Genomic DNA, 144,179 nt, shown 5'->3' on the forward strand with positions numbered 1-144,179 from the left:
GTTGGACTAAATCAGTGATTTTCAAAATTTTGAGCAGCAGAATTCTCTCTCGAGACCAATGAGATTGTAGAGGTGCTCAGTGTATAAAAGAGATGTTCCAATATATAAGGGAGATGCTCCAGTGGGTCGTGCAGGTCCTGAGTCCCACCTGGTGGGTCTCTCTTATCCCCATCCTGGAGCCCTCTGGCATCGCTGGAGCACAGCTTGAAACCTCTGAACTGAATGAGTGTTAAATCCTTACCAAATCCCAAGCTGTGTTATTCTCATTGCCAAGTTCTTGCCTCCACTGGCCCAGCCACCATCTTAGGCTGTTCCGCTGTTTTAAACAGTTCAGATCTACAAGCAAAACCTTCCTGACAGAAACTCATAATGGCCACTTCACTTACGGTGACCCTGCACGACTCAGTGAGGTTCCCTCACCCCATAGCACTGGAGCAGAAGTGACCCACTTCACAGGAAGATGCCGTTGAGTGGGGAGACTGGACAAATGGCTTGAGATCTGCAGTGATAATCCAGACCTCCCAGCACACACAGAGCACCTCTCAAAAACAGGGGTCCACCCCGCGGCCACCAGGCACTAGCAGAGAACGCAGAGACGAAGGTGAGTCCTCAGAGGAAGTCACCTCCACTGGGAGACATCCAGCTCTGAGTATCAGTAACTCTGTGGGAGAACCTGGCGGCTGTGGACAGGGCAGAGTGAGCGCCATCCTGAGGGCCAGGGCCTGAAACCCAACCATCCTAGATGGGGAGGGGCCGCTTTACCTTCCCTCCCAAGGGCGTGGCTCACAGATAAGAGCCTCCAAAACTCTGGGGGTTCATTGATCCCTGTAGACAGTGCCCTTGGTCAGGAAATCGATTTCAGGAAGTGTCTGCAGGCTCCACTGACTGTTCCCCCAGGCAGACAAGTTCCCACAGGACCTGATGAGGAGAGATAGCAACTCATCCTCTCCTTCAACGAATACTGAATGCCCACCATGAGCCCTGAAATGCACCAGGAATTAAGCAATAAGCAAGACAAATATTCCCTGCAAAGCCACCAAATCCAACAGATATTTATCAGTCCTTATGTCATGGAACTTTCAGCATTTGACATAACTGACCACCCCCTTCATGGATCACTGGTTTTCCATGGATTTTACAGACAAAATTCATTTTCCCACCTACCTGCCAGGTCTCCCTTCCAGCCCTTCCCAGCCTTATCCTCCTCTGCTTGGCCCAAGACCCTATCCTAGCATCCTAAGCACTCTCTTCCTCTTGATTTAGACCAAGGGTCTTAACCTGGGGTCCCCAGGCCCCTAGGGGGTCAGTGAACTTGGATGTGAAAAAAACTGCATCTTCATTTTCACTTTCCTCTTACTGACATTTAGCAATTCCTTCAATTATGAATGCAAAGAACAAACCACAGCAGTATTAGCAGGACCTGTCACCTCGTCCCCAAGAAAAATTCCAGGGATCTTCATCCCACACAACAGCTGTAGCAGACTTCTCGAAATCTGTATTCGTCACTACTTTACAATTATAGTAATTACTAGAACTGCCACTGGGTATTGTTATTTAATGAGTTAATAAAGAAGCATCTATACTTCTATATCACAAATTTATTTTTAGTATTTTGATAACTGTATTTCAACATCATTGGTTTCCATTGTTATCTTAGACATTTTACCTCACTCATTTAAAATCATAGGCATTCCCAGACTACCAAAGGAATCCAAGGCACACAAAAAACGAAGAGCGGCCACCCTTCATATGCCACCCCATAGAGGGTCTTATGTATGACTGCAGCTTTAGTTATGACCACCCCACATATATCTTCAGCTCAGACCCCTCCTCTGAACTCCAAACCTGTAAAACTGCCTGCTCAAGAGAAACCTTTGAATATCTCCAAGTTACCCTAAACTCATCATGTTCAAAGCCAAGTTCATGGTATCCCCCAACCCAGCAGAGAACACCCAGTCTAACTCCCCAGGCTTGTGCTGTAACAGTGTCCGGCCCTCTGCCTCTGCCCTCCAGCCTCCCTTGTCAGTCCTTTGTACCCCACATTCTCCCTCCCACCAGAAGTAGGGTCACAGCTGTCTCACTCCACCCCCTCCACCCTCCACCTCTGCCTAACTGACACTTACTTTCCACATCTCAGCCCACAGCAAAAGCTTCCCCGCCCTCCTACCTGTCAAGCTGCCCCATGGCATCATGTAACCCTTCTTTGTAGAACTATCTCCACTGCAATTTTTCTTTTGCTTTGCTAATTACTTCTTAATGTTGGGGTCCCCATCTGATTATAAATTCCCTGAGAAAGGAATTGGGTCTATTTTTTCACCACCCATATCCCCAGCACCTTATCACAATGCCTAGCACAGAACCGGCATTCAATAGACATTCAGTAAATAGATGAGTTAATTAATTAAAGTCCATGGAGTCTACAGTCTAGGAGAAAACAGATATGACACAAACATTCAAAATAATAATTATTTAATTCCAACTGTTGTAAGTGCTACTGAGAAAAGAATGATGTGCACTGCGAATTTATAACTGGAGAACCTGATCTACTTAGTCCAGATTAGTCAACAAAGATTTTCCCAAAAAAGCAACATTTGAGCTGAGACCTGAAAGATGATGACCAATTGTCCAGCTGAATGAAGGAACAGCATTTCAGGCAAAAGGATCAGCATGTGTGTAGTCTCAGGAGTGGGAAGAGCTGGGCAGGTTCAAGGGACTGAAAGGAAGCCTTTGGGGCTGGAATGCCAAGAAGGACAGGACAGGGACCAAATCACAAAGAACTGTATAGGCCAGGGTAAGGGTTTGGGGCTGTGGTCGGTTGCAAAAGTGGCTACAGTTATTCCCCTCCCAGGGTCTAGCCCCTTTGCAATGTGATTTTGCAGCTCCTCCCATCAAGAAGTGAAATTCACCTCCCCATCCCTTGAATCTGACCCGGACTTTTCTCTTGATTGAGCCAAAAGAATGCAGACGAAGCGATATGCCCGTCCTGAGCCTGGGCCTCTAGATGCCTTGAGCCTCCACTCTCTCTTTCTCTTAGAACACTTCCCAGATCCTGAAGCATGAGAGACTATGTGGTACAAAGCCCAGCCATCCAAGCTGAGTCCCTCCTAGACCAGCCAGTTCCCAGCTGACCCTAGAATCATGAGTCAGCCCAGACAAGCCCAGAAGAACCACCCTGGTGAGTCCAGACCAAGTTACCAATCATAAGCTATTAATGCCTGTTAGTATCTATGCTTGGCACCATTTGTTAGGCAGCAAAACCTCACTGATATCACAGCTTTATCCTGAGATCCATGGGATGCCTTTGAAGGGATTTAACAGCTGAGTGACAGGGTGAGATGTGCCTTTGTAAGAACTGCTCTGGCTGCTGTGTGAACACTGGGTGGAGAAGGGGCGGGGCTAGCTCAGAGACCAATTAGTGAGTGCTGATGCCACCCAGGGGGAGGGGATGCTGCCCTGGCCTAGGAGGTGTCAGTGATGTGATGAGAAGTGGACGGGCGCGGGAGCGCTTTGAGAAGTGATAGCCACAGGACTTGGTGACTGATTCAGTGCTGTAGGTAATGAGAGAGGATGACGCCTCTGTTTCTGCTTGAGCAGCTGGGAGGACAATTGTATTAGTCAGGCTTCTCTAGAGAAACAGAATTCATAGAATGTGTATATATATATATATATAGATAGAGAGAGAGAGAGAAAGAGATTTATTTTAAGGAATTGGCTCATGCAATTATGGGGGCCGCAGTACAGATCTGCAATGTGGGTGGGCAGGCTTGGGACCCAGGAGAACCCAAAGTAGTCTGCGGGAGAATCTTTTTTTACTTAGGGAAGGGTCCGTCCTTTTGTTCTACTCAGGCCTTCAGCTGGTTGGATGGGGCCCACCCACATTACGGAGGGCAATCTGCTTTACTCTACCAATTAAAATGTTAATCTCATCCAAAAACACCCTTGGAGAAACATCCAGAATAATGATTGACCAAATATCTGGGCACCCTGTGGCCCAGTCAAGTTGGTACATGAAATTAACCATCACACTGGTGCTACCAGTTACTGAAATGGGGAGGCTGGAGGAGCAGGCTTGTGAGCTAAGGTGCCGAGCTCAGGAAGCACAAGGCTCAATGGGCAGAGGCTTCTCTGGCCGGGACCAAGGCAACCCAGGGAAGCCTGAGCAGTGAGGCTGGTTGCTTCTACCCTTGCAGTCATTCCATCACTAGATTGTGATGTGACCCTAACAGCTCACCAGCCATTGAAGAGACCACGGTGAAGCAGACGGCACAGCCCGCACCCCGGCAGATCTTGACAGTCTAGTTAGAGGAGAAAAGTGGAACTCAAGGACACTGGACCCCAGCTGGACTCATGGAAGAGATCCTGGGGCCGCCCTTCCAAAGCAGGCCCCCACTGCAGCCGTGGGCCCTGCAGCAGGCAGCCCGACTCCATGACTGTCCTGCCTCGTGGCCTGTGGGCCTGTGTGCTGCCCACAAGGCCCTCCAGGGTCTGGGGCCTATCAGCCTGCCTCTCCAGACTTGCCTTCCCTCACTGTGCCCTTCCAGGAAAAGACACCTGGAAAAGGGCAGTGGTTAGGAGCACAGGCTTTGCTTTAAGCCTGCCTGGGAGCAAACCTTCACCCATTGGTAAAGGGCTTCAATCCCTTAACCATTCCCCGGCGCCCTCTTCTGTGAGGTGGGGATAAAACAGGACCGACTTGCATGTGTTGAGAATTAAGTGAAATAATGCTTAGCACAGTATCTGGCGCTTAGTGAGTATGCAGTGAGTGTTAACTACTATTGTTAGATTCTTGCTGCCATCACTATCATCACTATGGGCTTTAAGGTCCAACAAGCCTAGTCCACTCCTTACTAACTACTAATTAATGATGAATCCTGGCTACGTCACTTAACCTCCCCGTGCCCCAGGCCCTGAACTGTGAGATGGGACAATGGTTCTTCCTTCTCAGGGATACTGTGAGGACTAAAAGAGATGGAGCATTGAAAACACTGAGAACCTTCCCCTCCCTGGTGCTTGGTAAGTGAGCAGTACACTTTAACCTGGAGCAGCACAGGGTATGGTAGTTCTCAAAGTGTGCCATGCTGCTTGGCTCCCCTGTGACTTTTCTGTTTGGACAGCCCTGTCCATCGGCCAAGCATCATTCATCTTGTGACGCCTGCTCAAGTCCCTACTTCCCTAGAAGCTTCCCGGATATCTGCCTCGACCCAAGCATCTTCTCCTGGGTATACCTGCTGTCAAGGATATGCCTCTATCACTTCCCATGTCTCATCACATCGAGGACACCTGATTACATGTCTGGACACCGCGGGACCTCCGGAGCCCAACACAGGGCCTGGTATGCAGCAGAAGTTCTATAAATGCTGGTAACACTGAACCAACTTGGCAAGAGAACATTCTGGATTGATAAGAGGTCTGCAGCTGCAGGTCCACAGCCCCTCAGACCTGTGGGTCTCTGAGAAAGGCAGGCAGACACTGAGACTTCAGGGAAGTAGCCTCTGTGCCATCTTTTCCCTACCAGCCCACACTCTCTCTTTCCTCCAGCCTCCCCTGGAGCTCCCCCCAACCCCAAGAGAGCAAGAGGGAAGCCACAAAGAAGGGAGAGGATGAGCAGCTGAGGAAATGCCTCAGGCTTTCTCTCCTGCTAAGAGGCCTGAATTTGCAGGTTTCCTGCGGCCCCAGCCCAATCCTTAATGAGTTGGCAAGAAAAAAAAGATGCCTTGGCCCGGTTTGCTGGTCCTGCCAGAGTCAAAAAATGCTAACTGGCATCACTCTGCTCCACAGGCAGGAGGGTCACGCTGGGCCTGCCACGTTAGATGACACGCCAGCAGCCTGGGACTCATGTGAACCTGGCCACACCGTCCTGCCACCTGCACTCCCGGTAATTGGACAGGGCTCTCCAGCAGGCCCTGTCCCCAGGGCTAATGGCCTCACAGCCTGGCCCTGCTGACGGCTCTGTGCACTCTCCCCAGAACTGTCTGCAAAAGCTCTCAGGGCTCCCCTCCACCATTAATTCAAAGCTCCTCATGTCCACACAGACCCTGGGAGGTGGGCCTGGAAGCTGCAGCCTTCACACCAGAAGCCACCCACCTGTCCTATTAACTGTCTCGTCAGAGCTACTGCATGAGGGAAGGAGCCGTGGGATGGGGGGCAGGGAGCAGAGAGATATTCGCTATTTTCCTAAGAAACCTCACACAAAACGGAAACTGTTCATTCACTCATGTATTCTTTGGAAATTTACCAAGCGCCCACTATATGCAGGGTTCTGTGTTAGATGCTAGACTACCAGTGGTGAGCAAAGCAAACATGATCCCTTTTCTCCCTGGTGGGCTCCGCATGCTGCTGGTGGGGCCGGATTTGAATCAAGGAATCACAAAAACAAAAGCTTGATTCTACTGTGCAAAGCTGCTATGGACTTCAGAGTGACAGCCTGTGTCCTACACTACAGGACAAGGGACCCAGACTGAGTCGGGGGCTCGGGATTAATCATCTCCAGAGATGCTTAAAAGGCATGTAATAAAATTACATACATTCTTAGGATGATTTCATTCTTAATAAAAAGAGGAATTTTTTTGAGAATTCCCTGGCAGTCTCGTGGTTAGGACTCCACGCTTCCGCTGACAAGGGCCCGTGTTCAACCCCTGGTCGGGGAACTAAGATCCCATAAGCCGCGTGGCATGGGCACCCCCTGCCCACAAAAAAAAGAGGAACTTTTTTACAGATTATCTTACAAATCTTTAGAAACAGTTAGTTCTCCCCAGGTTTCATCTTTTCTTTCTACAGTAATCAAACACCTGAATATTGGCTGGGTACTTGGCTACCTAGAATAAAATTACATTCTCCCAGCTAAGTGTGACTATGTAACTAAGTTCCACACAATGGGATATAAAGCAGAAATGGTCTGAGCAACTCCCTGGACATATACTTACAGGGAAAGAGAATGTCCCTTTTATCCCCTTCTCTCCTTCCTGCTGCTGGAAAAGTGGTCACGACTCCTGGAGCTGGAGCAGCTGCCTCGGACCACAAGTGGAAAAGGAACCTTGTAGATGACAGAACAACACCAGTTCATTCTCATTTAAACAGAATTTGGTACCCGCAGGCGGGGAGCCTCAGAGAGCAAAGCATAAATGAGACGCTGTCCAAGTGGAGCCGGTGGGACAACCGATGGCAAAGGTGCAGACGTGATATCTCATCATATCTAAGGTGCACATTTGTTGTACATTTTAACATTTCTGAAATTGATTTTCATCTTATAATTGAGGGCACATTACAATCGCCATGGGCGGTTTTTTACATTTTAACATTGTTGAGTAAGAGGTACCCAGCAATTACTAACATCGCACATAAAATATGGCATCACAAGCTGGTCATATGATGACTTGTTATTCCACACAGAGCTCTTGGTTAAACCATCACTTGTGGTACCTTGGAAGACAGACAACCTTCCCATGAAGGGGAAGCATTGGGGAAAATTCCAAATTTTGATGGACTTTAGCTGTCTTTTTCTTTCCTTCCACCCAACATTACAAGGGAGATTAACTCAGTCTAAAGCCAGCCAGTCACAAACACAGATGGAAGAGGACATAATTCTGCTAGGAGAGGTACTTTCTTGTCTGTGGCTAGCGATCTAAGTTCACTGGAAGTCAGTACATTTATGGCCTTGAACAATAAAAGACAAGGAAGACAGTTGCCCACAGGAAGAGCTGGGGATTTCAGAGGACAATGACTTTTTCCCAGGGAGCAGAAAGAGGTGGTCCAAATGGACTAACCAGTGAAATGTGTTCTACAGCCAGAAAAGGGAATATTTGTCACAGCCCAGTGTAATTTCTGCCATGGACCAATGTCTATCATATCTCCCATTTTCCCTTTTCAACATGGAGTTCCTGTTGTGATTAACCTGTGTCCACTGAGTTACTACATATTGGCCATGCTGTGATTAGATCATTTCCCTTTTAGTTTAAAGACCACCAGATCAAGGGAAGACTATCTTTTTGGGAGGATGGGTGGGAGATGCTCTGAGGAAACAGCCTGCTTTCTGTTGGTCCTCAGATATCTCCACCTAGTGAGTCTGTATGATTTGTGCTGTGACATTCAGAGCCAAACCTCTTCAATAAAGAATTGAATATTTTATATATTTGTAAAAAGTTTAAAATTTTTAATTATTTTGGTTCCTAGCATATATTGTTCCCTCCATGACACAATTAACCTCAATAATGAATTTTATTTTTTTAAAAACAAAACAACTCAACAAAATAAATTATGATTCTAAATTTGATCTCCTCATACTGTGGACTGAAAAAAACTTAATCTCTTATAAAATAAAGATAGGACCAACTGACAATTTCTGAAAAACAAATCAAGGGACGACTATCCTGATCTGATGGACAGGACTGAGCATCACCCACAGATCCTGGCTGTTCACCCAGAAGCTGACCCAAGTGGGACTCTGTTCCCATTAGGGGGTGGGGGTGTTCTACATAGGGAAAAGGTACACACACAGATACTTGGCTAGCCCAAAGAATTGACTATACCGAAGGATACTAATGGTGGATGCTTACCTAATGTAATAGGTATATATCTATATCTATTTTTGAAACCAGCCTCACGTTTAATGGGAAAACACAAGAAGCACTCCCATTAAAGCCAGGAACAAAATAAGAACGTCCACTATCACCCGTATTATTTACAATGGTTCTGGAAATACTAATCAAAGCAATCAACAATAAACAGAAATATAAAGTATAAAAACATTTTAAAGTGGAGGCAAAGTTATTTGTAGTTGGTATGATTATCAACCAATAAAAGTCCAAGACAATTAAAAAAATTTTGTAGGCTGGATGGATACAAAATTAATATAAAGAATTTAACAGCCAGTTAGAATTATCAAGGAAGAAAATATCTCATTTATAGTAACCAAGAAGGATAAAATATACAGAAATAACCTAAGATGTGCAAAATTGATGTGAAGAAAATTTAAATTACCCCTGAGGGATGCACACCAAAAAACGACTTGCATTAATGGGAAGATGTGCCATATTCTTAAATAGGAAATACCTCATATGCAAAAAACAAAACAAACAAAAAACCCAAGCAAACGTTTTTAAGAAAAGTCTCCTTTTAAAAGCAATGTGAGCGGGCTTCCCTGGTGGCGCAGTGGTTAAGAATCCGCCTGCCAATGCAGGGGACACAGGCTCGAGCCCTCGTTCAGGAAGGTCCCACATGCTGCAGAGCAACTACGCCCGTGCGCCACAACTACTGAGCCTAAACTCTAGAGCCCACGAGCCACAACTACTGAAGCCGGCGCGCCTAGATCCCGTGCTCCGCAACGAGAAGCCACCGCAACAAGAAGACCGCGCACCGCAACAAAGCGTAGCCCCAGCTCGCGGCAACTAGAGAAAACCCAAGCACAGCAACGAAGACCCAATGCAGGCAAAAATAAATAAAATAAATAATTTTTTTAATTAGAAAAATAAATAAAAGCTATGTGAGGGCGTGGAGGCGAGCAGAGGCCTGGCCTATCTCCCCTCCTGCCCCGGCCGCCATGTGGCCCGTCCTCAGCCGCGCTCTCTTCCCGCACACCCCCGAGGCCTGACTCCGGAGGGCTTCCAACCCCAAGACCCAGGGCTGGGGTATCTGGTGCCGGGCCGGGAAGACCCCTCTGGGCCCCAGGGCTGGAGACAGGGAGGATGAGGAGACAGGGGAAGCGGGGAAAGAGGACGAGGAAGACGCGGGCTTCCTGCCGTCTCTCTTGGAGAGGGAGGAACTAGCCGAGTGCCTGGTACCGGACCGGGAGCTGGAGGCCATGAAACTGAAGCTGTGGGCCATGGAGTAGGCCCAGGGCCCAGAGGGGGAAGAGGAAGACGCCGGGGCCCTGCTGGCCGGGCAGCTGCTGAGCGCCGAGCCAGACAGCCCCATGGAGAACGTGGAGGCCAACCACAGATCCAGCTACATGGGCAATGTGGACTACGGCGGCACGGCCCAGGAGCTGAAGGCCTATTTCAACCACTGCGGCGAGATACGCCAGGTGGCCATCCTGTGCAACAAGCCCTCCCGACACCCCCAAGGGCTATGCCTGCATAGAGTTTGCCACCAAGGGCTCGGCCCAGGCCGCCGTGGAGCCGAACAAGGGCGTCTTTCAAGGCCGGGTCATCAAGGTGCTGCCCAAAAGAAACAACTTACCAGAGATCAGCTCCACGGACCGCGGGGGCCTTCAGAGACACCCAGGCGCCGGCGGGGGGCCCCTCTCCCCACAGCTGCCTCCAGGGTAGGGCCAGTGTCGGACCACGAGGGCAGAACCTGGGGCGTGGAGGATTCTCCCCGTGGTATTCACCGTACTGAAGGGAGGACCTGATTTTGAGAGGCTGCAGCTGGGTCAAGTGTAAACACCTGTGCTCCTCGTAGAACCATTTACTCTGCGCAGAATCACTGCCCCGCCCCCTTCGCTCGGCGGGAGGACGGCTCAGACCCCACGGCAGAAGCCCCGGGTCACGAAACAGTGCACAGGGTGGGCCTGGCCCTGGGGCTTCTGGGGGCTTTGGAGGGCACCGGGCAAAGCTGCGGCCAGGTGAGGCCCAGGCGGCGCTGGGTGTGCTCCAGGTCGGCATACTCAGGGCTGTTCGACCAACGCCTTTTATAGAAAAGTAGAATCGTGTGTCTTAATGGTTATTTTTTTTAAAAAAAAGCAATGTGAAAATGGAAATAGACCCACAGACACAGAAAATGAACTTATGCTTACCAAAGGGGAAAGGGAGGGAGGGATAAATTAGGTGGTTGGGATTAACATACACTACTATATATAAAATAGATAACCAACAAGGACCTGCTGTATAGCACTGAGAACTATACCCAATATTTTGTAATAACCTATAATGGAAAAGAATCTGAAAAAGTATATATGTGTGTGTGTATGTATATATATCTGTGTAACTGAATCACCGTGCTGTACACCTGAAACTAACACAACACTGTAAATCAACGATACTTCAATAAAAAAATAAAAGCAATGTGAGAGGACTGCCAGATATTAAGATATATTACAATACTACAGTAATTAAGTTAATATGGTGCTGGCACATGAAAGGACAGATAGATGAAAGGAACAGAATTTAAAGCCCCCAAAAATATCCATCAATAAATGTGTGTATAAATAGATAAACATTTAACATATGATAAAGATGATATTCTGAATCAGTAAGAAAAAGATTTTTTTTCAATAAAATAATGTTAGGAAAACTAAATAGCCAGATAGCAAGGCTGCCACACATTGCAAATATTTTTTCCTAATTTGTAGTTGGTTTTTTTACTTTGTATGTGGTGTTTTTTTGCAGTGCAGATGTTTTTTATTTCTATTTTGCTTTATGTAGTCAAATACATCAATCTCTTTTACTATGACTTCTGGGAAAGTCTTGCCCATTTTGAGATTAAAATTATTTTCATATTTTCTACTAATACTTTATGACCTTATTTTTTTAATACTTAAATCTTTGCTCCATCTAGATCTTATCTTAATGGAAGATGTGACATGAGGCCAAGTTTATTTCTCCTAGTGTGATTTCTCAAAGAACCAAGGTGTGTTCAGAAAAGAAAAGTGATTCTTCCTCTGCTTCTAGGACAAGAACCTGCTCCCAACTGCAGAGAATCAAACAGCCTGCACTGGTTAAAGTCACCTCTTCAGCTCTAATCCTGAGAATCTTCACAATAAAACGTGCAGTCACCAGTGGCCCTGCACTGCCTCCAAGATAAAGGTCAAAGCCAGGCTGAAAGCACTTTGACCTTGCCCTGCTTTTCAGTGCAATCTCCCTCTGGCTGGCTCCCTGCCCCAGAGCACCCTCATTCATTATCTGGATAAAATGCCTTGTGCATACTGGGGTTCACTCTTCACCACATTCTTTGTCTGGCTAACTCATTTTTCAAATCTAAAGTCAGTCATTACAGGGGATTCCCTGGCGGTCGGCGCTTCTACTGCAGGGGGCATGGGTTCAATCCCTGGTTGGGGAACTAAGATCCCCCAAGCTTTGTGGCGTGGCCAATAAATAAAATGTAAAAAAAAAAAAGTCAGTCATTACCTACCCCTGAGCTGCCTTGCCTTACATAAGACACACACACACACACACACACACACACACACACACATTCCCCACCCACATCTCTCCCTCTAGGCCACAGGCACATGCCCCAGACCCCTCCACACACATCACTACCAAAGCAGAAGCCACATTCCACATTGTGCTGTCCACTACTGTGTATCTTCCCTGCTGGACTCCAGACAAATGTGCCCGCTGCTTCTGCCCTCCCCCCACCTAGTGCAGAGGGACGCTGAATGAATGACTCCAGAATGAGTGAAGATCTTCCCACCCTGCTCCCTTAGTAAGCATTTTTCTAATGCCGAGAATGGTAAAATCATCAGGAAGAATGTGATGTTCATAGCAGTGATACATGTAATGTGCAGAGTAATGCACACTATAAATGCTTCATTTCTAACAGAGTGATACTCAGTCCTCCATTCTGGTATACAACAGCATGGTAGTTTTTGCAAAAATGGCCCAAATTATGCTCTTCCCTGTATCCATACCTGTTTTCAGTGTGATTTTACAGTATCTTCCATACAGAGGTGGAGTCCTTGTGGCTGACCTTGGAACTTGCTTTAGCCAGTTAAGCATGGCAGAAGACACACTGTTCCCATTCCAAGCCCAGACCTCAGGAGTCCTTGCATGTTTTTTGCTTGTTTTCTTTGAACTCCATCCAGCCATGTGAAAAGTTCCATCTAGCCTTCTGGAAGATGAAATACGTAAAGTCAAGTCAACCCCATCACACCAGGTGACCCTGCAGCACCCAGTAGCAGACTGTCTAACTGACCAGCAGCAAACCACAGGCATACAACTAACCCTAGTCAGGACCAGTAGAATCACCCAAACCCCAGCACAACTTGCTGACCCACAGAATCATGAGCTAAGCATACTGCTTTTTTTTAAGTCACTAAGTTCTGGAATGGCTAACTATATAGCAAAAGCTAATTTACAACTGGTTATTGAATTGTTGCAGTCCTTCCATAACAGTTAGTAAATATCCACTACCAACTTCGCCACCACCAACAAATGGACCCCTGACCACTCTACACCCAGCAACAAGAGCTAATGCCAGGTCCAGCAGGGGTCTTCAGTATATGCTCTGTTTCTATAGCCTGGTCTCTTCTGACTAATTGATGTTAATGAGGTATCAGTTGTTAAATATTTTTCAAATAACCTCTGATCAAAGGGGAATGACTAAGTGAGCTATAGCATATCAGAATATTACATTGTCACTAAATATAACCATAGGAACTGTCCGTAAAACCCTGTCTATAAAATACTGTTAAATGGAAAAGAACGGATCACTACCAATTGGTATGCACCCACTGTAATAACATCAAATGTCTATGTACACAATGACAAAAATGAGAATTGAAATTATAGTACCAAGAGCTTGGTGTTTTTGTTCTCTGTAATTATTTTATTCTAGTGCATAATAAGACAAAAACAACTCTAATCTTTCTAAGTAGAATGCATTTGGAAACTTGTCTTCTTGGAATTGAATTTTCTCAGAGCAAAGTCCTGACATTGAGTAGAATGCATTAAGAAAAAAATATTTCGTTTCCTTTAGGCAATATATCCTAAATGTCTACTTAGATTTCTAACTTACTTTTAAAAGCTAAAAAGTCACAAAATGAAAACAAAGTCAATGTGTTCTAGAATAGATCTTGCTTATTTAAGCAAATACTAATCCACGTGTGGATAACTTTGCTCCATCAGCTTCTCTCCCCCATCCCAATGTGGACAAGAGCCCTGTTTTTACCAAATCCGCCCTCAAAATTCTTGTGATGCAAAATCTAGAGGATGAGTATACCAGACATTGCCAACTTCTTACCCAATATCTCTTCTTCCCGTCTTTATTAACAGGACCCTGATTTTTTTTTTTTTTTTTTTTTTTTTTTTGCCGTACACGGGCCTCTCACTGTTGTGGCCTCTCCCGTTGCAGAGCACAGGCTCTGGACGTGCAGACTCAGAGGCCATGGCTCACAGGCCCAGCTGCTCCGCAGCATGTGGGATCTTCCCAGACCGGGGCACGAACCTGTGTCCCCTGCATCGGCAGGCGGACTCTCAACCACTGCGCTACCAGGGAAGCCCAGGACCCTGATTTTTTTTCCCAGGGTTGCAAGGTGACAGTTATACTTACTTCCCCAGGATCCCTTGCAGCTAGTGATAGCCATGTGACCATTTCTGGCCAGTGGGATGTAATTATCAATCTACTGGATGAGGCTTCAGGGAAAGTAACTGTTTTCCCAATATAAAGAAACCATTCAGATAAAGAGACAAAGAAGATATGGTACATATATACAATGGAATACTACTCAGCCATCAAAAGGAATGAAGCAATGTCATCTGCAGCAACATGGATGGACCCAGAGATTACCATACTAAGTGAAGTAAGTCAGACAGAGAAAGACAGATATCATATGATAACACAGGTAGAATCTAAAGTATGACACAATGAACTTATTTACAAAACAGAAACAGACTCACTGACATAGAAAACAAGCTTAGGGTTACCAAACGGGAAAGGGGGTGGGGAAGGGATAAAATAGGAGTTTGGAACTAGCAGGTACCGACTACTATATATAAAATACATAAACAACAAGGTCCTACTGTATAGCACAGAGAACTTTATTCAATAGCCTGTAATAAACCATACTGGAAAAGAATATATATATTCATATATATATATATATGAATAACTTTGCTGTACACCAGAATCTAATGCAACATTGTAACCAACTATACTTCAATAAAAAAAAATTTTTTTAAATAAAGAAACTATTCATCAGGCACATGTCTTCTGCCTTTGTCCATTTCCCCTCTTCTGGCCTGGAATGCAAACACGATGCCTACGGACGCAGCAGCCATCTGTGAGAATGAAGAAAGCTACACAGCATAAATGGCAGAGCAGAAAAGCAGAAGGACCTGCTGGACCAGCTGTGGAGCACCTTGCTATGGACTTTTTTGGGGGGAGAAAAAGAAACCTCTTACTTGTTTTAGCCACCGTAGTGAGGTTTCTGTAACATGTAACCAGACACAACCCTGACTGATATAAAGGTGGGATGGGCACTGAGAAAAAGGAGGATGGGACAGAGGGTATGGACAGAGAGGCCAGGCCAATCCATTTATGAAAGAAGTAGATGAGAGGAAGGAAGGAGCGAGAGAAGATCCAGCCCCAGTCTGTGGTTAGGGAGCCGTGTGGGTGTTGGCACAGAGGCCACCTGGAGAAGCTGAGAGGGGAGAGGAGGAAAGCCCTTTGGAAGTGTTACCAGAGCTCAGGAATCACATCTCCTTAAAGGTCTTCAACAGAGTCCTGTAACAATGGAATTCCTTCTCAATTACCTCTGGCTGCTTCATTTTATTTTTGTGAATTGGCGGGGGGGGGAGGGTGTCTCTGCGGTGACCCAGCCATGTGGAGCCCCAGGATTTACTAGGGTTATGTAAGCATCAATTCAGAGAAGTTTTGAAAGAGCAGAGACAAGGCAGCCGGAGATGTGAGGTCAAGTCCTCATCCTTTCATGATTTGCTGTGGAATCTCAAGCCAGTACATTTCCAAGTGTGGCTTCAGGTCCCCCTTTGTGAAAGAGGGGAGCAGATCAAACGTGCCGGAAGAAGCCTTCCATCTCAGTTCCTATAGTAGTCCAAGCGTTACTGCAAGAGAAGCATATCTGGACTCCTAGAAGGATACCCCCCTTTGGGTAGCCTTCCTTTTTGGCTTTGATGGCAATCCATGGTGTGAAGAAAAGAAGCACGTGCAGGGAAAATGAAGGCCATCCCAAGTCAATAAACATCTGTTGACCAGCTGCTCTGAATTGAGCACTCTGATGAAGATGGCCAAAGGATACAGTCTAAGCTCCGTAGCCAGGGGCAAAGTCCTCCCCACCTGGCCCCCTCTAATCCAGGGCCTTTCTCCCCCTGTCCCCCACACACATCCTCACTTCTGACACTCAAGCTGCTCACAGCACCCTCAGCCTCTTGTGATACTCCACGCCTCCCTCAATCTCCTCCAGCTATACCCTCTCTCCACGGGAGATGCCTTCCCTTTTTGACCTGGAAAAATCCTACTCACCCTTCAGTGCCCAGACCAAGCATTTTGAGAAAAATAAAAGCAGCTAGTCATTGGCCCAGGTGCTACCAGCTAGGCTGTGATGGTCCCCTGATGAAATTAACAATTTCATAGACTATCAATGCCAGTCGAGAACTCCAACAAGACACAAATGATACCACTTGGGAATCATACCTGAATAGAAATTGAAAACAAAGACACTGTGCAACAAGGAGAAGGACCACCCCTCCCATCCTGAGGCTGACGTGAGCTGCCATGGCTTCTTTTCCAAGGACATCTCTATCCCCACTCCATTCATCCCACCTCCTAGACTAAAAGTATTAAGATGCCCAGTCACCAAACTGTCCCTCTTTCTAACAAGACTGACCCAGAAGAGACCCCACTTCCTTGTACTCAAATCACCAGACACAAGCCCAAACCTCTATGAAGCCCCTCCGAACTGCTCTTACCCAGACACTCCATGGTTCCATGGGGTGCATGTTCTCTTTTCATGTAGCAGGTTACAAACCCAAGTTCAACTACATGTGTATTCCTGGCGCCCTCGGCAGGTGGTCAGTGACAATCTCTTCCTCTCTGACCTGCTCTAATCCAGCAGAGCAAACCTCCTCTCCCATGGACATCTACATCCCCTGTGCACACCTCCAGCTGCTGGAACACTCTGCTGGAACATCTCTCCTCAGTTCCACTGTCTCACTACCTCTCTCCCCAAAGCCTGTTCATCCTGTCATGACAGGGTTCACATCTTCCCCTGCACTGAGCAGGTCCCTCGGCTGTCTATGGAACAAATGTCCCAAGACCCCACACCACAAATCAGCATGGCTAGGCCCCCGAGAGTCTCAACCCCAAGCACCAAAATGTTCATAACTCTTCCCGCTTCCCGGACCACATATCACGTGGAACCACAGGACAGGAATATTAGAAAGTCTGTCTTCATCAGCACTTCCCATACTGCATCTCATTTTTGCCGTGTGCGCTGTTCTTAAATTTGCAAATTTGCCATCACTGCTGATCGCCCATCGAGGCCACCTCTGTGACATGAACCTCCCCTGACAGTGCGATGCCACATTATTGCAAGCATAGGATTGCAACGGCAGGCAAATAACAGGAACATAAGTTAATGAGTTGAGAGCACCAAGCTCCTTCACCAGAGGGAAGAAAGGAAGAGTCCTGAGGTTTAAATCACGTCCATAAAACATCTGCAAAGAGGAGTCGGAGGGGCTGCTGGCAGCCTAGCAAACAGCAATTCTAGGAAGCAGCCTTTTAGAGATCAGTATGTCCTGAAGTGTACCTTTCTATTTCTTTTTCAGTTAAAACACATCGATGTGGAGGCCAGCTGCATTTGTCCTGGCCCTGGCACGACAGGACACCACCAGGAACGGTGGCGGCAGCCCATCTTCAAAGGCTCTCTGCAAGAAACCGCATCTGCTTTTACCAAGGAAAATGTGATTTTGCTCAGCCTTATGGAATGTGGAACAAATACTTTTTTTAAAAAAATGACAGGTTTGGGCTTCCCTGGTGGCGCAGTGGTTGAGAGTCCGCCTGCCGATGCAGGGGACACGGGTTCGTGTCCCGGTCTGGGAGGATCCCACATGCCGCGGAGTGGCTGGGCCCATGAGCCATGGCCGATGAGCCTGCGCGTCCGGAGTCTGTGCTCCGCAACGGGAGAGGCCAGCGTACTGCAAAAAAAAAAAAAAAAAAAGGTTTGGTTTTTCTGACAGGTTTGGTTGGGGTTTTCCTCCCTCTCCAAAATGGTTCCCTAGATGACAAGGGTAGTGCAAACACCACTCACTTACCAAAGCTTAAAATGAAAACTTCTTAAGTCAGGCAGAGAGAGACAAATATATGATATCGCTTATATGTGGGAACTAAAAAAATGATACAAATGAACTTATATACAAAACAGAAAGAGACTCACAGGTATAGAAAGCAAACTATGGTTACCAAAGGGGAAAAGGAGTGGGGGAGGGATACATTAGGAGGTTGGGATTAACAGATACACACTACTATATATAAAATAGATAATCGGGCTTCCCTGGTGGCGCAGTGGTTGAGAATCTGCCTGCCAATGCAGGGGACATGGGTTCGAGCCCTGGTCTGGGAAGATCCCACATGCCGCGGAGCAACTAGACCCGTGAGCCACAACTACTGAGCCTGCGCGTCTGGAGCCTGTGCTCCGCAACAAGAGAGGCTGCAATAGTGAGAGGCCTGCGCACCACGATGAAGAGTGGCCCCCACTTGCCACAACTAGAGAAAGCCCTCACACAGAAACGAGGACCCAACACAGCCATAAATAAATAAAAATAAAAAAGAGTTCCAATTTCAACGGTCAGCTACTCTTACAAATTCCCACAATCAGAAAATGCAAACTTTTAAAAAAAAAAAAGATAATCAACAAGGACCTACTGTATAGCACTGGGAACTCTACTCAAGATCTTGTAATAACCTATAATGGAAAAGAATCTGAAAAAGAATATGTATATATACGTATAACTGAATCACTTTGCTGTACACCTGAATCTAACGCAACATTGTAAATCAACTACACTCCAATACATTTTTTTTAAAAAAGAAAATTTCTTGTCTGCTCCCATTTCCCCACTCACTCCTGCAGTATCAGCCCCCATACTCCAGTACCTCCTCAGAAAGGAAATAGGGTCACAGACACACACACCAGAGAGAAGGGGCCCAGGATGACTCTCTGAAAAAGAAGAGAGTTTTCCTTGTTGTCTCTTTTGCCATTGTTGAGGGGAAGTTGAAATATAACAAAATGGCCTCTTTTTTTTTTTCAAACAAAAATTAATTCTGCAGCCACAGGAAGATGCCTCCTCTCAATAGTTTAAGATGCCTCCTCTCAATAGTTTAAGAAACATGTGATCTGGAGAATCATCTCAGTTTTGTCACCTGTAAAGCTGGGTTCTTTTATCTGACCCCAACATCAAAGGGATGTTATAAGAAACACTGGTACAATATCTTTTTTTTTTTTTTTTTTTTTTTTTTTTTGCGGTACGCGGGCCTCTCACTGCTGTGGCCTCTCCCGTTGCGGAGCACGGGCTCCGGACACGTAGGCTCAGCAGCCATGGCTCACGGGCCCAGCCGCTCCGCCGCATGTGGGATCCTCCCGGACCGGGGCACAAACCCGCGTCCCCTGCATCGGCAGGCGGACTCTCAACCACTGCGCCACCAGGGAAGCCCTGGTACAATATCTTTAAAGTGCTTGTGATTTCTCAGAGAAAAAAAAAAATTGAATATGAGGTGGGACTGTAAAATAAAGCATAGGCCTGTCCAAAAGCAAATGAAACAAGTTCTTAGACTACATGCCACACTGGCCTGGCTGCTCAGAATGCCAGCCTGGCCACAACTGACCACAGCTGGGGAAACACCTGGGCTCCTGGGGAGCACTGCCCAGCGTCCCGCAGAGCTCTGCTCCTGAATTGCACTGGAATCGGAGACAAACCTGGTTCCTGAACATGGGTCTGCTTTGTAGTCACAGCATGGAGGGCCTCCAGGGAGTCAGAGGGGAGGGTCCGTCCTCCTACCTCACCACTGAGTCCTCCTGGTGCCTGAGCACCACTGCTGCTGACTCATCGCTTCACCATCAACACCAACTACTCATCATCATCCCCACCTAGACTACCAGCAAAGACCCACCATCACTCCACCCACACCCCTCATCACCCACCATCACCTCCCCACCCCCACCAGCACATGCTGGTTCGCAAACTAACCCTACACACGGAGGGCAGAGAAAGATCAAGTTTAGAGGCAGCCACTCCAGATGGGGAGGCAGCGGGTGTGACAAGCCAGGGAACTTGCACACGAGGCTGGTCTTGGGCACCACACGTCAAGGGGATCTCCTGCCCGCCTGCCAGAATCTTACAAGTTTACACAGAGACCTTAACTGGGTTCAGTCACATATACTGTCCAGATGGTTCCAACACCTTACTCTCTCAAGGCTGTGTCCTTGAAACCAGTTCCACTGGGGGATGGTGAGCGGAAGGTACATTCCAAGGACAGGGGAGGTAGGGGAGGGGGTGCAGCTCTCATGTCAACCTCAGAGGAAACAGGGTCCAGGGACCTGAGACCACTGGTCCAGACTGTCTAGTAGATTCACACAAACCTTTACATTTGTCATCAGAGAATATTTAACAAGTTGCCTAGGGCAATAATAATAATAATAGCTCATAATTTTGAGTGCTTACTATGTGTCAGAGACCATTCTAAGAGCTTTTCATGCATTAGCTCATAATAACTTCAGGCAGAAAGTGCCATTACTGCGCCTATTTTGGATCTGGGGAAGCACAGAGGCGAAGTCATTTGCTTCAAGTCCTGCAGCTAATAAAGTGTCAGACCCCCAGCCCCAGAGCCCATGCCTTTGGCCATTTTGTCACACTGTCATCTCACAAAATAAATCTAGGGCACGTTAGTGAAGAGCATTTGTTAAGTTCCCCGGGTTATTGGGGTACCCGTGCCAGAAAGCCAAGCACAAGTTGCGGCCGCTCACACTCTGGGCTACTGGTATTTGCATGCCCCAAGTACACCACACGCTCAAGGACAAAGCTATGATCCTCAGTGGTAACAGCCATGTACACACTTGGTTTTCTTTATTCTCACAATAATCTCGTGAGGTAGGTGATATTGTTCCCACTTTATACAAGAGGAAACTGAGGCTCAGAGCAGATCAACAACTTGCCTGATGGGCATGCAATAGACACACCTGAAAAGATCCTGTTCAGAGTGGTCACTTGGACCCAACCTGTGCTGAGTTCTATAAGGAGCTAGAAGCCACAGTCCTTGGGTCTGGTCTGTGCTGTGGCCTCAGCACCCAGGATGGAGCCTGAAAGATCAGCTCCTGTAGATGAAGGCATGCATGCTTGCAGGAAGGAATGAATGACTGAATGAAACAGTGTTGCTCATAATTAAAATAAGAGCCAAATATACCTGAAGAAAACCATAGTTAGAAAAGACACACGCACCCCCAATGTTCATTGCAGCACTATTTACAATAGCCAGGACATGGAATCAACCTAAATGTTCATTGACAGATGAATGGATAAAGAAGCTGTGGTACATATATACAATAGAATAAAAAAAGAATGAAATAATGCCACTCGCAGCAGCATGCATGGACCTAGAGATTGTCATACTGAGTGAAGTAAGTCAGATAGAGAAGGACAAATATCTTATATCACTTATACGTGGAATCTAAAAAAATGGTACAAATGAACTTATTTACAAAACAGAAATAGAGTTACAGATGTAGAAAGCAATCATGATTACCGGGGGGGAAACAGAGGAGAGAGAAACTGGGAGATTGGGATTGATATGTACACACTACTATATATAAAATAGATAACCAATAAAGACCTGCTGTATAGCACAAGGAACTCTACTCAATTCTCTGTAACCTATATGGGGAAAAAAGTCTAAAAAAAGGGGTTATATGTATATGCATAACTGACTCACTTTGCTGTACAGCAGAAAGTAACACAACACTGTAAATCAACCATACTCCAATAAAAAAATTTTTAAAAACAGAAAAAGAAATGAAAAATTCGAGCTTATATTGAACCAAAAAGTACAGAGTACCCACATCCTAGAGATTATTTAATGTTGTGATATTAAATAAAGCTAGTATTTTATAATTTAAAAAATAATTTAACAGCCAACAATCCTTAAAGGTCAGAAGAGCAGGAAGTGTAACAAAGGTTAATTTTAGAGTCACTGCGGGAGGTGGGAACACAGAATCACCCCGCCCACCAAGTCATTTCCCTCCAGGCCGACCTACATCGGGGCGAGTGAGGGTTTGCAGAGCTGTTCCTCTGTCCCAGGCTGACTTGTAAAAGTGGCTGCTGCCCTTTGCAATTAGACACTCTCAGACCTCCATTCTGAGCCCTTAAATATATACAGTGACCTATGCGCTGATGTAGCCAAAGAAGGAGGAACATGTGAAATTGTTCCCATTAAAATCGGCCCTGGGGCAACCACCGCGTCACCAAGTAGCAGGCCAGGCTGGGTCCTCGGTTTGTAGTACAGGATCGCGGTCTCTCTGCGCCTGTGAAGTTCCGGTTTTATAAAGTCCGTCTCTCCTGCCGCATCTCCCGCCTCTGCCCCCTTCCCCTCCCCCACACAAGTGCAGCCTCTTCCAACAGCCGCTGACTTAATGAAAACCCTTCAGCTTTGTTTCTACCCTAACAGCGGATCTGTTCCTACCAGAATAACAAACCAAGTATGCTCTCTGCTTCACAAGTTTGGGTGTTTTTTGTTTGTTTGTTTTTTTGTTTTTCTTTGGGCGGGGGGAGACAGCAAGTGAGCTGTGGGCACTAAACTAGTTCTCATCTGGTGCCTGGGAGACACTTTTTCGTATCACGTCTTTCTGGACTCAAAATAAAGGATGCTTCAGCTCTTGGCGGTGTATCAGCTTCAGAGCCTTATCACAGGACCCCAATTACATTGTTAACAGTAAAGAAGAAAGCTTGAACCAATTTTAGAACAAGAGTTAAGAGGAATAAAAATCCCCGCCGTGATCTTTTAAAGCATTCGTTGGGAAATAGTTCCCTCCTGTGGTGTAAGTGGAAATTGCCGCTCTTACCCATTGGAAAGTTTTCCAATGTCTAGAGGTTAATAAATTTTGTGTGCTGCTATGAACCATATGGGCAATCAGGTAAAGCCTATGGACCTCCTCCCAAATGCATAAAGTAAAATACATAAAATTACAAAGGAAACCAATTATATTTAGATTTATTTATCCAGTTATTAAACAAGTGGGGTCTATACTAATATATGTGCTTTTTCGACAGTAAATAACAAGACCTAGTGGCAGGTCTATTTACCATAAATGCAAAGTAGTGATAAGCATAAATGACGTTTTGAGAAATCAGTGGCAACTGTAATGTGATATACAAATAGCTAGGATTTCAAGACGGGACAAAATCACAGGTTCTAGTAATACTAAAGGTCAATATTTGACCTTTTGTCACCATTTATAATTGAAAGAATTCTATATTTCAGTTAGAGCGTAGTAAACACAAAGCCTCAGTTTTTTCCCATTCTAATAGAGTAGGAAACCTCCTGAATTCCATCCCCTTGGGGACCCCTTTGGGGTTGGTGGAGCCCAGCTAGTCTCTCCACCTTAATCTATTCATGGAGCAGTTTCCCCACCTGAGGCAAGGAGGTTACCAATTTTGTAGTATTTCAGGGGGAAAATGCTATTGTTACCTCCAGGGTGTGAGAACTGGGGAATCTGAATGAAATGGCCATTCCAACACTTCACGTAACTGAAACAACACTGCTCTGAAAACCAGGACACCAGCTTCTCTTCCATCCTGGCTAAACTGGCAGAAATGGAAGCGAATTTCAGCAAGATAAAATACATATAAGCCTAAAGTCAGAGAAGGGCCAACAATCTCACCAAATTCTCCCCAAGTTATGGGGAGTTTGCAGGTGCTGAGAACAATTATAACAGCCAGCAGCTCTGAGCACCTACCCGGGTCGGTCTTTCAGGCGCTGTTCCTTTGCTGCTGCACCATCAGGGAGATGGAGGCTTACAGCCCAGAATCACAAAGGACCAAGCCCAGGTCAGACTGCTTCTAACAACCAGCCTTTAGCCTACGCACAGCGCTGCTGGTGGTTTGTAAATTTGGGACTTTCAGGGGTGAAATCTGAAACTAGCCCCGAACTCGAGGGCAGGGGAAGAGCAAACAAAGCGGCAGCCAGTCCAGATCGTAGGCGGCGTGTTAGCAAGCGGAGGAGCTTACCTGAGAGGTCCGTCTTGGGCGCCGCAGGATGAGTGGGTCTGCACATCCACCCACCAGAATCTTACATGTTTGTGTGGAGGCATACTGGGTTCAATCATGTATACCGTCTAGAGGGTCTCAACACCGCGTCCCCTCTCGAGGCTGCAACCTTGAAACCCTCTCCACTGCGGGAACCACAGGTGGTGCGTGCATTTCAAGGACTGGAGGGGGTGAGGAACCTCCTGTTGCCCGGCTCAACTGCAGGTCCCGGTCTCTAGATGACCTCCCCCAACAGCTGCCTCAGTGGGAGGGACTCTGACCCCAGGAGACCCCAGTGATACCCACAACATGGAATGAGAAGTTGAAGGGGAAGTGTGTCCTCTGGGAAAGGCAGCACGTGAGCAGAACCCGGAGTTCAGCGGAGGGCCTCCCAGCCATGGAGAATGACACAACAACACGGGCAACCAAGGACCCCTTGGCTGGAGTGTCCGGCCCACTTTCCACAAGCCTCTCATCCGCCAAGCAATTCCACAGCCCGTCCAAATGTGCCCCTTCTCCCTGCTGGACTCCCCAGACCTCACCTGCCTGCACCCCTCTCCTGTCCAAACCTTCTTGGGGCCTCTTGCCAACGGAGCGCTCTCACTGCTGCCCTTTCTCACCCCTGGACTCCTCACACATTGCCTTTGTCTAAACACTGCCCAACCAGCCCACCACCGCCTGCCCGCTACACACACACACACACACACACACACACACACACACACACAGGGTGAGGGGGCTCTCCCTTGGCCATGTAGACACGGTGGGAAGGGATGGAGATGAGATGGCAGAGTCGCAGGACTTGAGCTCATCTCCTCTCACGAAAACCCCCAAATCACAACTAACTGCTGAACAACCATCAACCAAAAAAGACTTGGAACCTACCCAAAAAAGATATCCTACCTCCAGAGACAAAGAAGAAGCCACAACGAGACTGTAGGAGGAGCACAATTGCAATATAATCAAATCCCACAAACTGGAAAATAATTCTGTTGCAGAGGTTTTCCCAAGGGAGTGGGAATTCTGAGCCCTACGTCTGGCTTCCCAGCCTGGGGGTCCAGCAGCGGGAGGAGGAGCCCCAGGAGCATTTGGCTTTGAAGGCCAGCGGGGCTTGACAGGACTGGGGGAAACAGAGATGCCACGCTTCCTTTTTTTTTTTTTTTTGGCCATGCCGCACAGCTTACGGGATCTTAGTTCCCTGACCAGAGATCGAGCCCGTGCCCCCTGCAGTGGAAGCGTGGAGTCTTAATCACTGGACCGCCAAGGATTTCCCCTTAAACTGCACTCTTGGAGGGCATACACAAGGTGTCACATGCACTGGGATCCAGGGCAAAGCTGCGACTCCAAAGGACCCTGGGCCAGACCTACCTGCAGGTCTTGGAGGGTCTCTTGGGGAGGCGGGGGTGGCTGTGGCTCACTGTGGGGACAAAGACACTAGTAGCAGAAGCCCCAGAGAATATTCCTCCACGTGAGCTTTCCTGGAGGTTGCCATTTTCTCACCAAGACCTGGCTCCACCCAACAGGCTGGGACGCCTCAGGCCAAACAACCAACAGGCCAGGAACAGAGCCCCACCCATCAGCAGACAGGCTACCTAAAGTCGTCCTGACCCCAAGGCCGCCTCTAAACAAACACACCCTTTGACACAGCCCTGCCCACCAGAGGGACAAGACCCAGCTCCCCGCAAGAGTGGACAGGCACTGGCCGCTCCCACAAGGAAGCCTGCACAAGCCCCTGGACCAGCCCCACCCACCATGGGGCAGACACCAGAAGCCAGAGGAGCTACGATCCTGCAGCCTGCGGGACCAAGACCACAAACACAGAAAGTTAGAAAAACACCACAGAGAAATATGTTCCAGACGAAGGAACAAGATAAAACCCCAGAAGAACAACTAAGTTAAGGGGCAATAAGCAATCTACCTGATAAAGAATTCAGAGTAATTATAGTAAAAATGAGCCAAGATCTCGGATAAGCATGGCGGGAAGTAACAGCAGTGGTACCCCACTGCCCACGCTCTGCATGCACCCCCTGGATTCCTGATCCACCCCAAGTCCTCCTCAGCCAGCTCACCAGCTGCAAGCTCCATGGCTGAAACCCCGTGAAATGCCCCAGGCCTCCCTACAGGCACACGGTTGCCTCCTTAGGACACCCTTTCTGAAGCAGGGTGTCCCTTACCTGCCTCACCCCCCTGTCTGTCCTAAGCAGGTTTCTCCCCAGAGTGCCCAGGCCACCCCATGAGGACGGGCTGAGGGCTGCCCTCACACTTGGGATGCAGGCTCCACACTCATTTCCTGAGAGTCTGAGACATATCCCCATGTGTTGGCCTCAGTGGCAGGGTCTGGCTCCCCCCACCCACTAGTACCAGCCTTTATGGCACCAGTGGTTGGAGAAGGTGTGAGAGTGAGGGTCGGTCAGATAGAGCTTGGGATGGGAGGTACGACTCAGATCTGTCAACACCTGTTCTGAGTGTCCAGGCCTTGCCTGTGAAGTCCAGAGCTCTGGAGAAGAAGGCCCTTCTGACCTCCTCTCCTGACCAGTAGGTGCAGACACGTTCCAGCAGACTGCTGTGTGCTCATAACGGTTGCAGCCCCTGAAAGCCTGCTGGGGAGTCCGCATCACCCACTGAGCCTCCTTTGCTCCGAGAGCCCCAGAGGCCCAGGGCGTCACCCCTGGGATTTCATTCAACTCTACAGTTTCTCAGCTACCAACCTGCTGCATCTCAGGAATGAGCCCCAAAGAGAGGCAGACTCTTCTCCTGGGACCAAGTTGGAGCTTCATCCCCCAGCACCCACAGCTTCTAGTGGGCTCATCTCTACCATAGCAAAACAGCCTTCCCCACAACTGGGGTAACCCCTTGGCCTGGGCCTTACATGGCATGACCAGACTGGGGCCATTTTAGGATTCAGGCAACTCCCTCTGAGGTACAGGGCACTTTCTGCTGGGAATGAGAAACATGAATCTCCTCAGCACTGTCTAATGAGTGATTTACCTTCTCTCCATCCTGCCAACCCCCATATCTGACCAGCAGGTGAAAGCATCCAGATCACTCTTAAACATCAGCAGAGGCTTCCAGGAGCCCTGTTATTTCTGCTCACCAGTTCTCCAGTGGGGTCTCAGCCAATTCAACCAAACGAATGCAGCGCTATTGTTGGAGCACGGCATGGCATGCATGGCATGAACATTCTTTGCCCTCCCAGAGATGGCCTGAATGCAATAGGGAGCTATGAATTGAAGCTGATCAGCCCAGGTACATAAGAAATATCTATTGATTGATTGATTCAATTCTGACTCTGAAGCCCATCCCACAGGGTGATGAGAAATTCAGTCTCAGTCATTACTGGCTTCCCACACAAATACCCAATGTGGTGCTAGGTCCTGGGTCACCATTCCATGCTGCCCAGACTCATGGTCCCTTCAGTTACGGAAGCTCCACCTCATTTGGAGTGTGACACCCACTGGGCCTGCTGTGATCCCTCTAAAAAAGCTATCCCCTCTGAGATGCTGCTTCCTTTAACTCCTGGCCCCAGAGACTCCACCCAGCAAACAACCCCTGGAACAGGAACATGCAAGGGGTTTAGCTACCTGGTTGGCATTGAAAGGAGGGAGAAGGAAATGGAGAACTCCCACAAATTCACACTTAAACCTATCATTGTTCCCAGTTCAATTTCACTCTTCCTTGGAATATTAATTCCTTGAGGGCACAGTTGTATTCGCAGCACCTAGAGTAATCAATAATCTCTCAATATATAATTTTGAATTATTGGGGAGAAAAAAAACGAATAGGTGAATGGAGAGATGGATGTGAGGAATGAGAGCAAATGCCCTACTATAAAACAAATACTCCAAGAGACAGGAGAAACTTTAGAAAGCCTTTTAACTTTTCATCTCAGTGAGATCCCAGCTCCATCACTCAACTCCTCTGTGCCTTGTTTCCTCCTGTCCTGCAAAATGGGATGAAGTCACTGGCCATCTCACTAGTGACTGCTCAGCTAAAATAAGTTAATGGAATTTAAATGCTTAGAAGAGGACCTGGAACGTGGCAGGCACTCAGTAGATGTCAGCTACTTTTAGCAGTAACAACAGCACCCAAGAGGAAGCTATGCTTGTCACTGTAGATGTTCAGATCAGAGACGGCCGCTGAAAGGTCCCCAGCTCAGCCACTCAGCAGCCGTGTGACCACGGACAAGTTGATCAACTTCTCTCCAACAAGTTGACTCCTCTGTGTAGCGTATGAATAAAAATATCAATTTCATAGGGCTCTTCTGCAACAAATGAATTATTATTTGAAGACTCAGTACAGTCCTTAGAACCAGTAAGTACACAGTTGATGTTGAGCAAGTTATTATATGAAATAAGAGTAGGCAACCATGCTATCAGTGGAACACAGCCAGCAGTGGACTAGAAAGAGAAAGGTGAGATCAGTACAGAGTGCATCAGAATGTAAAGATGAGATATGAAGTCATTAGGGGCAAAACTCCCAAACTGGAGACACAGACGAAGACAGAGAATCACAGGTTACTGGGAGCAGAAACCACTGGAGCCAGAATCCTGGAGGAAAACACAAACCTGAGCACAAAACAGTTTTATTCATAATCGCCAAAAACTAGAAGCAACCAAGCTGACATTCCAAAAGTCAAAATATAAGAAAATAATATATTAACAATATAAGTCCAAACCCTGTTTACAAAAATGTACATAAACAAGACAAGATTTAGCTGAGGATGGGAGGGAAGAAAATAAGAGTATTAGTGTTCCAAATAACTAGAAAAAAAGAAAATATAATCCAAGCAATGAAACACAGGAAAAGGAAATAGGACAAAAATATTCCAAACAGACAAAATGTCAAAAGATTATATGATTATAATTTTAACAAAGTTGTAAATTATTTTAAACTTTCCTATTAGATTACAAAACAAAAACAAAAAACAAAACAAAAAACACTAATGTATCCTGATAGAAAAAAAAGTGTGGATATTAATAATAATATATATTAAAAAGTGAAAAAGGGTCACTTCATGTTCACAATAATTGGCTTGAATATCAATCACGTGGTTTCAAAATGTGTAGAGACTAGAAGAGTTACAAATACAGGAAAACTTAAAAAGAAACACAAAGGTAATAGACTTGAACATATCCACCTGTATCACTTGGCGTCACTAGTTGAAAAGGACGTAAGCAGCTTTTAAGCAAAAAAGGCGGCTATCGGGAGCCACAGAGCTGACACGAGCCAGGATCACTGGCAGGCAGAGTACTAAGGCAAACAACTTGGATGTGCAACTTGGATGTGCCCCAGATGAATTAACTACAAAGGCAAGACGGGTCAGTGGATGGGGACTCTGGTTAGCAGGGGCTGGCGGCTCTCTGGTACACAGGTTCTAGGCAAGTTCCTGTCTGCTCACAGGCAGTGCCCAGGCCAACCCCACCCGCCCTGCGGTCATAAACTGAGACAACCCCAGCAGCAGAGCTGCTCAAGTCACTGTCCTAGATTTAGGTTGCAGCTGAACTCGTTTCAGGGAGGGTCCCTTAGTTTCCCATGTCCTCCCACCCCACATGCCTAGGTTCCCAAGCCCCTCCGTGAGAACTCTACTGTCCAACCCAGATGCCAGATAAGTGAAAACAAACAAAAAAGATTTAACTATACCCAATAGTTATGTATCTTAAATGTATATAATACGGATTCAGACTATAGCTTCATTCCTGGAGGTAGCCTGTTCAACTTCAACATACTTCAAGGACATACAAAGTCAACACATTCTCTGATAAATTGTGTATCCTGAGCTACATAGAAAAACAGCTGCATCTAACCTTAAAACATGGGAGAAGTAGAAAGAAAATAAGAAAATAAAAATGTTTTAAAAGACGAACACATTTCACCATCCCCCTTTCCCTCATGAATTGACTGTGGTAATCTCGCCAAACATTTCCAAACATTAACCCCAAAAATGACACCTGAAGAAGAGATTACTCATCTGAAATATCTGGGTCAAATTGTAAGTGATGAAAATAATGGTCCATCCATGATCAAGTATAGGGTTGACAGCTGTAAGAAACCATTTAAACAACACCATCTTCTTGTCTCATGCAGTTAGTCAAAGTGGGTATTTTTTTATTTCCCAACCCACTGTTTGTCAAAGAAATTAGAGAAATATAAAAGCTGAAGGATAAACACTTTAAATAAGAATTCATACTACAAGGAAGTAAGAATCTTTCAACTTTTATTTCTAGGATACATTTCATCCGGAACCTTTTGTTTTCTTTACAATTTCCCCCTAAGAGAAAATGAATACAATAAAAATATCATCCATCTACCAGCAATGTTTGTAAGCAGAAAAGAATCTAAAATCTCTGGTGTGATAATATAGGATTTCTTAAAAAATATAAACTTCATACCAGAAATAAAGCCTGAATATTCTCTTTTTCTCTAAAAATATAATTTTTCCTTCTTTGCTCTTCCATGTAAATCTTATAATCAACCATTTAGTTCTAAAGTTTATTTTTAAACTAGTAATTATAATGCTATAGCACTGTTTTTCTCCTACTTTGTATCCTGTTCCGTATTGTGAATCAATAATTGCAGAAGTGTAAAAAAAAAACAAAAAACAAAAAAAAGGATGCTGCTAGGTTGTAGCAAGATTTTCCAAGATAAACTGATCCGAAAAAAAAAAAAAATTCCCATCAGCAAATTGAAGTCTACTTAACAAATTGCATTTTGCCATGTTTATGAAATTAGAAAATGTGTACAAAAAGCACTTTTGCAAACTGTAAAGCTCTAATGGAAAATATCTTTTTAATCTTTTTTGACTAGATAGGCTGCTGGCTGGTACAGAAAATTAGGGACAGAGGCTCTGTGAAAATTTTTTTTTTTGTAACTACTTAAATTTGGGGAGAGATTATAAATTGCAAAGAAGTTGGGTGCACAGATCTCACAAAGATTGACTGGTTTGCAGTGACGTGACTATTTTTCTTAAATATGAATAAAGACCAAGAGGCACAGGAGTAGACCAATACTTTACACCAGACTGAGAAGTCAAGCCATGTTAGTTTTTTCCCCACTTCAGACCAGCTCCTTTATGCAGAGCTTCATTACTTATAGTCCATTTTAAAATAGTATTCCAAAGCCTGACATAAATAAATAAAGTGTCCTTTAGTTTAGGAAGATAATCAAAAAGCCTAATTATAAACATAGGTACAACATACCTGAACCAGAGTGATAACTCTCCTACCTCTAAATAAAAAGCATTATCCACAACAACTTTTTAGGGTATTTTGTGGAATACAGGAAGTTAAGCAAAGGATAAAAAAGTCTGGTAACAAAAATCATCCCAGTGAGGGCTTGCTTTGCTAGGATGCAAAACAGACATAAGAGAAACTTCCTTCCATGAGCCACCTTAATGAAACTAGAGTCCTATGAAGACACATCCAGCAATGAAGGGCTGCAGAAATTTGGTCATCTGTACCTAAGACACTAGGTGACCAAAGGAAAGCATCCTCAATCATCTAAAGGATGGGTGAACCAACAAGAGGGAATAGGCCTGGGTTTGCTAACAGAGCTGAACGAGCTGGGTATGCTGAGGAGGCTACCACGAGGGGCTGCGGAGCCTCCTTCCCTAAAGTTTCTGAACCACCTTCCTGAGCCCTCTGAGAGCACAGAGGAGGCCTAGTCTAGCACAGGGAATGGGCTAAATGGCCTTGTAACTTCTCTGGTGGCCCTCCCATGCACTTACTCTTTTCTTTAGTGCCTTCTTTCCCCAAGAGAATATTCAGGCCAATTTTGTTTTTTGTTTTTTCTGCATTAGTGAGAATTATAAACTAGCAATTTGGAATACCCCTAATCTCACTGAGTATCTTACAATAGAAATGATAACTTGAGTAATAAGAAGAAGGAACTTAAGTGCCATTTACACAAGTCAAACAAGCCCATGTCATATTCTGATGATTCCACATTAATAAAACTTAGCTATGATATGTAAAAAACTATTTTTGCCAAGGTTTTAACTACTGAACTTTAAACCAATTTCAGTATTCCATGTAAAGGTCATTTATATTGAAGTAACATGCCTTCATGTTTTCTACATACAACAACAAAGTAAGATTTTTAAAAATATACACATATTTTAAACCAATTCACTCCCTTTACAATCACACCTTCCGCCCACATTTAAAATATAAACCCAAACTGTCAAATGAAAACAACAGTGGACCAACTGATAGTATCATTTAAATGAAACAATAATTCAAGAGAAGGTTAGCATTAAAACTTAGAAAATAAACAGATTCATTGGACATCTACTCATATGCCTGGTGTGTTCTGAAATGAACCTCACACAGAACAGACCCCACTGGGATATGAGACAACTCATTCCTTTCTTTCTCATTCCATGAGGCATGTCGATGCATTCCACTAGGCAAGTCTCACTGAGGTTTATACAGTGATTAGTTTATCCTAACAGCGGAGACTAATATTAAATACACAGCCTATTCCAGAATTGGTATATGCTCCCAACAACTGTTTTGTGCACTCCCTGAATTATAAAATAGTCCAATCTTTTAGGAGCATAAAAATGAAAGGGCTTAGATCTATTCATATACATTGTGCATTAAATGTTAGTAGGTTAAGACAGTAAGGTGAAAAAAAGGAATGGAAGGGTACAGTAAATTTTCTTTAAACAATTCCATTACATCAGACAGCACTGTTAATGACATGTATTTATTTTAACCAGATTATGAAAAAAAGAAAAAAAATTATTACCAGAATTTGTATCAATTTCTTGGAGAAGCTAATAATAAAACATTAAATATACATATTTACTTGTATATTTATTTGAAGAATCTTTGGTAGCAATTGTGTTTCTTCCACATTATAGGATTTTTCAAAATAAATGTCAAAATTAATTTACTAATCAGCATATGAAAGATAAATTATGGTTATTATTCTTTTGGTTTTCCTATAAAATGTACTTGAACCTATTAACTTGCATTAATCATGCACTTAACTCATGATCTGTTTAACTTGTGTACACATAAAATGAGAGACTAATACCAGAAAATTAGACAGGAATGAGAATCAATGACAAAACATAACAATGACAACTGTTCTTAAGGAATTTATTTTTAAATTATAAGATTTACAATGTTTTGATTATGCAAAATAGCATAATGAAAATTAAACCAAATCAATAAACCAAAAGAGAAAGAGAACTTAGTTTTCTTGAGTATCAGTACTGAAATCATCATTGTAAGCCTCTGATGTTCCAATAATGTCTTATGTAGAACTAAGTATAATAATTTCAAACGTTTCACTTGTGGGTTTAATTTCTCATTTTCAACTTTTATGAACTGTAATGTAATTTATTTCAAATCCTATTACACTTAGTCTTTATACTGCAACAGCAGCAAATGGCCCATGTGCAATCAAATGTGGAACTGGGGCACAGCTTCTAGCCGCAGACAGAAATTACACACTGCACTCAGTACATCAGAGTACGTTATATTAACCAGAGCGTAGGGTTTAGTACACTTATTGCAGGGTTGGTATTTCTTTCCCTCTGAGCTGAACCAGCTGAGCTTCTGAGCTGACACACTACTGCTGTGGATAGTAAGGCTGCTGTGGGGGCTGAGGGAAGGGGTATGAAGGCTGCTGGGGTCCTGGGTACGGAGCCTGTCCAGGGCTCTGGTGATACACTGGCGGATATGGCATATTATACTGGCCATACGCGTAAGGATTATAGCCCATGGGCATGGGCATCTGGCAATACCTGATGGGAAGAAGAACACAAGAAAGCTGGATTGGTAAATCAAACACTAGAAAATGAAACATACAATAATTATTCTAAAATGAAGTTTTTTCAAGAAAGCCATTCAATGGCGAGAAAAAAAACAGCTGTTTCAAGGTACTTGCTAGAGAAAAGTGTTCTATCTTGTTATTAATTGAAATTCAAGAAAAAAGTGTTGAATACTACCCCAAAAATAAGATTGTTGAAGGAAATAAGACTAAATATTCAACTATGAACAAGGAATAAAAACGGAGGCCCTTAAATCTAATGTGGCAATCTAAGTACACTTCTGTTTCACAAGATTCAATGTTCACTGTAAGGCTCAAAAATTTACTATTTACAAAGTTTTAACATTTGGAAGATACAATGTACTTACTAAGTTTGGAAGACATCTTAAAAGATAGTTAAATGTCTGGATTTTTAAGACTAAAAAAACTATCACAAAGGCAGCTGATCTTTAAGAAAACACATGCCATAATTAGATAGATTTCTATTTAAGAGTTGATCAGAATGCCAAGACATCAAAGTACAGGTATGTAAAGAAGGCCTTATCAACCTTGCTATTCTAAGCTCAGAAAAGGCACCTACATGTTTATCACCTAAATAAAGAAGACCAAGGAAACATTCTGAATTCCATACAGAAGAGATACATTTAATATAAACCCAGTACATAAAAACTAAAATTAAATAAGCCTGGGAAATGGCTATTCAACGACTCAAAAAAAGTGACTATAACTTACTTTTATTTCTATGTGAGCTGACAATGTAGCTTACTCTTTCATGACACCTCCATTCAGAGAAGGGGTGAGCTTGTTTTTAAAAGACTAACCAGAGCTAGAAACATTAGCCAATTCATTGGGATATACAAAGTTTCAGCCTTACCCGGGATACCCTGGATAGGTGGGGTATGGGGGCCCCTGGGCCTGCAGAGGGGGAGCTGAACCAGGAGTTTGTGATGGAGCTGGTGCAGTGGTCCCAGTGCTCGCTGGAGCTGGAGCTGGAGCTGGAGCAGTAGCAGGAGGAGTTCGATTTGCTGGAAGCACAGGAGGTGGAGGCCGGGCTGGGGGCTGGGGCTTAGGAGGCTGCAAGAAAAAGTCAGCACTGACAAAATGTGTCAGGTTTCTGTCAAATTGCTATCAATCAAAATAAAAGGGCATATGAGAAACTCTAGAATCCAACCAAATATATTTCTAATTCCCATTCTTAAATGTGGGCTTATTACTCCAGAAATGTACTGTAGCTGAAAAATAATTCTCCAATTTGTGGATACTCCATAGCCACTGCTCTTTCCCTGATGCCTAATATTTAATCATTTACTGTTCATTACTGCTCCCATCAATGGTTAGACATCTGAGGTCAGAGGACGGAGCAGGTCAGGTACAGTTTATTCCTGTTATCTCTTCCTGGCCCCATGAATTTTCATATGAAAATTTTTAAACACCAGAAAACGTAAAAGAATACTATTATAAACAATCACACTTTACCAATTAAATTGTTAATATTTAGCCATCTTTGCTTTATCTATAGCTATATCCATATATTTATCTATCTATATATTTGCAGAACCATTTGAAAGTTAAGTTGCAAACTTCAGGACACCAGCGCGAAAGACTTCAGCATACAAGTCCTAATATTCTCCTACATAATCACAATACCATTTCACCTGAGAAAATTAATAATTATTTCCTAATATCATTGAGTATCCACTCCACATTCAAGTTTCCCTATTTTTTACAAAAGCTCTTCTAGGCGTTTTTATAAACCAAGATCCAGCTGAGGTTCATGTATTGCATTTGATTATTATGAATCGTTCCTCTCTTTTAATCTAGAATATGCCCCCTGTCTATTTTTTTCTATGAATTTGCTTTTAGAAAAGACCAAGCCAGGTGTCTCACAGAATATTCCAGTTCTAGACTGTCCAACTGTTCCTAACAGCACAATTTAATTTCTTGTTTTATCACTGTATTTGCTATGAACTGAAAGGTGATTCTAAAGACTTCATTAGATTTAGTTATAGGCAAGAATCCATGAGTGATGCTGTACTCCTTATACTGCAAAACATCAGAAAGTTGAGGTTGGTCACCTGATCAAAGTGGTGACCACCAGACCTCTACAATGTAAAGTCTGTGTTATCCTTTACAGCAAGCAAGCTGTCAAGAACATGTAAAACTTGCATTTTAAAAATGTGGTTGCTTACTGACCGGCATGGTTCTCGGTGCTGGAGTTGGAGGCGTTGGCGTGTGTCCCCCTGCTGGAGAGGACTGATACGCAGGTGTAGGAATTGAAGGAGCACTAGGTTCTCTGGCAATGCTTTGTTGCAAGTCCCTTATTAAAGACAGAAGTGTTAGAAATTAACACAATTTTGAAAACCAACACATACAAAATACCAGATGTTTTTCTTACTTTCTTTTCTTCACGTATGAAATACAGAAAATATACTCAAAACAATGATGGTATTTTAAAATATACTACATTTCTGTTCTTGACTAGAACTAACTGAAATCTTCTTTCTTCCTACTATTGAATAAAATAAAGTTAGTTCTTATTCTGTTTCTGAAGACCAGGGAAAAAGGTAAACTTTTTCAGAGATCATAGTTAGAGCCAGACTAAGGAACATGTCAAACTGAGCAAGTGAGCCTAAGAAATTGCCCTCTCTCTAACAGGAGGTCGTCCCCTAGATGAGAAACTCATAACATAATAATCTAAAAATTATCAGAAAACTATAACTGTACATAGTTACCTAGCTAATATTTTAATTGCTGTATTGTATCAGTTTTACAAAAAACAACAACCTATTTGAAACCACTGAGCAAATTTCTTGATGAAAACTTTAAAACCATTGTGCAAATTTCTTGATGAAAACTTTCTGAAAGATATTCGAAATGTGGCACCAAGATAGTTTATGTTAAAAGATACCTCAATCTATTATTAAGGTAAATTCATTAAAGATAGAGGTTGAAAGGACTATTAAAATACAATATTAAAAATTTTGTTAATATTTTAAAGTCTCCTCTAACAGTAAATTGGAATCTCACTAAACAAAAACCCTAAAGTAAAATACACTCTATGAAATACTTGGTATTGATCAACTTCTCACTGTGCTGATTCACATGCACAGAGCAGTAAACATGACGTGTCCTGAAATGTCTGCAACAAGACCTACTGTCTTGATGTAACAATTAACAGCAACTCTGAGTCCCCCAGACCACACTTCCACTGTCAAAAACAATCCCAGTTGTAAGATAAATTAGACACTCCACATAGAAAGAAAACTTACACACATTCATCAAGAAATCAAAACTACTTCTTAATGTTTGTAAATCTGTAATAAATGCTTACAATATAAACTATAAGTTTTTAGTTAATATTAAAATTTGAAAAAGGTCGAACTTTGAAACATCTAATATATGTGTGTATATATGTAACTCACATATAGTAAATATAATTATATTTAATATTTTAAATATTTTACTTATTTATTACATTTACAACTATTTAATTAGATTTTGAGTATATTTAATCATAAACACAGTATCTAGCATGTATAATTATATTATAAAGCATATAAGACATAATATTTTTTTCCTTTGATAGACTCCAGAGACGGTTGCAGTAAATAACACATTTATAGGACAAATGAGAATTTCCTGTCCACTAATTATATAAATCAAAGCTATTACATCACAGAGCCATTTCTGTTTGTTTCACAAACTGGGCTTCTCTGCAAGATTGAGTCTGAACAAAGGGTTCTATGGCTAAAAAAAACAAAAAAAGGCCAGGAGTACAGATACAATGTCAAAAATAAAGTTAGACTAGTTGGTGGTACTATAAAAAACATGAAATCCCTACAATTATTTAGATTAATTTAATATAACTTTCTGAAAAGGTAATATATTCACTTGATTCAAAAACTAAAAAGTGACAGGCCACTATCTACAAATTCTCATTCCACCATTCACTACCACAAACAGACAGCCAATATTTTTTATTTCTTATGAACCTGACCAGAGCTCCCTTATCAGAAATAAACCAATTCAAATGTGTGTTTTAATCTTCTCCCTTTTTACATAAGAAGCATACTTTACACTGTCTGTAACATTTTTTTTTACCATTAATTATTTCTCTCAGAGATTTTTCTACATGGGTAAATAGAAAACATCCTTTTTTTCTTTTTTTTTAAAATAGCTGCATAGTATTTCACTGTACAGATGTAGCTTTATTTCACCAGCCCTGGACATTTGATTTGTTTCTATTCTTTTACTGGTACAAGCAACTTAGAAATGAATTCACTGGTATGTCATTTCTAGCATGTGTTAGCATATGTCATTTCTAGCATACACCCTCAGAATAAATTCTCAAAAGCAGACCTTTCCAGGTCCCACACAAGTGCCCCACACAAGGACTGCCCCAATGTGCCTTCTCACAGCAACGGATGAGACCTGCTCCCACACGTGTGCCAATAAAGCATGTTATCAAATATCCAAATTTTTGCCAATCTGAAAAATGTTGTTTCTTTTTTTTTTTTGGCCATGCCACATGGCATGCAGGATCTTGGTTCCCCAACCAGGGATCGAACTCGTGCCCCCTGCAGTGGAAGCGCGGAGTCTTAACCACTGGACCACCAGGGAAATCCCTGAAAAACGTCATTTCAGAGTAATTTTAATTCATATTTATTTTATATTGAGCGAGGATAGGTATTTTTTCATATGCTTAAGAACCACTCATATTTCACCTGCAGAATTTCTGTTCACAACTTTTCCCAATTTTTCTACTGAGTTTTTTCTTCCTCATTAGTATCTAGGAGTTCTTTATAAATTACGTAAATTTGCCTTTTGCCCATGAATAAGTTTCAAATATTTTCCCCCAGTTTATTACATTTTGACTCTTATCATGTTATGATGAACTTTTTTTTTTTATGGCTTCTGGGTTTTAAGTCAGAATTACAAAGACCCTTCCTATTTCAGCTTTACTAAGAAATTCTCTCATATTCTCTTTTTCATTTCATTTTATACATTTCAATTATGACCCTTTTGGAACTTATTCTGAGGTAAAAATAACTTTTGTTTTCTAAATGGCTGGGCACTTGTTTCTAACTTCTTCTGACTGATTTAGGATCTTTTTTTACACTAAATTCACATATGTATTTGAATCTACTCCTATCTTCTATTCTGTCTTTGGTCTAATCATGTGCCAGTATCAATGTGTTTTAATTAGAGACAATATTACATATTTTAATATCTGGCAAATTACTTTCCCCTTACTGTTATTATTATTCAGTTTTCCTGGCTAATCTTGTTTAACGGTTTTTCTACCTGAGCTTTAGGATCAACTTGTCTAGTTTTACATGAAAATCTGTTGATTCCTTTTTAAATCAAAATTATGTTGAGGGACTTCCCTGGTGGTCCAGTGGTAAAGAATCCGCCTTCCAATGCAGGGGACGCGGGTTTGATCCCTGGTCAGGGAACTAAGATCCCACATGCCACAGGGCAACTAAGCCCGCGCGCCACAACTACTGAGCTTGCGTGCCTCAACAAGAGAGCCTGCATGCCGCAAACTACAGAGCCCACGCACCACAATGACAGAGCCCACGTGTCCTGGAGCTCCCACACCACAACTACAGAGCCCATGCGCCCTAGAGCCTGCGCGCCACAACTAGAGAGAAGCCCAAGTACTGTAACGAAGAGACCACGCGCCGCAACGAAAGATCCCATGTGCCGCAACTAAGACCCGATGCAGCCAAAAAAATAAATAAATATTTAAAAAAATTATGTTGAATATATAAGTTTCTTTTGAACTGACATCTTCATGAAGCTGTCTCATCCTATCTAAGGACATGATACGCCTTTCAGCTTGCTCAAGTCCTCTTCTGTGTCCTTGAATAGTGTTTCAAAGTTTTCTTCATACAGGTCCAATAAATGACAAATTTATTCCTATGTATTTTATCTTCCTTATTGCTATTTTAAGTGAAGTCTTTTCCTCCATTATATCTTCTATGTGCTTATTTGTATGAAGGCTATTGATTTTTAAAAAATATTTACTTATTTGGCTGCACTGTGGGACCTTTCTTTAGTTGCTGCATGTGGGATTAAGCTCCCTGGCCAGGGATCGAACCCAGGCCCCCTCCATTGGGAGTGCGGAGTCTTAGTCACTGGACCACCAGGGAAGTCCCAAGGCTACTGATTTCTACAAATTTTTTTTTTTTTTTTTTGCGGTAAGCAGGCCTCTTACTGTTGTGGCCTCTCCCGTCGCAGAGCACAGGTTCCAGATGCGCAGGCTCAGTGGCCATGGCTCACGGGCCCAGCCACTCCGCGGCATGTGGGATCCTCCCGGACCGGGGCACAAACCCACGTCCCCTGCATCGGCAGGCAGACTCTCAACCACTGCGCCACCAGGGAAGCCCTCTACAAATTATTTTTATAATCACCTATCTTCAGTAACAATTCCTTTATTATTTGCAGAATTTGAGGGTTGATTCTTTTGGGTTTTCAAGATATATAATCATAAAGTCTGTAAGTAGTGATAGTTTTACCTCCGCCTTTCCAATTTTTCTATTTCTAATTTCTTTTTCTTTTCTAATGGTGTATCTGGTACTGCCAAAATAATATTAAATAACAGCATTGATAATGGGCATTTGTCTTTAGGGAGAATGTTTATAGCGTTTCTCCATTAACCATGAAGCTGAGTTTTGTGCAGATATAAACAGATAAATAGATCTATTGTATATATACATGCATACACATATATTTTCATGTTAAGGAAGTCAATTAATTCCTATTTTGAGTACCAGAATAGTTATTTTCTCATGCTTTTTCCTCATCTATGAAGAGAATATTTTTCTCCTTAGATGTAAAAATACTGAACCAATCACTGCATTACTGGGATAACCACCCACTCCCCTTTGGTCATGGTTCTTTATTAATATACTGGAGAATATCAATGGCAAGTATTTTATTTAGAAATTTCGCATCCATATTCATAAATGAAACTGGTCTGAAGACTTTTGTTTTAATCTTTGTCAGATTTACTTATCAGTAAAACTAACTTGGAGGGGTTTTTTTTAACCTCTAGAACCATTTAAAAATCATTCTAATTATTTGCTTTTTAAAGGTTTAGTAGAAAAACTGAAAACAACCAGCCCTGCTCTTTCTTGGCGGGTGGAAGAAAGTAGCTCTTAACTTCACCCACTTCTTCAATGGGAAACTGTTTAAACATAGACAGAGACAAGAATAATGGTCAGGTCATCTGAAGGGCTCAAGAAAGGCTCATGAGTATAATAGTCTCTGGGTTCTTTACATTCATTACTAATTGAGCACATGGCTCTGTATACACCAGAAGGACAGGTTGACTGGATATAAAATCTTTGCCTCACATTTGCTTCCTTTGAGTTCCAACAAGCAATCATTCCACTCTCTTCTAGCATGCAGTGCTGCCAGCCTGAATTTTTTTCACCTTTTATAAACTGACCTGATCTTTTTACCTGACTGCCTTAATAGGATTCTACCATTATCTTTTTTTTTTTTTTTTTTTTTTTTGCAGTATGCGGGCCTCTTACTATTGTGGCCTCTCCCGTTGCGGAGCACAGGCTCCGGACGCGCAGGCTCAGTGGCCATGGCTCACGGGTCCATCTGCTCCACGGCATGTGGGATCTTCCCAGACCGGGGCACGAACCTATGTCCCCTGCATCGGCAGGCAGACTCTCAACCACTGTGCCACCAAGGAAGCCCCATCTACCATTATCTTTTAAGACTAATAATTTATATGCTGGGGTATTGACAGTTCTTGTTCATTTCTCCTGACCATATGATATACCCTTTCAACAAGCCTTATTTTAGGAAAATGTTCTTGAGTAATATCATTAAATATTTGTTCTGTTCACTGTTTTGGTTTTTCTTCTTTGAAGGGAATTCAATTTTACATATATTGGATCTTCTCTGCCCACTTTCTCTAATCCTTTTTAATCCTTTCCTTACTTTGGTTTCATTTTCTTTGATTTCTTCTTTTCTACTTTGTGCTCTTGTGTTTTCTTCATCGTCTATCCTCCGTTTTGCTCCTTCCCATTTCATCTTATACCTGTGATTGCTTTGTTCTTCTCTTCCACTTGTTTCCTGAATCCTGACACCTCACGTTTTAGTGCCTCCTGTTTTCTTACCATTTTCCTTGAGTTCTGGCACATGTTTGTGGTGATCCTTAATGATTGTTTCCTAGCCTTTTATTATTTTTTTTTAATTCACGGTAAATTTTTCATCTGTTCTATGACGACATTATTCTGGTGAATGTTCTTCATCTACTAAGTTTCGTAAAATTTTGTTCTCTTTCTCACCTCAACGAATATAGTATCTTTGTATCGATGCTGTGTCAACTCTCTATTCATTACTCCACATGGAATGAGTCCTATGTTACTCGCCCAGCTTTCCCAATAGACCCCTGGAGAAAGTGACTTTGCTGACATTTTCTGAGCTATAAACCCTCTCTCCCTCATGTTCTGTGCCTCTAGTTTCATGTAAGGAATCTATCTGCCACTTCAAAGTAAACTGCTTATGTTTATTGGCATTTCCTAAGATCTGTTACCCTGAGCTATTCTGCTATCACTTCTGTGACATCACTGTTCTTCCTACATCTAGAGTTTCCACTCCTTTTCACCCTTTTGTTCTCAGATCATGCAGTTGTTTCCTTGTTGCTTTGTAAAACACCATGGAGGGGACTTCCCTGGTGGTGCAGTGGTTAAGAATCCACCTGCCAATGCAGGGAACACAGGTTTGATCCCTAGTCCGGGAAGATCCCACATGCCACGGAGCAACAAAGCCCATTCACCACAACCACTGAGCCTGCGCTCTAGAGCCTGCAAGCCACAACTGCTGAGCCCACATGCCACAACTACTGAAGCCCACATGCCAAGAACCCATGCTCCACAACAAGAGAAGCCACTGCTCGCCACAACTAGAGAAAGCCCGCGTGTGGCAAAAAAGACCCAACACAGCCAAGAATAAAAAATAAATAAATTTATAAAAAAGCAAACAAACAAAGAAACACCATGGAGGAAAGGAAATTGCCAACTCACACTGCCAACTCACCACAAAAGTCTCCACATATGATTTTTTTAAAAGAGGTAGCAAGAATATTATTTTTTTAAAGAAAAATACTTCAAAAGTACAATTTAATACACAAAATAAACTTACTTTAAGAGTTCATCCCTCTCTGTCTTCCGTGCAAACACTATATCACTGCATTTGTTCTGGAACCTGATGAGTATTTCAGTCAGCTCATTGTAAAACTATGAGCAAAGAACAAACACAAGTGATAAACCAGAACAATTTTTAATCTAAGAGGAACACAATCTAAAGCTCTTTTGTCAATAACAGTTAAAGCTAAAGAGCTAAAATCCTCTGCATGAGAGACAGTCATACCACTTAAGTCCAGTAACTTAATATTAAATATGACCTAAGATTCCCTAAGAAAATAAAAATAATAAAATCATTGTTAGAAAGCACTGTCACCAAAAATTAAGTGGCAACAAGTTAAAAGTTTCATGATCGTGAACAAGTTCCCAATTCCTAGAGAAAAGTCAACTTCTTAATAAAGACTCTAAACCTATTTAAGTATCAGATTTGCACATTCACTTCAGAAATGCAGGCATCATTTCAGAAACCCTCAGAAGAATTTCCAAAGGCACTCTGGTAATTTTCTCAGCTTATCTATTTCAACAAAGCATTTTAAACCGAATTAAAATGGCATTTTACTATCCTCTCTCTTTGGAAGGCTTTGGCAGTATTTCTATGCTCTCTTCAGAGGGTTTTACATTATATCTACTGTATTTACATCAAGGTAACTTTATTAAGTGATCATTATGGAGTTAAAGTACCAAAAGGAATTATGTATTGGAAAAATTTAAAAATCACTTGTTCCCTCAAAAGCAAAGTAATTGGTAAAAACAAATATAAGCATTTCCCTAAAATATCTAAAGGAAAGGCAAGAAAATACTTAAACTTATTTAGTAAGCACTCTTGAGTCATAAGCAGATCACAAATCTATCATAATCCACACCACCAGCACAGAATATAAAAGCCATACACACCCCCTTCCCCATCACGTATCGGCTTTGACTACTACTCCTGTTCCCTCCTAATTCACTCAGATTGGCCAACTTTCTACCCCAAAACAAAGTGTCACTGACCTTTTGACCTCTCTGTGCTAATTCCTGCTACCTGAAATGAATGCCTACACACCCTCTTTCTGCCTGGTGAAATATAAAATTCATTCTGCAAAGTTCCCATGAAATACTCCCACCTTCATTAAGCTTTCTCCCATTTATACCAAAGCTCTCAGGAGCCAAAGTCATTAAAGCTAAGAAATTCAAGACAGAATGAATTGGTCCAACTGGAAATACCAATTAACTTCCCAAACTATATCCTCACATCCACACTGGTTAGTTAGCTCTTGTTTCTTTTGTGCTTCATACCTTTGTGCCCTCCTTCAAATTAGCTACAAGTTCAACAAAGTTGTCATACGCAGCAGCTAAGTTCTTCAAAACTTCTTCTCTTAAATTAGCTTCACTGTTAGACTGTTTCATTTTTGAAAATTCCTGGTGTGAGACCTTGTTAAAAGAAAGATTTATGCAGTTACACTTACTTATCAAGTTACTATAGCTCATGACATTTGTACTGATACTTTCCCAACTATGAAAATCATATATGATTTCATGCAGTTATTACTAGATATTTACCTAATATATTCCTTTTGGAGTAACACAGTACAGCTTTCCTTAAGTAAAAAATACCATAAATTCAGTGGGCATGAAAATATAACCAATAACGTTTACAGACTTCTATTAATATGTAACATTTGCAAAAAACACAATCCTAAATGGATACAGATTTAGTCCAGGTTTATCCTTCCTGTAATTTTTTTAATAAAAATCTTATTAAAGTATATAAACTTTACCTGAATATTTTTAAGAAGTCCTTCTTGTTTCTTTAGAGATTCTTGGACTTTAGTTGTAAGACCCCCATAGATTCGATCCAGTTCAGTAACAGAAATAGCTTCTTCATTTATCACACCATCTTGAGCCAGAGCAGTCAAAAATTTGCTCGTCATGTCAAAATTCACTGATTTCAGGTCATTCTCCAGCCCCTCTCTTTCCTTCTTTACTTCATCAAGATTTGTCAGTAAGGATTTTAAGACATTTACAACCTAAACAATTTAAAAAACTTAGTTTAACTGCCCAAAAAACAGAAGCCAATTTCAAGAAAGGAACTATATACAAAGGTTCACCAGGGTCAGGGAGAGACGATCTCTCAGAGAGCCAAGTATAAATTGTACGTCAGGTTTATTTAGATACAGACACTGCTGTACCTTTAGTGGATTCAGATTGCAACAGCAGCAGCAATAATGATAACAGATCTACTGAACATCTATTATGTGCCAGGCACTGTCCTAAACACTTTACAAATATAATTTAATGTATTCCTTACAATACCTCATAGGGTATGTATTTATTACCTCTATTCCACAGATGGAGAAATTGCGTCCCAGAAAAATTAAGTTAACATGCCTGAGGTTACACAGCTACTAAAAGGAGCAGAGGTGAAATCTGAGACCTAAGTCTGCCTAACTCCAAACCAATCTCTTAACCTCGCTACACGACACTGCATCCTTGTCACGAGGTAGAGGAAAGTATATATATACATTTTTAATATTTATTTAATTTAATTAATTTATTTATTTTGGGGCTGCGTCGGGTCTTAGTTGCAGCATGTGGGATCTTCACTGCAGCACACAGGATTCTCTCTAGTTGTGGCGTGTGGGTTTTCTCTCTCTAGTTGTGGCACGTGGGCTCCGGAATGTGTGGGCTCTGTAGTTTGCGGCACACAGGTGCTCTAGTTGAAGCGTGCGGGCTTAGTTGTCCCGCAGCATGTAGAATCTTAGTTCCCTGACCAGGGATTGAACTCATGTCCTCTGCATTGGAAGGCGGATTCTTTACCACTGGACTACTAGGGAAGTCCCCAGAAGGTATGTTTTTGTCAAGTAAAGAGATACCCTATTTTGCCGACCTAGCGAGACTGAGAGAGAGAGAGAGACATGGAGACAGAAACAGAGATACGGATATATACGGAGAGAGCACTCGAGAGAGAGAGACAGACAGACAGACAGAAAGCTATAGCTGTATGTTTCTTTTATATCCTGGGAGAGAACGGGTTCTGTATCTCTGTTTGCATCATGAGTTCTGCCTCTTACTCGGTCCAGGCAGTCTCTAACACCCACATGATTCATAAACACCCCGTTGTAGTAATAGTGTTATAGAGTGTTCAAGCGCCCTCTAAGGCCACACATGAGCTGCCCCCTTTCACTCACATCTCTTCACACTTCTGCTAGGACCAGAAGGGAGAACAGCAACCCCAAGCCCCCTATTCTGCTTGCCCCAGGGATGCTCACAGAAGGAAAGTGGGGAAAGACAAAGGAAGAAGGGGCCGTCCATGAACCCCACCTACACCTCTGTCTGTCTTCTTACCAGCAGCACTTCCAGCTCCAAAGGATCTGCTCACCTACTGCCTGTTTCTAAGAAGCTCTGTCCGGCTCTTCAGTCCACGGCCTTAGTTAGCTCCCTGACAAAAGGGTCCAGAGCGACCTTCCCATGTGAAAACCAAAGCCCTGAGGAAGTCTCAAGTTTCTTCTACATTTTGGCCTCTGTTACCACCGTATCTCTTAAGTGTCCTTCCTATCTTAAATTCAGTCTCTTAACATGCAGAGCAGTGCAAAGAAATGGTCTTAGAGGTCCAAGAAGCATTAAACCACAGATACTCTAAAAGGAAGGAAGAGGAGAAAGAATCATACCTGGATGGACATGGCAAAGTCTATTAAAGGGATCTAGTAGAATTTGATGTTAGACAAAGTGGAGCAAAGTCTTGCTTCCAAATGACTTCCAGGACATATTGTTAAATGAAAAAAGGTACAAAAGCGTTATGTATGGTATGTTGCATTTTGAGTGAGAAGGGAAATCAGAATATAAAGCTATACACACACATAATACATGATATGTATCTGTGTGCATATGTATTTTTCACAAAAATAAAAGCACTAAGCACAAACCAAAGACTAATGAGTACTGTTACTTACATAGAGCAGATGGGAACAAGGTAGAAAGAAAAGGGGTGAGATTTCTCTGCATGAACCTTTTGAATCATGAACATTCTTTTACACATCCAAAACACAAAATTAAATCAAAACGTGAATACAGAAACAAATGAAACTAGTTGTCTAACAAAGTGAAATATGATGACATAGAAAAAAATACTTCAACCCTGACTACACTCCCTTAGTGAATATAATGGGCTTAGTTACTGTGTAACCAAGGGCAGTTTACCTGGAAAACTCAATTTTCTCATCTGCAAAACAAGAATAAGAATAGTACCTATATGTCAGGACTGTTGTAAAGACTGAAATAATCCATATAAAGTGCTCAATGTAATTTCTAACATAGGCTAAGTGCTCAGTCAGTAGTAGCCATTATTATTAACTGTTAGTTAGGTTTCATGGTTTAACTCTATACTTCATGTGCATTGTGGACTAAAGAGGCTTAGGCATCTGAGCACTCAGACAAGAACAGAGTAACAACAAGGAACAGACCAAGAATTAAGTATCCCTTATTTTGCTGAATTGTAACCATTTCTGTAACTATGTGACACATTTTGTATTGGGGGGATATAACAGCATATAAATTTGAAAAGGCTGTGATACTTTTATCTGTTGGCATATTTAAACTGATAATGGAACCTCAACCATGACCATGACCCTATGTGAAGGTTGCTTGGCTATTAGGAGAGTAAGAAATGTCATTTTCCTCTATATATAAGTTATGTCTAACAAAAGTTAGAAAATGTTTAAGTAGCCAAGTGAAATAAAGCTGGGGGAGAAATAGGAATATGCAGAATTGGTCTTAAAAAATAGTCTAGTAAACAAAGCTGAAAGTCAGGAACACTAACTATTATCTTGAAATAGACTGACTGTCTCTTACATAGTATAAAAACCAAGATCCTCTAAGTACCTAAAACCAGATGCCCAAACAGAACAAAGACAAATAACTAGTTAGTTGGCCTGTTCATAATGAAAGAAAAAAATAGCCCCACCTGTTATGCTTGGACCTCTTAATAAAACATGTACTTTGTATCAATTTAATAATCAGCAATTCAAATGGTTGAGTTTTTCTCATAAAAACTCTGGCTAATGTGTCACCAACTACAATGACAACTATCTGAAATAGCTTTAATAAATACATGATGTTTGCCTTTTCTGATAAAGGCACATGATGAATGAATATTTAGAACACTGAAAATTGTTGATTACCTCTATGCAGAAAATCTAGTTTCAGTAAAATAACTTCATATTGACTGTAAAAGTTTTCTTCCCCTATGTAATACCACTGTGAATTAACAAAGCAGCTATTACTGAATAAAATAACATATCAGTACATGCTCATTCTGATTTTGCTTAGCAAAAACCATTTTTGCTTTTCTACAGAAAGCAGGAGAATAAAAGGACAAAAGCCCTATAAGTTCTGAGTCATGCATGTGACACTAAAAAGAAAAAACGGGGATACTAAACAGAGATGTTTTTTTCTAAAATAAAAAGGGGCCAGAACGTGTTGCTGTTCTATGGGTCTGCAGGCTCTGTAATTCACAAGTTAATCTTCTAACCACCTTCCTTTTCTCCCCCACATCCTCAAAAGCATCTAACTGACAGTCACTGTTCCCTCAGGCACCCGCCTTGAGACGCAGGCTCTGTGCCCATCCACCAGCGCCGTCTTCTCTTCACTTCGGGGGCTGCTCCCACAGAACCTCAGAAGCCGCTCTGGACACACCCACGCACTCAATCTTCTCGAATCCTACACATGTCCACTTTCCTGCCTATCTACTGTGCTCATAAAGTGCCAATTTCTTAAGCCTCCTAAGCTTAAGGAGCTCCAAATGCTGGAACATAACTACTTCGTCACCTAAATTCTCACAGTATAGTTGTGACACTTTTCAATTTCTACCCTGTATTACAGTAATCCTTGTATACGTCTCATCTTCCACACTGGATTGTGAATTGAACGTAAAGGCTGGATATTATGAGCATCTAGCATAGTGCCTTACACAGTAGCTATCCATTAAGTCTTGGCTGAGTAAATACATGAAATGCTTCTGTGTAAAGACAAATAAGGAATGACAATGATAACTTCTGAGAACTACTATTCCAGGAAATTCACCTTTTTCAAGAAGTTTTCAGCACTATCTCTTGCCCTTTGGCTTATTTTCCTGTGTGCTTCGGGTCTCCTCTTATCCTCCTACACAACTTCACAGTGTTCAGCCCACACTCTCCCCTTTTGGGACTTAGCAAATCACACGCCCCACTACTGATTTTCTCCTTCCTGTCACCAGTAGAAATGTCATGATGACGTTATCCATTTATTAGATTAACAAGCACACCTTGACAACTTTCCCTTCAGAGGTACTCCCAGTGGAGTATGGTGGAAGGTGGTATAGAATGATGTAAAAAACAAAGAATCTGTGGTCAGAAGACTATCTGGCCAATCCAGTCCTTCCACTTCAAGGAAGTTCCTATACTTCCAAGCCTCTCCCTTTTATAAAATTTGAATTAAACCTGTGAACATATGAGGTACCTAGAATACAGTACCCAGTTCACAGAAGGCATTCAATAAATGGAAATGATTACTACAAGATAGTAGTATTGGGCTTCCCTGGTGGCGCAGCGGTTGAGAGTCTGCCTGCCGATGCAGGGGGTTCGTGCCCTGGTCCAGGAGGATCCCACGTGCCGTGGAGCGGCTGGGCCCATGAGCCCTGGCCGCTGGGCCTGTGCGTCCGGAGCCTGTGCTCCGCGGCGGGAGAGGCCACAACAGTGAGAGGCCCGCATACCACACACACACAAAAAAGAGATAGTAGTATTATTAATATAATTACTTTTTACACAGTGTATATATCATGCTACTCTAAAAACAACCACCTCAGTGTACATCAGCATTTTAAAAAAGATGCCAGTAAGAAAAAAAATTGGTAATTCATTGTATATAATGGCTTGAACATAGTTTTCATAAGCAGATGATCACCCACATCAAAACGCATGTCCTCACCTCGCTGCCCTGCATGGTCTTCGCTGGGTTAGCAGACGGGATGGCAGCGTTCAGCTCCAGCTCCGGCTTACACAGAAGTGCAATGGTGTCCCGGTGAGCCTGGTAACGCTCTTTCACCTGTCCATCTGCTTGCACAGCTTTATCCAAAACAGTTCTGAAGTTGCCTCCCTCTGTGGAGGGGGGAAAAAAAAAAATGTTACCAGAGCACAGTATTGATTTTAACAGTAGTGTATATGAGCTGGTTGTACTTTTAATTCTGTTCTCCAACTTTACTTGTTTCCCCCTTCGATAAGTCCCAATTCACTAGATAACAGAAACTGAGCTCCTATTAGTCTTTGCATTTTCGGTTTTGGAAAAATGACAAAATCAAATATAAAGCAAAAGCACAGTTATACCTTAAAATACATTTGCGGTTACTGTCCACCAAATAAAAGCCAATCGACATTAGTCTAATCTTTTCCTACAACTTGTGAATATAGAAAGATAACATTCACTCCAAAAATTGTTACAACTTATTTCAAAAGTATTCCTCTCTCAAAGGATCACTCCTTAAATCTGACTTAAAAGAAAGGCGGATATATTTTTAGAAAAATCTCAACAGTATTAATTACTTTTACAGAGAAATAAAACAAGTCTAGACATCATTTATCTTAATAAGCATAAAATCTTAATATTCAAAGTCTTAAAAATAATAATTTGGTTTCAGGCTAACTGTTAAAACTCATCTTTTACTACCCACTACTAAGTGAAATGAAATTACAAAACCATATATATAATACAATCTCATTTATGTTTTTAAAATATGCATAGAGCTTGGAATAGGAAATGAGTGTTATTACAGGATCATTTTAATTTTTACTTTCTTAAGAATTTGAACTTCTCATAATGAATGTAGATTACCTTTGTCATTTTTTGTCTCACACGGAACTGAAGAAAAACACCTGGATTTTCATAATAGCACAGTTTCAATAAAAACACGTTTACATCAGAGCCTACTTCAATCAAGCAAAAAACGTGGATCCAAACTGAGAACTTACTCAAGTCAAAGTCATTTATGCACATTCTTACCTGCTCTTAAGGGTTTATAGAGTTCATTGGATGGCGTCCTTTGCCAGCGTTCCTTGAATTTTGCTCTTAAATCATTGTCAGTTGTTTCTTCCTCATCCAACAGTCTTAATGACTTTTAAAAAGAAGGTAAAGCAACAATGAAATATTTCTGGTGTAAAAAATTTAAAACAGTTTTTAAATGATCATACTCAATACAGGTGAGAATTAGTGAGCCCCTACAGTACTGGTTGGAATATAAATTAGTACAATAATTTCTGTTGCAGAAACCCAAGTTATATTTAACAAAAAATCTTGTAAAAATTTAAGACTAGGTTAGCCATTACCTTACTCAGTAAAATTAAGAAAGAAAACTAAGAGATTATGCACATCCATGTACCAAGACTACTTTAAACAAAGATGTTTTTAAGATTAAAACAAATAGAAAGCCTTTGGACCACTGAAGCCATAAACAAAAGAGAAAACTGATTAATTCATGAAAATAAAAGATTTAGACTTCACTCCCAATACAACAAACTGAAAATTAACATATTAAAAAAATGCCTTTCTAATGCATAGCTGAGAAGACAGGATAGTACAGGGCCTGAAACACAAGTGCTAATCCACCAATGGACACAAGTGCTAGAGTCAACGGTATCTGCTAATTCCTGACAGCTTAGAGCAGAGGTCTGCAAACTTTTGTGTCAAACATGAGGGTAAATATTTTAGGCTCTGTGGACTATAGTCTCTGTCACATATTCTTCTTCTTCTTCTTCTTTTTTTTTTTACAATTCTCTGTAAGTGGTAAAAATCATCCTTAACTAGTGAACCATATAAAAACAGGCCACAAGGTAGAACTGACCTACCGTCCATAGTTCACCTCCTACACATTCTCTAATGGCTTAGAGTGTGAATTTAACAGAACATGAATAGGAGACAAGAAACACAGGTGGAGTTAATAAGAGGAGGAGGTTAGATCAAGGGCATGATCTTCCCTCAAACTGGGTCACTTCCAAATGGGTGATACTCGGTGGACAAATTTTTAAAAAGGAAAACTGCCCAAGAGAAGGGAACTTACCTGTCTGAATCTTGGCTCTAAATAGAAAAGAAGTATCACCTTAAGATTACTAATCAAAAGCCTGAACTTAGAACTGGAAATCATAATACCTGTGTGACACAAAGTCCTAAGATGAATTTCAGAGTAAAAGATTAACCACAGGGCCTCCCTGGTGGCGCAGTGGTTGAGAGTCCGCCTGCCGATGCAGGGGATACGGGTTCGTGCCCCGGTCTGGGAGGATCCCATATGCCGCGGAGCGGCTGGGCCCGTGAGCCGTGGCCGCTGGGCCTGCGCATCCAGGGCCTGTGCTCCGCGACGGGAGAGGCCACAGCAGTGAGAGGCCCGCATACCGCAAAAAGAAAAAAAAAAAAAGATTAACCACAAAGAAAAAAAAAAAAAAGAAAAAGCCCTCCAAATTAACAGTCTTAATATACAGGAACACACCAAAACAAAACAAAAACAAAAACAAAACAAAAAACACTGAAATAAGAGGAAACAAACCACAATTAGCAAAAAATCAGCAAAAATAACAAATCATGAAACCAAACCACAAAGACCAGAGATACTAAGATGATAAAATAAAGAAAATAAAATAAATATATTTACTATGTTTAGAATAAAAGATAAAAGTATGACAGGAGAAAGAGAAGAATTGAAAAAGAACCAAATAAAAGTTCTGGAAATGAAAAAAATAAAAAGTTAGGAAGTTAATGGATAGTTAAAAACTGCTGAGATATAACTGAAAAGAACCAGGGAACTGGAAGACAGACCAGAAGAAATCACACAAGATGAAGCACAGAGCAAGAGAAAATACAAGTGGTTAAAAGACCTGGAAAATAAAGGGAGAAGATTTAACATCAGAGATCCAGAAAGAGATAATAATTAGAATAGGGAAAAAGCAATATTGAAAGAAGGGAAAACTAAGAACTTTCTGGGATGGATAAAAGACACAACTCCTCAAAGTCACTGGATCCAACAGCATATCAAGCAATTTAAATGAAAATAAACCCACACCCAGACACATCATAATGAACTTTAAAGAAGAAAAATAAGTGTACAACTGCCATGCTGTTAAAAAGAAAAGACAAAACAGGAAAGAAATGCAGGAAACTCAATAAATTCCAGGAAAAAGTGAGGGTGAGGAGGGACAAAAAAAGAAGGAAATCAGAAGAGGGAGACAAGTAGAAAATACAAAATATAGAAGAACATGATTCCAAATATATGAATAATCACAGCTAATATATACGGATTTAACCCTCTACAAACAGAGATGAAGACTGTCAAACTAAAAGAAAAGGAAAAACCTTACTATGTGCCATTTACAAAAGACACAACCATAAGGACACACAAGTTGAAAGTCAAAGACACAACAAGAAAACTACAGACCAATATCCTTTATGAATATAAATGCAAAATGCTCAACAAAATACTACCAAACCAAATCCAGCAGCACATTAAAAGGATTCTACACCATGACAAAGTGGGATATACTAGGAATACAAGGGTGGTTCACATCAAAGAATCAATTAATGTAATACTCTGTATTAGTAAAATGAAGGGGAAAAAACTGATATAATCATCTTGAGATACAGAAAAAATATTTGACAAAATCCAACACCCTTTTATGACAAAAACACTCCAAAGGCATGATTCCATTTATCTGAAATGTCCAGAATAAATACATCTATAGAAACAGAGATTAGATTTGTGGCCGCCAAGAGCAAGGGGGAAGGGAGAATGAGGAGTGACTCAACTCCATGAGGAGTTAATGGGTACAGGGTTTCTTTTGGGGGTGATGAAAATGTTCTGAAATCAGATTGTGTTGGTGCTCACACAATACTGTGAATGTACTAAAAGCCTAAAGAGGTTAAAATGGTGAACTTTTATGTTATGTGAATTTTATCTAAAAAAAAAAAGACACATGTAGTTGTGAGATTAATATAGGTGATTTATTAAAAGAACCAATTAGGCATCTTGGAAATGAAAAATATGGGGGAAAAAACAATAAGGCACAGCTAAACAGCCAATTACTAAGCTGGATGGCTAGCCTGAGACAACCTCCCAGAAAGAACAAGAGCACAAAGAGAAAAAGTAATAGAAACTTTAAGAGGTGTGGGACTTCCCTGGTGGTCCAGTGGTTAACCATGCTCCCAAGTCTCCATGCTCCATGCTCCCAATGCAGGGGGCCTGGGTTCGATCCCTGGTCAGGGAACTAGATCCTGCATGCTGCAATGAAGATCTCGCAGGTGGCAACAAAGATCCTGAGTGCCGCAGCTAAGACCCAGTGAAGTCAAATTAATTAATTAATTTTTTTTAAAAAAAGAGAGAGAGATGTGAAGAACTGACCCAGAAGCACCACCATCAATCTAACAGGAATTCATTAGGAGAGAATGGAGGAAAAAAGAGTAACTGAAGAAACAGAATCCATGAATCTAAGCTGGCAAGGGCCCAACAGCTCCCAAGTAAGATAAATTTATCATTTAAAGAATAAATTAGTGGACACTTTAAATTTTCTCAAAATCAAGACTAAAATTAGCTTTGCTACCACAGTGATAAACACTCAAAAACAGTATCAGCTTCACAACTAACAACTTACTTAAAATGAGACTCTCCAAGTACAACTGACAGAATAACAGTGACTCTGACTCTAAAGCTGTTAGGAACATCAAATAAAATAAATAAAAATACCTCATATTAAGATAGGCAGACAACAGACATATCATGTACACTAATAAAGCCAGTTTTTCCTTAATTATGAGATGAACTTTTTTTCACATTAATATTTCTGTTTTATTTTAGTTAATCCTTTAAATAACCCTGGAAGGTATATATTCTTATCCCCAAGGTTCACACTGTCATAAGTACTTAAGTACTCCGTCTTTGCCCCAAAGTACTTGGATATGATGTAAATACAACATCCTCTGATAGTTAACTGAAAGATCAAAACATGAATTAAAGCACTGAGAACAGAAGTCATCTAAAAAAGATGTGACTCCTAAACTGACAAAAGCCAAAATAACCAGCCTGAATATATTTATAGCTAAAGAAACAAATGTATCAATTAGGGGAAAGAGGTGAAAGCACAGTAAAAGGAGAATAACATTGGCAAATAGTTGTCTTTAGCCAAAAAACTTGAGTGTTCCATTCTTATTGATAAAATCTCCTTTCGACTAAAAGATAGGTATAGTGGGCTTATAAAACATTTGATAGCCTAACTTCCTTAGTCTGATTCGTTGTTCACCAGAGACCTAATCTTTCATAGGAAAAAAAAATCATTAATTATGAAAAGCTTGAACAGTTTCTGTGATAGTAATTTCTCACAGTATACTAGTTTTACACAATGGTCGTACGAGTTTCAGTAATGTGCATTTATATACCCTTAAGACACATATGACCCCATTTTCACTCAGTCAGAATTCCTCTTGAGGCTGAAGAGCAGACTCTGTCTGGACCACAGCAAACTCACCTAAATGATGAGTGCTACCTTGTGAAACCCAATAGGAAGAAGCCTTGAGTCCTAATCCCTGCTGGACACCAAGGGGCTGGAAAATTTTTACTTGAAAAGCAAATCTCTTAAAACATACCTCATCTAGGATTTCTCTATTTCTTTGTAGAAGTTCAGGTAGCTCTTTGATCAACTGATCAATAGTCTGGATGCCTCCCTGTTCAATCACAGATGTGGACTTAGTCAGTATAGACTGAGGTACAGTATCTCCAGATATATCTTCAATTGCTGCTGGAAGATTAAGTGAAGCTAACACCCTGAAAAAATGAGATAGTATGTCATCTAGAGGTCTAATATTCCTTTAAAACACTGATGTCCTATATCCAAATCAATAGCAGCAGAGTTAGCACTCCAAAAAAGTGGGTAAGCCCTGTCAATGGAAACAGAAAGCAAAAATAGAGGAAAAATAGAAAATCAGTGATTGATAAAATTAAAACAAAATCATTAAAAAGTTAAGTTAGGTTCACAGTTCAGAACTGAAAGCTAAAAGGTAAGAAATATGCATTAAAATATACTAGAAACCTTTGGCTCACAGGTAAACTTAACTTCTTTCAGTCTAAGTAATTAAAAGTCAAAAATTCTATTTTAAAAATGCAATCTTTTATCACACTCCTGACTGTTATACTGTCAGTGACAAAACAGAAATAATACACCAAATGGTTATAATTTCATATCATCTAAGCAAAATTTCAAGAGTACATAGTTGGTCTATATATTAATACAGCATCTTCATCTGTTCTGTTTTGTGGCACAATAACTATTATTCTATTATTTCATTTACATAATGGAGGGGATGTTACAGTAAACTTATGTTGCTTTCTCACTGGAAAAAGTAAAATGAGGTCAAAACCTATGCATTCATCAAAATTAAAAACATGAAAAAGCAAACAAGACTAGGAAAAAATTCTCAGTAACATTTCTGTTAAAGGACTTGCCTCTAAAATACGTAAAGAACTTCTTTAAAAATTATTAAGAAGAAAAACTCAGTTTCTAAAAATGAGCAAAAAGATTTCAACAGACACTTCACAAAGACATATGAATGGCTAATAAGCACATGAAGAGTTGCTCAACATCGTTAGTCATCAGGGGAATGAAAATTAAACCACTATGAGATACTGCTACACAAACACTAAAATGGCTAAATTAAAGAGATTGACAGTCCTAAATTCTGATGAGGATGCAGAGCAAGTGCATTTCTCAAACAGTGCAGGAACAATGACTTTGGAAAACCATCTGGACATTTCATGTGAAGTTAAACATACACTAACCATACAACTCAGCAATTCTAATCCTAGGTTACTTACCCAAGAGAAATAAAACAAGTCCACACAAAGATTTGTACATCAATGTTCATAACAACTGAAACGTCCATCAAAAGGTGAAAGAATTAACAAACTATTTAACCATAAAAAGGAATACTGCTCATTAATAAAAAGAATCAAACTGATACATAAAACATAGATTATGCTAAGTGAAAGAAGCCCAACACATTTTTAATATATACTGTTACATGCTGTGCATACTGCAAGTATTGCATATTATATATACTGTAGCAATACTATACACTGTATATAATGTACTATCAATATATATCATATATAATGTACTATTTACTGTATATAATGTACTATATACTGTCATGTACATATTGCACATGCTATAATGATTACATTTATATTAAATTGTATAAAAGGTAAAACTAACCTATGGTGACAGGGAGCAGATCAGTAGTGGCTAGAGGGTAGAGGAGGAGGAATTGAACGGAAAGGCATGAGGGAATTTTTTAGGGTGATGGATATGTTCTCTATCTTGATCATGATGGTGGTAGTTACAGGGGTATACATATTTATCAAAAAGAATTGAACTATACACTTAAAATGGGTGTATTTTATTGTGTGAAAATTATACTTAATATATTTTTTAAAACAATGTATTATTTTCTTAGCTTCGATCCACCAAAAACAAAAACTGTTTCAGAATACTGAACGTGCATGTATCTTAACCTTGAAAGTTCAGTTCTACTTCACACTTCCCTCAAATAAATATCTCCTAAAATACAAATTAGTGGTCAAATATTTTCACTTTGTTTCAGTAATTAAATTTCTTCCAACTATAATATATTTGCCAGGGTTCAGTAAATATAGTGTCCCCAAGAAATGTGTGTGTGTCTATATTTGTTATTTCAAATATCCTTGACATTCAGCTCTGAGCTCAGAAAACTACAACATTCATAAATAACCAATCAGAAAACATCAGAACTTTAGAGATAAATTTATGAAAGTTAAGCTCTACTCACCCATTTGCCAAAGTGGTGGCTTCTCTCATTTGAGCAATTGATCTGTTAACTAAATCAGCTTTCCTCTGACCACAGGCAGCCAAAGACTGCTGCACTGACACAGGAACCATCTTCTCAAACAGATCTAAAATTAGGAATTAAAATTTCAACAAAATTTTAAGACAAAAACTCAAACTGTAAAGTGACTACTCGTATTTCCTTTCCAATATTCACATTAAAAGTCTACAGATATTTAAAGAACAAAACTAAATCACTATTGAAAATACGATGAAGAGAATTTTTAGATCACCATATTCGTGGACAATGATAACGAAAGCTTTTTCTTTGAACTTAATTTTCTTAGCTTTTAAAGATGTGTTAGTCATTAAGTTTAAAGGATCTTTGGTGAAGAAGATCTACACAGGAGAAAACAATGCTTATATGTTGATGAAACTGATTGAGTGGGCCACAGTGCTATGGTTTCCAGCTCTACCACTTCCTGGCTCTGCAACCTTGGGTAAATGACTTAACCACTCTGTATCAGTATCCTTATCAGTCAAATGGGGATAATAATAGTAACTGTCTCATGGAGTTGTTCTGAGAAATAAATGAGCTAATATTTGTAAAGTGCTGAAAAGAGTTTCTGGTACATGGTAGACACTTTGTGTTTGTTAAACAGAAATAAGTACAGTTGTCCCTTGGTATCTGCAGGGGATTGGTTCCAGGACCCCTGGCAGATACCAAATCCATGGATGCCCAAGTCCCTTATAAAAAATGGCACAGGGCCTCCCTGGTGGCGCAGTGGTTGAGAGTCCGCCTGCCGATGCAGGGGATACGGGTTCGTGCCCCGGTCTGGGAGGATCCCACGTGCCGCGGAGTGGCTGGGCCCGTGAGCCATGGCCGCTGAGCCTGTGCGTCCGGAGCCTGTGCTCCGCAACGGGAGAGGCCACAACGGTGAGAGGCCCGCGTACAGCAAAAAAAAAAATAATAAAATAAATAAATAAATAAATAAATAATAAAAAATGGCACAGGGGCTTCCCTGGTGGCACAGTGGTTGAGAGTCCGCCTGCCGATGCAGGGGACACAGGTTCATGACCCGGTCCGGGAGGATCCCACATGCCGCGGAGCGGCTGGGCCCGTGAGCCACCGCCGCTGAGCCTGCACGTCCAGAGCCTGTGCTCCGCAACGGGAGAGGCCACAACAGTGAGAGGCCCGCATATGGCAAAAAAAAAAAAAAAAAAAAAAAAAAGGCACAGTATTTGCATATAACCTACACATATCCTCCCAAATACTTTAAATCATCTCTAGCTTATTTATGATACTTAATACAATGTAAATGCTATGTAAATAGTTGCCAGAGGATGGCAAATTCAAGTTTTGCTTTTTGCAACTTTCTGGAAATTTTTTTATGTGAATATTTTTCAATCAGCGGTTGCTTGCATTCATGGCTGTGGAACCACAGATACAGATGGCCAACTGTAAAATAACCACCCAATAACTTAGAATATTATCCTTGGCATCTCAGCTAGAGGCTACCATAATATTGCATATACCTACAATATTCAAGGATATTATAACATTTGATACAACCATGACTCCAAAAGTTTATATGTTTAAAGTCATATTTATGTATGTTTATTTTTATTAGCAGAATCTTAAATAACAAATGTTAACAAAAAGATAAATGCTCACTGAAGTCATTATCATTACTCAGACACAGTTTCAAGTTTTCTGACTCTGCTGTATATATACTTCATGCTTTACTACCATTTACTTTCCATCTTAAAATTTCACTGTAATTTTTATTCTCATATTCACTTTGAACAACATGAATGCAAATTACATTCAAAGCATACAATCTCAATTATATGATTTTAGCTACAAAAAGTAAATTAAACCGCAGAAGAAATAAATAAGATTAAAGTGCCTCTGAACAGTTGACATACCAGTGAATTTCTGGCTGATGGGTACACTGACTGGCGTAGATTTCACAAGTGTGGCTTTGCCAATAGGGTCTAGATCTTTAAGGTCTGGAACTCGATCATGATAAATGAAGTCATTATCCTTCTTTGCTGCAGTAAGGGCACGGTTGATTTTGTCAGAAAATTCCTTCACGTTGACATATTCATCATAGCGAGATGCCACTGTTTTAATCAATTCTGCCGCATGCTAGTTAAGAAAATGTAAAAAAAAAAAAAAAGAGAGAATATTTTATCTCTTTTTTTCAACCAGGTATCCAAGCACTGTTTTTTAAAAAAAAATCTTTGAGGACTGGCATTACTAGAAATGTGGTCAACAGAACAGCCTAGAAATTCTCCCATCACAAAATACCAAAATATCAAAAATGAAGAATAATACAGAGCAGATATCCCTTTAAAGACATGAATGAATTACCAAAAAAATAAAAGAAATCAAAACTATAAACTGACATTGAGGAAAGTGGCTCTGGCTGTTGGGTATTTCTGTACCCAAGGGACGAGCTATTAAAATGCATTAAAAGCCCTCAGAAAGACTTAAGACAGGGGTCTTGAAACTACATAAAACGGAAAACTAAGAAACATCCCTTTCACCCTCCACATGAAGGCAGGAACCTCAAAGGGCTATACCCGTGATGAAAAGGGTGAGTCAGAAAAAAATTATGCAACATAGGAAATCAACAAGGAAGCATGCTGTGTCAGCACCAATAGCAATTCTTTCTGTAAAGGCTGCCCTTGCGATACATAAGATGAACACATGCCTCACACAAAGTTAGGGTTCAAATTACTTAGGTGGTGTTAGGTACAGTAACACCAGATACACAATAAAGTCAAAAGCATTATTAGGGATAAATTCAATATAAAACACTTTCCAATTTGCCAGAAAGATATAAAACCTCTTAAATATTATATTTAAAAGCCTTTATCTATATAAACAATTATAATGAAAAATTGATAAATCTACCCAGCATTAGAGTGGAAGATTTTAACATTCCTGTCTCAGAAATAAATGGAGTAAACAAAAAATGTGTAAGATTATAGAAGATCTGAACAACACAATTAATGAGTTTGATTTACCAGACATGGAGAACCCTGGGCTCCACAGTTAGAGAATACATAATATTCTCAGGTATATAAAGACCATCTATATAAAGCGGCCACATGAAGAGATAAAGCAGTCTAAAACACCAAAATTACAAGATTACAAGAATGGTTTAATATTAGAAAACCTACTTATGTAATTCTCCAAATAATAAATTTAAGTTTAAAAAATCAAATTATCTCCAAAGACGTTGAAAAATCATTTGATAAAATATTCACTCGACATTTTTTTAAATTTTAGTAAAATAAAAATAGATATCCAGTTCCTTAACATGTTAAAATCTTAACCTCCAAAGCTAATCTCATGCTTAGCAGAAAAATAAAAGAAACATTCCTAGAGTCAAAATAAAACAAAGATCACCAGTATCGTCATGAACACAGAACACAGAATATGTCAAAATAACCAGACAAAAGGATAAAATTAGAGGTATAAAATTTAGAAAAGAAAAGGAACAATTATTATTTACCAGCTTTTGCTGGTATATATTTGTATATCAGCAAAAGCTAAGAGAATTAACTATTCTAAATAAGAGATAGCTTAGATTCAAAATCAACAGAGCAAATACAGATAAACAACCACCAACTTGAAAAGATAACTAAAGAAAAAATCCATTGTTACTAGCAACAGGAAGACAAAATATCCACGAATAAATTTTAAAATATATGTACAAGATTAACATGAAACAGAAACAAGGATAACCAAAACAAAGAAAACAAAAGCTATACCTTTAGTGTAAACCAAGAGATGGGAAAATGCACAATTTAAATCACTTTTTAAAGTGAGCTGTACATCAAATTTGATTTGTAAATGTGGTCAAGCGCTCCCCCAAATTGAAAAATTATTAGGAGCATAAGAAATGCTGAATACAGCAGGAGAAACGGGAAGGCTAAGGGCCCCACCCTGAGGGGAAAGTGCTTAATTAAGCAAATCTAAAAACAATGAAACGCAATGAGGTGACAGCTGCCAGATCAAAGATAAAGCTAAAGCCAAATGGCCTGCCTGGAGCCACCCAGGGGTCACAGGAAAAATGAAATACTGAGGAGCCTGGTCCCACGGAGCTGCTGAGCACAGAGGCAGATAATTACAAGGGCAGGGATGCTGGGGGAAGCAGAAGAGAGGACTGAAAGTGGGGAGAAGGAGGAAAGGGGATGAGCACTCAGAAAATGTCAACAAAATACAAACTGAAAGTAGATGCATCACCTGGAAAAGCAAAGGCTGTGAGGAACTCAGGGAAATACAGGCACAGAAGTGGAATCCTTCCTACACCAGGCTTTGAGAAGCAGAGAGGAGGAGAGGAGGAAGGGGCCTACACAAGGAGGCTTGGAAAGATACCCTGCGGTTCCCCCACCCAGGAACCTCTTGCTATTCCCCGACTAAAATCAAGCTCATTCAAACACAAGTGACTGAAAAGGCATCCCATCTGCCTCAACACTAAGAAACCATAAGGAAAAGGATGAAAAAGAGCAGTTTAACTTTCCAACAGATAATGCAAATTCACTGAAGAAACACTGCCACAGGGAGTTCCCTGGCAGTCCAGTGGTTAGGACTCGCACTTTCACTGCTGTGGCCTAGGGTTCAATCCCTGGTAGGGAAACTAAAATCCCGCAAGCCTCGCAGCACAGCCAAAAAAGAAAAAAGAAAAGAAAATAAATAAATATTGCCACAAAGCAAAGAACACAGCATACTAAAAAAACTAAAATAAGCTAAAAACTTAAGGATGCAATCACGGTACCAAAGACACACAAAATATGAACAGAGGACCAGATGCCCCAGATAACAGTGGGTGATAGATAGCAAGAAAATGTGAAACGGGACCTGCAGAACTCAGGAAAGAAAGTGAAGAAAAATACGAAAACAGTTTAAGGAAGACTATAATATTTATGCAAGGAACATGACAGAGATAACAGACATCACAGAAATCAGTGTAAGAAACATACAAAACAAGAAAAAGTGAGGACAATTCAACATGGCAGTTGGGGAGCAGAGGTCATTACAAATTAAAAATTCATGAGACCTATCAACCAAATGCAACATGAGGACCATGTATGAATCCTCATTTGAACAAACCAACTGTAAAAACACATTTTAGAAAAAATCAGAGAAAGCTAAACTATGTTTGGATACTATTAGATTACTAGAATTAATTATTAATTAGTATTAATTGTGCTAGATAGGATGACATTGTGGTTTTAATTTTTTTAAGACTTACATATACTGAAGTAACTTAAGGATGAAATGATACATAAGACAGCTGAAAATACTCCAAAAAAATAAGAGGGGAAGGGGAAACATGAAACGCAAAGCAAAATACTGATAATCACTGAAGCTGGGTAATGGATATTTGATAATTCTTACTTTTATATATATATATTTTTTGAAATTTTCCATAGTAAATACTTAAATAAAATTCATACAGAAGCATAAACAATCTCCTTAATATCTACAAGCTACTATCATAACAAAGAAAAAACAATACTTTCACAAAATCAGTTTTATCATCTCATTAGGTCCCTCATTAATGAATTAAATAAATTCTGGTATGTATTCATTCTATCTGAGTCACATTTTTTTTTATCTATATAGAGTCATCCCTCAGTATCCGTGGGGGATTTGTTCCAGGATCTGCCACAGACACCAAAATCCAAATTCTCAAGTCCCACAGCTGGCCCTCTGTACCCACAGACTCTGCATCTGCACATTAAACATAGTACACGACCAGCATTTGGTTGAATCCATAAATTCAGGACGTGAAGACACGGACAGCCAAATATTTATTCATTGAAATAAACCTGCATATAAGTGGACTTGGACAATTCAAGCCTGTGTTGTTCAAGGGTCAACTGTATTTTTATGTCTTTTTGAAGATCGTACCTTGGCAGCTTTAGAGACTCCACCAGGATGATCAAGTGGACCCACCTTCAGGAGCCAAATGAACTGCACTGTCCAATAAGCACACTTCATGAGCTGTGTAAGTCCAGGGACAACTTTTCTTGGCCCCAGAAGTGAATCACAAGCAACAATTTTCCCTTTGTTATTTTACCTACTGTTGTGATATTCCTGATTCTTGTGATTTTGTTTTTATTTCTGGTTTGTTCGTGACTAATAAGCTTTTCCCCATTATTGTTAACAATGATTGCAAAGCTGACTGAATGGTGCAACCATCAGATACATGGGGCAGAAGGAGAGACTATGGAGAATATGACTTGCTGGTCATCTTTTTTGTCTGTTTTGTTCTGTTTACCTATTTCTGAGCTCAAATCAAGTAGAAAAATATCTCATACTTAATGGAAAGAGGAACAGCCCTTGGAGATATGAATCAGTAAGTGTTTGTGTTCTATATGTTAACTTCTGACCTATGACTAAAGGTGTAAAACTCAAGTTATAAACTCTTGTGTGTCTATAACTGAAAAACGTCTTCATCTCGTTATGTGAGCTTGAAAGTTTCCTTTTTCCAGAGGGGTTTTAAAAATTAGATTAAAATTTCAAAAGAGGCTCTTATATAACTGGTTTATAGAGAATAAAGGCTTATTTGAATATAATAGTCCCAGAATTCCCCCAAAATAAAAAAGCTAAACTTCTGTAAAACAAACAGCAGTGCTCATCACCCAGTCATTATCCACTGCAGTGGCCGACCAACACTGCTCCCTGAGAGAGGAATTCAGGATGAAAAACAAGATGAGGCACAATGTGCTTTCAAAAAACAGGCCCCTTAGACAGTTAGTTAGATGCATATCTCAGGAAGAATTTTAATGAACCCAGATTCCCACATCTTCCCATACATAGAAAAGCACTAAAATCATTAACTTGAGATATCTGTTCTTTGTGACCAGCAGTATTGTTACTGAGATGTAAGCCTGACCAACTGTACATATTCCTTAGCCAAAATCATATATAAGCTGGTTTCTCCCCTACCTCTTCAGAGTGGTTCCCCAGAGCTACTGAGAGGCTGTCTCCCAGGCCACAGTCCTCAGTAAAGTCCCTGAATAAAACTTAAACTCCAGCTCTTATGTTGTGTGTTCTTCTTTCAGTCAAAACTCCTAATACTCCTAATACTTTAAATATGCTACCCTGAAAAAAATCTCTCCCCCAGAAACCCCTTTCTCAGAAGCATTTTCATATAATGCTTTCATATGATGCTAAGTTATTACAATCAAAGTGAATCCCTGGAAAAGTAAAATATGTTTGATAATCTGAGTGTGCCCATCTCTGATTTTGTCAGTGTGGAGGCGTGGAGCACAATACAAGCATACATTTTATTTTTTATAAAACTTGGGTTTCTTTTCTCATGAAAAGACTAATTAAACTGAACTTCCTAAATAAGACTTGCATAGTATCTTCTAATACCAGTCCATATTTAAATTTCCTTAACAGTCCTCTTCCTACCCTCTGCTTACCAACCCTCAAAATACAAAAAACTCATGTAAACAGCCCTTGCCCCTGCTGCGAAGTTGCCCCAGATGTCACATCAAGTTTCTCACACACCCAGGGCTGATACAACAGCACAGAAGGTACTCTGCTGATTACCAGATCTATTTATGTATCTATTACCACTGTCCTTTTCAAGCTGTGGAATTGTAATGACCCAATTTAGACCAAGGCTAGGCCACAAGTTAAGTACTCCACATCCTTTTCTGGAGCATATAATTAATTTAGAATATTTTATATTAAAATAAACATGGATAAATAAAAGAAAACTGAATACAAATTTTGCATGAAATTTTTAGATAAAATATGAGACTTCAAAAAGCACATGGTAGGTATAGCCTAGAAAATAAAAACAATCACCTGACTCTGTTGACAGGGGAAATGAGTGGGAAAGGTTTTTACAAGCAAACTTGGGAATCTCACTAAAAAAAAAGAGAAGTCCGGGCTTCCCTGGTGGCGCAGTGGTTGGGAATCTGCCTGCCAATGCAGGGGACATGGGTTCAAGCCCTGGTCTGGGAAGATCCCACATGCCGCGGAGCAACTAAGCCCGTGAGCCACAACTACTAAGCCTGCGCATCTGGAGCCCGTGCTCCGCAACGGGAGAGGCCGTGACAGTGAGAGGCCCGTGCACCGCGATGAAGAGTGGCCCCCGCTCGCCTCAACTGGAGAAAGCCCTCGCACAGAAACGAAGACCCAACACGGCCCAAAATAAATAAATAAATAAATTTATTTGTTTAAAAAATAAAAAAGAGAGAAATCCAAGTTACTTAAATATTTATTTCTAAGAAACTCACCTGTAACCTTGCAATCTCTTCTCCAAATTTCTTCTGCTGTTTTGCCAGGATAGACTGGTGGTACTCAGCATAGGCCTGCATGATACAGTGCTTTGCAGCCAAGACAGGGAACACCTCCTGGAAATAAAAATACTGACCAGGGGAGAGTCCAACCACACAAACCACCACAGACAACATGGGATGCAGGAAGAAAAAGGAAAAGGAGACAGAAATTAGAATCACCCCATTAATGGTTTAGAGATAGGTTAGTCAGGTGTAAACAGAGAAGACCACATGATTTTGCATGGACTGGATTCAATGAATTCAGGTTTTTTCTTCCAATTAGAATTAAGGTTTGGGTTCTTTTCTTTTTTAACTGTTAAATGAAGCCAATTAAGCTTTTACAATTCACTTTAATTGAGCCATGAAGTCAACATTTTGTTTACAAAGAAGAAAGGGAAGCATGCATTAGAAAGAGAAGTAGAATGGACATTCACAGAGGAATACCAAGCACAGGGCTTTAGAAGCTTTCTTGTGAGCCCTTACCCAGCCCTTAAGAGTTAACTAAACCACCATTACTCACATATACTAATGAAATTGCTCTATAGCTGACTGTTTCAACATGTTTAAAAGACAAAAGACAGTAAAGTAAGTTCCCTCTTAAATTCATGTCCTAAGAGACTTTTTTAATAAAGATGATTTTTAGCCATATAAAAATTACTCAGTATCACATAACTCAAAAACACATAGCAAACAGACAAATGCACTAAGCTAATGACTAATATGATAAAGTGCTATTTTGCCCTAATTTGTTTTGAAAAAAATTCCAGTCAAAATTAATTTTAGAAGATCCAAAAACATGAACCAAAAAAGCAGTAGAGGATCTTCTAAAATGTCAAATCCTAGCCTATAACCTCATTGTTTTTAGGAAGTACATGCCATATAATATCCAAGAAATATACTAGACAATCACTGTCTAGACAAAAAAATAAGAGAATCAAAAACTGAATTACTACCTTGTGAGCTTTCCTGTCTCCCAGTGAATAATTTCCTAGCTTCCTGGGTCACTACTTGCAGATATTCCAGTTTTATAACTAGAATATGAAAATAACTTATGAGCTTTATTAGTAAAAAGGCAAAAAAATAAAAGACATCTAAATCTCAAACTGCACTCATGCCAGTTCTCAAGGTAAGTCTGGAGCAACTTGGTACTTAAACAGGAGATTTTCAAGGAATACCAGGATTGGTGCAGAGGTAGTTTCCAAGTCTTTGTAGGTGACATTCTTCTCTCCGGGACAGGACTGAACTAATGGCCCAACAGGATGTAACGGTACACTGTGCAGCTGATCATGAGGTCTTCCAGATGAAAAAAAGGTGAGAGGAGATCCCAAGTCTCTTTTTAAGAGCAACACTATTACTACCCAAGAGTCCTGGGCAAATTTCTACTGATCTCTTGGTGAATTTTAAATCTCCAGGAATCTTCAAATTCCCTAGTGCTCATATTCTGACTAATGTGTTGATGTACTTACATGCTTTTTTATTTCACCACAAAATTGTCTGCAATTTCATAATTTATAAAGATTCCTGAATGACTTATAAATCAATAAATTTCCCTACAAAAGAGCATGTAACAAATATCATTTGCTATCATACAGACAAAACTAATTCCTTGAACATTTCTGAAAGAAAGCAGTTGAATCATACTACATTTCAGTCTGTAAGTTTCCATTTTTAAGCATTCTGAATTTACTTCTTTGTCTAATAATCTCCTTTGTCATTTACAAATGATCATCACTGACTAGTCTCTTCAAATGCTACTTCAGAAAGGTTTATATTAAAACAATTAATACTTCCTGTGATATATGGTTTTAGATGGTTGTTTTCCTTAGCTGTCCAATAGCAGCCCAATTTTCTAGCCCTGTTGGCAAAACTTAATTCTAATCAAAGTACTGGATGAATTTGTTAAGGTTTCCTTTTCCTTTTGTCTTTATGTCTGTTTTTGCGCTTTAAGATTCATCTTTAAGAAAACAGGACAATAATTAAAAGGGTGAATAATCAACATGCTCAAGTACTCATGCTGTACCAAATAACCAGTGATTCAAAACTATACAATGCCCTGATCTGATAAAATTACTGGAGACAGGTGTTCAAAATTTTCCAGCAAGAGTTTTAGCTTGGAAAAACAAGTTTAGTAAAGAGTGGAAGCAAAGGCATCCCCTAAATATGAAAGAGAATTTGTCATGCATCTTAAATAAAAAACTGTTTCTACAAATATGCTCTTCAAATGCCTCTCCTTAAATTTCAAATTTCTTTATAAAACATAATTTTTAATTTGCTTCTTATACACAAAAATGTCCAAATATTTCTACATGCAAAACAACCAAGTATTTACAAAAACAATAACTGACCTTGGGGAGAGTATCTTTGTACTGACACTGTTTAAAAGCATCACCAAAATAATCTGCAGCCTGATTAGCCAATTTAGCTATGATAGCATCTTTCATTTTATCTGGAATAAAATATTAAATTGACCATTATAATGAAAATAAATATAAAGTAATCTGATATATCATAATAACTCAGTATAGACATTGAGATCACAAGTTTGTACATTTGTCTTAAAAAATTCTTATTGATGAAATCAATTCTTCTGCATACAACTTAATTATTCCACAGGCAGATCCAAAGAGTCAGAATAGATCAGCAGTTGCTAGAAGCTGGGGGAAAAGGGGAATGGAGAGTGACTGACAGTGGGTATGGGGTTTCTTTTGGGGGTAATGATAACGTTTTAAAATAAGATAGTGGTAATTGTTGCAAAACTCTGAATACACTGAAAACTAATGAATTGTATACTTTAAAAGGGTATTTTATTGTTTATGAATTCTACCTCAATGTAAGCTGTTATTTTAAAAGAAAAACTTTTCCAGTTCATTTAGCTTCCACCTGATGGACTGCTCCCTTATTTTCAATTTCTCTGTACTTACATATTCAGTCTTATTCTAATCTCTCATACTAACTCACATGCCTTAAAAGAATTGCTCTTATTCCCTCATTCACAGGACCAGGGACTCTGCCTAGATGGCTCCTTCTTATCAGTTAAGTCTGGTTTAAACAAGACCTCCTCAAAGAAACTCTTCTTGAATGATGAATCTAAAATAGCATGACTCCCCCTACATACTTACCCAACAGCCAGACCACCAGTCATTATCACATCTTATTTTCTTCATAGCAATTATCTCTCTCTAAAATTACCTTGGCTACTTAATTTGTTTATCACCTCCCCCAAAATAAATTGTAAGCTTCCAGAAAACAGAAATCTTGTTTGTCTGCTAACTCTATCTAGAGCCTATCACAGGGATTGGCACACAGTTGTACCCAATACTTATTTGCTGAATGAACCAATTTTTGACATATTACAAACCTATATAAATACTATTCTAGAGTTCAGTGTTTTAAGACAGTAATTATATATTTCACAAAAGACTTCAAACACAGCCTACATTCTTAAATGTGCATTTGTACCACCTTAAGGTCAGAAAAGGAAAGCTGAAAAATTTCAATAACCCGTGGGTCAAATTCAAAGATGAAAGTTCTGTGTTGAACATATTACAATCACCTTCTTATTTTAAAAGTCTGTCACTTCTTTTCACATGCAACAAAATATAGGACAAACTGGAATTACCTCTTGTGGCTTTTAAAAAAAATACTTCTTGGGCCTGTGCCAGCATGATAAGACTGAGAGTCCCAACGGTATCTGGAGATATGTCCACAGTAGGCTCTCTATTCAAGGCCGATAAAACCGTCTCTTTAATATGCAAAAAGGCACCACTAGCAAACTAGAGGAAAGAAAAGAATTTCTTTTAAATCTGTAAGAATTCAGCAAGACAATATTCTACTGCTACACACAAAACCACTTACATCTGACCTACAGACAATAAGGACAGTTTTCTAAAACACTATAGAATAACAAGAAATTTAACGTACATTAAAGTCAAGTGCAGTAACAAACAAAGTAAACTGATGGGACAAATTGATTAAACATTTTAGAAATACTTCCTCAAAACTAACATGAGAACAAAGGCAGGGATAAAACATTATTAAAATGTTTTTAGTCCTGAAATGCTCTTGCTTTGGTCCCAAATTCATCTCTCAAATAATTAAACATGCCATACTTAGGGGAAACCTTAAATAGAACTGATACCTAGTCCTCTGAGGAACAGCATGACTATCCATTGCTACAGATTTTTTATTTGGCTTTCAGAGCTCCCTGCTGAAATGTTTCCCATTAGATTTTTCTTCTCAATTATATTTCGCTGAGGTTAACACTAAAATAACTTTGCTTTTATGAAATAAATAACCCTGGGAAAAAGAAAGGTGGCAGTCTGGGATTAAAAAGTGCTGGGGGGCACCTCCCTGGTAGTGCAGTGGATAAGACTCTGCACTCCCAATGCAGGGGGCCTGGGTTCGATCCCTAGTCAGGGAACTAGATCCCACATACATGCCGTAACTAAGAGTTCACATGCCACAACTAAGGAGCCCATGTGACACAATGAAGGAGCCCTGGAGCCACAACTAAGGAGCTGGTGAGCCACAACTAACACCCAGTGCAACCAAACAAATAAATTTTTTTTTTAAAACATGCTGGGGGTTATGCAGCTACACTACACAGAGCTAACTCAAGGTTAACTGTACTGAAGTAAACATCAATGATTGCTGCAGTCATGAAGTATCATAAAACTAGAATGTCTCCAAGGAATGATCAGCTGACTTGCTTAGTAAACTCACAGAATCACAGACTAGAACTGCAAGGGATCCAGTCTCTCATTCACAAATATAGACTGGAGACCTACAGAGTTCAAAGCACTTAGCCAAGGGCCCAGAGCTTCTTGGCAGCAAACAGCCCAGACAGGGATCTAGGATCTCTTTCCATCACAGTAGGGGATTCTGCTGTGAATCACAGAGGTGACTCACAGAATGGAACATATCCTCAGTAATTCAGAATGCCCTCTAAGATTTCACATGCCAACTAATGGAATTACAATGAATGGAAAATTAAATAAAATTTTACTTCACTTTCACATTTTAAAATATTTGCCATTTATAGCCTCACAAAGGAAAGGTATATGCACCATGCTTTTCATCTGTGCCCATCTAAAATTGGGAGCATGTTGTGTGCTTAAAGTACATTTTCCTCTCTCTTTCTTAGAGCAGCATTCTTCACCTCTCTTCTAAACTTAAACAACGGGAAAGATCAAACTCCACAGCTGAGACAAGCAAATTCCAGAGCCATGAGGGACAGTATAAGAAGCATTTGGAATTCCATAAAATTTGGAATCAGAACACCTGAAACCCCAATCTACCACTTTATTAACACTTCTGTCCTTTAGTCTCCTTGTCTGTAAAATGAAAATGGCATTATATAACATGCATCAAAAAGTTTATGTGAACATCAACATACTCTGTAAATTATAAAGGAATATAAAACATGAAAACATAATTATAGATATCACTTAACAATAATCATTTACTGTTTTTTAAATTGAAAAAAGAAAAGCTAAGTAAATAACATACTGCCACCAAATAATATGCCATATTAGTAAATGATTGTATCTAAAATCTAAATTTAGCTAACTTAAGAACATTACACATCTGACCACATTTAACTATGACCTCTCTACAAGCTCAGAGTTAAAAATTTCTTGTCAAGAGGTCTTAATTTTTGTGATACTGGTAAAAATTTTTAGTGTGTCTAAGAAAAATTACGTAAAAACAACATACAAATATTTTAAATGAGGTCATTTATTTAAAAGGGACTTGCCAAGGATTTCAACTCAAAACATTTAATCATTTGTTCTCCCAACATCTACTGAGCCTTTATTATGTGCCAGGCACTGTGCTAGGTGCTGGGTATACAATGGTGAGGAAAAACAGAGCTGGGTCCACAAGTAAGTAGTTTATCTAAGGGCTTCAAAAATATGTATCAATTCATTAAAAAGTACATTATTTTTCAAGAAAGCATCTGTGTGTAAAGAAACATTTATAAACCTAAACGCAAATTATTTTCAATTTAATCCAACTTAGTGTTGATGGTTACGTAGTAACTACTGTTCTGCGTACCTGATAATGCTTAGCAGCAATTTTCAATCCTTCATCATTATCCAGGTTCTGTTCCGCTGCAATCTGGCTAGCTAAGGCTGCACAATTGAACAACACACAGCTCTTTTCATATCCTAGGCTTGCAAGAGCTGTAAAAAAATTGAGAAGGAAAAATTTATCAGATTATTTTTGTTCTAAAGAAAACGAATGTTTCAAAGAGAAATACTATGACCTCTATCACCACTGGCTCACACAAAAACAAGTTTCCAGACCTGTTTTCTGACCCATAATACCACTCCCATATTCCTAGCTGCCCTGCCAGGCATCTATTTCCACAACAATATTCTCATCACCTATAACTCAAGAATCAATAAATTAATCTTTCCTTCCCTTTACGTCCACACTGCTATTAGTCAGATTCAAAATGAAAGTCATTCAAGTCATTTCAAATTCAATTAGAATAAATTCTTTCCATTTTTCCATCACCTCTCTCAAAATGATACCTTCCCATGATATTCAAACCAGTTCCTCACTACTACAAACCTATGCCAATGCAAGCACCTCCTAGCGTAAAGGAGACATGGAAGGCCAGCTAATACATCTCTCAGAGGTAGAGAAGATTATATGGTTAAAATACAATTCTAACCAAGAATCTACACACCTCACATCCACTGGGATAGCTACTATCAAACAAAATGGAAAATAAGTTGTTGGCAGGCATGTGGAGAAATTAGGACCACTGTGTACTGTTAGTGGGAATGTAAAATGTTGCAGCCATGTAGAAAACAGTATGGAGGTCCCTCAAAAAATAAGAAATAAAATTACTAGATAATCCAGCAATTCCACTTCAAGGCATAAATCCAAAAGAACTGAAAGCAGGGTCTCAGTCTCAGAGATATTTGTACACCCATGTTTGTAACAGAATTATTCATAATAGCCAAAAGGTGGAAGTAACTCAAGTGTCCACTGATTCATGAACAGAAACAAAATGTGGTGTGCACTTATAATGGAATATTAGCCTTAAAAAGGAAGGAAATCGGGTCTCATGCTACAACATGGATGAACCTTGAGGACATTATACTAAGTGAAGCAAGCTAGTCACAAAAAGACAAACACTCTTATGATCCCACCCATACGAGGTGTCTAAAGTAGGCAAACTCACAGAAACAGAAAGTAGAATGGTGGTTACCAAGTACTGGGGAAAGGGTGAAAAGGGGAGTTGTTGTTTAAAGGGTACAGAGTTTCAGATTTGCAAGAACAAAAAAGTTCTGGAGATCTGTTTCACAACAATGTGAATATACTTAACACCTCTGAACTGTACACTTAATATTGGTTAAGACAGGGAATTCTCTGGCGGTCCAGTGATTAGGACTCGGCACTTTCACTGCTGGGGCTCAGGTTCGATCCCTGGTTGGGGAACTAAGATCCCGCAAGCCATGTGGTGCAGCCAAAAAAAAAAAAAGAATTTTTAAAAATTGGCTAAGATAGTAAATTTTATGTTACAGGTTTTTTTTAACCACAAAAAAATCTTAAAAAAAGAACAAATTCAATCATAGTGACATTCAAGGTCTTACATAATGTGCCAGGTATTGAACACCAAGCAAAATAATCAGAAGGCTTCTTACAAAAAATACTGAACAAACCATTTAGGAAAATCAGAACAACACTACAGCTGTGTGTTTGTGCCACACAGTAGTGCCATAAAGTAAAACCCTCCTTGTTATGTAGCATTTTAGTAGTCTCCCTTGTAATTATGGTCGGTTTTTAGCTTGCCTCCAACCTAATTCTAGCCTCCTCACCATAAAGTAAAGCAGACATACACACCAGCTACTCTAACCTACTTTCTTAAATAAATGTATTAAAAATCTAGAATAACCAGGATATGAGTAGAACATGCAGCAAAGTAAAGATCAAGGTGAACTAAAAATTTGAGCCCAGAGTAAACAATTCCAATAACAGAAAACATCTCAAAGATCCACATTAACATCCTTAAAGAGATTCAAAGATGGTACATCCATACACAAGTACAGGATGTTATTTAAAAAAGAACAATCCATGAATAAGAAAAAGCCCCTGGAAATTAAAAACTTGATTGCTAAAAGTTTTTCAAAAGAAAGGTTAGAAAATATCTACGCAGCCCATAAAGAGAAAACAAAATGAAACATGTAAAAGTTGTGAGTGAGTAGCTCAGAACAACTAATATCAGTTAATACAGCATTCTGAACAGAAGAGAGGAAAAAATGAAGAAGAAATTATCGAAGAAATGTATGAAAATTTCCCAGGGCTGAAAGGAGATAATGAGTCTTCAAACTGAAAGGGCCAACAATAAAATGCCATACCCCAAATGAAAGCCAATTAGATCTTTTGAGATTTCTAACCATGAAGTATAAAGAGAAAATTGTAAAAATCTTCCCAAGAAAAAAGGATCAGGTCACCTACAAAAGAATACTCAGTAGACTTTTCATCAGTAACACTGGATAGTAAAAGGCAAGAGAACAATGCCTTCAGGTTCTGAAGAAACATGATTCTAATTAATTCAACATATATTAAAGCCAGTATGGCTTAAAAAAAAGGAGAACAAGGTACTAAATGGGAAGCAATGATGTCAGGGAGGTAAGAGAGCCAACTCTGCTGTAAAGCTTTAGCTTTTACTCTGAGTGAGGCAAGAAGTCAACAGAGTTATGAACAGAGACACATTCAGCCCGCCTGGTGGACAACAGACTGTGGGGAAGCAGCACTGGTGGAGGCCAGAGATTAGGACAGGTAGCTGCTGCAACAGGTGCCAGGGGTGATGGTGGCTCTGACCAGAATGGCACGAGCAGAGGTGCTGAGAAGTGACTGGATTTTTAATATCTTTCAAAAGAAAATCTGATAGGATTTGCTGATGAATTCACTGCATGTGGGGAATGAAGTGAAACAATGTCAAGAGTGACTCCCAGGTTTCTGACATAAGCAGAATTTCAAACCAAATTCATATGAGGGCAAAATACAGACATTTCCACAAAGAAGAGATTCAGAAATTTGACCTTTTCTGAGAAAGTTACTTAAGAGTATATTCCAGCAAAAGAGGAAGACACAATATCCAGAAAACAATGGCTCTAAACTAAGGGATAATAGCTATACAGCAGATTTAGATAGCAAACAGTCCAGATTCAAGCAAGAAAACAGACAAGGCCAAAGGGAACAGAAGAGTCACTCAGGAAAAGGTGAGTCCAGAGAGATAAATAATAAGACAGAGAGTTTGGAAAGTCTTGAGAATATGATAAAAGCACAGAATGTGTGTGGTGGTGCAACAATTAAAACTTCTAAAAACACACACACACACACACAGAGCCATACAAGAAAGTCACAGTCTAAATATGAAGCAACTCATCCAGCATATATGACAGAGAGTCAGTGGACTTAAAGAATGAAATATATTCCAAGCAACAGATAAAAGTAAACTTTCTATATATAAGATATATATGCCAGCCTATTATATTTCCTATAAACATTATCATCCCAGGCTGTTGTCTGTCATTTTATTTTGACAATTTCTCACGTATAAGAGATTTTGTGAAAACTTTTTCTTGTAATTAAACCTTTTTCCTTTATGATTTCTTCTATCACATCTAAAGTTATATCAGGGTTTTTTAAAATAAATGTTCAACTCTCCTTCCTTCAAAGAGCTCTTTTTTCTTTTTTTTTTTTTTTCCTCTTTTGCGGTACGCAGGCCTCTCACCATTGTGGCTTCTCCCGCTGTGGAGCACAGGCTCCAGACGCGCAGGCTCAGTGGCCATGGCTCACGGGCCCAGCCGCTCCGCGGCATGTGGGATCTTCCTGGACCAGGGCACGAACCCGTGTCCCCTGCATCAGCAGGTGGACTCCCAACCACTGCGCCACCAGGGAAGCCCTCTTTTTTCTTAATATTGAACTTCATTCTTGTTTTTCTATCTGAGCTCTTTTTCATTAAGCTTTTCAAAATGACAACAGCTTGATTATAAATAAAAATAGTTGTTCTAAAATTCAAACAATTGTTTAAACACACACACACACACACACACACACACACAAAAGAAAATAAATTAAAAATCACTCAATATCCTCCCAGAGTTACCCACTAATTTTTGGTGAATATCTTGACAAATAAGTACATACATGTTCACATACCCAATTTTTCACAAATAGTACACTATACCATATTCAGGGTGCCTGGAATGGACAACTCCAGGGAGCAGCAATCACCCTGGTTTCTATACAAAAGGTGTTCCAAAGAGACCAGCTCTGGGGCCCCGAGTTACATCAATTCAAGGCAGCAGCTCTCACCTGTAACAGGCCTTTTATTGGATATTCAATGGACACAGATGTACTTGTCAACAAATATATATTTGCATTACCATTCTTAATATTCTAAATTACACAATATTCTAATGAATGGGCAGCCTGTGCTTTATTTAACCAAAACATTAGTGATGGACATTTAATTCCCAATATTTGCTACTAGAAATGCCTTGATGATCTACCTCCTGCTCTACTTATGCTCTTAATTTTTTGTGTGTCCAAATTCCTCTAGGACCTCAGTTCATCAACTTAACCTATCTCACTTAAGTGTCTCCTGGTTCTCCTGCTACCTGCTCCTTATTCTCAGCCAAACAACTTGCTTGTCACAACAGCACTAGAAGTCCTTTTCTTGACCTTGCCTCCCTCTCAGCATAATGCTCCCGTTGTCCCCAACTCTTTACTGTATATTTTCTGAAGTGAGCAACCCACACATGCTGCTTGCACTTCCTCACTTCCAGTCCACCCTTCGACGTGACGCAATCTGACTTCAGCATGCCCCAGTGACACTTTCTCTGCCAAATCCAGTGAATTCTACAACCTTCTATTTCTTGACCTCCGCCACAATGACTCTGTCAATGACATTTCAACATCAGAGTCACCTGAAGGTATTTTCAAAGATATCAATTCCAGGGGCCACCCTGGAATGTCCTCCTATCACATCTGGCATCCTGTATCTTTGTCTGTAAAGATATAATCTGTATTTCTAACATTCTCCCCAGGTAACTGTAATATGCAGCCAGATTTGGGAACCACTGGACACAATCTCTGAAACTCCTCCAGTATTCAATCCCATTGTCTCTATTTTACCCTGGTTCCTCTGAGATTTGAAAGTCTTTTCTCAACCTCATTCCCAGGAACCTCTTCTTCTCGTACCCCTGAACGTTGTACTCCCTAGCTTGCCTTTCATATTTTTCCCAATCTACAATCTACCAGAGGAGATAAATTTATTATCATTTAATGAAAATTGTTCCCAAATCTACATCTTGACCTCTTTTGAGCTTTAAATATATTATTTCTAAATGCCAAGGAGAAACTTCTACCCAGATATAACACAGGAAAGTCAAACTCAACCTGTCTATTGAAAGGAATAATTAGCCACAAGTCAAACCAAGTTACAAACCTTAGAGTCAAACATCAACTCCTACTCTTTCTTCTGACAGCCAGCCAGCAGATCCATCAGTTTCATCTCTGAACCCTCTCTCAAACCCATCCGTTCCTTGACCCACATACACTACACCTAGTCAAATCTCTTCATCTCTCACCAGTCTAACTGGTCTGTTTCTCTCTAGTCTCTGGACTTAGGCTTTCTGGAGTTATATCTGGCTTCATTAAATCTTTGTCATATGATCTTGGAAAGTCACTTAATCTTTCTAAACCAGTTTGTGCAACTGGTGATAACAGTGCCTTTCTTCATTGGGCTGAGAAGGAATTTACTAAGATAATATGTGTAAAGCCCCTTCCACAGTGCCCGGGTGCAATAAGCTATAAACATATAAGAGGGAAGAGCACAAATTCACAGTACACTTGCAGCTCTTCACAATCTACTCTCCAATGTCTTCACCCTCCATAAGCCCCAATTCACCTAAGGTTTCAAGCCTTAACAATAATTATATCAATATGTATTACATATAGTAACATACTATATGACATTGTTATATAATATTATACAGTATATATTCTATGATGCATACACATTATATATATGTATTTCATATGTAATATAATACTAATATTATTGATTGTAACTAATAGTTATTGAGCCTTGTTCTAAGGACTTTACACATATTCACTCATTTAATCCACAGAAGAACCCAATGAAATAAACAGTACTTCACAGTACTATTCCTCACTTCACAGAGGAGAAAGTTAACACACAGAAAGGTTAACGTGATGAGCTGGTAGATCAAAAAGCCTTGTGACTTTCAGTTATAATATTCTACCTGTAATGTTATTTTCTACCTGGAAAAACCAAATTCATCCTTCAAGGCCTCACTCAAACATCACTTGCATTCAAACAGGCAGAATTAACTACTTCCTCATCTATGCTCCCAGAAGTTTGTTCACAGACTAATATACTCTCTACAATATTTTAGAATGATAGCTACCTTCCCAACCTGACTGAGTACAACTATCTTATTCATTTTTAAAACTAGGACAGTGCCTGGCAAGGTGTAGGCTCTCTATAAATATTTGGAAATTTCATTAAAAGTTGAAGTTAAAAAGAAAATAAAACATAAAAATTTTTTATTATTTACAAAGAGTCGTTAGGAGAGCAATTTTAGAAACCTAAAACAATACAAAGTATTTAGAACAAATTTCCTATCATTTTTTATTTAAAAATTACATACCCAATTTTACAGATCCTCCAAAAAGTGAACCTTTATCAAAAGCATCCTTCCAGGTAAATGTCAAGCAGATCTTGATAAAAAGAGGAAAAAAAGAAAAGAAGTTCATGTTACCTTCCTGGATCTCATTAAATATTAAGTCTCTTTCAAAGAAAAATCCAGTGAAGAAAAGGACAAAAGCTTCAACCCATCTAAAATACTATCTTCTCTAACCAACCAATTCTTCTTCCTTTTTGTGGACCATAAAATTTTCTTTTTTGAAAGTAAGATACTGGCACTAGGATATTTCAAATGGTCACTCTGCCTCAGTAACTGAATACATATTGTCTTCTTCAAAAAATACAATCTTACTCATCTTTACAAACACACAATGGCTTGAACAGAACAGATACTTAATAAACGATCATCAAATAAGCCAAGAGAAGTAAAGGCAACGAAGTAAGCTCTACAGGTTTCCCAGAGGATAAAATTTAGAACTATTCCATTATGACAAAAGTAGGAGAATGGTTACCTTTCCAGGATAAAATGAGACAATATTTTATTTCTTGATCTGGGTGGTGGTTATACATATATATTCACTTTCTGAAGATTCAAGCTATACACATGATACTGTTCACTTTTATGTATGTATGTTGTACACGAATAAAAAGTTTACTTAATTAAAAACTGCATCTCACTCTACTCTAAAATATTCCACACATGAAGGTTAAAAAGAACTTAGCCTCTTTTAAATTATGTATTGCAATCCAATACAAAATTTTTCAATTCTAGATTAGAGAAATTTTCAATACACACAAAACTAGAGAGAATAACACAAGGAACTCCCATACACCCATCAGCAGTTTTAGCCTTTTGCCCTTCTTGGTTCATCTACCCTCACTTCCCAACCCCAACCCCACTACACACATACTTTTTCTCCTGGAATATTTTAAAGCAAATCTTACCATATTATTTGACTTGTAAAAACTTTAGTACAAGAATGTTTAAAGTATTTTGTACAAACTATTTTAAAATTTAGAAATGCCACACAAATTAACAAGTCTCCCAAATAAAACTGTAAGAAATCATCAGCATTTTCAATATCTAGCCTTTAAGAGAAAGTAAGATTGACATTCTTATAGTGTAACATCTAATCATAGTATCTGCAAAATCATATGCAAATATAACTTATGCAAATAATTTTTAAAGCACATAAAATGAGATTAGTACTTCCTGAATCATACAGTTTCCTTCTTTATTCTGTAAAAACCAAAGGAAAGGGCACCACAGATTATATTAGTCAAAAGATCCTATTGATTAAAAACTGCAAGAAAAAAAAATGCAGTCCAATGCACTAAATGAGCCCAGAAGTGACTAAGGAATGGCATGAATAGAATTTCCAAGAGACTCTTTACAATGGGCTTAAAAGTTTCTAATTTGTATTTTAAAAGTCTCATTAAAACCTAGGGATAGTGAAGAGGCACCATTTATTTTAATAAAATACCATGGGTAGGAGGAAATGAGTGATTTACCATTATCATATAACTTTAAAATAAATTAAAACTAATGACTTACCTGGTTTTCAGAAAATGGGAATTTGGGTTCAATGGAACAGATCTGATCATAGTATCTAAAAAACAAAGCAAATTTGTTTATTTTTGTTTTTGTTTCCCTTGACTGAGGAGACATATTCAAAAAAGTATTACAGGGGGCTTCCCTGGTGGCGCAGTGGTTGAGAGTCCGCCTGCCGATGCAGGGGACACGGGTTTGTGCCCCGGTCTGGGAGGATCCCACATGCCGTGGAGCGGCTGGGCCCGTGAGCCATGGCTGCTGAGCCTGCGCGTCTGGAGCCTGTGCTCCGCAATGGGAGAGGCCACAACAGTGAGAGGCCCGCGTACCGCAAAAAAAAAAAAAAAAAAAAAAGTATTACAAAGACTCATGTCAAACAGCGTACTATGTTTTCTTGCAGAAGTTTTATGGTTTCAAGTCTTACATTTAAAAGTCTTTAATCCATTTTGAATTTATTTTTGTGCATGGTGTGAGAAAGTAGTCCAGTTTTCCCAACACCATTTATTGAAGAGGCTGTCTTTTCCTTACTGCATCGGAGATTAAGAGGTATAAATGTTCTGTTGCAAAATAAATGAGTTACGAATATGGAATGTATGATGTGGGGAATATGGTCAATAATTATGTAATATCTTTGTATGGTGATAGATGGCAGCTAGACTTGTGGTGATTATTTTGAAATGTACCAAAATATCAAATCACTATGTTGTGTGACAGAAACTAACACAGTGTTGTAGGTCAATTATATTCCAAAAGCAAACACAGAAACAGAGATCAGATGTGTGGTTACCAGAGGTGGGGGGCTGAGGGGAGTGGGAACTAGATGAAGGCAGTCAAAAGGTACAAACTTCCAGTTACAAGATAAGTAAGTACTAGGGACTGTCAAGTACAACATGATAAGTATAATGAACACTGCAGTGTGTTCTGTATGAAAGTTAAGAGAGTAAATCCTAAGAGTTCTCATCACAGGGAAAAGAAAATTTTTTCTATTTCTTTAATATTGTATCTATATGAGATGATGGATACTCACTAAACTTATTGTGGTCATCATTTCATGATGCATATAAGTCAAACCATTATGCTGTACACCTTAAACTTATACAGTGCTATGTGTCAATTATATCTCAATAAAACAGGAAGAAAAAAGAACCTTAAAAAATAATTAATTAATTAAATAAATATAAAAATCGGTCAAAATTTTAAATTACCAAAGCTAAATATTACACACATTTATGTAAATACAACTGGAGTATACTAAAATTATATGTGTTAACTCTGAGTGGCCCACAAATCAGATTTCAATCAGCCATTTTAAAGTTAATTAACGTAGTCTTTTTTTTTTATTTATTTATTTGGTTGCACCGGGTCTTAGCTGCGGCATGCATGTGGGATCTAGTTCCCTGACCAGGGATCGAATCCAGGCCCCCTGCATTGGGAGCGCAGCACCTTATCCACTGCACCACCAGGGAAGTCTCGTGCAGTCTTTTAATGTGTAAACCTTTTTATGTGTATCTAAAATGCATGCAATGAAAAAACTGTCAAAAAAAACTCTTACCACCAAAGAAAAATACTTATCAACTATTACTGGCTAAAAGCAAACTAGTATCTGCCTAGATAACTAATGTATATCTTAAAATACTATTTCTTATTAAGATAACTTTATATCCATTGGGCAGATTAACACCTCTGGTAAACTACTGATTAAAAACAGGTTTACCAACTTTCCCATATGATTTGGGTATGTCCTCTCCTGTCCATCTCCACCACTGCTACACAGTCAACACTTCCACTCTCCCTTGAAAGTAAACTAATCCAAAAGTTCCCTAGCCAGTCGCCCTGTCTCCTCTTCTCCTTTCTCATTCTCTTCAATGTGTTCTCTACACAGCAGCCAGAATGATTATCAAACATGAGGGAGTCTTCCCCTATCAGGCTGACCTCTGAGCTAGCCAGGGGGTTGGGGGGGGGGTGTCCAAGGCCAAGCTTTCTAACTGGCCTGTAATCTTTCTTCCTTCCCTTATCACCTCCCTGCTCCTGCACCCCCATCACCATGGCTCTTTGCAATTGTTATTTCTGAGGCCAAGTTTTCCAGAGGGGTGGGAGCAACATGTCAGAGATCAAGTTTGGGGCTGCCATGGCCACAAGTTTGGTTACACAGAGGAAGAATTGAGCAATTAGGTAAATACAATGAAGATAATGGGAGTCAGGCTTCTAACTACCAGAGAAAGGAGTTACAAACATGGGAAGGCGGACAGCTAGAAGAAACGCTGGCTTTGGATTGGAACTGGAGGTAACAGTGTGAACTCATTTTTTAATACAATGGAATACAGATACAAAAGAGGTATAAATGTGTGTGTGTATTTCCTAAGTGTATACGCTGAGAGGTCCTAGAAGCAATAATACCTAAGTAGCAATAAGCACACCTAGAGGCCAGATAAATAGTACAATGCATTAAACAGAGCCAGTCCTTAGAGAAATTGCTGGCTCCATGGCTGCAGCTGAGAAAATTCAAGCGCCAAGCCTAAAATATCTAGCTATGCTAGGAAGTTAAGGACTCAAAAAATGAGGATATGTCAGAAGAACACAGGAACTAGCTTTAAGCAGCTCCTACTAGCCAAGTCCAGAATAATTCAAATAAATAACAAATCATAACCCACTAAGGAAAATAAAAACATCATTCTAAAGTAAACAAAACAGGTGAATAGGGAAAGCTCTACCTTACTGTACAATGCCAACTAATAAATCTAGAAGAAACAATGAAGTGAGAAAAGTCACCATTTGGCATCTTTCATAATATAATATCTGATTCAGGTAAAATCATTAATGGAAGCTAAAACACGAAAGTTTGATGGAAACAGGATATTACAAAGTCACAAAGTACCTTCCCACAAAATACTAATTAGTATAACTTATTAACTGTAAGGCCAAAAAATCTGGCAGACAGCATCTTAACAAACTGGTACAAGTTAAACATTATCAGCAATGGGACAAATCAACCTCGTGTTTTTCCTAATATGCACTAAAAAGAACACAGCATCACTAGAGCCCCAAAATGCATAAAACACAAGAAAATATGAGGCAAGCCCTTACTGAGGGACATTCTACAAAGTAAGTAGCCTGTACTCTTCAAAAATGCCAACATTGTGAACGGCAAGGAAAAACTGAGGAACTATTCCAGATTGAAGGAGACTAAAAAGGCAATTAAATGCAATGCAAGATCTGGGATTAGATCCTGGACCTGTAAACAACATTATTGGGAAAATCAGCAAAATCTGAATGAGTTTTGTAGATTAAATGGTAATACTCAATCAATGTTAATTTCCTGATTTTGAAAGCTGTACTGTGGTCATGTAGGAGAGTATTCTTGCATTCCCATTATACTTATAATTACATCCAAAACTTTTGACATCATTCATCATTCAACTCTCCAGCCTCAACTCAGAATATTCACTACACATTCTAGGCACGAAAATTCTATGCTCTCTCCTGGCTCAGGGCCCTCACCCATTTTTTTCCCCCATACCTGGAAATTTTCCCATCACAATTTCCCATTTTTCTTGTCCTCATTCATTCACTCATTCAACAAAAATATACTACAGGTTTACTATGCACCAAACACAGTTCTAGGACATAGGAATTCAGCAGAACATAAGCATTTAAAAATTTGCACCCTTGTAAAGCTTACTTTTTGAGGGGGATACAAAACAAGATAAAATAAAAATGTAGTAAAGTAGATAGGGCTAAGTGCAATGGCACTTAAAGAAGTGAGAGAGATAAGGTATGTGTATGGGGTGAGGTGAGAAGGCTGTAGTTTTTTCAGATAACATGGTCATTTGACTACATAAAAGTAAAAAATGAAAAAATTTAAAACATCATGGGGGCTCCCCTGGTGGTGCAGTGGTTAAGAATCCACCTGCCAAAGAAGGGGACACGGGTTCAAGCCCTGGTCCAGGAAGATCCCACATGCCGCGGAGCAACTAAGCCCATGTGCCACAACTACTGAGCCTGCACTCTAGAGCCCACAAGCCACAACTACTGAGCCCATGTGCCACAACTACTGAAGCCCGTGCACCTAGAGCCCGTGCTCCGCAACAAGACAAGCCACCACAATGAGAAGTCCGCACACCGCAACAAAGAGTAGCCCTCACTTGCCACAACTGGAGAAAGCCCATGTGCAGCAACGAAGACCCAAGGCAGCCAAAAGTAAATAAATAAAATAAATAATTTTTTTTTAACAATCAAGAATAAAAGAGAGGGCATGAAGGAAGTGATGGGATGTGAGGGAAAAGCATTACCAGTCAAGGGAAGAGCAAGTGCCAAAAAGCTGAGACCAGAGTATGTCTGAAAAGATCTCTGCCATGATAAGGAGGCATATGGCCAGAGAGCGAGCACTGGAGAAAACAGTGGGAGATTAAATCAAGGAAGTAATGATGCCTTGAGTGCAACTTGCAAGACTTTTGGCTTCTACTATAGAGTAAGAGGAGGAACCATCCAGAGGGTTTGGACAAGAGTAACACGAGCTAATCCATTTTCACAGAGTCACCCTGGCTGCTATGTAGAAAACTGACTTGCAGGTGTGCCAGGGCAGAAGTAGAGACAAGTCAGGAAGCTATTGCAGTAATCCAGTAAACAGATGATCCACGGTGGTGGCAGAAATGATAGAGGCACTCAATCTCACTCCTTTTCTTAATTAATTCCCCTCTCCATTTATAATCTTAGGCCCCTGAATTTTTCCTTCACAGAACTTACCACAGTTGGTAATATATTTATTTGCGGGACTTTGTTTAACGTCTTTTCTCTCAAAGGATTGTAACAGAAACTGGGTCTATTTGCTCAGTTTCATTGCTAGCTCCAAACAAATGAATCAGTAAAATGCAAAGTTTTTAAAAGGCAACTTTTTTTAATCTCTGAAAAGTAAAACCTGAGACTCTCTGTTTGGGGAATGAACAGGAGCTACCAAAGAACGTGTCCATAAGGAGAGACTAGCAAGTACCAAGACCCTGAGGCAACAATGTGCAAGGAGGCCGACAGGGCTATAGAGCAGGGACTGGCACACTTTCGCTGAAAAGGGCTATTCTAGGCTTTGCAAAAAAAAAAGGCAAAATCAAGGATAAAATGTAGGTACTTGTTATAACAAGAGAGAAAACTTCTGCCCTGCCCTGTGCGCTTTTTACCTGGGTTGGGCCATCTCAGATGGTGGGTACACTAAGTACACAGTTATCTAATTGCCATTAGCTGGAGACTTCTCCGAGGGAAGAGGATCCAGTCTGGTGGCAAGAAGCCCAGGGGAGGGAGGTGAGTGGTGGCTAATACAGTCCGTTTCACTCTCTGCCCCAGTGACACTCAAATATCGGCACGCCCTTCTCTCCTGCCAGAGAGTCCAGCCATCTCAGCTTGGGCGGCTGGTACAGCTGGCAGGAGAGAGGGCAATTTGCCGAGTCTCCAAGTTCCGGTGTGAGATTACACCATTCACTGCCAAGCCACTGCCAAGCAGAAAACCCAACATGTAGGGCACCTGAGCAAGCCCTGGGCAGCAGTGAGGCACGGCTACTGGCCAGAGAGGCAAACACTTGGAATAAAGGGGAGGATGGGACAGAGGGGAGCACCCCAGCTAGCTCTCCAAGGCTCACAACGCTAGAGTGGTGCCCTGGACCATACAAAAACAGGCAGCTGGGTAGGCCTCTGCTCTACAGACAGCAAGGAAGGAAGTAGGAGATGAAGCTACTTGCTCTGCAAGTGAATCAGGAAAAAAAGAAAGGCTAAAGAGAATGTACTAAAATTTTATACCTACCCTATTTACTCCAAAGCTTTTGGGGTCAACTCTCAAAACTTATGTGGGGTAACAGTGCATGTGTATCCTACATTTAAATGACTAGGAAGATACGCGATGGAATCTTCAAAGTAAAATAGCTGTCTTAAGACAGGTTATGTAATATGAAATATAAGTATGAAAAAATGAAATATAAGTACTATACAATAGTCATTGGAAATCAGTAATATCTGACTTCATAATATGGAGTAAACGCCAACAAAGAGACCAACTAATGCTTTTCAAAAGAAAACAGCCATTGCTAACTGCAGGTACCACAGGGAAAATGCTGTTCCTACAGTACAAAGTACAGTAAGCTATTCTTTCAATATAATTCCACCACATATGACCCCTCACAGGTCAGCCTAATTCTCAGCTATCAAAGCTCTCTAGAGAGGGAACAAGAGCAGAACAAGAGAATCTACCACACCTCTCTCTTTATCATTTAAATATGCTTTACTCAATCAGCAGATTCTATCCCAGGGTATACCTCTAACAAATTAGACCTAGGCTGCAAGTTTTCCACAAATGGGGAGAGAGAAAGCCAGTATGCTACACCAGAGTACTGGTGTAGCAAAAAAAAAAAAAAAAAAAAAAAAAAAATGTTAAGGATTTTATTTTTAAAATAAGTTTAAAAAAATTAATTAACTATAAAATCCTAAACATAAAAAAGTAAGTCAGACAACCCTGAGTTTGAATCCCAACTCCACCAACTCTTAGCTGTGTGACTGCATGCAAGTTACTCAACCTCTCTAAACCCTTCCTAAAGTGAGGGCAAAACCTCATTTAATTTAAGCATGAGGGACAAATGATACAATATATACTCAAAGCTTAAAATACTGCCTGGACACACTGCACATGTTGGCAAAACGGTAGCTACAGACTCTTATTTTACAACTATTTATAAGTGTTTTACATGTTCTCCAGTATTTCATAAAACTCAATCACTTTAGAGCACATATCTAAGAACTCAACGTTTAAAATCTGATGGGGAAAAAAAAGGAAATGAATATATTTCTTTTAATATACCAGTGATAGGTACAAAACAAATTCCCATTAGAAATTCTAGTTTTAAAGGTTTTTTTAGGGGGAAGGTGTGAAGATGGAGAACAACCAATCTACGTTAGGCACGGTGATACCGCAACGCAAATTCACGTAACCCATCCAGCTCCAGCCAGTACTGAGGGCTGGGCAACTCCCAGCCCACCAACCAGAGACAGAAACAAGAGAGCTGGGCCAGATACTGATCAGAGTTAACAGATGCCTCCTGAACCTTATTTTCACCCTTCTTTCTTTGCCCAATTTACCTCATGAAGAATCACTAATGAAGCACTACTGCAGCAGAGTATGGCAGAAAGTAAAGAGTCAGGGAGTCAAGATCTTAGTCTAACTCTACCACAAAGCTAGCTGCGTGGCTTAAACCTCCTGTGTGCAGAAGATTCTGAGAGAAGATTCTCTCTAGGGTTACAAAGAATGAAGAAGGTCCTGACAAGCTATTTTATTTATTAAACATTAGAAAAGTCAGAACACAGAAAAGCAGAGATTTTAAATTTTCCTTTAAATTTTCAAGTTTATTCATTTATGCAAAATAAAATTACTGAGCCAATTTAAGGTCTGGATACTACAGATACTCCTTGAGACCAAGGGTCAGGTATTATATATCTTTATATTCCCCACACTATTTTATTAACAAATTGTAGCAACGTCATTAGGGCTAATATTATCTCAATATCTTCAGCAACAATCAGAATGTAAGCAACAGCTTGAGAAGTAAAATGGAACAGCAATATTTTCTTTCTTGATCTGTAAAACACTAGTGCTGGGATAAAATTTCAGAAATTATGAAACTAATTCCATCAACTTTATTTTACAAATGAAAAACATACTACCATAATGCAGCAAACTAAATATTAACCCACAAAAAAGTGACACAAATCTATTTAGAAATTTTACAAAATCTATATAAAGGACTCTTGAGTTAAAGAAAACTAAAATTACAAACTATTAAAAAATGTCAACAAGAATACTATATACCGGGGACTTCCCTGGTGGCGCAGTGGTTAAGAATACACCTGCCAATGCAGGGTACACAGGCTCGAGCCCTGCTCCGGGAAGATACCACATGCCGCGGAGCAACTAAGTCCGTGCACCACAACTACTGAGCCTATGCTCTAGAGCCCACAAGCCACAACTACTGAAGCCTGTGTGCCACAACTACTGGGCCTGCACGCCTAGAGCCCGTGCTCTGCAACAAGAGAAGCCACCGCAATGAGAAGCCCACGTACTGCAACAAAGAGTAGCCCCACTTGCTGCAACAAGAGAAAGCCCGGGGACAGCAACAAAGACCCAACGCAGCGAAAAATAAAATAAATAAATTTATTTTTAAAAAAAGACACATGCACCCCAATGTTCACTGCAGCACTATTTACAATAGCCAGGACATGGAAGCAACCTAAATATCCCTCAACAGAGGAATGTATAAAGAAGATGTGGTAATATATATACATATACAATGGACTACTACTCAGCCATAAAAAGGAACGAAACTGAGTCATTTGTAGAGACGTGGATGGACCTAGAGATAGTCATACAGAGTGAAGTAAGTCGGAAAAGAGAAAAACAAATATTGTATATTAACGCATATATGTGCAATCTTAAAAAATGGTATAGATGATCTTATTTGCAAAGCAGAAATAGAGACACAGACATAGAGAACAAACATATGGATACGGGGAGGGGGATGAATTGGGAGACAGGAACTGACGTATATGCACTGTTGATACTATGTATAAAATAGATAACTAATGAGAACCTACTGTATAGCACAGGGAACTCTACTCAATGCTCTGCGGTGACCTAAATGGGAAGGAAATCCAAAAAAGGGGATATATGTATACATATAGCTGATTCGTTTTGCTGTACAGTAGAAACTAACACAACACTGTAAAGTGACTATACTCTGATAAAAATTTTTTTAAAAAATTCCTTTACCTATCCTACCCTTCTATTCCTTTACCTATCCTACACATAATGGCCAATAACATATGAGCAGGGTATTCTGGGGCAGTTTCCAGGAAACATCCTGGAGGCTGAGCCCTCTGCCTCCTTTCTCCCTCCCTCCATCCTCCTAAAACTTGGGTATGACTGCTATCTGGAACTTGAGAGCAAGGACTCTAGGTTTTACAGAGCAGATCACTGGAGGAGCCAGAGCCTGGGCCTGATGAACTTCACAGAACCACTACACCATCCCTAGGCTACCAGAACTACCCATCCACCAACTTTTCACATGGAGTAAAATCACAATTTTTTTTAAATTTATGTTTTGGCTGCGTTGGGTCTTCATTGCTGCACGCGGGCTTTCTCTAGTTGCGGCAAGCGGGGGCTACTCTTCGTTGCGGTGCACGGGCTTCTCACTGCAGTGGCTTCTCTTGTTGCGGAGCACTGGGCTCTAGGCATGCAGGCTTCAGTAGTTGCAGCACGTGGGCTCAGAAATTGAGGCACGTGGGCCCAGTAATTGAGGCACGTGGGCCCTAGAGCACACGGGCTTCACTAATTGCGGCGTGCAGGCTCAGTAGTTGTGGCACACGGGCTTAGTAGTTGCTCCACAGCATGTGGGATCTTCCCAGACTTGGGATCAAACCCATGTCCCCTGCACCAGCAGGCAGATTCTTAACCACTGAGCCACGAGGGAAGCCCTAAAATCATAATTTAACTCACTGATAATTTGAGATCTACCACACGCAGATGACTTCACCCCTAACACAGCAACATAAATAATATAAAACTAAAACAGATAATATAAAAAACTGCATACATGACTGTTGAGATCCTCAACCTCCATTCCCCCTGACCAAATTTCAGAAAGCTGACAACTAGGCTTTTTCATGGAAGGAGACTGGAAGCTTTCTCTCTAAAGAAACTAATCACAACAAAAGACACGGAAGGTGGTATCTGGAGCTTCCCCCTCCCCCCAAAAAATCCCAGCAGGGTTCCCATCTGATCACCTAGTGTAAAATTCACTATTTACCAAGGCTCTCCTAATCAATTTGTAGTTAAAGTCACTTTACAAAGGATGACATTCACTCTTAATATTATAACTCATAAATGTGTATTTTAGGAAATTTTAATAGGTCATCTAGAAGTTAGTAACAATAAAAAGGCAAGTCACTGTACCTATATGTAGAGCTGTGTATCTGTACTTACCAAGCTAGCTTCTCTTCTTTAGGAATTAGATTAAAGCCCTCTTTTTTAAAAAATTTTATTTAAAAGTTCATTAAGTGTAAAATATGTAAATTAATGTTCAGTTTACACAATTATCCAAATATAATTATTAAAAGTAAGACAATCTGCTTGATTGGATGAACACCCCACAGCTGTTTCATTTTTACAGCATGTATACCAAAGGTACTTTTGTACACACCTCCATTTAATAGACTGTACTAATATCTATTATTTTACCCTAACTCTCCTAGAACAGAAGTGAAAAAAGCGTAGTTGTTGAAGGAATGTGTTAATATGAGGATAATACAGATGACTAAAGAAACAGTTTCAAAGAGACTATCTCCTCAACAGCCCTAGAACCTAGGAACAGTTCTCACATTTACACCTTGGAAAAGACTAAAGGAATGAACAAATGAATGAAGTTTTAAACTTCACAGAACCACTACCCACTATTCTCTCATCTTTTAGTCTCTGAAGACTACACACTCCTTAAGGGCTGAGACCAAACCTAATGTATTCATGTGTACATTATACACAACCCATGCTTTTTTAATACTACTAATGAAAAATCGTCACTGAATGCCACTCATGTCTATATAAGAATTGTATTGGAGATTTTTTTAAAGTATGTTAATTCTTAAGAATGGCTAACTATTCATAGGTTAAAATTTTTTTTTGTATTTGTTTCTTTTTAAAAAATTTTTAAACTTTATTTATTTTTGGCTGCGTTGGGTCTTTGTTGTGGCCAGCGGGGGCTACTCTTCGAGTGGGGGCTACTCTTTGCTGTGGTGCATGGGCTTCATATTGCAGCGGTTTCTCCTGCTGCGGAGCACGAGCTCTAGGCACATGGGCTTCAGTAGTTGTGGCATGCAAGCTCAGTAGTTGTGGCTCATGGGCTCTAGAGCACAGGCTCTGTAGTTGTGGTGCACGGGCTTAGTTGCTCCGTGGCATGTGGGATCTTCCCGGACCAGGGCTTGAACCCATGTCCCCTGCATTGGCAGGCGGATTCTTAACCACTGCACCACCAGGGAAGCCCTAACTTTTTAAAAAGCTTATACTAAGTATCAAGCTAGTGATCTTTGCAACCCAACAGTTTTATCTTTAAAACTGACACCAAGGGGTCATCATCTCTCTAAGCCATCCAATCAGTATCCTCCTTCTGGAGAACCAGCTCTTCCCCAGTCCGTACTAATACTACTTTAATCCATGCTGCATGGAGAAATTAAACCAGCAGAGCGACTCAGACAAGGGCAATTAAATTAGGCCATTTCCCACCATCATACATGGGCACAAGCCAACCCAATCAGAGGTCTCCATGGACTTTCGCCAGGGTGTAGGAGAAAAGCACTCTTACCTAAGATCCTGAGTGTTAAGACCACTGTAACTACAGGAGAGCCAAGATCCTGAGTGCTAAGACCACTGTAATTACAGGAGAGCCAGTGGCCATCTCTCCCAATAGAGAAACAAAGCTCTCCTAAGAGGTAATCATCATGGAGGCAGGATGATCTCTTTGAATGCCTAAAGATAAGGAAGAAATATTCCTTGACTTTGCAGTTACTAAACTAGTTTAACCTGAGCTGCTCCTACCTGCATCCTAATACAGCTGTTTTTCCTGTGAAACAAGGAGAATATGTTACACATAGGCAATCAGATCATTAACAAGATGGGCGAAAGAAATTTTTTAACTATAAAGTGCTATAAAAATGTTCTGCCATCCTAACTAGAAAGAACTACAAAAGGAACTCTCCTTAAATACAGCCTGAGCTCAATAAACATTTGCTAAGATAACAAATTTACTCCAATATCTGCATACCTGGCTGTGAACAAACTGATTAAAAGCAACCTATCTTGAACGTTAATGTCACTCAAGTTTAACTTCAAATAATGGCAGCTCCTAACCTATGGAATTCTCCATTTGTCGTTCGGTTACGATGAACCTAGGGAGATGGCTCATTCCGAAGTGGACAGTGTAGTAAGTAATAAACATGGGTTCCAGTGTTCCAATTCTGCCACTTCCCTCAAGCAACTACGATTACGAAATCCAAACCTGGCCAACAAAGTTTTGCAGTGACGCAAAAACGGGGGAAGGGAGGAGTCTCAGAGACCCCCTCCCCCCACCAAAAAGTGAAGAAAACCAGTTCTGCGTAAATGTGGCAAGAGAGATCAGTACGTGGCAGACCGTTCCTCCCAGGTGGCCGACCGACCGAGCCTCAGTGGACCAAGGGCTAGGGCGGGCAGCTAGGGGAAGCGGGTCGGGTCCCCGGGGCCTTCGAGGCCGCTCCTGCTCAGCAGGAAGTAATGCAGACCACACCTACGCGCCCGGCCAGCAGGGGCAGGCCGGCCAGCCCCGGCCGTGGGTGTAAAAGGGAGGCAGGAAGAGCGGAGGAAGCAAGGGGAGCGGCAGGCCGCCGACGGCCTCCCCCCGCCCGGCCCCAGGCCCACCTCAGCAGCGTCTCGAGCGCGCCCTCGTGCTTGTCCAGAGGGCGGCCGAGCGCGGCGCGGCGCAGCTTGCTGAGCTCCTCCGCCGCGCGGCAGTACTGGGCCTGCTCCTCCCCGCCGCTTGGGTACGTCTGCTGGATGAACTTCACCAGCGGCTTGGCCAGGTCCACCTCCGAGGTCTTCTTCAGCTGCACTGAGACGAACGTCGCCATGGCGAGCGCCTCGGCCGCCCTTCGGGCCAAAGGGACCGCGGGACGGCGACGAAGGCTGAGGCGCGCGGGGTACCGGACGGGCGGACTGACGGGCTGACACAGGTCCGCTCGGCCTGCGCTTCGGGTCCGGCCACTTCCGGGAGCTCTCGCGCAGGCGCAGTCGGCGCGCCGCCTCCGGTCACGTGAGGGAGACCGGGCGCCGGCGCTGCTCACCTGGGCCCCCACTCTTCCTGCGCGCAGCCTTACGGCGCCGGCTTTCCCCACAGGCGGAATTTTCTCATTTCTCCGTACTTCCTCGGCAGGTGGGCGGAGTGCTTTCACGTAAAGATAATTCTTCCTCCGCTCTAACAATTTCCCGGGGCAGTACTCCAGTTACTGCCACGTGAGGGAGTTTGCAGCCGCCTGTCCAAGACCTGGTAGCCTCAGGGTTATTGTGACCTATGGTAATTCATTCAGCGGGCTGCTGTGTATGAATACTGTGTGCACAGTGAGCCGAGTAGGCAAGGTCCTGGCTACTGTGCAGCTTAATGTCAGGTAAGGACACAGATATTAAGGTGGACCGAAAAAGTATCTTGGTACTAAAAGCAGGGTGCTTGGCATGTAGGGTATGAGGGTCCCTCGAAAGAACCTAGTTTAAACAATAATAATTATTAAATAATTAAAAAAGTCTTTTCTGAGGAGAACTTTAAAAGACCTGCAGTTTGAGAAGATGCTTGACATTAGGAGAAGGGAAGAGTGGCTGGGAGAGTACTGGCTGGGGAGAGCCTCCCAGACCAAGGGGCAACGGCCCTAGGAAGCAAGCACTTCCCATGTTCAGGGAGTGGAAGCAAACAGTGTGGCAAAAACTTAATAAACAAGTAGAGAATGGGATGAAATAAAGTTGGAAGAGTAAACAGGCATCAAATCGTTCAGAACTTTGTAAGCCAAGTTAAAGAATTTGTATTGTAGAATAAATGGAAAGGAAGCTATAAATGGCATTTAAGCAATGGTGACATGATACAATTTATCGATACATTTTTAAAAGGCCACCCTGTGCATCAATCTGATGGGATGTCATATGAAGTATACAATATCGTCATCTATGATCTATTCCGGGCAAAAATGTTTAACTTGAATCTGTCAGTTCTTTGCATCTAATACACAATTTATAAAGAAGTACAGGGGATAGAAGAGCAAACTAAATGATACCATGAAAAGTAACCAAACAAATCCAGAAGGTGGAACATTAGGCAGAATAACTGATCCCATCTCTTTAAAAAAGTATAGTTATGAAAAAAGCCACTGCTCTGTAAAAAAATTTGAGGGACATAGAATCTGGATTGAATCCTGATTTGAACAGACCAACTATGAAATGCGTTTTCAGGACAATTGAAGAAATTTGAACATAGATGGACTGAATATGAGATGAAAATGTATTGCCATGGAAAGGTGGAGATCATTAACTGAAAAGAGCAAGTCACAAAACAGTATGTATGTTACAATATCTCATTTTGATATCTCATTTTGATTATAAAATGCACATATGTGTATTTATATACTATGAAAAAAGATCTAGAAGGATTATACCCTAAGGAATTAGCAGTTGTAATCTTTGGAAGTGGAAATGTATTATTTTCTTTATTTTTTGCCTATCTTTTTTGTGTAATTTTTTACAGACTATATACTACTTTTGTTACAAAAGTTTATTTGGCCACAGTTTTTTAAATTTTTAAAAGTTTATTTTAGTTAAAATGTTCCATGTTAAAATAAATAAACTAGCCACTCTGGGTGCTATGTAGAGAATGTATTAAAGGAAGGCAAGGTAGAAGCATGGAGCCAAATCATGAAACCATTTCAGAAATCCAGGCAAGGGATCATGAAAGCTAGTATTAGTAGTAGTAAGCCAGACTCCCAGATTTGGGGCCTGAACATCTGAGCTGTCAGTGGAATCATTTACTGACATATTAAAAAAAAAAAACTGATGGATAATCCACTGATGGGCCCAGAGGATGGGAAGTGTTTATACCAAGCATTCAAGTGGAGTCATTAAATTGACAATTGGATATATGAGACTAGAGCTCCAAGAAGAGATTTGTTTGGGAATCAACAGTCAGCATACAAATTAATTTTAAGCCTCTGGGCCTAGAAAGGAACACAAAGAAATAGAAATAGATCAGAAGCTGTCAGGAAATATAATATCAAATTATGTGTTTTTTTAAGACAGAAGATAGTATTTTGTAGGTTGGCTGACAGGACTGATCCACTGGGGAGAGAATGAAGATTCAAAAGAGCTGAGGATAACCAAAGGAGCCAAGTGCATGAAAAGAGGAGAGGAAAGGGTAACCAGAGTAGGGAGGGTACAAAAGAAGGGATTAACTGTCAGAAAGATGAGGAATGTGTCATTTGTTGAGGCAGATGGAGGGAAAAAGGAAATGAACATAAATGTGGTTAAGTGGGGCATTGATCAAGGAAAGATTAAGGTGATCTTATCTGATGAAACATGATCTGTCTCTGCATGTCTCTCAAACTTTATGTTTTGCCACTTGTTCCTCATGTATTACTGCCCAGACATGTTGGTCTTATTTCAGCTTCTCAAACTCTCACTAAGATCTTTCTTTCCTCATATGACCTGAAATACTTTACCCCTTTCTTCATATCTCGGAAGAAATGTCTCCTCCCCATAACACCGTCTAAAGTAGATTCCCCCCTTGTTAATGTCTAACTCAGCCATTGTTTATTTGCTTCATAACACTTATCCTAACTAGCAAGTTTTTTGTTACTTGATTACTTTTTTTTCTGACTTTCTCACTAGAATGTAAACTCCTTAAGGACAAAAATTGTGTTTATTTTGTATACTGTTAAGTCTCTAGCACTTGGCACTTAGTAGGCAACTCAGTAAATATTTTTGAATGAGTCAATGAGTTTCACTGCTTGCAAAAAAATAAAAAGGTTTCTGCTATCAAAATAACACAGCTTTCCCCTCAATAGCAGGTACCCTCATTAAACAGGCATTAGGCCAGTGGCCAAAGGATTGTATATAAAGGTAAGCTAGCTCATGTTCTGATAATAAACAATTTCAAAATCTCAGCATCTTAACATAATAAACATTTGTTCCTTGCTCATGCAAAGTCTTCTGTGGGACAAGCAACTGTCCAGGGTCGCTGTCCTCCAAGCAGCGTCTCAGTCATTCAGACGAGTTTGATCTTGTAGCTTAACTGTCTTAACATGAGACTCCAATTTCAAATGGGAAGAGGGAATCTGTAGCATCACATAGCAACTGTTCACTGCCTCTGCCCTCTCACTTTCATTACCTTTCACTGTCTAGAACTTCTCACATAGCTCCATCAGACTGGAATGGGATCAGGAAGGGTGGTCTTCTGTATGCCCAGGAGGGAAGGGAGAACTGGACGTTAGGGAGCCCTAGTGATGCTTTCCAAAGATACATTTCACTGTTTCCAAACTCGCTTATGGTAACATTGATTTTCCATCTGTGTAATGAAACATCATAAAATGTGTTCTTAGAGTGTATCCGCAGTGTAACGTTTCAGGGAATATTAAATCAATAGATTTTTTCCTCCCTGATAATCCCTGGTTCCGGTGAGCCCATCATTACCCCCACTGATTGAACCAATGGAAATAAACCTCTCTGGATGGACAGAACCCTGCTGAAAACAGCTTTGAGTTTCAAAATAGAGCTTTTCAAGTCCATGTTGAGACAGTAGCCTGAAAGTAAGCACTTGTGATTTTGGGGAGGAGCGAAGCCTTGTTGAGGAGAAAAGAAGTTTATCAAAGCCAAGCCCAGAAGACTGTAACAAAGAGTTTTTACAGTAAATGAGAGGGTAAATAGTACAAGGATTTGATGTAAGGAAAGTCCCTGCAATGCAAGAAAGAGAAAGCCCTTTGGGGTGCTAAAAGGAAGAGTCTAAGAGAGAGAAAGTGAAGGGCAAAAGGTAAATGAGGTGTCTTCACTCCCCTACTCCACTCTCTCGGGGTAAACTTAAGGGTGTTGGGGGGTCATGGGGGAGGACCTACAGGAAAGGAGGCATGCAGTAGAAGAGTTCACATAGACTTGCTGAAACCGATGACATTAAGGATGGAGAGGACTTCCCTGGCGGTCCAGTGCTTCCACTGCAGGGGGCGAAGTGTTCGATCTCTGGTCGGGGAACTAAGATCCCACTGCCACATGTCACCTGGGAGACACATCACGTGTATGGAATGGAAAGGGGAATGGTGTGGGGCAGGGCACTCAGTTTTTTGCAGCATATAACATGCTTGAGAACTATTTATCTCCTTAATCTATTTGCATATTTCTAAAAAATTAAAAATGCAAGAAGAGTAAATTACCCATTTTCCACTTATGGGTGTGTAAATTTTGAGGTCCACATGACCTCAAATTTTTCTAAGAGAAATAGGGAAACTATTAATTTTTTTATGTAGAATTATTCCCTGTGCAAGCCCATTCTCATCCCATCTACTAATGATCATATTTCCACCAGCTGCCAGTTCTCTAATACCATTCACAGCTATTTAAATAACCTGCCCTTTGCCACCAGTGTCTCTTAGACAGGAGTTGTTTTACTTGGGTAAGAGAACTTCTGAGAATAAATATCAGCATTATTTTGAAAGAATTGCTTTACAGAGTAGAACTCATTCTGGACAGCTGTGCATATTATCTTGTGTGTATCTCGACGTTTGAGGGCAGGTTTCTCCTGTTTTCACCAAAATCCAGTATGTGTTTAAGTAGTATCCAAAGTTGAAGAGGAGCTCCCTCACCCTCTCACCCTCTCACCCTTGCTTTTGTTAATTTGCTTTTAGAGTTACATGAGGTTTCTTTAGTCTGTTCCCTCAGGCATACACTAGCTCTCTGTTTCAGATTCAGGGAGCAGTAAGTAAATGGTTATTGGTATTTCTTCATATTAAACATACTTGAGTGTCCTTGTAAGAAAATTATGCATGTACACAGACATGTGTGATTTCATTTATCTTTACTTATTTAATATTTATGATCATATATTAAAAACCAAGGGCTTTGGGCTTCCCTGGTGGCGCAGTGGTTGAGAGTCCGCCTGCCGATGCAGGGGACATGGGTTCGTGCCCCTGTCCAGGAGGATCCCACATGCCGCGGAGCGGCTGGGCCCGTGAGCCATGGCTGTTGAGCCTGTGCATCCGGAGTCTGTGCTCCGCAACGGAGAGACCACAACAGTAAGAGGCCCACATACAGCAAAAAAAAAAACACAAAAAAACCAAGGGCTTCCCTGGTGGCGCAGTGGTTGAGAGTCCGCCTGCCGATTCAGGGGACACGGGTTCGTGCCCCGGTCTGGGAAGATCCCACATGCCGCGGACCGGCTAGGCCTGTGAGCCATGGCCGCTGAGCCTGCGCATCTGGAGCCTGTGCTCCGCAACGGGAGAGGCCACAACAGTGAGAGGCCCGCGTACCGCAAAAAACAAAACAAAACAAAAAACAAAACCCTCCCCGTAAGCTTCATGGTACAAAGGAAAGTATCAATAACATGTAGATGGCCAAACTAAGTTATTCAGCAAGTATCTGTTCAGGTTCCACTGTGTGCCAAGCAAAATTTAAATCAGGAGAATTCTGTAACCAATATATCAATCTATGGTATATATTTACAAAGTTCTTGGTTCCACACTCATAGAAGATAGTTCAGGAGATGGTTTATAGGATGGGGTCTAGCACAAGAGGTAAGCCCTACAATGGTAGCTGCAGCAGAGTAGCCAGACCAGATTAAAACAGGAAGATGAAGGGCTGCAGAAGGAAGGTCCCATAGAGAAAAAAAGAAAGATTAGAGAGGGATTTCCCTGACGGTCCAGTGGTTAAGACTTCACGCTTCCACTGCAGGGGGCACGGGTTCGATCCCTGGTCGGGGAACTAAAATACTGCATGCCACGTGGCGTGGCCAAAAAAATAAAAAAAGAAAGATTAGGGGGATTAGATAGAATACCTGATGTGATGGAGCTTTCAGAAAAAACTAAGTTTTTACAAAGAAGAACAAAAGGCTGTGACACTCTAAGAAAAGCAAAGAAAATAAAATCATTGTGTATCCCTTGGTGTTTACAGTCATAATAAACACTAATTGTTTAAGGTTGTGTCCACCAGGTTTCTTTCTAGAAAAATTCCTATTTTTAAAATTTTTTTATTGAAGTATAGTTGATTTACAATATTTTGTTAGTTTCAGGTGTACAACAAAGTAATTCGGATAGATAGATAGATAGATATTCGTTTTTTCAATTCTTTTTCCATTATACAAGACATTGAATACAGTTATTACAAGACATTGAATATAGTTCCCTGTACTATATAGTAAATCCTTGTTGTTTGAAAAATTACTGTTTTCTCTTTGTAATTGATAAATAATTTGTGGGAATATACTTTGAGACTATATTAATGTGTTGTTCCTCATTAAACTTTTTTTTTTACTAGTTTTAGCATCCTTTGATGATTCTCACCTGACACTATTATTGCTATGATAGTGGCAAAATGGTGATTTTCTAATCCATCATTTCTCCTATATTTATTAGTAGGCATTATTCTATAAGGAAAACTTTTCCTTTCTCTCCCATTTATTAATTTATTCATTTACATATTTATTTATATCAGCACAGACTCATGGATTTTTATTCAGTAGATTATAATCCACTGCTATCATTATTTATTTTGATGCTCTACCTTGTCCAGGAGTTGGCCAATGGAAGCACCTTTAGACTGGCTTCTATGTTCTTTTTCTCCCAATGTTTTAATTTTGTAAATTTCAAACACAGCATAGAATTTTACAGTGAACACACCTACATACCCACCTACTTAGATTCTAACATTAACATTTTACTATCACACATATCTATCTTTATCACACCTCTCTATCTAATCATCCCTCTATCCATCCATCCATTAATCTGCCTTACTTTTTTGGATCCATTTCACAGTACATTGCAAACATCAGACAGGAAAAGTAAAATAAGTAACTTGATTGGTGAATAGGTAATAGATGGGAGTCAAAAGATATTATCTAAATGATATCAACAAATATCATTTAAAGCTGACAAATCAAATAGCATAAGGAAGTAAAGAAAAAGGGGACCAAATAATTTTCTAAAAAGGCATTATTATAAAGATAACCATTGAAACAAAAATATAAACTTCCCTAAAACCAAAAGAAAATTTAAAAGAGCAAACAGGCCACACAGGCAAAAACATAGTAAAAATAGCAACACAATAAATACAGCACAGAATGATATAACAAATTGAGATCAAACCTAACAATCATGTAATAAATGTAATTGGGTTTAAATCAACATTGAAAGAAAAAAGACTTTTAGATTGAATCAAAAAAGAAATCCCAAATGTGATAGATTGTAAAATTGGCTACAAATTCTTCTCCCTTCGTCTATGACTTTGCATTGTGATGTTGTAGATCCTCTCATCAAGAACTGGAGTCTGTTTGACCACCCTTAAGTCTGGGTTGTTGATGTAAATTGCTTTGGCCAATGGGGCATTAGCAATCGTGATGCAAGCCGACACTTCAGCCATCAGAGCTTGTTCCTTCTTGCTGCACTTGAAACCCTGTGATCTCTGTACAGACCAGCCTGCTGGATTATGAAAGATGGCCCAGTCATCCCCCTATCCTCAGCCAATAGTCTACTAATTGGCAGACAAGAGAATTAGGCTATTGTAGATCATTCAGCCACCAGCCAGCCCCCAGCTGATGTTAGTTACATGAGCAAGCCCATCAGAGTTTTGCTGAGCCAGCCTAGACCACAAATGCCCAACCAACCCACAGAATCATAAGCTAAATAAATGGCTCGTTTTAAGCCACTAAGTTTTGTCACAGTTTGTTATGCAGCAAAAGCTAACTGATACCCCAACATGGCACATATAAGCAGTACACATAAACAAAGTGATTCAGAAAGGATAAATAGAAATAGACAGAGATATGCCAGGCACATAGAAACAATAAGAATGCAGAGGTTATCATCTTGATTTCAGACAGTTCAAGCCAAAAGAATATAAATATGATTAAGAACACTTCATAATGCTAAAGGATAAAATTGTCCAGAAAAAAAAAAGGTAACTAAAGCTACAGTTACAGGTTTTTAATATCTATGTGTTGGGTAACCCAAAATATCTATGTATCAACACAGCAACCACCATCACAAAAGAGAAACTACAAGATTAAATTTTGAACTAATAATTTCAAATCTTTTGGCCAAATGTTGAGTAGCTAAGAGAATTAAAAGGAATATCACTCAGGGGTGATGCAAAGAGGATACATCTGGAGGCAAGATAGATGAATAATGTCCTCTCTGAATAATGTGTAATACCTCATTATGAGAGATGTGGCCATGCAACTTATAGGGCAATTGAGAAAGTATATATTTTCCACTTTGCAGTTAGGCTGTATTCTCTATGAAAAATAATACTTGTTTTTGGGAGATGGTGATTCAACAGCCACCTGCAACACCTTTCGTAGAAACAAAAAGAATCTCATCTACAACTCCCAGTAGCAGTGAGTTTGTTCACCTACCTTGTACTTTGTAGAATCTGAATAGTCGAAGTTCCCCACCCTAACTTGGGAGTATGAGAGGACTCCACTGCCCTTACCCACCACACTCCCCCTCCAGGGTATTCATCTAGCCCTGTGGTTCCAAGTTCAGGTAATTTTGCCCCCCAGGAGACATTTAGCAATGTCTGGAGACATTTTTGGTTGTCACAACTTGGGGGTTGGGGGGGTGCTACTGGTGTATAGTGGATAAAGGCCAAGGGTGTTACCTACAATACACAAGACAGTCCTACACAACAAAAATGCATCCTGCCCAAAATGTCAGTTGTACTGAGGGTGAGAGTCACTCTTGAGAATCATGCAGTCATGCAGTCAGCCCTCTGTATCTGCGCATTCCCCATCTATGGATTCAACCAATAGTAGATTGAAAATATTTGGAAAAGAACTTCCAGAAAATTCCCAAAAGCAAAACTTGAATTTACCGTGACGGTAACTATTTACGTAGCGTTTACATTGTATTAGGTATTCTAAATAATCTAGAGATGATTTAAAGTATATGATAGGATGTGCATAGGATATATGTAAATACTACACCATTGTATATAAGGGACTTGAGCATCTGTGGATTTTGATATCCATGGGAGTCCTGCAACCAATCTTCCATGGATACCGAGGGACCACTGTACTCTGTCCAGTAGACTTTGAGGTCTTCTTACCTCCCGTATACCTTCACCCATTCACCCTTCTCTAAGTATCCTAATCCTCATCTGGGTATCCTCACCTCTCTCTTTGTCCTTTTTTTTCTTTGTCCTTTGTCTTAAACCTGAACAGATAAGGATGTGGCTCAGGCCTTAGATCATTAGTATAATCCCATCCTCAAGCCTCAGTAATTAAAAAAAAAAAAAAAATGACCCAATTCTAGCTATTGAGGTATGAAAGAGGTTTGCCAGAGGTCTCAGAGAAGGGAATTTCTTTGCTATTTTGAGAGAATTTCTGAAAGTGACCTTTCTTTCCCTAGATGTGGATGAGGAAACATGTTTCTGTATGTCAGAGTTCTTTCTTGTGCGCAATAGAAATGAACTGTGGATAGTTTAAGCAGCAAGAGAATTTATTAAAGGATATCAGGGACTTCACAGAATCTCTGGGAAAGCCAGAGAATTATAGGACACATGGCAGAATATATCCTGTTGCTCTGGGGAAAACACTACTGCTTCCCCACTGAGCGCGACTACCCCGCTAGCAGGTAATGTGGGGCCCTTGGGGGGCCTGAACCACCACCACTGCTGCTTTTGAAGGTAGTACTGTCACCTCTGCCAGGGAGTCTCTGCATGGTTTTTGCAACTTTTTTTGGCCTGTGCTCCGCAACGGGAGAGGCCACAACAGTGAGAGGCCTGCGTACTGCAAAAATAAAATAAAATAAAATAAAATAAAATAAAATAATGTATATATATTACAATTTTATTTGTCATTATATTTCAATAAGGCTGGGAAAAAGTGAAAAAAGGAGAGATGAAAAATGAAAGACTAAAAGATGGAAAACTGCTGCAGTTCACACAGACCCCAGTCTCTCCTACCTCTGCCCCACAATGTGTCACTACTGAAACACAGAAGATTTGCTATATCAGGACTGTTCACAAGATGGAGCTATTAAAACGAGTGCTCTGATAGTCTGAAGTTACAAACTTGAAGGACTCTTTTTCCTAGGGCACACCTGTGGTGCTAGAGGGAAATTTATAAGGCCTGAGCTAGAAACCTGTTCTCACAACCAGCAATGTTAAGCACAGGTAAGCAGCCCAGGCTTCTCTCTCCTTCGTGGTGAATTTCTCCTGGGTAAGCCTTGGTGTCTTTTGCTGCCATCTCAGGTCAGGGATGCTTCAGTGCATCAGAGGTGATGTATTAACACTGATCCTCCCAAAGAAAGTGGTCAGGATCTCAATAACTTCCTTCCCAGAAGACTCCTTAGGCTTTAGGAAAATTTGCTGACCCTCTCCTATCAACCTTCAAACTCCTGTACTAAAGGACATGTGGTGAAGAGCAGCATTTAGATTCCACATGTAAGTGGTACCATGTAGTATTTGTCTTTCTCAGTCTAATTTATTTCACTTAGCAAGCATAATGCCCTCAAGGTCCATCCATGTTGTCACAAATGATGGTGAAGTCACAATGTCCAGATAACAACTGCACAACAGTCCTGACTGGGGCAATGTGACAGGCAGATCAACTGTGGTCCTCACCATGGTTCTGCCATTGTAACTTACCTTTTTTTTTTTATTTTATTTTATTTTATATATTTTATTTTTGGCTGTGTTGGGTCTGTTGCTTTGCACGGGCTTTTCTCTAGTTGCGGCGAGCAGGGACTACTCTTCATTGCGGTGCGCGGGCTTCTCATTGTGGTGGCTTCTTTTGTTGCAGAGCATGGTCTCTAGGCACACGGGCTTCAGTAGTTGTGGCACGCAAGCTCAGTAGTTGTGGTTCGCGGGCTCTAGAGCACAGGCTCAGTAATTGTGACACACGGGCTTAGTTGCTCCACGGCATGTGGGATCTTCCCGGACCAGGGTTCGAATCCGTGTCCCTTGCATTGGCAGGCAGTTTCTTAGCCACTGTGCCACCAGGGAAGCCCTGTAACTTACTTTTAACCTGATGAAAGTTCTAGAGGATCTGCTTCACCAAACAGGGAATAAATCTAAATGTAAAATACAGATCAAGGACCCAGGGAATCTAGCCCAGAAGAAAAACAAAGGGAATTCCAAGACTGACATCAGAAGAAAGTCCTAGGATTATGGTTGTACAGAGCACCTAGAGAGCAACCAACAGAGACAAGAAAAGGAGATTTACAGAGGAAACATTTCCCAAAAGATTGGAACTAATACATTTCAAGGCAATTAACATATCCAAGAAAAAAACTGAGAAAGGAAACCAAATAAAGACTTAAGAGGCTGTTAATAGCAGAACTGGTTTATTCAGATCAACCCTACCACCAAAGACAAATAAAACATCTGCATAGAATATTTAAATTAAACTTCTTAAGGCACTAACGAGCTAACAACATTCTGAGGTAGTGTTACCCAACTAAATGTGGGTCCGCTTGCTTTGGTGCAGTAAAGCCAATCTACTGACACAGGGTTGTGGTGAAGGAGAGCGTAGCTTTTATTGCAGGGCACCAAGCAAGGAGTCCAGGGCAGCTAGTGCTTAAAAGACCTGAACTCCCTAAGGCTTTCAGGGGAAGGCTTTTAAAGACAGGGTGGGGTGGGGGATGGGGGGTGTAGGATCAGCTCATGGACGTTCTTCTGATTGGTTGGTGGTGAGGTCACCGGGGGTCAACATCATCAACCTTCTGGTTCCAACAGGTCTGAGGTCTCTGTGCTTGTGGGCAGCATACAGTTCACTTCTTCCACCTGGTCAGGATTTCAGTGTCTGCAAAACAGTTCAAAGGACATGGCTCAGAATATTCTCTATAGCCCCTGAGGAGGAACTAGAGGTGCTTGACTTTGTTTAACAGCTAAACTATTATTATTTCATCTTGTTTGACTGTTTCTCTTTCTGCATTTTCTCACTTCTCTGATTACATTTATTCTTGGACTAAAGTTTTTTTTTACAGACAAAAGGCAGGCGGAAGACATGGTGGGGGTGGGGTCCTGTCCTGGGAAGGCCCCATAGGGTCCTGCTCGGTTACAGTAGGATGCAGGAGAGGATGGAATCTAGAAGGTGAACATAGTATTCAGGTCGCTTACATCCTGGGAATTTGCCAGTCTAAAGGGGTGGCTGAGTTGTGACACTTTTGAAAGCTTCCCAGAACTAGAGGATACAATTCAGAGTTCAGAGCCCACTGAGGGTGGGGTACCCTGTTAAATAGTCTCCTGCTTTAGATTAGGATCTCAAAGTACTGCACCCTAGAAGTCAGAGTAAATTGACAGTAAACCAACCTTCACACAGATTGTCACCAGCTTTGAATGATGAAGTGGTCCCCAAATCTAAGACTTTGAAATCAGATTAAAGTGATCCTAGATTACTAGTGGTCCCAGGAGCCTGGCAGAAACAAATAGAAATCCTCTCTGGAGAGAGATAACATCATCTGAGTCTTAACTTATTTCTATAACTAATTTTTGAAATACATTGTTCAGCACACAATCAAATATAACTAGACATGTGAGGAGCCAAGATAAAATGAACAAGAACCAGCAGAAATAACTGACATCAGACACAGCCCTGGAGGCCTCCAAATCTTGGAATTATCAAACACAAATAGTAAAACAAGGGCACTTCCTATGCTAAAGGATGCACAAGCCATGTTGGAAAATTTCAACAGGAAACTGGAAACTATAAATAGTGACATACAACACTTATAAAAGAACCAAATAGAATTTGACAAGAGAAAAATACTATAACGAAATTTGTTAAGTGAATGAGTTTATGAGCAGATAAACTGGAAGATATGTTAAAAAACGAATCATAAAGCACTACAACAGTCTCATGAGAGTTACATTTGCATATATATAATAATATAAACACTGCATGTTGATTTGACCAAATATTATAACTATATTCAGAAAATGAATACCACCAAGAATCCTACAGTTATTAAAAAGATAACAGTTTATTTTAAACTTATGATAAATTTCAATTTTAGATAAAATAGAAAACGTCCTTGAAAAACACAACTTACCAAAACACACAAGAAATAGGACATTTGAATAGTATTATATGTATTAAAGAAATTGAATTTGCAGTTAAAAACTCCCCCCTGCACACATACAAAACTCCAGCCCCAGATGACAGTAAAATTTTGAAAACATTTAAGGAAGAAATAGCACCAATGTCAAACAAACTGTTTCAAAGAATAGAAAATGGGAGAATGTTTACCAATTCACTCTATGCTATCAAAATAACACATAAAAAAAATCTGGCAAGGACGTTATATAAGAAAGAAAAATTACATGTCAATACCTCTGATGCAAATAAATTTCAAAATTCTTTTAAAATATTTTAAAATTGAATGCAGTGATACATAAAATGGATAATCATCATGGCCAGGTTGGGTTTATTCCAAGAATTCAAAAGTAAAATGATATTCAAAAAAGTATTCAGTTAATATATCAAAATTTTGATAGCTCAGTTTTAAGAGTACTGTCTTTTTCAATGATTGATTTAACATTTTTTCCAAATACTTTAATATAAACTTATTGAATATTGACTCCATGCTAATAATAAAAATTAACTTTTTGTAATAAATGAACAAACCAAACGAAAACAAACATGCAGATAAAGAGAACAAAATAGTGGTTACCAGAGGGGGAGGGGTTGGAGAGCAGGCAAAATGGGTAAAGGGGATCAATGGTCTGGTGAAGGATGGAAACTAAATTTTAGGTGGCGAGCATGCTGTAGGGTATACAGAAGCAGAGATAGAATGTTGTACACATGAAACATATAATGTTATAAATCAATATTACCTCAATAAAAAGATAATAAAATAAAATTTTTTGTAAAGAAAAAAAGGAGATGAAGGATAGTAGGAGAGGAAGTGGCACTGTGAGAGAATAAATTTGCATCTACCATAATATAAAGTTGGTAGATAACGTCTAAAGTAGCATGTGCAATGTTATTTACAAATAGGTAGAGATGTAAATGCCAGAGGAGACAGCTAAAGGAGTAAAACTTAGTTGCTTCCAGAGAAGAGGAATGAAGAAACTAGGGAGGGATGGAAAAAGGGAAATGCTGTAGTTTGTCATAAGCCTTTGTAGTCCTGAAAAGGAAAAACTCAGTTGTTGTTGTCTTTCCTATGTAGGGAAAAACCCAGTTCTTCCCTACTGTGTCTTTCTTCCCTGTGTGTCGCCTTTACCTTCACAGAGAACACTTCACTTCTGACACTTGTGGTCACCAGATGTGTGAGTTTTTTTCCCCACAACAGCAAGCTAGTCTCCAGCACCAGCTGGAGGTCCTACAACTTAAGTCTAGCACTATCTACCTGGAGGTAGTGTCAGATCCCACAGATTACGGGCTCAGTCCCATAAGACTGTTCTTACGCCCCGCACTTCAGACACCAGGGGCAAGCCCAGGATGTCACCTGTGCTTCGGACCAACTGGCTGTAGATTAGAGACTCCTTGGGTTCGATTAATTTGATAGAGCAACTCACAAAACTCAGGGAAACACTTTTACCAGTTTATTAAAGGATATGATAAAAGATACAGATGAACAGCCAGATGAAGAGATATATAGGGCGAGGTCTGGGAGGGTCCTGATCGCAGGGGCTTCTGTCCCCATGGAATTGGGATATGTCACCCTTCAGGTGCACATGAATTCGCCAACCTGGAAGCTCTCCGAATCCCATACTATAGGGATTTTATGGAGGCTTCCTTATGTAGGCATAATCAATTATACACTCTGTTTTTAGCTATGTTCTCCTCTCTGGGGGATGAGGGGCGTGGCTGGAAATTCCAAGCTTCTAATCCTGGTGACCAGCCCCCATTCAGGAGCCAGCCAAGAGCTCACTCAGAATCACCTCAGTAGAACAAAAGATGCTCCTAGGGCTCTTATCACTTAGGAATTTGCAAGCATTTTAGGAGCCCTGTGTCAGGACAGGATCAAAGACAAATAGTAAAACAAGAGATGCTCCTAGTGTTCTTACCACTTAGAAAATTACAACAGTTTTAGGAGCTGTGTGTCAGGAAATGGGGGCAGAGGCCAATATATACATTTTCCATTATCTCACAAGTACTATTTGACTTTTCTAAATATGTACATATTACTTCAGTAAAACAAAAATTAATTTAAAAAGTAAAAATGAAAAAACCAGGACTGGATGAGATCATGAGAACTCTAATACCTGAGCCAGGGCCCTTCCAATGTTTAGAACTCAGGAAGATGATGAAGAGGGACCAGCCAAGTAGACAGAGGGAGCAGCCAGAATCACAGGAGGACTTAAGAGAGTGGTGGCCTAGAAACCAAGTGAAGGAAATATTTCAAAAAGAAGGGAATGGTCAAGCATGCCAAGTGCGATTAGTAAGACTGAAAATTGATGAAAAAGAATATAAATATATATTCAAATATATATTTTTATATTATTAATATATATTATTTAATATATTGTATTATAATAATTATTATATATAAGTATCATTATCATTATAATTAATATATAATAATTATTGTATTATAATTGTAACATAATTATAATTATATATATTTTATTATTAATATATGTAATATATATTAATGTATTATTCAAATATATATATATGAATCACTTTGCTGTACACCTGAAGGTAATACAACATTGTAAATCAACTGTAATTCATACTTCAATTAAAAAGAAAAGAATGAAAATTGATCATTGAATTTGATACCATCAAGTGTAATCTTCAAGAGCAATTTTGGTGGATTGAAAGTCTGATCTAAGTGAGTTCTACAGAGTATAGTGAGGATGACAAGTAAAAACGGCAAGAACAGCGACTCACTGGTAAGGAAAAGAGGATGGGTATTTGTATGTCAACAGGGAGCTTTGTGCATCTAAGTGTGAGTCTGTGTGTATGGTTTCAAATGAAAATATTTGAATGTTGATGGGAATGACCTATTATGTTATAGGACAGGTATGTGATTTATATACATATATGCCTAAAATAAACTCAAGTTAGACAGCATTAATCATTTTAAATGATCCTGGATTTAATTTGTTAAATTTTAAGATTTTTGCATCTATGTATAGTATAGCTTTGGAAGAATAAGCTAGTTTTCCTAAGAAAATTAGAAAGATATTTATTGTTTTCTGTGTTCAAAAGACACACAAAGGTGTTAAGTTATTCATTAGATTGGCTGGACCAAGTGAAGAAATACAGGTAAGAGAATCCAACAGACTTGGGTCCTACTCCAGCTCTTTCACAGTAAGTGAAATACATAAAGCTGTTTAACACTGGGCAACATTACTTCTTTGAACCTCAATTTCCTTTTCTGTAAAATGGTGTTAATATCTAACTCATATTGTTATTGAGGATTAAATAAGATAATTTATATTGTGTTCAGCATGGTACTTAAATATAGCTAAATGTTTAACTACCATTAAATGCAGTTACTATCATTAATGATCATCAGTTATTTTTTTCTTTAATGGTTTTTTCAATTTCTTCTATTAGTTATTGACCTACAAATGTTTTCTACTTCTTCTTGAGTTAGTTTTTGTAGAGAGGTCTTTGGTTTTGTTATCAGGCTGGGAATTTTGAGCTCAATTATAAGCAGCAGTCCAAAAGCTAGCAGAGAGGGATAGAATGAGGACAAGGAATGAAAGGGGTAATTGATGAACCAAAGTCCACAGGGAGATGGGAGAGGTGAGGCCAAGCACACAGATTTATGCGTCAAACAAAAACGCACATCTACTGAGGCTGGCAGTAAGGGATGGATCGGTGTAATGGATGGTGTTAAATATGGAGGGAGGGAGGAAAAGGAGTTTCATGTTAAGTGAACATTCTAATTATTCAACAAAAAGCCTTTAAATTACATCTTATGGTCACAAACACTGTGAAACTATTTATTTCTCTAAACTATATTAATGTCACAGCATAGTAGTGTACTTCAAAGTACTTACTTGTGATTGATGTAAAAAAACTAAAATATGGGCCCTTCCTAGAGAAAGTAGTGTGGAAAAATATATAGAAGACTGTACAACACATTGTGAGAAAGTAAAAGCCAAATTCGTGAGCAAAAACCAAAGCATTTCAGCAAAGCGCATCATCTTCAGGGTGTTCTCATCATACAGAAACAACAGAAGTTCTCTGTAGAAATAGAATCATGAAATATATACTATGGTTATGCTATATTTGTTGAATAGACAATTTTACTCACAAAAATACTTAGAGAATAGACATTGATTGTTTTATTATATTCAGAGTAGTAAAAGTAAACAAGCAAGAGAAAGCTTGTTAATTCATATATCATGGTTAACATGGCCACTTCTGAGGTTTCCTTGTGCATAGATTACCAAGCATCAAAATATCACATCTGCTACCAAAAAAAAAAAAAGCAGATAATAAGAGTGTAGCAACTAAATGTTAGCTGGGGAATAATTTCTTGTTATGTGTAAATTATGTTATAGGTCATATGTTATACATGTTATATAAGAGTAGCTTTATCAACTAAATGTTAATTGGGGGTAAGTACTCTCTATGTAAGCTTAAGTTCTTATCAGTTTTACAGTTGTATGTGGTAAACAAGAAGATGAGCAATTAACCAGTGGAAGGAATGGATAAAAGATGAAGACATTTTGAATAATTGAGAAGAACAACCCCTTTTTTTGCACTTAACAGTAGGACTTTTTTTTAAACCCAGATTATAAGTATTTGATAAGTCTACTCATTTTCCATGTGTAGTGGTAGACTAAATGACATTCAATGCATGTCAAACCTTAAAGCTAATTTTAGAAAAGTGTCCTGTTATAATGGAAAAAGTATAGGATAAGGAGACAGGCAAAACTGGGTTCAAATTCTAGCTCAATTACCTACTATCTGGGTGACTTTACACCGGTTATTTAAGTTGTCCAAACCTGTTTCCTTAGCTAAAATTTGGGCATCATAATACTTTCCTCACAAGGCTATTTTAAGGACTTAATAAAAATGATAGCTATTATTAAGAGAAGAAAACCGATGTTTAAATTTTAAAAAATTGAAAATCAATTTTCTTAAATTTTCTTTTTTGATATTCTTTCATATTTACTATTAACTGCTTTAAAAATCTTTTTTTTTTAATTATTTATTTATTTATTTATGGCTGTGTTGGGTCTTCGTTTCTGCGCGAGGGCTTTCTCTAGTTGTGGCAAGTGGGGGCCACTCTTCATCGCGGTGCGCAGGCCTCTCACTATCGTGGCCTCTCTTGTTGCGGAGCACAGGCTCCAGACGCGCAGGCTCAGTAATTGTGGCTCACGGGGCTAATTGCTCCGCGGCATGTGGGCTCTTCCCAGACCAGGGCTCGAACCCGTGTCCTCTGCATTGGCAGGCAGATTCTCAACCACCGCGCCACCAGGGAAGCCCCTAAAAATCTTTTTTAAACCAGGCTCCATTTATTATAATTTCTAAAATCTTCAGGTAATTTTTCCTATAAAGTTGTCATATATAACTTCATTATGTACTTCCTATATGTTGATTATTATAGGAAAAAGTCATTTTTTCATGGTATCTTTAGCAATAAAAGATAAATTACTTGTTCAAAGCTATATAGCTTGCTAAACTACTTTTGTTATAAGCAATTAGCAACTTGTTATTTCTACTGTGGCAAATCATTTTGACCCACTAAACCCCATTTTAAAGCTTCAAATGGATTAATTCTGGCCTCACACACCATACTGAGGTAACTATTGCCGCATGACAAGTTACCCCAAAATTTAGTGGCTTAAAACAATGAACATTGATTATGTTATAGTTCATATGGGTGGCCAGGCCGAGCCACAATTTTTTTATGGCTGAGCCTTGGAAGTCCACCTACCATCACTTCTGCCATATTCACAGACCAACCCTGATGCTCTATGGGGAGGGGCTACACAAAGGTGGGAATACCTGGAGGTGAACATCACTGGAAGGCCATTTTGGATTCTTGCTGTCCCCCCACATACAGGAGTAAATGTTCTGAAGAGGTACTTTTAACAGTGAAACTGTTTCTAAAGGCAGAGTATTTTGACTTATATATAAAAATGCTCAACAGTTTATTGAACAGATAAAGATTCACTCTTACAACCTAAAGAGAAAACAATTAAGCAAATAAATCCATTGCCTTTTTTTTTTTTTCTGTCTGAGCTTGGATGCTGATTGGTTATTTTGTACAGTTTGGCCATCTGTGTCTTTTAGATGGAGGTCAGCAGAAGTGAGGAAGATGGTTATACAACCAGGCACCTACGACAATGATGACACAATTGATCACTACAGGTTTCCACACTAAGGAGAGACGGAAAGAGGATATGGCAGGAAGTCTCCAAAGCACCTGGTAGCTTGGGTCTTGGGGTACAGTAATCAAGGAAAATTGTCTTTGGAGGACACCAGGGACATCACGGTAAGAGATAATGCTTGAAAATATACAACAACCAGCATATCATTTCTTCCTTATGAATGTCTTTCTAGTTGTGATATATGCGTGGTCAGCATATTTTCAAGATTTCATCAGAAACACCCCCTCTTCCTTTTTACTACCATATACTCATTTGCAGGAAGCTGAGGGGACCCATCCCAAATCTCAGACCTGCGGAGATAACATTTATTTCAAAGTGCATCTCAAACTAAAGCCAGTCAGCCTGTGGAGGTACCAGAAATGAAGTGATCAGTTTCCCAAAAGCCTCCATCTTGGGAATGATGCTTATAGCTCTCACCCATCCACAAATGGTGCTTAATAGATATTTTTGGATGAATAAATAGAAGAATGAATGAAAGTTCCCACATGTGAATTCAAGTTTTTAAACTATTTGATGGGAGACTGAGTCAACTAAAGATACGTAATATGGACTTATTCAGTGTATCTGCATAATGCCACTTCATTCAGACACAAGCTTCCTGCTGCTGTGCCCTCACTGTATGATGGAGATGGATACCTTGGGGAAAAGCACCAAGTTCCTCTGGAAAGCCGAAGAGGCTGGCACGACGCTCTTTCTTTTGAATTCTAGCCCCAAAACAATGAAGTTTACTAATAGATGTATACTCACTATGAAATGGTGTCTCCTAAATGATTTATTATCTATCAACTCCAGTAGCAATAAAGAATAATTGCTGAACACCTTAAAGAAAGAGCTATCTTGCTTGTCTCAACCCCTGCTGGCACACAGCAGACACTCAGCAAACATTCCTTGAATGAATAAATGTTATGCCAACTGTTTTATCTGTTCTGCCAGTACAGTCTTCATAACTAGTTAACCAGAATTTAAACTGGACTATAAAGCTCTTAAATCTTTTGAAAGAGATAAGTGTTGCTTATGTGAAAAGGAGACAAAAACATAAACCAAAATAGAAAGGTAGATTTGATAAGAAGCTTTAAGAACTTTAAGAAGAGGAATTGAATTAGCTAATGACAAGCCACATTGTAATTATGAATGCAGTTTATAGCCAAAGACATTATAGAGTCAGGACAGAGAAGAGGTGGTTCAACCAGTTACAGGAGCTTTGAAGTAAACCATTTCGACCTGGGCCCAGGTAAAACTATGAAACTGGTTTGGTCTGTCTGTGTGATCCCCAAACTTCTCTTTCCTTCAACCCTTTTCCAGGCTAACAATACCCTCAGGTTTTCTCCACTCTCCCACTTTTTTTTAACATTACAAGGAAAGTGCAATGGTGATAGGTTGAAATTAGCTCCAAAAATACCCCCAATCCATGTATTGCAGTGGCCTCAGGGCAAATTTCCCAGGCTATAGACAGTGAAGGCATCACTGATGAGTTGAAATAAAATCCAGTATTTTTCCTAGAAGAAAGAGCTGGGATTTCTGGCCTTTATTTCCTACTTTTTTTCCAGAAGTGTGCTTGTTGAAAGCCCAGCTCCCTCCTCAAGTAGTGCAGTTAGAACTTGACATGGATTGGTTAGGGGAGGCAGTGCAGAGAAGTATAGCCTTTTTAAAAATAAATTTATTTATTTTGCTTGTGTTGGGTCTTCGCTCTTGCGCACGGGCTTTTCTCTAGTTGCGGCAAGCAGGGGCTACTCTTTGTTGTGGTGAGCAGGCTTCTCATTGCGGTGGCTTCTCTTGTTGTGGAGCACGGGCTCTAGGCACGCAGGCTTCAGTAGTCATGGCTCGCGGGCTCTAGAGCACAGGCTCAGTAGTTGTGGTGCATGGGCTTAGTTGCTCTGCAGCATGTGGGATCTTCCCAGTCTGGGGCTTGAACCCGTGTCCCCTGCACTGGCAGGCGGACTCTTAACCACTGAAGCACCAGGGAAGCCCTAGCCTTTTAAAATGTTCAGTGATTACAAAAGTTCTGGGGTTCAGGGACTATTCAATGTGTAATCAACAGCTCCTAAAAAACATTTACTTAGATAAGAAGATAATTCAATGCAAACAGAATTGGGTATTTCTTTGCACAATTTATTTAGAATCTTCTGTCCTTTCATGATTCAACCTGCTCTTTGTAAAACTATGAGTCAACATGATTATCATTCTGACCAATATTTTTCTGCTTCACTGCTTGGGGGGAAATGAGTACTGCATTTTGAATCCAGCACATTTTATCTACCGTATCTAGTCTTAACTATTGAAAGAAATTTTGAAGACTTGATAAATTGATATGCTACAGCATGACACAAGATAGCCTCCTAATACTGTGTGTATGGATTTGACCTCTGGAACTGCTGCAGTCATCTTGTGACCATGAGGAAAGTGATAAAAGAAATTTTTGCTGAACCTTGAATATATGCATTCAGACTTGCTTACTGCATCACCCTGAGCTTGTAATATGGCAAAGAGTCAGAGCAACTGCTTCCCCAGAAGAAGGAACCAGAGCAACTGCTTTTCAGAAAACTAGTCAGTCAGTAGAAAAGCTACCTGATGGGGAATTTGTGACTGTACTACCTAGACTCAACAAACTGACCTGGGGCATAGCAGTCAGCTATGCCAAACTCCACTATCACCAATCAACTTTGAACTGGCAATCGAAGTAGTTGTTGAAACCACGTAATCATTATTCTTTGTGAAAACTTGTCACTTCTGCCTTTATAGGTCCCCTCCTTGCCCTTGATCAGAGACACCATCTCAGAGGTCTGTATTCTCTCTTATATACCTATAAATGAGTAAATCCCGAAGACTTCACACTAAATTTGTCTCCAAAGTATTCTTTGCAGTTTAACACTTACTCTGCCTCGGAATCTTTGTTTCTTTTGTTGGCAGGTCAAAACTGATACACCAAGAATGGCAAAGCAGGATGACAGAAAAAACCTGGTTCCTTGATGATATCTGTATTTTACTAACTATGGAGCCTTCCTACCTCTGGACTTTTTGTTTTGTGATAAAATAAATTGCCTTTTTTGCTTAAGCCACATTGAGTTGGGTTTTCTGTTTCCTTGTACCAAAAGTAAAATAAGTGATACACCTTTCATTGCTCTTTTAAAAATAGTGCTCCCACCCTAGAACACACTGCCCCCTCATCCTCCTTATTATATAGTTATTTCTTTGTTTACTTGTTTATTGTCAATGTCTGCCACTAAAGTGTAAGCTCTATAAGACAGGGAACTTGGTCTGTTCAGATGCGTGTCTAGAAAGTGCTAGCACATTACAGATGCCTGATAATATTTGTTTAATAAATATTTGTTTAATTCATAGAACTGTATATCATCTTTGATTGGGTTTCCTAGAAGCAAAGCCTGAGACAGGGATGCACAAGCATGTGATTTATTGGAGGAGTGCTCTTTGGAGAAAGGTAGTTCAAGGAGCAGGGTAAGGCAGGGAGAGGAACTCAGGAGGGATGTGGTCTCAGCTGAAGTCTATACTCAGCCTGATCCCCAGAGAGCTCTAGACTATGAATTGCACCACAGAGTTGGTTCCATTTTGAAACAAGGGGGCAAGCTTTTATTTTTCACCCAAATTAATGTCATTAGTTATTGACTATGAGCTGCTTGGTTACGGTGGAGAGAAATGTTATCTCCCAGGCAACTCAGCTCCCATCCCACCAAAGGCAATTCTCCAGAGAAGGGGCTAACTGTGAGTAGTTAGTAGTCAGCATTCACAGCAGCTGGGGGACGGGTGTATTTAGCTTGTAAAGGGAGTCTGGGTGGGACACCAACAGTGTTTACAATATATATCTAGAAAAAATAGGGCTTCCCTGGTGGCGCAGTGGTTGAGAGTCCGCCTGCCGATGCAGGGGACACAGGTTCGTGCCCCGGTTAGGGAAGATTCCACATGCCGCGGAGCGGCTGGGCCCGTGAGCCATGGCTGCTGGGCCTGCGCGTCCGGAGCCTGTGCTCCGCAACGGGAGAGGCCACAACAGTGAGAGGCCCGCGTACTGCAAAAAAAAAAAAAAAAAAAAAAAAAAAAATAGTATCTACTTTTGATGACTAAAATAGCTAATATATTTTAAAAGTTAAGAATGTATTTAAGATATTTATGAGTGAATTATAGGACATCTGGCATTTGCTTTAAATACTCCAGAAAAAAAAATTGAGGGAGGAGAATGATGGTGGTAGATAAAACATATATGGCAAAATGTTGATGGTAATGATTTAAAGTGGACAATGCACAGGGAGATCACCTCGGTGCTTTGTGACCACCTAGAGGGGTGGGAGGGAGATGCAAGAGGGAGGGGATATGGGGATATATGTATACATATAACTGATTCACTTTGCTGTACAGCAGAAACTAACACAACATTGTCAAGCAATTATACTCCAATAAAGGTGTTAAAAATAAATAAATAAAGTGGGCAATGCATATATAAAGGTTTTTTAATGATCTTTAATTTTTAAAAAATTTTATTGATGTATAGTTGATTTGCATTGTTGTGTTAATTTCTGCTGTACAGCAAGGTGACTCAGTTATAGATATATATATTATTTTTCAGATTCTTTTCTACTATGGTTTATCACAGGATATTGAATATAGTTCCCTGTACTATACAGGAGGATCTTGTTGTTTATTCATAATGATCTTTATTTCTTAAGTTTAAAATTTCCCATAATAAAAAGTTACATAATTTTTTACATAAAATGTTTATAGCAGTACCTGGAACATAGTAAACAGTCAATAAATGCTGGTTATTATTTTTGGAAGGATGAACAAGCCAGATTTTTCTTTATTCAAGTGGTTTAATTTCTTACACACTGGGTCTTTATACATGTATAATTCTGGATGAAATAAGTTAACTTAGGTCTTTACAATGTTTCCTTAAAAATTATTGATCTATTCAGCTATAATTATTTCTCTATCAGAGCCCAAGTAATCTTTGCAGCTGCAGAAATGAAGATATAGTTTCCTATATCTTGTATGTCATAGTCCTATCCTATGAACCACAATAGGGAGCCCATGTCCAGAAACAAACTGAAAGTAACAAACTTCAAAGTATCATTGACAAGAACAATCATCTGCTTAAAATGCACTTAATCACTAGGTGAAAGAAGTCTACTCTCCATTAACCTGGGGCTGTTTATCAGGTTATCCAGGAAAGGCAATAGGAAAAGAGTGCATCACAGGTCATATGAAGAGTGCAGTCCTGGGAAAATACCTGGGTGGGCAAACTAGAGGAGCCCAAGGGAGACACTATTTCATACTGCCCCAGAGTAAACATGAAAAATCACACTTAGACACTGCTTATAATAGTTCATTAAAAACTGAGATTTGCCTCATTTTTATAATCTAGGACTCAATTGCATTAATTTGCAGCTTTCTAACCCATTTTTGGTGGAAGCTTTGTGAAATATGCCCAAGCTTGGCTATTTTGAGACAAACAAATTTTACACTTTTTTCATGTCTCCTGATCACTAAAACTTTTCTCTCTTATCTAAATTCTGCTTTTAATTGCAGAATTATGGACTTTGGTCTTTTCTGTAGGATGCAATTTTCTTCTTAATAAATAGAAATTTTGTCAGTCTGTTTACAGATTTGGATCTGACTTGGTTACAGTAGAGCCCTTTTTGCAAACATTCAGCATATCAAGATCCAACTGTGGTGCACAACTGAATATGTAAAATACATCTTAAGTCTCTGTGCAATGTTACCTCCATTTATATTTAATAGACATTCACTGAAAGTAAACAGTGGGGGTACCACAGTGTATAAGAACAGTGATGACTTGCACACAATTGTTGCACAAATGGCATTTCTGAGTCTGATCTATCTGCTCCCTACTATCCCCCTTCTTTTTTTTCTTTTCTGTTGGGTTTTTTTTTTCTTTCTGGGTGGAGGGACAGCTATGACTAATACAGCTATGTCAAACTTGGGAATATCCTATCCTTTTACATTTTATAAATCATGCTTAAGTTTATAGAACAAAATCATAGGGATAGGATTTTCTCTTCCTGAGAGTAGCCAGGTGAAATGAACTTTTTATCCAGGTGACCAAATGCATTTAATATGTGGTTTTGGTATACCTGGTACTTAGCATGATGGAAACAGAGTTGTCTGCTCTTACACCCCCCAACCCCAAAATGAAGCCAACACTGTTATTAAAGGCTCCTTGAAGGAAGCTTATGCAGGATTCCCCTGGAGGGAGAACAGGAGGGATGGGATGGACCAGTTTAGTAGAGAGTGATGTAGGGGGATGCAGAGAGTCCCCAAGGCTGAGGGAGGCATAGGATTTGGTGAGGTCAGTGGGATGACCTGTGTTTAGCTTCTTAAAGTTCCTGAGAGGGTGTCACCCACACTTAATTGTGAAACACTGCAGCAACCTTCTACTGAAGAACCCTGAATGGGGCAGCTGGCTAATTGACCTTGGAATTGGCCATCGTTGCCCTTCTCTGGTGTGACCTTTGGCCTGATCTTGGCATCTCTTACGATGTCATGGAGGAGGGAGATACTACTTTACCTTCCTGGAAGGGCAGTGTAGTGGGGAAGCTCAGAGAAGTCCCAGAATATAAATGGTGTCTAGTAGTTAAAGAGGATAAGGCAGAGAAAGGCATCTTTTTCTTCAGATAACAATTAGTTTACTGATTTAGAATTGTAAATGTAACACATGCCCATTGCAAAAATTCAGAAAATAATAGAAAAGTATAAACTCTGTGTAGCATTTTAATGGGATTAGTTGACAAATACTGATTGATAACCCGCTTTTTTCATCATAATATATTCTGGACATCTTTTCATGATAATGAATATCAATCTATGGCCACATAGTATTTCCTTTTGTAAATATGTCAAACTTAACTTAATGCCTCTTGATAGAAACGTAGATTGCTTGCAGAGACTTTTTGTATAGAACAGCGATACAATGAACATCGAACGTTGCACACTAATTCAATTATTTTCTTAGGATATATTTCTAAAATTGGAATTGTTGGGTCAAAGATTACAGAAATTTTTAGAATCTTAATGCTTACTACCAAGTTGTTCTCCAGAAGTTTAGTACCAATTTATATTTGAGCAACAAAGTATTAACAGTGTCTATTTTTTCCACATCATAATTAATTCTGGGTATTATCATTTTTTTAAATTAACAAATTCATTTCTTACTCAAAATGTTAAGAATCTTCCCAGTCCCGGATACCAGTGATACTTTTTTTAAAAAGGATAAATATATACTTACATATATGTAACTGAATCACTTTGCTGTACAACTGAAACTAACACAACTTTGTAAGTCAACTATACTTCAATTTTAAAAAAAGAACTAAACAATATATAAAATAGTTGCTCAAACATTCAGCAAGGTAAGTTTCAATAGACGCAATTCTCAGGCAATAAGCTTTAGTTAAGGAAAAAGTAACAAGTTAAAATTTTATTTGCATAACCTCTCACACAAAGCAGGGTATGCTATTACTCTGTAATGTTAGCTGTAAAGTAACTATGACAATACTTGTAATTCAAGAGCAATTTGGTATTGAGCCACTCTATATTGATCTTCTTTGTTCTAAATACAAAAGAACTTTGTCAAAATGTGGACCCAGGAAAGGACTCCAAAAACAGAAATAACTATAATTTGTTCTTTCTTTTTGGTAGTTTATATTTGTAAAAAGTAAGTAGAGAGACTTCCCTTGTGATGCAGTGGTTAAGAATCTGCCTGCCAATGCAGGGGACACAGGTTAGATCCCTGGTCTAGGAAGATTCCACATGCCGCGGAGCAACTAAGCCCACCACAACTACTGAGCCCACGTGCCACGGCTACTGAAGCCCACGCGCCTAGAGCCTGTGCTCTGCAACAAGAGAAGCCACTACAATGAGAAGCCCGCACACTGCAATGAAGAGTAGCTCCCGCTCACCGCAACTAGTGAAAGCCCACATGCAGCAATGAAGACCCAATGCAGCCAAAAATAAATAATAAATTTAAAAATTTTTTAAACACTTAAAAAAAAAAGTAAGTAGATATTTAGGCCAAATGATTAAATCTGAAAATTATAACTATTAACACCCACTTTAATGTCCAGTAAATGCTTTTTCAAAACTGTCTCAGATTGATGTAATTATATTAATTAAAACCACGTGCCTAGGATGGTGGTTGGGTTGAGATAAGCAGGTACCAAAATGAAGGTCCTTTTCTCTTGTCGGGGAGAGGAGGTGAATATTATCTTTCCTGCTTAAAAGAGCAGTTGAGGAATCAGGCAGCTGGTTGTGAAGGGCAAGGGTTACATGAGACCAAGTGGCAAAAGTAAGAGCAGCCAGATCCAGAATCCTGGACTGTCAACAATTCACAGAGGTAAAGGATGTCCCTTCACCACTGAACGTCTGGTTGTGATACTTCCAGTCTAAGTTAGTTTCTTACGCATACTTGAATACCTGGGCACAGAAACCACAGTTGGCACCCCTCCCAGGTGTAGTCACTCCATACCTGTTGCAAAGTCTTTGGCTGAAGAACACACACACATGTACAATTCTATTTTAATTGCTTGTTTTTCTCCAAGGAAGAAAATCCAAGTCAATAAGATTCTAATTTTGTAGCCTGAAGACTAATGTCTATGATTTAGTATATAATTACTGCAATAAGCTTTTTTATATAGAGGCCTTTACAACCTGTCCTGAGTGTAAATGAAGATGATGTACAACTGGAATGAACTGAAGGTTTCTGATCTTAGGGAGACATTGGATCTGTACAAGCAAATCACATCTCATTTGTCTTCATTAATAAATTCCTTCCCGGGAAGGGGGAAGCTGGTGGAAGACTAAGACGCAGAGATCACCTTCCTCCCCACAAATACATCAGAAATACATCTACATGTGGAACAACTCCTACAGAACACCTACTGAATGCTGGCAGAAGACCTCAGACTTCCCAAAAGGCAAGAAACTCCCCACATACCTGGGTAAGGCAAAAGAAAAAAGAAAAACAGAGACAAAAGAATAGCGACGGGACCTGCACCACTGGGAGGGAGCTGTGAAGGAGGGAAAGTTTCCACACACTAGGATGCCCCTTCGCAGGTGGAGACGGGGGGTGGGCGGCGGGGAAGCTTTGGAACCGCGGAGGAGAGCACAGCAACAGGGTTGCGGAGGACAAAGCAGAGAAATTCCCGCACAGAGGATCGGTGGCGACCAGCACTCACCAGCCCTAGAGGCTTGTTGTCTGCTCACCGGCCGGGGCGGGCAGGGGCTGGGAGCTGAGGCTCCGGCTTCAGTTGGATCGCTGGGAGAGGGCTGGGGTTGGCGGCGAGAACACAGCCTGAAGGGGGCTAGTGCACCACAGCTAGCCGGGAGGGAGTCCGGGAAAAGTCTGGAGCTGCCGAAGAGACAAGAGACTTTTTCTTCCCTCTTCATTTCCTGGTGCGCGAGGAGAACACTGCTTAAAGGAGCTCCAGAGATGGGCGCGAGCCGCGGCTAACAGCGCGGACCACAGAGACGGGCATGAGACACTAAGGCTGCTGCTGCCGCCACCAAGAAGCCTGTGTGCGAGCACAGGTCACTCTCCACACCTCCCCTCCTGGGAGCCTGTGCAGCCCGCCAATGCCAGAGTCCCGTGATCCAGGGACGACTTCCCCGGGAGAACACATAGCGCACCTCAGGCTGTTGCAACGTCACACCACCCTCTGCCGCTGCAGGCTTGCCCCGCATTCCGCACCCCTCCCTCCCCCCGGCCTGAGTGAGCCAGAGCCCCCTAATCAGCTGCTACTTTAACTCCCTCCGGTCTGAGCGAAGAACAGACGCCCTCAGGTGACCTACACACAAAGGTGGGGCCAAATCCAAAGCTGAACCCCAGGAGTTGTGGGAACAAAGAAGAGAACCGAAAATCTCTCCTAGCAGCCTCAGAAGCAGTGGATTATATCTCCAAAATCAACTTGAGGTACCCTGCATCTCTGGAATATCTGAATAGATGACGAATCATCACAAAATTAAGGCGGTACAGTTTGGGAGCAACTGTAGACTTGGGGTTTGCTTTCTGCATCTAATTTGTTCCTGGCTTTATGTTTACCTTAGTTTAGTATTTAGAGTTTATTATCATTGGTAGATTTGTTTATTGATTTGGTTGCTCTCTTTTTCCTTTTTTTTATATATAGATATATATTTTTTTCCTTTTTCTCTTTTTGTGAGTGTGTATGTGTATGCTTCTTAGTGTGATTTTGTCTGTATAGCTTTGCTTTTACCATTTGTCCTGGGGTTCTGTCTGTCCTTTTTTATTTTTAAGTACAATTTTTAATGTTTGTTATCATTGGTGGATTTATTTTTTGGTTTGGTTGCTCTCTTCTTTCTTTTTTTTATTACTTTAAAATTTTTTTAATTTTTAATAATTATTTTTTTATTTCTTATTTTAATAAACTTATTTTATTTTATTTTATTTTTCTTTCTTTCGTTCTTTTTTTCTCCCTTTTCTTCTGAGCCATGGGGCTAACAGGGTCTTTGTGCTCCAGCCGGGTGTCAGGTCTGTGGCTCTGAGGTGGGAGAGCCGAGTTCAGGACATTGGTCCACCAGAGACCTCCCAACCCCATGTAATATCAAATGGCGAAAGCTCTCCGAGAGATCTCCATCTCAACGCTAAGACCCAGCTCCACTCAACGACCAGCAAGCTACAGTGCTGGACACCCTATGCCAAACAACTGGCAAGATAGGAACACAACCCCACCCATTAGCAGAGAGGCCGCTTCAAATCATAATAAGGTCACAGACACCCCAAAACACACCACCACACATGGTCCTGCCCACCAGAAAGACAAGATCCAGCCTCATCCGCCAAAACACAGGCACTAGTCTCCTCCACCAGGAAGCCTACACAACCCACTGAACCAACCTTAGCCACTGGGGGCAGACGCCAAAAACAATGGGAACTACGAACATACAGCCTGCAAAAAGGAGACCCCAAACACAGTAAGTTAACCAAAATGAGAAGACAGGGAAACACACAACAGATGAAGAGGCAGGGTAAAACCCCACCAGACCAAACAAATGAAGAGGAAATACGGAGTCTACCTGAAAAAGAATTCGGAATAATGATAGTAAAGATGATCCAAAATCTTGGAAATAGAATGGAGAAACTACAAGAAACATTTAACAAGGATCTAGAAGAACTAAAGAGCAAACAAACAATGATGAAGAACACAATAAATGAAATTAAAAGTTCTCTAGAAGGAATCAATAACAGAATAACTGAGGCAGAAGAACGGATAAGTGACCTGGAAGATAAAATAGTGGAAATAACTCCTGCAGAGCAGAATAAAGAAAAAAGAATGAAGAGAATTGAGGACAGTCTTAGAGACCTCTGGGACAACATTGAATACACCAACATTCGAACTATAGGGGTCCCAGAAGAAGAAGAGAAAAAGAAAGGGACTGAGAAAATATTTGAAGAGATTAGAGTTGAAAACTTCCTTAACATGGGAAAGGAAATAGTCAATCAAGTCCAGGAAGCACAGAGAGTCCCATGCAGGATAAATCCAAGGAGAAACACACCAAGACACATATCAATCAAACTATCAAAAATTAAATACAAAGAAAAAATATTAAAAGCAGCAAGGGAAAAACAACAAATAACATACAAGGGAATCCCCATAAGGTAAACAGCTGATCTTTCAGCAGAAACTCTGCAAGCCAGAAGGGAGTGGCAGGACATATTTAAAGTGATGAAAGGGAAAAACCTATAACCAAGATTACTCTCCCAGAAAGGATCTCATTCAGATTTGATGGAGAAATTAAAATCTTTACAGACAAGCAAAAGCTAAGAGAATTCAGCACCACCAAACCAGCTTTATGACAAATGCTAAAGGAACTTCTCTAGGTAGGAAACACAAGGGAAGGAAAAGACCTACAATAACAAACCCAAAACAATTAAGAAAATGGTAATAGGAACATACATATCGAAAATTACCTTAAAGGTAAATGGATTAAATGCTCCAACCAAAACACATAGACTGGCTGAATGGATACAAAAACAAGATCAGTATATATGCTGTCTACAAAAGACCCACTTCACACCTAGGGACACATACAGACCTAAAGTGAGGGGATGGAAAATGATATTCCAGGCAAATAGAGATCAAAGGAAAGCTGAAGTAGCAATTCTCAGACAAAATAGACTTTAAAATAAAGACTATTACAAGAGACAAAGAGGAACACTACATAATGATCAAGGGATCAATCCAAGAAGAACATGTAACAATTGTAAATATTTATGCACCCAACATAGGAGGACCTCAATACATAAGGCAAATGCTAACAGCCATAAAGGAGGAAATTGACAGTAATACAATCATAGTAGGGGACTCTAACACCCCACTTTCACCAGTGGACAGATCATTCAATATGAAAATAAATATGGAAACACAAGCTTTAAATGATTCATTAAACAAGATGGACTTTATTGATATTTATAGGACATTCCATCCAAAATCAACAGAATACACTTTCTTCTCAAGGGCTCAGGGAACATTCTCCAGGATAGATTGTATCTTGGGTCACAAATCAAGCCTTGGTAAATTTAAGAAAATTGAAATTGTATCAAGTATCTTTTCCGACCACAACACTATGAGACTAGATATCAATTACAGGAAAAAATCTGTAAAAAATACAAACACATGGAGGTTAAACAATATGCTACTTTTTTAAAAAATTTATTTATTTATTTATTTATTTATTTTATTAGTTTCTGCTTTATAACAAAGTGAATCAGTCATACATATACATCTGTTCCCACATCCCTTCCCTCATGCATCTCCCTCCCTCCCACCCTCCCAATCCCACCCCTCCAGGCGGTCACAAAGCACCGAGCTGATCTCCCTGTGCTCTGCGGCTGCTTCCCACTATCTATCTACCTTACATTTGGTAGTGTATATATGTCCATGCCTCTCTTTCGCTTTGTCAAAGCTTACCCTTCCCCCTCCCCATATCCTCAAGTCCATTCTCAAGTAGGTCTGTGTCTTTATTCCCGTTTTACCCCTAGGTTCTTCATGACATTTTTTTTTTATTCCATATATATGTGTTAGCATACAGTATTTGTCTTTCTCTTTCTGACTTACTTCACTCTGTATGACAGACTCTAGGTCTATCCACCTCATCACAAATAGCTCAGTTTTGTTTCTTTTTATGGCTGAGTAATATTCCATTGTATATATGTGCCACATCTTCTTTATCCATTCATCCGATTGATGGACACTTAGGTTGTTTCCAGCTCCGGGCTATTGTGAATAGAGCTGCGATGAACATTTTGGTACATGTCTCTTTTTGAATTATGGTTTTCTCAGGGTATATGCCTAGTAGTGGGATTGCTGGGTCATATGGTAGTTCTATTTTTAGTTTTTTAAGGAACCTCCATACCGTTCTCCATAGTGGCTGTACCAATTCACATTCCCACCAACAGTGCAAGAGTGTTCCCTTTTCTCCACACCCTCTCCAGCATTTATTGTTTCTAGATTTCTTGATGATGGCCATTCTGACTGGTGTGAGATGATATCTCATTGTAGTTTTGATTTGCATTTCTCTAATGATTAATGATGTTGAGCATTCTTTCATGTGTTTGTTGGCAGTCTGTATATCTTCTTTGGAGAAATGCCTATTTAAGTCTTCTGCCCATTTTTGGATTGGGTTGTTTGTTTTTTTGCTATTGAGCTGCATGAGCTGTTTATAAATTTTGGAGATTAATCCTTTTTGTTGCTTCATTTGCAAATATTTTCTCCCATTCTGAGGGTTGTCTTTTGGTCTTGTTTATGGTTTCCTTTGCTGTGCAATAGCTTTGAAGTTTCATTAGGTCCCACTTGTTTATCTTTGTTTTTATTTCCATTTCTCTAGGAGGTGGGTCCAAAAGGATCTTGCTGTGATTTATGTCATAGAGTGTTCTACCTATGTTTTCCTCTAAGAGTTTGATAGTTTCTGGCCTTACATTTAAGTCTTTAATCCATTTTGAGCTTATTTTTGTGTATGGTGTTAGGGAATGATCTAATCTCAAACTTTTACATGTCCCTGTCCAGTTTTCCCAGCACCACTTATTGAAGAGGCTGTCCTTTCTCCACTGTACATTCCTGCCTCCTTTATCAAAGATAAGTTGGCCATATGTCCGTGGGTTTATCTCTGGGCTTTCTTTTTTTTTTTTTTTTTTTTTGCGGTATGCGGGCCTCTCACTGTTGTGGCCTCCCCCGTTGCGGAGCACAGGCTCCGGATGCGCAGGCCCAGCGGCCATGGCTCACGGGCCCAGCCGCTCCGCGGCATATGGGATCCTCCCAGACCGGGGCACGAACCCGTATCCCCTGCATCGGCAGGCGGACTCTCAACCACTGCGCCACCAGGGAGGCCCATCTCTGGGCTTTCTATCCTGATCCACTGATCTATCTTTCTGTTTTTATGCCAGTACCACACTGTCTTAATTACTATAGCTTTGTAGTATAGTCTGAAGTCAGGGAGCCTGATTCCTCCAGCTCCGTTTTTCGTTCTCAAGATTGCTTTGGCTATTTGGGGTCTTTTGTTTTTCCAAACAAATTTTGAAATTTTTTGTTCTAGTTCTGTGAAAAATGCCAGTGGTAGTTTGATAGGGATTGCATTGAATCTGTAGATTGCTTTGGGTAGTAGAGTCATTTTCACAATATTGATTCTTCCAATCCAGGAGCATGGTATATCTCTCCTTCTATTTGTATCTTCTTTAATTTCTTTCATCAGTGTCTTATAATTTTCTGCATACAGGTCTTTTGTCTCCTCAGGTAGGTTTATTCCTAGATATTTTATTCTTTTTGTTGCAATGGTAAATGGGAGTGTTTTCTTGATTTCATTTTCAGATTTTTCATCATTAGTGTACAGGAATGCCAGAGATTTCTGTACATTAATTTTGTATCCTGCTACTTTACCAAATTCATTGATTAGCTCTAGTAGTTTTTCGGTAGCATCTTTAGGATTCTCTATGTATAGTATCATGTCACCTGCAAACAGTGACAGCTTTACTTCTTCTTTTCCAATTTGGATTCCTTTCATTTCCTTTTCTTCTCTGATTGCTGTGGCTAAAACTTCCAAAACTATGTTGAATAAGAGTGGTGAGAGTGGGCAGCCTTGTCTTGTTCCTGATCTTAGTAGAAATGGTTTCAGTTTTTCACCACTGAGGACAATGTTGGCTGTGGGTTTGTCATATATGGCCTTTGTTATGTTGAGGAAAGTTCCCTCTATGCCTACTTTCTGCAGGGTTTTTATCATAAATGGGTGTTGAATTTTGTCAAAAGCTTTCTCTGCATCTATTGAGATGATCATATGGTTTTTCTCCTTCAACTTGTTAATATGGTGTATTACATTGATTGATTTGCGTATATTGAAGAATCCTTGCATTCCTGGAATAAACCCCACTTGATCATGGTGTATGATCCTTTTAATGTGCTGTTGGATTCTGTTTGCTAGTATTTTGTTGAGGATTTTTGCATCTATGTTCATCAGTGATATTGGCCTGTAGTTTTCTTTCTTTGTGACATCCTTGCCTGGTTTTGGTATCAAGGTGATGGTGGCCTCGTAGAATGAGTTTGGGAGTGTTCCTTCCTCTGATATTGTTTGGAAGAGTTTGAGAAGGATGGGTGTTAGCTCTTCTCTAAATGTTTGATAGAATTCGCCTGTGAAGCCATCTGGTCCTGGGCTTTTGTTTGATGGAAGATTTTTAATCACAGTTTCAATTTCAGTGCTTGTGATTGGTCTATTCATATTTTCTATTTCTTCCTGAGTCAGTCTTGGCAGGTTGTGCATTTCTAAGAATTTGTCCATTTCTTCCAGGTTGTCCATTTTATTGGCATAGAGTTGCTTGTAGTAATCTCTCATGATCTTTTGTATTTCTGCAGTGTCAGTTGTTACTTCTCCTTTTTCATTTCTAATTCTATTGATTTGAGTCTTCTCCCTTCTTTTCTTGATGAGTCTGGCTAATGGTTTATCAATTTTGTTTATCTTCTCAAAGAACCAGCTTTTAGTTTGGTTGATCTTTGCTATCGTTCCCTTCATTTCTTTTTCATTTATTTCTGATCTCATCTTTGTGATTTCTTTCCTTCTGCTAGCTTTGGGGGTTTTTTGTTCTTCTTTCTCTAATTGCTTTAGGTGCAGGGTCAGGTTGTTTGCTCGAAATGTTTCCTGTTTCTTAAGGTGGGATTCTATTGCTATAAACTTCCCCCTTAGAACTGCTTTTGCTGCGTCCCATAGGTTTTGGGTCGTCGTGTCTCCATTGTCATTTGTTTCTAGGTATTTTTTAATTTCCTCTTTGATTTCTTCAGTGATCACTTCGTTATTGAGTAGTGTATTATTTAGCCTCCATGTGTTTGTATTTTTTACAGATCTTTTCCTGTAATTGACGTCTAGTCTCATAGCATTGTGGTCGGAAAAGATACTTGATACAATTTCAATTTTCTTAAATTTACCAAGGCTTGATTTGTGACCCAACATATGATCTATCCTGGAGAATGTTCCATGAGCACTTGAGAAAAATGTGTATTCTGTTGTTTTTGGATGGAATGTCCTATAAATATCAACTAAGTCCATCTTGTTTAATGTATCATTTAAAGCTTGTGTTTCCTTATTTATTTTCATTTTGGATGATCTGTCCATTGGTGAAAGTGGGGTGTTAAAGTCCCCTACTATGATTGTGTTACTGTCGATTTCCCCTTTTATGGCTGTTAGTATTTGCCTTATGTATTGAGGTGCTCCTATGTTGGGTGCATAAATATTTACAATTGTTATATCTTCTTCTTGGATTGATCCCTTTATCGTTATGTAGTGTCCTTCTTTGTCTCTTCTAGTAGTCTTTATTTTAAAGTCATTTTGTCTGATATAAGAATTGCTACTCCAGCTTTCTTTAGATTTCCATTTGCATGGAATATCTTTTTCCATCCACTTACTTTCAGTCTGTATGTGTCTCTAGGTCTGAAGTGGGTCTCTTGTAGACAGCATATATATGGGTCTTGTTTTTGTATCCATTCAGCTACTCTGTGTCTTTTGGTGGGAGCATTTAGTCCATTTACATTTAAGGTAATTATTGATATGTATGTTCCTATTCCCATTTCCTTAATTGCTTTGGGTTCGTTATTGTAGGTATATTCCTTCTGTTGTGTTTCTTGCCTAGAGAAGTTCCTTTAGCGTTTGTTGTAGAGCTGGTTTGGTGGTGCTGAACTCTCTCAGCTTTTGCTTGTCTGTAAAGGTTTTAATTTCTCCATCAAATCTGAATGAGATCCTTGCTGGGTAGAGTAATCTTGGTTGCAGGTTTCTCTCCTTCATCACTTTAATTATGTCCTGCCACTCCCTTCTGGCTTGTAGAGTTTCTGCTGAGAGATCAGCTGTTAACCTGATGGGGATTCCCTTGTGTGTTATTTGTTGTTTTTGCCTTGCTGCTTTTAATATGATTTCTTTGTGTTTAATTTTTGACAGTTTGATTAATATGTGTCTTGGTGTATTTCTCCTTGGATTTATTCTGTATGGGACTCTCTGTGCCTCCTGGACTTGATTAACTATTTCCTTTCCCATATTGGGGAAGTTTTCAACTATAATCTCTTCAAATATTTTCTCAGTCCCTTTCTTTTTCTCTTCTTCTTCTGGAACCCCTATAATTCGAAAGTTGGTGCGTTTAATGTTGTCCCAGAGGTCTCTGAGACTGTCCTCTGTTCTTTTCATTCTTTTTTATTTATTTTGCTCTGCATCAGTTATTTCCACTATTTTATCTTCCACCTCACTTATCCGTTCTTCTGCCTCAGTTATTCTGCTATTGATCCCATCTAGAGTATTTTTCATTTCATTTATTGTGTTTTTAATCGATGCTTGATTCATCTTTAGTTCTTCTAGGTCCTTGTTAACTGTTTCTTGCATTTTGTCTATTCTATTTCCAAGATTATGGATCTTGGAAATAGAATCTTGGATCAGCTTTACTATCATTATTCTGAATTCTTTTTCAGGTAGACTGCCTATTACCTCTTCACTTGTTAGGTCTGGTGGGTTTTTATCTTGCTCCTTCACCTGCTGTGTGTTTTTCTGTCTTCTCATTTTGCTTATGTTACTGTGTTTGGGGTCTCCTTTTTGCAGGCTGCAGATTCGTAGTTCCCGTTGTTTTTGGTGTCTGACCCCAGTGGCTAAGGTTGTTTCAGTAGGTTGTGTAGGCTTCCTGGTGGGGGGGACTAATGCCTGTGTTCTGATGCTTGAGGCTCGATCTTGTCTTTCTGGTGGACAGGTCCACGTCTGGTGGTGTGTTTTGGGGTGCCTATGGCCTTATTATGTTTTTAGGTAGCCTCTCTGCTAATGGGTGGGGTTGTGTTCCTGCCTTGCTAGTTGCTTGGCATAGGGTGACCAGCACTGTAGCTTGCTGGTCGTTGACTGAAGCTGGGTGCTGGTGTTGAGATGGAGATCTCTGGGAGATTTTTGCTGCTTGATATTATGTGGAGCTGGGAGGTCTCTTGTGGACCCATGTCCTGAAGTTGGCTCTCCCACTTCAGAGGCACAGCACTGACTCCTGGCTGCAGCACCAAGAGCCTTTCATCCACCCGGCTCAGAATAACAGGGAGAAAAAGTAGAAAGAAAGAATTAGTAGAAGAAAGAAAGAGAGAGGGAAAGAAAGGAAGAAGGGAAGAAAGGAAGGAAGGAAGGAAGAAAGAAAGAAAGGAGGGAGGGAGGGAGGGAGGATGGAAAGAAAGAAGGAAAGAAAGGAGGGAGGGAGGGAGGAATGAAAGCAAAAGGAAGAGTGAATGGAAGAAGGGAGGGAGGGAGGGAGGAAGGAAAGAAAGAAAGAAAGACAGGAGGGAGGGAGGGAGGAAGGAAAGAAAAAGAAAGTGGAAAGAAGAAGGATGGGAGAGAGGGAGAGAGGAAAGAAAAAGAAAGAAGGAAAGGAGGAGCAGAGGGAGGGAGGGAGGAAGGGAAGGTGGGAAAAAAGAAAGAGCAGGTAAAGTAAAATAGAATAAAGTATGAAATATAGTAGCGTTATTAAAATTAGAAAGTAATTATTGAAAAAAAAACGGACCGATAGAACCCTGGGACATATGGTGGAAGCAAAGCTATATAGAGAGAATCTTACACAGAAGATTACACATACATATTCACAAAAAGAGAGCAGGGGGAAAAATCAAAAATCTTGCTCTCCAAGTCCACCTCCTCAATTTGGGATAATTCGTTGCAAAAAGAGGAAAAGGGCGAGAAGTCTGAAATCTTGCTCTCTAAGTCCACCTCCTTAATTTGGAATAATTCGTTGTAAAAAGAGGAAAAGGGGGGAAAGTCTGAAATCTTGTCCTCAAAGTCCACTTCCTCAATTTGGGATGATTCGCTGTCCATTCATGCACTCCACAGTCGCAGGACACATCAAATGGACCGTGGAGCTTTAATCCGCTGCCTCCGAGGCTGCACAGAGAGATTTCCCTGTCTCTTCTCTCACAGCTCCCGTGTCTCAGCCTTGGACCTGGCCCCGCCTCTGCGCGTAGGTCGCCGGAGGGCGTCCGTTCTTTGCTCAGACAGGACGGGTTTAAAGGAGCCGCTGATTCAGGGGCTCTGGCTCACTCAGGCAGAGGGGAGGGGGGGCGCGCAGTGTGGGGCGGGCCTGCGGCGGCAGAGGCCGGCGTGACGTTGCAGCAGCCCGTGGCGCTCCGTGCGCTTTCCCGGGAAAGCCGTCCCCGGGTCTCGGGACCCCGGCATTGGCGGGGTGCACAGGCCCCCCGGAAGGCGGGGCGGACAGTGACCCGTGCTCGCACACAGGCCCCGCGGCGGCGGCGGGCGGCGGCGGCGGCGGCGGCGGCGGGCGGCGGCGGGCGGCGGCGTGCGGCGGCGGCGGCGGCGGCGGCGGCGGCCCACGCCCGTCTCCGAGGTCCGCGCCTTACCCGCGGCTCGTGCCTGTCTCCGGCGCTTCCCCAAGCAGCCCTCTTAATGCCCTCTCCTCGCGCACCAGGAAACAAAAGGGAAAAAAGTCTCTTGCCTCTTCGGCAGCTCCAGACCCTTTCCCCGGACTCCCTCCGGGCTAACCGTGGTGCACTAACCCCTTCAGGCTCTCTTCCTGCCGCCAGCCCCAGTCCTCTCCCTGCGCTCCGACTGAAAGCTGATACCCGAGCCTCAGCTCCCAGCCCCGCCCGCCCCGGCGGCCGAGCAGACAAGCCTCTCGGGCTGGTGTGTGCCTGAGGGCACCGGTCCTCTGTGCCAGAATCTGTCCGCTTTGCCCTCCGCACCCCTGTTGCTGTGCTCTCCTCCGCTACTCCGAAGCTTTCCCCCTCCGCCACCTGCAGTCTCCGCCCGCGAAAGGGCTTGTAGTGTGTAGAAACCTTCCCTCCTTCACGGCTCCCTCCCACTGGTGCAGGTCCCGTCCCTATCCTATTGTCTCTGTTTATTCTTTTTTTCTTTTGCCCTACCCAGGTATGTGGGGAGTTTCTTGCCTTTTGGGGTGTCTGAGGTCTTCTGTCAGCGTTCAGTAGGTGTTCTGTAGGAGTTGTTCCACGTGTAGATGAATTTCTGATGTATCTGTGGGGAGGAAGGTGATCTCCGCGTCTTACTCTTCCACCCAATATGCTACTTAACAACCAAGAGATCACTGAAGAAATCAAAGAGGAAATCAAAAAATACCTAGAAACAAATGACAGTGAAAACACTACAACCCAAAACCTATCAGACACAGCAAAAGCAGTTCTAAGAGGGATGTTTATAGCAATACAGTCCTACCTCAAGAAACAAAAAAAAACTCAAATAAACAACCTAACCTTACACCTAAAGCAATTGAGAAAGACGAACAAAAACACCCAAAGTAGCAGAAGGAAAGAAATCATAAAGACCATATCAGAAATAAATGAAGAAGAAATGGAGGAAACGATAGCAAAGATCAATAAAACTAAAAGCTGGTTCTTTGAGAAGATAAACAGAAGTGATAAACCATTCACCAGACTCATCAAGAAAAAAAGGGAGAAACCTCAAATCGACAGAGTTAGAAATGAAAAAGGAGAAGTAACAACCAACACTGCAGAAATACAAAGGATCATGAGAGATTACTAGAAGAAACTATATGCCAGTAAAATGGACAACCTGGAAGAAATGGACAAATTCTTAGAAAAGCATGACCTTACGAGACTGAACAAGGAAGAACTAGAAAATATAAACAGACCAATCACAAGCACTGAAATTGAATCTGTGATTTAAAATCTAACAACAGACAAAAGCCCAAGATCAGATGGCTTCACAGGTGAATTCTATCAAACATTTAGAGACGAGTTAACACCTATCTTTCTCAAACTCTTCCAAAATATAGCAGAGGGAGGAACACTCTCAAACTCATTCTATGAGGCCACTATCACCCTGATACCAAAACCAGAGAAGGATATCACAACAAAATAAAACTACAGGCCAATATCACTGATGAACATAGATGCAAAAATCTTCAACAAAATACTAGCAAATAGAATCCAACAACACATTAAAAGGATCATACACCATGATCAAGTGGGGTTTATCCCAGGAATGCAAAGATTCCTCAATATGCACAAATCAATCAATGTGATACACCATATTAACAAATTGAAGGAGAAAAACTATATGATCGGGCTTCCCTGGTGGCGCAGTGGTTGGGGGTCCGCCTACTGATGCAGGGGATGTGGGTTCGTGCCCTGGTCCAGGGGGATCCCATGTGCCGTGGAGCAGCTGGGCCCATGAGCCATGGCCGCTGAGCCTGTGTGTCCAGAGCCTGTGCTCTGTGGGGGGGGGGGGCCACAACAGTGAGAGGCCCACGTAACACAAAAACAAAACAAAAAACAAACAAAAAACCCATATGATCATCTCAATAGATGCAGAAAAAGCTTTTGACAAAATTCAACACCCATTTATGATAAAAACTCTCCAGAAAGTAGGCATAGAGGGAACCTACCTCAACATAATAAAGGCCATATATGACAAACCCACCGCCAACATTGTTCTCAATGGTGAAAAACTGAAACCATTTCCTCTCAGATCAGGAACAAGGCAAGGTTGCCCACTCTCACCACTATTATTCAACATAGTCTTGGAGCTTCTAAACACAGCAATGAGAGAAGAAAAAGAAATAAAAGGAATCCAAATCAGAAAAGAAGTAAAACTGTCACTGTTTGCAGATGACATGATAGTATACTTAGAGAATCCTAAAGATGCCACCAGAAAACTACTAGAGCTAATCAATGAATTTGGTAGAGTAGCAGGATACAAAATTAATACACAGGAATCTCTTTCATGCCTATACACTAATGATGAAAAATCTGAAAGAGAAATTAAGGAAACACTCCCATTTGCCATTGCAACAAAAAGAATAAAATACCTAGGAATAAACCTACCTAAGGAAACAAAAGACCTGTATGTAGAAAACTATAAGACACTGATGAAAGAAATTAAAGATGATACAAACAGATGGAGAGATATACCATGTTCTTGGATTGGTGGAACCGACATTGTGAAAATGACTGTACTACCCAAAGCAATCTACTATCAGATTCAATGCAATCTCTATCAAACTACCAATGGCACTTTTCACAGAGAACAAAAATTTCACAATTTGTATGGAAACACAAAAGACCCCAAATAGCCAACACAATCTTGAAAAGAAACATGGAGCTGGAGGAATCAGGCTCCCAGATTTCAAACTATACTACAACGCTACAGTAATCAAGACAGTATGGTACTGGCCCAAAAACAGAACTATAGATCAATGGAACAGGATAGAAAGCCCAGAGACAAACCATGCACATATGGTCACCTTATTTTTGACAGAGGAGGCAAGAATATACAATGGAGAAAAGACAGCCCCTTCAATAAGTGGTGCTGGGAAAACTGGAGAGCTACATGTAAAAGAACAAAATTGGAACACTCCCTAACACCATACACCTAAATAAATTCAAAATGATTAAAGACCTAAATGTAAGGCCAGACACTATCAAACTCTTAGAGGAAAACATAGGCAGAACACTCGATGACATAAATCACAGCAAGATCCTTTTTGACCCACCTCCTAGAGAAATGGAAATAAAAACAAAAATAAACAAGTGGGACCTAATGAAACTTAAAAGTTTTTGCACAGCAAAGGAAACCATAAACAAGAAGACAATCCTCAGACTGGGAGAAAATATTTGCAAATGGAGCAACTGACAAAGGATTAATCTCCAAAATTTACAAGCAGCTCATGCAACTCAATCTCAAAGAAACAAACAACCCAATCCAAAAATGGGCAGAAGACCTAAATAGACATTTCTCCAAAGAAGATATACAGATTGTCAACAAACACATGAAATAATGCTCAACATCACTAATCGTTAGAGGAATGCAAATCAAAACTACCATGAGGTATCACCGCACACCAATCATAATGGCCATCATCAAAAAATCTACAAACAATAAATGCTGGAGAGGGTGTGGAGAAAAGGAAACCCTCTTGCACTGTTGATGGGAATGTATATTGATACAGCCACTATGGAGAACCGTATGGATGTTCCTTAAAAAACTAAAAATAGAACTACCATATGACCCAGCAATCCCACTACTGGGTATATACCCTGAGAAAACCACAATTCAAAAAGGGTCATGTACCACCATGTTCATGGCAGCTCTATTTACAATAGCCAGGACATGGAAGCAACCTAAGTGTCCATCGACAGATGAATGGATAAAGAAGATGTGGCACATATATATAATGGAATATTATTCAGCCATAAAAAGAAACGAAATTGAGTTATTTGTAGTGAGGTGAATGGACCTAGAGTCTGTCACACAGAGTGAAGTAAGTCAGGAAGAGAAAAATACCATATGTTAACACATATATATTGGATCTTAAAAAAAAAAAGGGGTTTTGAAGAACCTAGGGGCAGGACAGGAATAAAGACGCAGACGTAGAGAATAGACTTGAGGACACGGGGTGGGGGAAGGGTAAGCTGGGACGAAGTGAGAGAGTGTCATGGATTTACAAATATTACCAAATGTAAAACAGATAGCTAGTGGGAAGCAGCCGCATGGCACAGGGAGATCAGCTCAGTGCTTTGTGACCACCTACAGAGGTGGGATCGGGAGGGTGGGAGGGAGATGTAAGAGGGAGGAGATATGGGGATATATGTATATGTATAGCTGATTCACTTTGTTATAAAGCAGAACCTAACACACCATTGTAAAGCAATTATACTCCAATAAAGATGTTAAAAAAAAGAATGTATAGTGATGCAAATTATAATCAGTTTAAGTCAGAAAGTTAGAAAACTAGAGTGATTTACTTAAACTTTTTGAGATTTGTCTCAATTTAATGAATGAATCAATTACTCAATAGCTCACCTTAAATAGAAGCATATGAATCATTAGTCTTTCTGTGTCACAAACAAAACAAGCTACAATTTTTTTATTAAGATAAAATTCCTATGACATAAAATTCATTATATGAAAGTGTACAATTCAGTGGAGTATATTCACATGTTGTGCAACCATCCCCACTGTCTAATTCCAGAACATTTAAATCATCCCCAAAAGAAACTCCATGCCTTTTAATAGTTAATCTTGGTTCCCTCTTCCCTTGGTCCCTGGCAACCACTAATCTACTTTTTATCTCTATGTATTTGCCTATCTGGACATTTCATATACATGGAATCATACAATATATGACCTTTTAAAAATAACAGCTTTACTGATACATAATTGAAATACCATACAATTCACATATTTAAAGTGTAGAATTTAATGGTTTTTAGTATATTTACAGATATATGTAACCATCCTAAAGGTTAATCTTAGAATATTTTCATCAGCCCCAGAAGAGATTCTGTACCTTTTAGCTATGATCCTCCTATCCAGCTATTCCTCCCAGCCCAAACAATCAATAATCTATCTTCTGTCCCTGTAGATTTGCCTATTCTGGGCATTTCATATAAATGGCATCATACAATATGTGATCTTTTGTGACTATTTTCTGTCACCTACATGTTATTATCTGACTTTTTTTTATTATAGCCATCCTAGTGGCTTTGATTTGCGTTTCCCTGATGACTAATTATGTTGAGTATCTTTTCATGAGCTTATCGGCCATTTGAATATCTTCTTTGGACGTCTATTCAGACTCATTGCCGTTTTTAAAAATGGGTTTTATGGACTTCCCTGGTAGCACAGTGGTTGAGAGTCCGCCTGCCGATGCAGGGGACACGGGTTCGTGGCCCGGTCCGGGAAGATCCCACGTGCCGCGGAGCGGCTGGGCCGGTGAGCCGTGGCCGTCCGGAGCCTGTGCTCCGCAACGGGAGAGATCACAACAGTGAGAGGCCCGCGTACCGCAAATAAATAAATAAATAATAAATAAATTTTTAAAAATGGGTTTTATGTCTTTATTATTGAGTTTTAAGAGTTCTTTATATATTCTAGATATAAATCCCTAATTAGACATATGATTTACAAGTGTATGCTCCCATTCTGTGGATTGTCTTTTCTTTCTTGGTAGTGTCATTTGAAGCATGACACTAGAAGTTTTTAATTTTGATGAAATCTATCTTTTCTTTTGTCGCTCATGCTTTTTGTGTCATATCTAAGAATCCATTGCTAAATCTGTTGTTATGAAAATTTACTACTATGTTTTCTAAGAGCATTGTAGTTACAGCTCTTACATTTAGGTCTTTGATCCATTTTGAATTAATTTTTGTAAGTGATGTGAGATAGGGATCCAACTTCATTCTTTTGCATGTGGATGTCCAGGTGTCTCAGCACCAGTTGTCGAAAACACTTTTTTTTCTCCCATTGAATAGTCTTGGCATGCTTGTCAAATTTCAATCAACCAATGATGTATATGTTTATTTCTGGGTTTCAATTCTATTCCATTGTTCTCTATGTCTGTCCTTATGCCGATACCATACTGTCTTGGCTATGGTTTTTAAATTGGGAAGTGTGAGTCCTCCAACTTTATTCTTCTTTTTCAACATTCTTTTGTCTATTCTGGGTCCCTTGAAATTTTATATGAATCTTAGAATCAACTTGTCCATTTCTGCAAAAAAAGAAAAACAGAATTTTGATAGGGATTGCATTGAATCTGTAGACCAATTTGGGGAATACAAAACAAAATTTTAAAATAACTTTACTCTAGCTTAATAGGCCATGGCAGACTGTTTGCAAAGATAGCCACAGTTATACTCTTTCCCATACCTATGGATAGATGCTATGATATTTTAGTTCCTTCCATCAAATGGTGGAATCTATTTCCCACCACTTGAATTCAGGCTGGCCTTTTGACTTACTTTGACCAAAAAGAATGAGGTAAGAGTGACATTGTGCTAGGCTTAAAGATACCTTGTACAGTTCTTATTCTACTACCATGTGAACAAGCCCAGGCTAGCCTGATGGAGGATGAGAAAGCACATGGAGCAGAGACAGACCACCCAGATGAGGCTGTTCCAGACCAGCCAGCTCCCAGCCAACCTAGAAGGTATCGCAGATATGACAGGCAAGCCAGCTGAGATCACTGAAGCCTAGCCCAAATCCGCAGAACTGCCCACTCTATCCAAAGACTCAAGAGCAATTGTTTTTAAGTTGTTATTTTAATACACTTAATTATGGTGTGATTTTTGTATATAGCAATAAATAACTCTTTATAGTAAGTCCCCTACATACGAACGAGTTCCGTTCCAAGAGTGCGTTCATAAGTCCAATATGTTCGTAAGTCCAACAAAGTTCACCTAGGTACCCAATTAACACAGTTGGCTATGTAGTACTGTATTGTAATAGATTTATAATACTTTTCACAAAAATAATACATAAAAAATACACACAAAAAAATAAAGAAAACATTTTAAATCTTACAGTCCAGTATCTTGAAAAGTACAGTAGTACAGTACAACAGCAGGCATACAAGGGCAGGCATCAGGTGAGCAGGCAAGAAGAGTTACTGACTGGAGGAGGGAGAGGAGGTGGGAGATGGTAGAGCTGAAGGATCGTCAGCAATAGGAGGAGGGCAAGCTGCAATTTCACTCAATCCTGATGTTGATGGCACAGGTTCTGGTTCCTTGCTGGATTCAATTCTATCTACCCTCTTGAAAAAATGATCCAGTGATGTCTGGGTAGTAGATCCTTTTTTCTCATCATAGATGACATGGTAGCACTGGATTGCATTCTGAACTGCTGCTGCAACCTTCATGTACCGTTCTACGTTCGGGTCCTGTGCCTCAAAAACTCACAGCGCCTCCTCGAATGAAAATCCCCTTGCCATTTCCTGCATTGTGAATCTCTCTGGTTCTTCAGTTACATCTTCTTCCTCTTGTCTCTCTTCGTCCTTTCTCTGGGCCTCCAATTCCTGGTGCTTCCTAGCTGTACCAGCTTCATCACCACTGCTTCTACACTTGCTTCCAGACATCCTGGGCTTGAAATAAAGATACTGTACTACTGTATTCTATACAGTACTGTACAGTAAAGTACACAAAAGCACAACCACTTGTAGAGGATGCATGCACGTGTCAATGTACACCAGACACGAGAACTAATTTATGTGATTGGACATACGAACGCATGTTCTCATCTTTGAAGGTTCATAACTTGAAAGATTGTACGTAGGAGACTTACTGCATAGACAAATTGAAAAAATGAAATGTCCACAAAAATATGTCCTCTTTATGGATAAACAAAATGCGGTGTATACACACACACACACACACACACACACAAATGGAATGTCATTCAGCCTTAAAAAGGAATGAAATTCTAATACATGCTACAACATGGATAAAACTTGAAAATGTTATGCTTAGTGAGATAAACCAGACACAAAAGAACAAACATTGTATGATTCCTCTTATATGAGCTACCTAGAATAGGCAAATTCATAGAGACAGAAAGTATAATAGAGGTTACCAGGGGCTAGGGAATTATTGTTTATGAGTAGAGAGTTTCTATCTGGGAAGGTGAAAAAGTTCTGGAAATAGATAGTGGTGGTGGTTGTGCAACACTGTCAATGTACTCATTGCTCCTGAGCTGTACATTTAAGAATGGTTGGCATCATATAAATTTTATGTTATGTACATTTTACCACAATTTTAAAAATATGTCCTCTTTGAGTCTGAATTTTTAAAATATGTGTAGTCAACTCACTCATCTGGATGGACTGTCCAGAGTCCTTGAGCAGTAAAAACCCACTTTAAACACATTAACCTTCAAAGCAGCTTTGTCAGTTCCCCTGACTGGCCCCATTCCTGGCTCTAGCTGTTTGCCCTATTACAGTGCCACCCAGCTTCTGACCCAAGGCTTCAACTTTCACTCCTTGGAATTGACAACAGGATTCCACTTGCTGGATCTGGCTTTTGGGATTCCCTAGCACAGGACTCAAACTCTGCCTATGATCCTTTGCATTTCTGGCACTATGGAAACCACTTACCTGCTTCCTATAACACCTGTACTTTGAGATGCTCCAGGTAGGCTCTTCACAGAAAATACTTATAATATTTGGAACATATTTAAAAATTACTAAATGTTTATCTGAAGTTCGAATTTAACTAGATATCTTGTATTTGTATTTGCTAAATTTGGCAACCCTAGCCCCAGGGCTCTGCCAAGGAGATTTGGGGGAGAAATGCACCAGGAAAAAATATATGAAGATTTTTTATTTTTATTCTCTTTCCTGGTGAACCATTTTTCAAAGCACTACCTATATCAGTATGTTAAGTATTTCAGCAGCCAGGTTAACAGTCACAACCCCAGATTTAAACACAAATACAATCCTGCCCTCAAGAGAGAAGATAATGGAAAATGAATCTGGTAGCATTTTATTCCACAGGGATTCACTATCACTTGATGTATTATTTTATAGCAAGCTACACTGTGCATTTAACCATATAATTTTACACTATATTAATTTACACTGAAAAAACATATTTTCTCAAATTATTTAAAAAGCATGATCCTCATATAAATAGTGAGCACATGTCATGTCAAAGTTTTATTTAACTCACTAATGAAGGAATCAGAAGACAGAGAAAATAGTTGGATAAGGATATGAGAACCCGGGGTGTAAATGTCAGTGGGAAAAGGAATGCTGAGATCAGATTGCTGAGTTAGATATGGAGCTGGTTTATCTCCTACGAAGCAATAAAACCAAAGCCTTTGGATTGTCTTCTCTACCAGATGGGGGGAAAAAGCATATCTTACCAGTTTTTGCAAGTTAACATCTAACCTTACAGAGTTGTGAGACATCTAGGCCCTAATCAATTGCTAGCCAAAAAAGTTACACTTTCTGAGAGACATGATCTCACATGAGTCTATTAGAAAATGCTCTAACATGATATTAAAAGGTCCCTAACTGTCTTGCCTTTTGTCCAATTTCCGAATAATTTTTTTCTGTGCAACATCTACTACATTCATAACTATATTTAGTATGGAAAAATAAAGGATAGAGACAAATGATATGCTTGGTTCCCCTACCATTCGTCCTGGGGTGAGCCTGGGAAAGGAGATAAAAATATACTCTTCCCTCAGTTCCTCTTTGTATGCTGGTGACTCTGGTCAATGAATATGAGTCCAGTGTTTAAAGCTGTGGGTTTTTCAAACAGAAGGTCACCTAAATACAAGCCAACTATTTCATGTGGTGCTCGTCCAGAAAAACAGTTTGTTCCAATACTGGTGGGAAAATTGACTAACATGTTGTCTGAAATTGGAGACTTGCTAAGGATTTCTAAGGCTAACTATTACTGTTTAAATTTTGGCATTCATGATGAATTTAGAATCTAGACAAACCACAATAAGAGACCCTTCTGTAATATTGATTTTTTAATTGATTTTTTTTTTCTTGAGGAGGTAAATACATACTCTACAGATCTGAGGCAGTACAATGAGTTTGTAGTAGACACCTATTGGGCCTAGATCCCTTTTTCTTGTCTAGTTCCTTGGCCGCTCTAAAGATTGATTGTGAATTGCTTAGAGTGGCCCTTTTTCTGGAGAATTGCCTTCGGCCAATACGAGCCACTTCTCCTGAGAGGATATTTCCTCCTCCTGAAGGCAGCTCACAACCAGTGACTGACTGATAAGGATACAAAAGCCTGTACCCTCTGTCTCAAGGCACAGTTAACACTCCAGAGCCCCTCAAGGTGTCAGGCAGAAGCTAGACTCCAGGTAAGACACATTCTTGCTTAGCTTTTGATCCCTGCCCTATCTTGCTTCCTGCATGCCCTTTTTCCTGAAAGCACATACTCAAGAATCCCTATCTCTGCATCTAGGGAACCTGACGTAAGACAAGAGGATAGAGTGAATAGTAAGCTTCCTTCCTGCATCTTCCCTTCAGGCACCCATTTCACTCATAAGAAGTAACCAGGGTTGCCAGTGTCTTGGGTAAACTAACAGAAATATTTATATATATATATATAACATGTAAATATAAAATAGATATATGAAATATGCATGTTTGTGGGTTTATTTTTGTTTTATATAAACAAATGGTATCATCCACTATCACTGTTTTGCCTTTTTATTTGATAATGTATCTTGGAGGTAGTTCCTAACCAGTATACACAGTGCTGTTTCATTTGTGAAAGCTGTTCAGTATTCTGTTGTATGTATCTACTGTAATTAGGAAATTGGTCTCCTAATTATGGACATATAGGTTGTTTCCAAAGTTTAGCTATTAAATAAATATATACAGCAATGCTACGGTGAATCCTTGTTTGTGTGAAATATCATAACATGAATATTTTTGTAGGATAATTTCCTATTAGTGGAATTTCTGGGTCAAAGTGTACATGCATTTGTATTTTGGCAGATATTGCTGAAGTGCTTTCCACAGAAGTTAAATCAGTTTTCACTACCACTGAAAATATATGGGAATGGCTGTTTTCTCCAACACTCACCAACATGATGTAGAGCCATATGTTTTATATTTGCCAATCTGACATGTAAAAAATGGTATCTTTTATAATGAATGAGATTATGCATATATTTATACATTTAAGAGCCATTTGTATTTCCTTTTCTGTGCACTATTTATGTTCTTTTCCATTTTTATATTGGATTTTGCTGTTTAATTTATAGGCACTCTATATTTAAGAAAAATTAACTCTGTGACATAAATATTTTTTCCAAGTTTATTATTTATCCTTTTCTTTTGTTTATGAAGTTTCAGTGCTATGCAGAATTCTTTGTTATTGTTGTTTTTAGGTAGTTGAATATATAAACCTGTTGTTTCATGGTTCTTGATTTTTGTGTTACTGGGCAAGTTCTTCCCTGGTTCAAATGATTTTGGAAATTCTCCCACATTTTCTTCTAATAATTTTATGAATTTAATTTTTTTTCTTTTCATTTAATCTAATGTGTCTGTAATTTGTTTTCGTTTAATATGAGAAGAAAAAATCCAGTTCTCTTTTTCTCAGATGAATAGCCAGTAATCTCAATATAATTTATTAAATAATCCACCTTGTTATTCCTATCTTATTAATAGCTATTATAAAAAATGAATGTCGTATTTCATCAAATGCTTTTCAGCACTTGTGGAAATGATATGATTTTCCCACTTTTTCTGTAGTGAATGGTGAGTTATTGAACAGTCTTCAAATTCCTGGAGTAGATAGCACTCAGTGAAGTTGTGTTATTCTTTTAATGTACTCCTTGTTAGCTAATATGCAGTTTTGAATTTTTATATAAATATTCATAAGTGATATTGAGCTATAGTTTTATTTTTTGGTATTATCTTTGTGGTTATATTCACTTCATTAAAAATTTAGAAGTCTTTTCCTTCCATACTTTAGAACATAGCAGCACAGAGTCATTATTTCTTAAAGGTTTGGTAGAAGTTCAGTGAAAATATTTGTGCCAGGGTGGTTTTGAGGGAATAGCTCTTTAATATTTCCCCCCATTTT

At 40.1% G+C, this 144,179-nt stretch overlaps 1 protein-coding gene across 1 annotated transcript; it reads right to left on the reverse strand.

Moving 5' to 3' along the window:
• Window positions 1-30,100: 30,100 nt before the first annotated feature.
• On the reverse strand, window positions 30,101-93,083 carry PDCD6IP (programmed cell death 6 interacting protein). Its single transcript, XM_082639741.1, has 18 exons — window positions 92,728-93,083; window positions 80,268-80,322; window positions 78,717-78,786; window positions 72,070-72,197; window positions 69,635-69,788; window positions 68,361-68,461; window positions 65,974-66,090; window positions 59,623-59,845; window positions 57,698-57,821; window positions 55,481-55,658; window positions 50,864-50,975; window positions 49,796-49,965; window positions 44,614-44,862; window positions 44,132-44,266; window positions 42,852-42,946; window positions 35,877-36,000; window positions 34,558-34,757; window positions 30,101-33,657 (listed from the first exon to the last, which is right to left on the reverse strand). Exons 1-18 carry the CDS (start codon window positions 92,934-92,936, stop codon window positions 33,483-33,485), a joined length of 2,619 nt encoding a protein of 872 aa, XP_082495867.1. The 5' UTR covers window positions 92,937-93,083; the 3' UTR covers window positions 30,101-33,482.
• Window positions 93,084-144,179: the final 51,096 nt, after the last annotated feature.

Source organism: Mesoplodon mirus (assembly GCF_964341445.2).
Source record: "Mesoplodon mirus genome assembly, chromosome: 12".
NCBI classification, from domain to species: Eukaryota; Metazoa; Chordata; class Mammalia; order Artiodactyla; family Ziphiidae; genus Mesoplodon; species Mesoplodon mirus.

Coding starts and splice junctions, on each gene's coding strand:
- PDCD6IP (XM_082639741.1), bottom strand. CDS start 92,936: ATGGCGACGTTCGTCTCAGTGCAGCTGAAGAAGACCTCGGAGGTGGAC. Junction 72,198..78,716: donor TGGAGGATCTGTAAAATTGG/GTATGTAATTTT, acceptor ATTTTTTTACAG/CTCTTGCAAGCCTAGGATAT. Junction 69,789..72,069: donor TTGCTGCTAAGCATTATCAG/GTACGCAGAACA, acceptor TCTTTCCTCTAG/TTTGCTAGTGGTGCCTTTTT.